We start from the raw sequence: 109101 nt of genomic DNA on the forward strand, positions 1-109101 counted from the left end.
TTCATCAAGAGGCTCTTTAGTTCCTCTTCACTTTCTGTCAACTCTAGATGCTGGAAATATATAACTCCTCCCCATGTGCTCCAAGTGCAGCTTTGTCAGGTCCTTTTCTTTCCCCCTGAGAGGCCCAAGCACATTAAGGTCCCAGACTTCAGCTTTTCTCACACAAACTAAGACAGAAGCAATTGTGGGGAAAGTTTTCATTCTGGAGCAGGGTGTGTAGGCTTCAGAGCCCTAAATGAAGTGTTGCTGCTACTGCCCTCTGGTGGTAATATATCTGTATCTGCACAAATTCGTAACATCCTTTGGGGAAGTACAAAGATGCTTGATAACATACTGCTGCTGCTGCTAAGTGGCTTCAGTCGTGTCTGACTCTGTGCGACCCCATAGATGGCAGCCCACCCAGGCTCCTCCATCCCGGGGATTCTCCTAGCAAGAATACTGGAGTGGATTGCCACTTCCTTCTCCAATGCATGAAAGTGAGAAGTGAAAGTGAAGTCGCTCAGTCGTGCCTGGCTCTTAGCGACCCCATGGACTGTAGCCCACCAGGCTGCAAACTCTGTTTCCATCCACAATTCCATTAAAAACAAATTGATGTTGATGTTTGGTAGAAACCAACACAATGCTATAAAGCAATAATCCATTAAAAATAAATAAATTTGAAAAATAAAAGGGAATAGCACAGTAAAAAAATAACTGATTGCTACTCTTCTAGACACTAGGGATGCAAAGACAAATAAAACACAGTTCTTGCCCTCACCGTGGATGTGAAACAAACTCTGAAAGAGATAGCTTAAATACAGTACAACAGGGCTTCCCTGGTGGCTCAGTGGTAAAGAATCTGCCTGCGATGTGGGAGGCCTGGAGTCAATCCCTGGGTCGGGATGATCCCCTGAAGAAGGGAACGGCAAGCCACTCCAGTTTTCTTGTCTGGAGAATTCCATGGATAGAGGAGCCCAGCTGGTTGCAGTCCATGGGGTCCAAAGGGGTCAGACACAACTGACAGACTAACACTTTCGCTTTTCAAATACAGTGCAATGTGATGTTTTAATAAAAACAATGACTCCTGACTTCTGGTTCCAGACAAAATGGAGTAGACATATTTATTCCTAGTCTCTGACTAGTAAAAGCTCAAGTTCCCCTGGACATTCTATATAAACAAACATAAGAATATCCTGAGAGTTTGCAAGAAGAGACAGACTGGCCAGACCTCTTGAGACCCAAAAAATGACATAACAGTGTGTACTCTGGGTTTCCTTTATGCCTTTCATATCTAACTGGGTACTGGAGAAGTGGCAATCTAATAGACCAAAGGATGTAGGCCAAAAAACCCCAACAGCAACAAAACCAGCTCTCTCTAGTCAAAAGACCAGGAAAGGGGCAGGCTAGTAAGAGAGAAAACTTTTAGGCAATAATAAATCACTTCCGTCTGGCCAGAATTTAAAAAAAACAACCACAAAGTGATGGCTTAGCCCCGTAAGAAAAGGCTGAGTGGGAGTCTACAATTCCAGACTTGGACATGATGAGGTGGCCCCCTCCTTGGTCAGAGTAGCATCAGAGAAGGCCAAGTGGGGAGTGGAATTTTTTTTTTAAGGGTATGAGAGGATGTTTCTTTATTTATTTACTTAGGGCTGCGCTGGGTCTTTGTCGCTGCATGCAGGCTTTCTCTATCTGCAGCGAGTGGGGACTACTCTGTGTGTGTGGTGCTCAGGCTTCCCATTGTGGTGCACTCTCTAAATATGTGGACTTCTCTTGCTGCCATATTGTCTTACTATAGAGAGAGGTTGTCTCCCTCCACTCTAGGTCGATAGTCAATGCATGTATGACATTCTTCCTGCTTTAAATACCTAGCATGGTTTCTGAGTCCTGCACTGAACCCTCAGCCCTTCTTTTTCCAGGCTTCCCAGGTTAACCTTCATCACCTGGGTCTTAACCCCTTACAGCTCCGTATTTCCCCTAAGACCCCATCTTCCATCCTTCCTTGACCCCCTATAGTGTTTGCTGGAATGGCAGTGTACCGTGAACAAACTTATCTATGTCCTCAGATCTTCACCTTCCTGCTGTTTTGGAAACCCGGCTAATGCCTGCTGATACTATTTCCAATGTAGTTTCCCCAGGTACAAGCCGTTTTCCCTCTCACACCACTCATTCACCTGGCCTGCAGGTGGGGGGAAGCTGTCCTACTTTTCCCTTCTCCATAAAACCCCACGCTTTCTGACGTTAAACCATACCCTACCTCCTTGTCACAGTCATCTGTAGCTCCTTATCTCGTTCACTGAGCATTTGGGCCACAGGCTCTGTCTCTCTCTACCACTGCCCCTGTCATCATTCTTGGTAACTTCAGCATCTGTGAAAATGATCCACCCAACACAGACCTCTCAGTTGGTCTTCCCAAGTTCCCCAGGCTCCCTCGCAGCTAGAGGTAGTGCTGTGTGACCCACTGAGACTGAAGTCAAAATCTGATGGTGGGATGGATTCTGTGAAAGCTCTGCTTTCTTGCCTTGAGATCTGCTCTCTTCTTCCGACCTTGAATACAAATGGGGTATATTGGCCAACCCAATAAAAGAGTAGAAGACAGGGAGAGAAAGAGAAACAAATATTAAATAAAGAAACTTTAAGGGGGATTGTTGAGTGCAGCGGGGAGAAGAAATGCAGAATAGCCAGATCCCTGTCATTGTTTTAAATGAAGCCCTAACCAATCAACTTTACTCTTAAAAGTATTCTGTAATAAGCCCCTCCTTATGAAGCTGATTTTTCAATCTAGGTTGCAAGTATTGTACCCTGGGAACCTGCTTTTTGGAATCTGAATTTGATCCCATTTGTGATTCTGCTGTGTATAAAATCACGGAGACTCTTCAATTGCTCTGAGCTTCAGTTTCCTATTTGTCAAAGCAAGAGTCTAATAATAACTCTTTAGAAATTAGCTTGGTGAATAGGGAGCAAAATTCTGTCCCAGGACCTTTACACCTGCTCTTCCCTCTTCCTGAAACACTCTGTTCCCCGGTGTTCACAGGGCCTCTCTCCCTTTGTGTCCAAGTGGCTTCCCTGACTGCCCCATCTGAAACTGCATACTGCTACCTACTCTATGTTACTTTTTCCACCTAATTCTACTAGTTTTTATCACCACCTAACATATATGTTACTTCCTTCTTTGGCTCTCCCTACTGGAATGTAAGCTTCCCAGGGCAAGGACAATTAGCTCTTTTGTTCCCTGTAATGATTATTTACTGAATGAATGATGAACAGGTGTGCGTACTTTTAGTAAGCAAGATCCTCTACAGAAGCGTTTGGCTACCCACTCCAGTATTCTTGCCTGGAGAATTCCATGGACAGAGGAGCCTGACAGTCTACAGTCCATCGGGCCCCAAAGAGTCAGACAGGACTGACTGACTTTCACTTGACACATTAACAGTAAAAAAATGTTTGTTGCTCTGACAGTTGATGGATCGGGAAATGTCCAGGAATGTATCTACAAAGCATCATTGGTGGTCTTTCTTGAGGCAATTGGCTCAGAGACTCTCAGGATTGGAAGACTATTTAAGGTAGCCCAGTTCTAGCTAGAAAGTTTAGATTCTCCTCTGCTGTTAGAACCAACAATAGGAATCTCTAGGATCTAGAGCCACAACTTTTTCTACAATTGAGGATTCTGCTATTTGGAACAGAAGAATCCTTTTAAGAATATTCTCCCTGAGAAGGGACATATGTATACCTATGGCCGACTCATGCTGATGTATGGCAGAAACCAACACAGTATTGTAAAGCAATTATCCTTCAATTTAAAACAAATATATTTTAAAAAGAATATTTTCCTAGAATGTAAAGGCAAAATAAAAAATATAGAATTGTAGAAAACTTGGAAAATGTAACCAAAAAAAGCCAAAACAAATCATTAAAACCATCACCATCTTATTACCAGATACACTTAAATTCTCCCTACACAGTATTAACAGTTTAAAAATATATATGCAGGTAGACAGAAAATTTTGGGATCTCATTCCATGTGTGGTTTTGCGGTCTTTTCCTCCATTTAACATTACGTATAAAAACATTAAAATTTGCATGATGTTCCCCTTGGAAGTGTACCATAACTTAATTAATCATTCTCAAGCTGTTTCCTTTTTTTCCCTCAAGTTAAACTTTTATTCCAATCTTCAATTACCTTCTTCAACAGAAACGCCTAGAAACTAGGGCAAAGAGACTGAACTTTTAATTTATAATATTTTTTTCTGAAATTAGAGAAAGCTTGTTTTCGTCTTCAGATCCCACTCCATAGAAAGTCTAGGTGGCTTACAAATCAGTTCAAACTACCCCAAATTATCTTCCCCTACTATTTTCAAGGTGTTAGTAAATACCTCCCGCACAAGCACTGCTGCTGCTGCTGCTGCTAAGTCGCTTCAGTCGTGTCCGACTCTGTGCGACGCCATAGACGGCAGCCCACCAGGCTCCCCCGTTCCTGGGATTATGCAGGTAAGAATACTGGAGTGGGTTGCCATTTCCTTCTCCAATGCATGAAAGTGAAAAGTGAAAGTGAAGTCGCTCAGTCGTGTCCGACTCTTAGCTACCCCATGGACTGCAGCCTACCAGGCTCCTCCATCCATGGGATTTTCCAGGCAAGAGTACTGCAGTAAGGTGCCATCGCCTTCTCCGCCCGTACAAGCACAGTGCTCCAGAAAATGGAAACGTAAAGACACAGGCCGCAGGCACCACCTCTTTAAATTTTAAAACGGAGGCTCAGGCCAATGAACGTTAAGTTTTTCCCGGAACAAAGCGTCCCGCCCATAGTCCCGCCCTCCACCAATCAAGCCGAGTTCTTCTCCATCGCTCTTCCAATCAACGCCAAGGATGAAAGTTACTCACGTAACTTACGTAAGGTAAGCGACCAATTGGAGCTGAGTTTGGGAGTTAGCCCCACCAATGCCAGCGGCCCTTGGAGAGCGCGGGAGCTTTTCGACCAGAGTGCCTGAGAGAAGCGGAGGATGGCGCTGGTTCCCTGAAGCAAGGGCCTAGGAGAGAGCGGCGCAGGTCCTGTCTCGAACCCTGAGGCAGTGGGGCGGGAGACATGGCCTGCTGCCACAACGTAATGCTGCTGCTGGACACCGCGGAAGGCGTCGCTGGTGAGAGCCTGGTCCGGCGAGCCGCCCTGCGCCTTCTCACTTACCTGAGTTGCCGGTTCGGCCTGGCCAGGGTCCGCTGGGCCTTCAGATTCTTTGATTCTCACGGGGCGCGGAGCCGGCCTTCCCGCGTCTCTGACTTCCGAGAGCTGGGGGTCCGCTCCTGGGAGGACTTTGAGGAGGAGCTGGAGGCCCGGCTCGGGGATGGCGCCCAGGGCGCCCACCTGCCCGGCCCGGCGCCCAGGGCCAGCCACACTCACAGCGCGCTCATGGAGACGCTGCTAGACTATCAGTGGGACCGGCCCGAGATCACGTCGCCCACCAAGCCGATTCTGCGTAACAGCGGGAGGAGACTGCTGGACGTGGAGGGCGAGGCCAGGGAGGCCGAGTCTGCGCTCGGGGGCTTTGTGAACGCCGTCTTCCTCCTGGCCCCCTGTCCTCACTCTCAGAGAGAGCTGCTGCAGTTCGTGTCCGGTTCCGAGGCCCATGCCCAGCGCCTGCCGCCTACTCCTAAGCAGGTGATGGAGAAGTTGCTGCCCAGGAAAGTCCAGGAAGTCATGAGAACTCGAAAAGTCACCCTCTACTGGGTGGATACCACCGACTGGCCAAAGGTAAGATTAAACGGTGAGCTGGTTCTAATGAACCAGAACTTGGCAGTGTCTGCCGAGCAGCCCCTGAACCCAGAAGGAGACTATCATGACCAACAGGTATCCCTTCCGAAGGAAAGTCCTGGAGTCACCACACATCCCTACAGTCATCACACCGGGATACGTAGGCCCTGAATACCTACCAAGTCAACTCATTTGAGGACCTGCACTATTTAGGTCCTGTCTGTCTTTCTAGACTTCATTTTTTTCTACACAGGACTCATGTTCCAGCCTGTCTGAAACATAATCTAGTTGCCCAACAGATCTTCACAGCTTGTTCTGTCTTAGTCACTTGAAATGCCACTGCTCTTTTGTGTCAGTTTAAAGACCCAGGTTCCACCCTGGGTCAGGAAGATCCCCTGGAGAAGGAAATAGTAACCTACTTCAGTGTTTTTGCCGGGAGAATCTGATGGACAGAGGAACCTGGTGGGTTACTGTCTGCTGCTGCTGCTGCTAAGTCGCTTCTGTTGTGTCCGACTCTGTGCGACCCCATAGACGGCAGCCCACCAGGCTCCGCCGTCCCTGGGATTCTCCAGGCAAGAACTCTGGAGTGGGCTGCTGTTTCCTTCTCCAGTGCATGAAAGTGAGAAGTGAAAGTGAAGTCGCTTAGTTGGGTCCGACTCTTCGCGACCCCATGGACAGCAGCCCTGGACCAGGCTCCTCCATCCATGGGATTTTCCAGGCAAGAGGACTGGAGTGGGGTGCCATTGCCTTCTGTCTATGGGGTATCAATAAGTTGGACACGACTGAGCGACTAACAGTTTCAGTCTTTCATTCTTTAGGGCCTTTGCCACATGGCAGCTTACTCAATCTCAACTTCTGAATTTCCAAACACTTTTGTGGCACTTACCCTTTCTCTATTGTATGTTCCAGGTGTGCAGTCACCCACCTTCCATCGAGTTTAAAAATAACCTCAGAGGCAGGCACACATCTCTCTCTTGTCTCCTGTGTTAGAGGTATTCAGGAAATATTTGTTGACCAAAGGAACAAATTCTTACCTACTTACAGTCCTAAATGGCTAATTTGAATTTTCGGTGAGGCAGTGGATCCCCTGCTGTAGTTAAGTGCTATGATAAGTATATATTTATATGTCCATCATTTTCTTCCGATCACTTCACGTTGTCAATTAATAATTTAATTTGAGGAGTCCCTACATTGTGTACCCACTACATTGTTCTAGCTGCTGGGCAGGTGGTGGTCAGCCAAGTGGAGTTTACCTTCTAGGGGAAGAAATATTACACAGGGAAGGTTAACAGATGAGCAAGTAAGTGATAGGGTTTCAAATTATGCTCTCCAGAGAATAAAGCTGAGTAAGAGGCTGAGGTAGAAGCTGGAGGCAGTGGCACATAGGTTAGTAGTCAGGGTAGACTTTTTTGAACAGAGAATGGAATGGTGAAGGAGGAGGAATGTGATGTTGGGAAAAAACATTCCTGGCAAAGAGAACATTCCAGTGTAAAGATCTGAGTGGAAAACGAGCGTCTTTTGTTTTAGAAACAGGGAATGCCGAAACCTGGTAGGCAAGGGGCAAGCACCAGAGTAGAGGGAGTTAGAAGGTAGCAGAGGCCTATCTGTAGGGCCAAGGTAATAAATTCAGATTTTGTTCTGATTGGGAAAGTGGCTTAGCCAGATGAAAGATGTGATTGCATCTATTGGAAACATGTCACTGAGGTAGAAGTGCAAGGCTGCAAATGGGAAATGAGGAGATACTTAACACAAATAATAATATAGTGGGTTAAAATTTCTGAATTACTTTCACATACAAAGCCCAAGAAAGATGTAGCAAATGCCAAATAAGCCAGCAGTGGCTTGTCAAAGAAAAGAAAAAGGCAAAAGTGTTTAAGGGGATGGTAAACATTGATAGAGAAGATGGAATCCTAAAAGTGTTTGTGAAGACAGCAAATTAAGTGTTGGACACAGTACACAACACATTAGTGCTTGATTTGGGATAATTGATACTAAATCACATCAGAGATGAAATTGTATTATATCAGATGTTGGCTAGAAAGAAGTCTTAGCAGAAAGGGCTTGAAGATTCGTTTTCTTTTTTCAGAAATATATTAAAATAAGTAGGTTGACAGTGTCTAAATATTTTTCCAGGTTTTACATCCCATCACCTGCAGAGGTGGATCTTCTCTGAGCCTTCTTGCATTTGTTGTTTCCTGTGAGAAAAAGTCCATCAAACAATCTTAAGCTTTTCTGGAATTTTTTTTCTAGTGTAGATTTAGTTTTTCTTATTCAGAAGCCTCTGCTTCGCCATACTGCAGAGGTGAAAGGGAGACTTGCATTCTGTCCTTGGGGAGCTCGCACAATGAGAGTAGAAAGAAGAGAAATTCCAGGGCCTGCCTTGTGGAGTTTACAGTCTGGGAAGTAAAACTGGGAGAAACAGACTCAGGGAGAAGGGAATCCAAGCACACAGAATCTTGCAAAGACATCAGTTAGAAGGGAGCATGAGAGGCCCTTATCACATTTTCAACGTTATGCTTCTGATTTACTTAATGCATACCATGCTGGACACAGGAGCCTGGAGGGCTACAGTCCACAGGGTCAGAAGAGTCGGATACAACTCAGTGGCTAAACCATACCACCACCGTATGCTGATATGCTGAATACTGAGTGTACCATTTGTGAACCAGACAGATGTAGTCCCTGCTGTCTTGGAGCTTATAGTCTTGTGCACATTTATAAATGTCTAAGTCTGAAACTGCCACGAGGACTTGTCTATTACTTAGTCCATAATATGCTTAAAAATAAAAACATTGCATATTCTATATGTATACTGGTTGTGTTTTTTCTTTAGTCACGTACATCAGTTCAGTTCAGTTGCTCAGTCATGTCCGACTCTTTGCGACCCCATGAATTGCAGCATGCCAGGCCTCCCTGTCCATCACCAACTCCTAGAGTCTACTCAAACTCACGTCCATTGAGTCGGTGATGCCATCCAGACATCTCATCCTCTGTCATTCCCTTCTCCTCCTGCCCCCAATCCCTCCCAGCATCAGGGTCTTTTCCAGTGAGTCAGCTCTTCGCATGAGGTGGCCAAAGTATTGGAGTTTCAGCTTTAGCATCAGTCCTTCCAAGGAACACCAGGACTGATCTCCTTTAGGATGGACTGGTTGAACCTCCTTGCAGTCCAAGGGACTCTCGAGTCTTCTCCAACACCACAGTTCAAAAGCATCAATTCTTCGGCGCTCAGCTTTCTTCACAGTCCAACTCTCACATCCATACATGACCACTGGAAAAACCATAGCCTTGACTAGACGGTCCTTTGTTGGCAAAGTAATGTCTCTGCTTTTGAATATGCTATCTAGGTTGGTCATAACTTTCCTTCCAAGGAGTAAGTGTCTTTTAATTTCATGGTTGCGGTCACTATCTGCAGTGATTTTGGAGCCCAAAAAAATAAAGTCAGCCACTGTTTCCCCTGTTTCCCCATCTATTTCCCATGAAGTGATAGGACCAGATGCCATGATCTTTGTTTTCTGAATGTTGAGCTTTAAGCCAACTTTTTCACTCTCCTCTTTCACTTTCGTCATTCAGGTATGATCTAAATCAAATCCCTTTTGATTATACGGTGGAAGTAAGAAATAGATTTAAGGGACTAGATCTGATAGAGTGCCTGATGAACTATGGACGGAGGTTCATGACATTGTACAGGAGACAAGGATCAAGACTATCCCCATGGAAAAGAAATGCAAAAAAGCAAAATGGCTGTCTGAGGAGGCCTTACAAATAGCTGTGAAAAGAAGAGATGTTCCCGTTTGAATGCAGAGTTCCAAAGAGTAGCAAGGAGAGATAAGAAAACCTTTCTCAGCGATCAATGCAAAGAAATAGAGGAAAACAACAGAATGGGAAAGACGAGAGATCTCAAGAAAATTAGAGATACCAAGGGAACATTTCATGCAAAGATGGGCTTGATAAAGGACAGAAATGGTACAGACCTAACAGAAGCAGAAGATATTAAGAAGAGGTGGCAAGAATACACAGAAGAACTGTAGAAAAAAGATCTTCACGACCCAGATAATCACAATGGTGTGATCACTCACCTAGTGCCAGACATCCTGGAATGTGAAGTCAAATGGGTTTTAGAAAGCATCACTACGAACAAAGCTAGTGGAAGTGATGGAATTGCAGTTGAGCTATTTCAAATCCTGAAAGATGATGCTGTGAAAGTGCTACACTCAATCTGCCAGCAAATTTGGAAAACTCAGCAGTGACCACAGGACTGGAAAAGGTCAGTTTTCATTCCAATCCCAAAGAAAGACAATGCCAAAGAATGCTCAAACTACGCACAATTACACTCATCTCACACACTAGTAAAGTAATGCTCTAAATTCTCCAAGCCAGGCTTCAGGAGTACGTAAACCGTGAACTTCCAGATGTTCAGGCTGGTTTTAGAAAAGGTAGAGGAACCAGAGATCAAATTGCCAACATCTGGATTATCAAAAAAGCAAGAGAGTTCCAGAAAAACATCTAGTTCTGCTTTATGAACTATGCCAAAGCCTTTAACTGTGTGGATCACAATAAATTGTGGAAAATTCTGAAAGAGATGGGAATACCAGACCACCTGACCTGCCTCTTGAGAAATCTGTATGCAGGTCAGGAAGCAACAGACTGGACATGGAACAACAGACTGGTTCCAAATAGGAAAAGGAGTACGTCAAGGCTGTATATTGTCACCCTGCTTATTTAACTTATATGCAGAGGACATCATGAGAAACACTGGGCTGGAAGAAGCAGAGCTGGAATCAAGATTGCTGGGAGAAATATCAATAACCTCAAATATGCAGATGACACCACCTTTATGGCAGAAAGTGAAGAGGAACTAAAAAGCCTCTTCAAAGTCATGTACATATATGTGTATATTTTTAGTATTTCTCTATTTATTTTACTGCACATGGTCTTAGTTGTGACATGCAAACTCTTAGCTGTGGCCTGTGGGATCTAGTTCCCTGTCCAAAGATCAAACCTAGGCTCCCTGCTCTGGAAGTGTGGAGTCTTACCCACTGTACCATTGGGGAACGCCCCATGTACATATATTTTTAACCAAAGCTATTGTCCTTCTGAGCTCCTTTTTAAAGTTTTACTTACTAAGAAAGTTTTCATTTGCTAAGAAAAAAATTTTTTTTCCTGGCTGGTCTTCTGGCTGAAACAGTTTCAACACATTTTTTGTTTCCCTTTGGCAGAAAATCCTAATCAGAATCTGATACCTGAACTAGCTAGCACTCTTCCTCTTAGCCAGTGAGCAAGGGTGTGGCTGCCTTGGTGGTAACATTAAATAACAATTGATTAGTCTGTCACAGCATTTTCCAAAGTGACAGGCACAACCAGAGCAAAACTTGCAGTACATTGCTTAGCTTCACTATACGTGATGTGTTCTGTTGTGCTCTGATTATTTTCTTTCATGGTTTTTTCCCTTTAACTACTGATCCTAAACCATTCAATTGATTCGTCCAAGTCCATCAGGGCCATGACTCCTACGTTAAGAGCGCTGTCAGGAGAGTCCTGGGTTCTTGGACTGGAGTGTCATTGCCTTGCTGTGAACCTGGGCGCCCTTATGCCCCTCTTTGAACTTTGATATAATGGAAAGTGTGTAGATGACCTGGAAGGCCCTTCTGGTTTTAATTTTTCACATTCACATAGCAATTTATGGTTTACAGTTGTTAGCTCATCTGTGGAGTAGGCAAACCAGCATGATCAGTGTATTCTAGGGGAGGTGCTCTTTCATGTAACAATGTGTGTGCTAAGTCGTGTCTGACTCTTTGTGACCCCATGAACTGTAGCCTGCCAGCCTCCTCTGTCCATGGGATTCTCCAGGCAAGAATACTGGAGTGGGTTGCCATTTCCTCCTCCCGGGGATCTTCCTGACCGAGGGATTGAACTTGCATCCTCTGCATTGCCAGACAGCGGATTCTTGCCACCTGGGAAACCTCATAGTGCCTGAATATTGTACGGTATATTGTAGTTCTGAGTTAAATTTTACATGTTATTGCTGTTTTACTCACCCCATGCTTGGCTTTAAGATCAACAAAGATAGGATGTTTTGCTAATTCATGGAGTTATCGACCTGGGTCCTTGGACTCTGTAATCACCAGAAATTGGTGAGAGGCCAGATGAGAAATTCAGTCTAGGTTTTGTTGGGACTCGTACTGCTCGAGGGAGCAAGAACAAGAAACAGGTGCCCTTAGGAGACAGGCAGGGATCTGGTTTCTTACATGGGCTGCCGTGGGAGCGGGTGGGTGGGTTGGGTGGAGGTATAGCTTGGGTGGACTGTCCACCCCTGCCAGGTGGCGCTGTGTACGGGATCATGGTCAGTACCCTGCTTTTGCTCTCAACACCTCAGAAATGGCAGTTGATTTGTGGCCTTTTTGTATCGTGTTGTTCATAGTTGCCCTGGCTGCATACAGCTCCTTTTAGTCCCTCATAATTTCTCTCAATTCGTCTGTCCAGGTGCACTCACTCTAATAAAGGGTCCCAAGTCCTAGCCAGTCTCAGTGGCACATATGGTGGCTCAATAGAAGTTTGTTAAAGTTGGATGAAGAGTCAGCTATGTGTGATGGAGAAAGGAATGCTTTTACAGCGACAGCGGGGTTTGAGCTAGATAATGAAGTATAATGAGCATCCAGTTGGTGAAAATGGAAGGGGAAGACACAGCAAACAGAAAACATGGAAGCGTTATAAAATATGGCATGTTCAAGAAACAGCAAATGGTTCAATGTGCCTGGGATGTAGGGACGAGGGAGGGGAGGATAGTGTCTTTGCAAAGGTTGTTGAGAGCTGGGTTTAAAGGGCTCTATCACCATTACCGTAGGGCAGTGGGAAGTCTTGACAGAAGTAGCATGATCGAGTATGTAGTGTTTAGAATACTTCTTAAAGGAGGAAAGATTGGAGGCAGAGTACAGACTCTAGGCTACATTAAGAGTCCCAGACTTAAGTGAAAACACTGAAGCTAGGACTGAGAAGACCTGTTTGTTCTCCACGCAGACCTGTGGGTGGTAACCCTCTAAGGGAGGTGCTCCTGCCTCACTCTGGTGACACTTGGCTGTGGTTGTTTGGTGGAGGACATGATTGTTCTCTTTTATTAATGTGTAATGGTTTTGTATTCCTTCTAACATTTTATGATTTGTCCCTAGTGATTTGCATCACTTCTATTCCTTGATAGAAGATAGAACTTGAAGTGCTGTTTTCACTGAATAGGTGCTTTCTTAAAGGCCTATTATACTGCAGTTATTCCTGGGCTGTGTACTAATGGGATGTGTGTGTGTGAGTCGCTCAGACATGTCCAGCTCTTTGCGACTCCCATGGACTATAGCCCGCCAGGCTCCTCTGTCCGTGGGATTCTCCAGCCAAGAATACTGGAGTGGGTTGCCATTTCTTTCTCCAGGGATCTTCCCAACCCAGGGAGCAAACTTGCGTCTCCTGCATTGCAGGCAGATTCTTTACCAGCTGAGCCACAAAGGAAGCCATGGTAATGGGATGCTGGCCATTATTTATGTTTGGTTCAACCAATACATGAATCATATAATTTGATCCTTTAATGTACGTATCTACTTTCTCCCAATTTCCCTTACTTTCATGAATGCCTTTTGTTGTTCAGTCACTCAGTCGTGTCTGACTCTTTGTGACCCCATAGACTGCAGCACGCCAGGCTTCCCTGTCCTCCACCATCTCCCAGAGTTTGCTCAAACTCACATCCATTGAGTTGGTGATGCCATCCAACCATCTTATACTCTGTCATCCTCTTCTCCTGCCTCCAATCTTTCCCAGCATCAGGGTTTTTTTCCAGTGAGTCGGCCCTTTCCATCAGATGACCAAAGTATTGGAGTGTCTGCTGTAGCATCTGTCCTTCCAATGAATATTCAGGGCTGATTTCCTTTAGGAAATTGGTTTGATCTCCTTGCTGTCCAAGGGACTCTCAAGAGTCTTCTCCAATACCACAATGAATACCTAATTTACAATAACCCAACATTCTTTGTAATTTTCATTTTAGCTCTGGGAATCCCCAGACCACCTTGGCTACTGGACAGTGTGTGAACTGTTCTACCATGTGGGAGGCACCATCTTGCCATTTGAAAGTTTCAGCCGGGATTTTACCAAAGCTGGGGGAACACTGCTCAGTGGTGAAAGAAAGCTGTCAAGGAAACCTCACCTCTCTTCATGGATTTCAACTCTGCCAACTGATTCCACTTTAAACTGTTTGCTCTATAATTCTCCTGAGTATGAAGCCTCATTTCCACGGATGGAAGGAACATTATTTTTCCCTGTCGAAGGTAAGCAAATACTGTTTGGGGCAGGGGTAGCGTGGGGATGGAGTGGTTGGTCTGGGTGTCATTCATTTCTTCAAGGCAGGCTGATGAATTCTTTAGAATTTAGAATTTCTAGCAGCCTAGGCCCTCTGTTAATGCTTGTAATTAAAAGATGTCTAAGCCAAATCAGAGATACCACAGGAAAGGACTGAAGTCTGGTATACTGTAAGCCCATGCAAAAAGGACAACTGAGTGATTTTAAAGAGTTCCAACTTTTTGCAGAGTTGTCAGGTGCCCAAGCAAATGAGTGGTAAGGTTTCACTGTCTCATAGATGAGATTGATAAATTGAAGACCCTAGAAAATCAATGATTGACTAAGAAGACATAACAAATTAGTTGAAGTAGGAAATGGTGTTTATTACCATAAAGAGCCAGCATACAGGAATCTTCATAAATTTGCTTTATTATATGATTTGCTATATAGTGAATTGTAATTTCTGAATCATTATATATTCAAGCAATATTATATAGAGATATACATAAACTGTATTTTACATGATGGGCAATTTAAGGAAATTTCAAGAGTATTATTTAAGCGGGTTTGTCTTACATGGTCTTTAGAATTTAACCTCATAAGATAGGATGTGCTGTGTTTTATGGATTTAAAAAGCAGCAGATTTCGTGTGTGTGTGTGTTGCTTGAATACTTATTTCTAAGTCATAATTATTGAGTTCTGACATTAATCACACCCTTATAATTCCTGTCACATACAGCTTTTCCTTACAGAATTTACTATGATAGCCTGTTGACGGTAGAGTGGGGGTTGAAGTGTGAACTAAGTGATAATACTGGTACCTCAGCTGGCAGTGTAATTTTTTTCTTCTTAACCTTGAATCTCTTTTTAGGAACTACTTCTTTTATTAGAATTTCAATATCCTTTATTCTTCACAGGCAAAGAGCTTCAGGAAACATGGACAGTCACGCTAGAGCCCTTGGCCATGCATCAGAGACATTTTCAGAAGCCAGTCAGAATTTTTCTAAAGGGCACAGTGACCCAGTGGGCCCTCCCAACAAGTGAAACTTTGGGCACTGATAGCTGGATGCTGCAAAGTCCCGATGGAGACAGATCAACTCAGAGGATGTTATTTCAGCAGCTGGTAAATAGGCTGACTGCCGAAGAGTTACATCTGGTAGGTATCTTCCAGGTGGTAAGTTATTCTGGTCTAGTAACACGGGTAAAGTGAAATGAGTGCATTTATAAAATGCCAGGGAGCCCCCTACATAATACAGTATCAATGAAACAGATGCTGTTTTTGCAAGTAATATAGAATCATGACAGTGCTTATTATTAAAGAAACAGCATATAGAACTGCATATAACCTTGAATCCAATTAAACTAAATTATATTCACATAGGGAAAAGGTGGTGGGCCAGATGGAATTAATTACATTAGGAAAGTGAAATGATAGGTGGTTTCTCATTGTTTTTAATACATTGTATTATGTATTTATTACTTTTACATAAATTCATTTTTTAAAAAACTCTACATTGCAAAATTAGATATAATAGTGTCCAGTAGTTATGCAGACTTATTAATGTCTTCTGAAGCGTAATTCATGTATACCCAGATTTGATAGAAAGGTGATGGAATTTTTTAACTCTAGCAAATTCCTTACTTTACTTCATGTTTTGCCTTTGTAAGCTCAGAAGGTTTCTATCTTCTGGATTCCATTGTGAAACATTCCAGAGGAAAACTGGGTAGTCGTTTGGACGGGTGGTGTTCTAAGAGTTGTGTGCTCTGACAGAGCACTGGGGTCAGAGTCAGGTGACCTGGATTAGATCTCAGCTTGGCTGCCCACCATATGATCTGAATAAATCCCCTCAAGTGATAGGACTGATATCTGGTTAAGAGCATGAATTTTGAATTCAAACACGCTTGACTTCTGCCTTCTATTAACTGGGTGACCTTAAGCAGGTTGCTTATTCTTCAACCGCAATTCCTCCTCTATAAAATGGGCATTAGTTTGTGTTTTTTTTTTGACCACACTGTGCAGCATGTGGGATCTTAATTCCCGGCCCGGGGATGGAACCCAGGCCGCCTGCAGTAGAGGCTTGGAGGCTTAACCACTAGGCCACCAGGGAAGTCCCAATAATCATTTTTACTTCAGTGGTTATGAGGATTCTGTGAGTTGCAGTAAGTACATAGTAAGTGCTTAGTAAATACTCCTGATAACCTAGGTTTTTGTCTGTAAATTGAGGGATTGGGATTATAGGATCAGTAAGTTCAGCTCCAGCACCAGTATCCCCCAAGTCCCTTTCAGTTTTCTCCTTTATGTTACTCATTGGATGACACGGTCATCCTTTTACTAAACCACATGCTTCTTTAGACACTTGTTAACAGTATTCTCAACTAATTAGAACGTCTCACGTAGGTTGCCAGTGTGGACCCTGGCGAAGGCTGGCCCCCCATCACTGGAGTTATTTCTCCCTTCTCCGTCAGTGCTACAGTTCTCACCTTGTTCCGCACCAGGGAGACCGAATCTCAAAGACATCTTCTCCAGACGGTTGTGGCAGAGAGCCCCCAGGATTCAGCTTCCCTTTTTTCTGAGGTTGTGGATGGTGTACTGAAACAGATTGACAGTTCTCTTGAAGTTCCTGCTACCTCAGGTAAGCTTCCGAACCGGTAACTACCCTACTCCAGGTCAGTGGTTCACCATCATTTCTAGCATCATAACCTTTTTTTCAGTATGCTCTTAGTAGAACTTAGCATCTGTTATAGAACAGGTAAAAGTCAGCTACAGTATTTCTGGCAATTTTAAATCATGATTTATAAAAATCCTGAAGCACTTCTGAGGAGGCCAACGGCTCTGTAAAACCTTTTTGAAATTGAAAGTATAAGAGGAAACCTAGTTTTTAGTATGTTTAATAAAGTGCATGTAAATCTTAGGGTTCTGTCTGCCTTCTACTTTATTGCATTGTTACTAATAGGGCATAAACCTTATTTATACCAAATAGATATAAATAGAATCAGTTTGGTATTTCTTCCATTCATATTTACTCAGTAGATATTTACTGAGTGCCTGCATGTCAGGCTCTGTTCCAGGTGCTAGGAGAACATCAGAGAACAAAGTAAAGCTCTCTGTTCTCATGAAGCTTACCTAGTCAGGGGAGACAAGGCAGTAAACGCCGTAAGGAAATTATGTAGTGTGTTTGAAAGAGTTAAGTGCTGTAGTAATAAAGCAGAGAAAAAGGAATGGGGAGTCTTAAGGGATGGGAAGAGTTACAGTTTTAAACAGGCCTTGTTGAAAAAATGATATCTGAGCAAAGGCATTGAAGGAGGTAATAGCAGCAAAAGTCAGTCCTGAGGCTTGTGTGTCCAGTGTGTTTGAGGAAGAGTGAGGAAGCCTGTATTTGCACATTGATCATAGACAACAAAGGCCTGTTGGGATTGGTTGTGCAGTTGAAGGAACATCATTAATGCTGCTGCTTTGGAATTCCTCTGGAAGAACGCAGTCAGTTGGGAGGAGGAGCAAGCGCTTGGGAGTCTCTGCTTTCTTCTAATGCCTCTTCTGTTCCATCTGCTCGTTTCTATAGACCTGCCTGTCCCAGAATGGGCCCAGCAGGAGCTTGGCCGCAGTGCTCCCTGGACTTCGGCTGTTGTGGAGAAGTGGTTTCCTTGCTCTAACCTCAGTGGAGCCAGTTCAAGTTTGATGGAGTCATTCTGGTAAAACTTATTTATTTCTCTGGGTTTTGATAATCGAAATCAGCTCTCAGTTGTCTGCATATGAGTTTGTTGTTGTTTATAACAAGCCACATTGCCTGATTATAGTCCAGTAATTTTAAAAACTAGTTACAGATGGAGAATGTTGTTTACCGGGTACCGAGTTTCAGTTTTACGAGGTGAATTCTGGAGCTGGATGGAGTTGATGGTAGCACATTAGGAATATCCTTAATACCACTGATCTAGGTGGTGATTATAAGTGATGAAGATGATAAGTTTATGTCGTGTATTTTACCAGAATTAAAAATTTAGAGAAGGTTAATTACAAAAATAAAATACTCTCATAGATGTCAGAAAATATTTAGTATTAAATCTCAACAAAAAAGAAAAACAGCAAACTGGTGTGATGCAGCTAAATTTATATGTAAAGGAAAATTTACAGACTTAAAGCATCTTCTGAAGAAGTAAAAACTAGTTAGATGAGACACAAAGTCGAGAGCACACCAAAAATTTAAAAAGCAATACTGAAAATAAATAAAACCCTAGCCATAGACTTGGGTGCCTCTGGGAGAAAGGAATGGGGAGAAGTTGGGTTAGGCTTTCTCTGTGTCTGTCATGATTGATCTTCATTTAAAAAGTAATCTGAAGCTCTGGTAAATTAACAGGGAGAAAAAAAGTAAACCTTTCTCACTGCTAAGGAAATACCAACACACTTAGGGAGAATTAGGCTTTTTCGGGCCTGCTGCTTGTATGAACTAATTCAACTAATGACCATAACTTTCTCCTACTTTTAAATCAGATGATATTAGATAATAGAAGATAATGAAATAGAAATTATACATTTCAAAAGTTGTGCTATTTTCATTATTTCCTTAGTGACTATAATTTAGCTTTTGGTGGTAAAGCAGTTAATAGCTAATCTCCGTGCTCTGCTTCCTTCCCTGCTCATCAGTCCCAAATTAGTTTACTAGAGTGTGAAAGACTTATTCAAAAGTTACTCTGATACTCACTACATGGTATTATATCATCGTGTACTTTAATGTATGGACACTGGGTAAGGACTATGGAAGCCCAGAAGTGAGTGAATTAGTTGCCATAATTAGACATGAACTCTAGGATATGAAGAATCTTATTAATAAAAGTCAATATTGGGGCTTCCCAGGTGGCTCAGTGGTAAAGAATCCACCTGCCAATGCAGGAAACATGGGTTTGATCCCTGGTTGGGGAAGATCCCTTATGCCATGGAGCAGCTAAGCCTGTGTGCCTGCAACTACTGAGCCTGTGCTCTAGAGCCTGGGAGCTGCAACTGCTGAGCCTGTGTGCCGGAACCACTGCAAGCCCAAGCACCTAGAGCCTGTGCTTCACAGCAAGAGAAGCCACCACAATGAGAAGCCTGCGTACACAAGTAGAAAAGAACCCACGCAACAACGAAGACCCAGCACAGCCAAAAATAAATAAATAAATTGTGTGTGTGTGTGTGTGTGTGTGTGTGTGTGTGTGTGTATAAAGTCAATACTGGATGCCCTAATACATTAATGGTTTTGTGAACAGGTAACTTCTGTCCTTGAATTTACTCAAATCATAAATGATAAGAGGTCCCTTGTGGGGACCTCTTTTGAGTAGCTTTTAAAAGGATAATGAATATTGTCGCTTTGTTTTTAAAGCATTTTGGAAAATCAGAATGTTGCCTTTATGCTTGACATCTTAACTTACTCACAGGTTACTACAGGCTGCCTCATCTACTAAGGAAGAGCCTTCCAAAACTGAGAGTGACTTGACACGGGGTCTCTCTGAGCTGTATCAAAGAAAGTCTCGTGAAGAATACAGTGTATCCAATCAGGAAGACAGCAGAAAGAAACGTAAGCATGTAGATAGGCTGTTTCTTACAGTCTTTTTTGACACTGTATATTGTAAATATTATTTATTTGTCCGAGCCAGCTCTTAGTTGTGGCATGTGGGATCTAGTTCCCTGATCAGGGATGGAACCCGGGCCCCCTGCATTGGGAGTGCCAAGTCTTAGCCACTGGATCACCAGGCAGGTCCCAACACTATATGTTTTAAAAGATTGATATTCCCTAAAATGAAGTTGAAATGGTAACTGAATAAAGGTCAAGTTCTTCTATTTAACATCTGAAAATAATTACATTAGTACAACAGTGATTTTAAAAGTCACCCACAATCCTACCTTCTTAAGGAGTAAACCATTTTTGGTTTTAGTTGTAATAGAAATTTAAATGCAACTTTGTGTGCTGTGTATAGATACTTGCTCGTCTGTTCCTTTGGTTTTTTTTAGTTACTGTTCTATCTCATTGCTTTAAAAAGTGGCAAATTCCTTATGTGGCTGAACATGTAGATTGTTTTCAGGTTTTACCATTGTAAATACTATAGTGTATATCATGCATGTGATTTATCCTCTGAGTGATTTCCTTGGCATACATTTCCATGAACAAGTTACTGTATGAAAAAGTGTGGAAAAGGGAGCTCCGGGTGTAGACTGCTGGATTGCCTTTCAAAAGAGTTTCATTGCAACTCTGTGACTATTGGGTAACACCAAAATGAGTCTGTTTGGCATTAGAGGTAAAAATCATCCAATTATGTTGAGAGATTTAGCTCCTAAACTTCAAAGAGCGCTTTCCACCCTATGTTGTAGCAAGAATTACCCAATTCAGATCATTCTGAAGGGATATACTTCATCTCAGTATTCTTTTGCAGAATATTTAATCTGAATTAAAGTAGTTCTTGATCCCACGGAAGTAAAAGTTATTTTACTTTTCTTCCCATGATTATGTTTTGGTAGGAGGTGTCCCTCGCACTCCAGTGAGGAAGAAGATGAATACCATGTGCCGTTCCTTAAAGATGCTGAATGTTGCAAGACTGAATGTAAAGGCTCAGAAATTACATCCGGATGGCAGTCCAGACACAGCTGGGCAGAAAGGGATCCAAAAGACAGCCAATGGGAGAACAGCGGATAGATTGGAAAACAGAGGAAGAACACTGAGAAGTTCTAAACCTAAAGGTATTCCTTAATTCCATTGGATTTTGATGCCTAAACTCATGTTTACTCTTCCATACGCTCATATTTTTAAGCTGTAATCGTATCCTTCACTTAATGAACATTTATTAGATTTCTGCTACATGTCCACAAGTGTGTTATGGGGAGTAGAATAAATTCTTCTCCTTAGATTTATGATCCTGTTACAAAGAATAATAATGAATTTATATATATGTGTGTGTGTATACATACACACATCTCTCTACACAATGAATTGGTAAAATGAATATAAGAACTAAGAGTCTGCAACTGAAAATACTTGTTCATTTTAGAAGTAAAAGCATACTAGGAGTTGAGAAAGGGAAGGTCATTGTAGGGAAGAACAGGTTGAGAAGGCTTTTAAAAACCCAGTGGAGCCCAGGTTAGACTTTGAAGAATAAGCAGAGATTAGAAGGCAGAAAGATAAAAAAGAAGTGTGTGCCCGATGAAGGATTAGTATAAGCAAAGTCACAAAGGAGGTCTGTGGCCTGGCCATAGGACAAGTGGTTAAAGAAGTTTTATATATTTGTGAATAAAGAGAAAGGGAAAAGTTTTGTGAATAATCTAGGGTTGGACTATTGGGGTCTTTCAAAGTTGAGCAGAAGAACTTTGGGCAATAATTGCATGATGTCACCTCTGAGTTCTTTTGAAAATTCTGGGATAAAAGTTATCTGCTTCTTTAAGCAGTTTTTCCCCTATGAAATACTAGATCATAGATGATGGTCAGTTTGAGTGAGATAGAACATCCTTTGTGAGCTATTATGGTATACTGGAATGCAGATGGGAAAGCAAATTAATTGTAATGTAAGGCAATGTGGCATTAGCATAATTTCTGAACTAGATCTTTTTTCTGTAAATAGACTAGCACAGCAGTGCCCCAACAATTCAGCGGGACAAGGATAATCTTCAGTGGGTTTGGAGGTAGTATAGTTTATTTCTTCTCTGTTACTGGTTACCCTTGAATTTATAACATGTACACTTGATGTGCAAACCCTTAAAATTAATCACTATCTCTGTACTACTTCAGCCTCTGCATTTTTGACAATTTGGACTGGATAATCCTCTGTGAACCATAAGATGTTTAACAGCATCCCTGGCCTCCACCCATGAGATGCCAGTGGTATCCTTACTCTCCCCACTAGTCACGGCAGCCCAGACAGAACCAGATATTCCCTGAGCAGCAAAACCTCCCGGTTGACAACCACTGGCTTAAATAAAAGACAACGCCTTCCACTGGGTCTGGTGATCAGTTTCACTTTCCCCCCCGACAGATTTTAAAACTGAGGAAGAGCTACTATCTCACATACGCGAAAATTACCAAAAGACTGTGGCCGCAGGAGACACCATGCTGTATTCATGTGCTCGGAACACCGTCTCAAACATTAAAGCGTTCCTGAAGTCCAAGGGGACCAAGGAAGTAGAAGAAGCCAGTCTGGAGGTTGTCGTTTGTCATAACTATGTTGGTTACTTGTTGTTGGGTCTGGCTCACGTGTCTTGGAAAATGTCTCTTATGCAGTGTACATTTTAGAAATGATGAGGGAGAAGGGTGAGTCCAGTCAGTTCTAGGTCTTGGAAGGTGGATATGGTCCACTGGGAAGGCGAAAATCAAGGAAAGGGGCCAATTAGGAATAATTACATGTACTTCTCTTCAAATGGAAGCTTTGTCCTCATCCGAGCTGCATGTTAGCTGCATGAATTAAACCAGTAGCTGTTAACCCTGACTGCACTTTAGAGTCGCCTGGAACATTTCTTTAAAATGTTGATGTATTTTGCTTAGACTTCTCAGTCACTACTTAATGAAATCTTCCTTTTATGGAAGTTCAAACATGCAGACTTGCTGTATCCATGCCCACTTGCTCTCAAATGCTTTCAACGTTTTAAAAAAATGTTCTTTTAAAATATATAAAAGAAGAATAGTATACTATTTTTCACTCAAATGAAAGAAAGAACATGTACTTCTCTTCTTAGGGCATTAGAAAATTGTGTGAAAATTAGAAATAATGATAAGCATTAATACTAATATTCTCCTATGTAATAATTTTATATTTTCAGATGAACTGCCTGTATCAAGTAAGAAACAACTTCTTGAAAACTAGCAAAAGTCTTCGACAGAACATAGGAAAACTGGATAAAGAAGTCAAAGTCAGAGAGTAATTAACTACCTTTTCTTTTAAACAATTACTCCAAAAACAGAGCTCTCAAGATTTGCTTGTATTGATTTTAATATTTTTAAAATTTTTTAAAAATTCTCTTTATTATAGGATATTGAATATAGTTCCCTGTGCTACACACTAGGACATAATAGTTTATCTATACATAATAGTTTGTATCTGCTAATCCCAAACTCTCAAATTATCCCTTCCCCACCTCCTCCTCTGGCAACCATGAGTTTTTTATATTTGTGAGTCTTCTCATAGGTAAGTTCATTTTGTGTCATATTTCAGTTTCTACATATATGAGTGATTATGGGATATTTGTTTCTATGGCTGAAAAAGTATCAGTTTAAAATAGATTGCCTATTGCTTGAAGAGGCTTTTGTGGCTGATTCTTTGTAATGTTCTCATGTGCAGTCTTGGAGAAGGAAATGGCAACCCACTCTAGTGTTCTTGCCTGGAGAATCTCATGAACAGAGGAGCCTGGAGGGCTACGATCCATTGGGTCGCAAAGAGTCAGACACGACTGAGCGACTAAACCACCACCACGTGCAGTCTGCACCACCTATTTACCTAATAACCCTATCGCTATTTAGAAAGCCATGGCTCTTCTATTTTTTGGTTGTTTCTTCTATAAACAGATCTCTACATAATGAAGGAATTTTCATTTTAGTTAGGTGACACTCGAAGTAGATATGACCGAGTGTTTTTTTTCTCTCAAGGTGCCAACTTCAGGTGCTTCTTCGTTTGGAGCTGTGTCTGCAATGCCCTTCAGTGCATGAACGTGGAGAGGATCTGGAGCAAGTAGTGGATGAGGCAAGTGTGCTGCTTAGTGCCGCTGGGACATGCTGTATACAGATCGTTTCAGCTTCCCTGAGGAGGCCATGTGGTAATTTTCTAAAATTTTCAGGTGACAGATTTGCTGCGCATGGTGTGTTTAACTGAAGATTCAGCATACCTAGCAAAGTTTCTGGAAGACATTTTGGAATTGTAAGTTTGATGACTAATTTAAAATTTACATTACTTTACCAAGTACCATATAGGTATTGTCTCAGAGCTGTAGGATTTTAAGGGCTGTTTCTTATCCTAGGTGAGGGAGGTATTAGAGATGGTGGAATGGTGACTGACTGTTCCACATTTAACCAACCTCTTCCACAGGTATATTGACTCAATCCCAAAGATACTGGGAAATCTTTACGACAGCCTAGGATTTGTGATTCCTCAGAAGCTGGCTGGTGTCCTTCCTGCAGATTTTTTCAGTGATGACTCCATGACCCAGGAGAGCAAATCACCCCTTTCTGTGCCTCTTCCGTCAAACGCTCATAGGTCATTGTCTGGCGGCACTGAATCTGACCAACTGGAGGAGCTTCGTACCAGATCAGCTAAGAAGAGAAGGTAGGAGTGCAAGGATTTAAAGGTATTTTCTTGTACTGTTACCATCCTGGCATAGGGCATGTTTAAGCCCACAGTCCAGTTGTCTTTGTCTATAATTTATTGAATTAATAGTTGCCTTTGTGTCTGAATCACAGAAGCCAATTATTAAGAGTTCTTAGCAAGGAGCATCTGATGCACTTTATATTACCTTGGGAACATACAGTGCAATATGTATTGTGTAGCCATAGTCTTCTCTTGACTGTCCATATGAGGTCTTCAAGAACTAGGAGCCTTCCATGAGATAAGCTTAGGCTTTTAGCTTTTTATTTTCCATGATGCTGTTCACTGTTCTTAACCACTTAAATTTGTAGTTGTTACTTTTAGAAATCGGGGGTTGACTTGTTTTGCTGTTAAGTTCAGGCCACCCGTAAGATAATTGACTTTTATTTAAATGTTTTATTTTAAACTCTAGTTCCATTCTAATCTAACTAGTTGTCACCTGTATTGAGTGTATATTGACTGTTTCTTTCTATTTTTAAAAGGAAAAATGCAATCAGACATAAAAGCATCACAGAGGTTTCACAAAATCTGCGACAAATTGAAATTCCCAAAGTTGCCAAGAGAGCTACCAAAAATGTAAGTCATTTCCAGGAGATAGAAAGTGGTGCTATGCCAGAGTTGTTCCTTTGGGCATGAATTGATGCAATAAAGAAGAATGAAAGGCAGTATCTTCACTTTTAAGAAATGAATGTTAGTGGATACAGAACTAAAATTAGGTATTTTTATGAATGTGTGGTCCACAACCGTGGTCTAAGGAGTAAAGACATATAAATTTGTTAAAGATTAATCATTTTTCCCAAAAGTGAGGTAATATTAAAGGGAGAAAAAAAAACACTAGTAAAAGTTAAGAATAAGTTAACTAAAAATCTTTAACGTAGTTAAGAAAACTCATGAAATGATAACTAACATAAGCAAAGAGGCCATTGAAAAAGTAATATGCAATCATATTAGGACTCTGTGTACCGGAAACTACTTTTCAGTGAATATGTGTTACTTCAATAACAAGTTAAAAAAACAAAACATGTGAAGCCAGGTGGTAATTATTTTTCTGTGTCAGTAGATTTAGGACTTGTTGGTTACCAAAAGAAAAAGAAATCCAGCTGGAGTCTATTTACTAAATAGAATTAATGTCTAAGAAGAGAGAGACAAAGAATGCATTGAAACTTTTGAACTGCATGAATTATGAGGAGAGTTAGAATTCTAGGAGAATCAGCTTTGAAGCATTAGTTATTACAGTAGTGGTTTGTTTGAGATTTATAGCTGTGCTTTAGAATAGGAGGTGGGGTTTCTTTCGAAGAGTTAATGGTGTTTACTTTGTTGTTGTTTAGGTACTAAAAATTCATCTCTGACTCTATTGTGATGCCATGAACTATAGCCCTCCATGCTTCTCTGACAGTGGGATTTTCCCAGGCAAGAATCCTGGAGTGGGTTGCCATTTTTTCCTCCATGGGATCTTCCCGACCCAGGGATTAAACTGGCGTCTCCTGCATTTGGCAGGCAGGTTTTTTACCACCAAGGAAGTCTGTTCACTTTCTTAGTATACCTTAATACATATAAGTGAGTAAGATTCAAATCTTAGATTTTGTTTGGAGAGTGTGAAGTCCAAAGTGTCAGAACATCTCTGTCAGAAGATTCTATATGATAGGTCTCCTTTCTGAAAACTTTTGTTTCAGATTGGCCTAGAAAGTGTATTTCTTTAAGACCAGGTTTATGTGATCAGGATTTGATTTTGGTTAAAGAGTATCATTTGTTAAGTTTTTGCTCTACTATGACTTTCCTTCTTCAGTGATTACAGTGGCATACTTGAAAAAAGGCAAGAAAATCTTTAAAAACAATTATCTCATTTAGATGCCATTTGATCTTGGGTACTTGAATCCTCTACTGCAAATAAATAGCAAGAGTTTTTTTTTTGTTTTTTGGCAACACCACATGGCATGTGGGATCTTGGTTAATTCCCCGACCAGGGATGGAGCCCAAGCCCCCTGCATTGGAGGTGAGGAGTTGTCTTAACCACTGGACCGCCAGAGAAGTCCTCAAATAGCAGTTTTATATGGAGACGTTCCTCAGAGTATAGCCATCCTCTGATGAGATTTCCCTTATATTTTAGTTATAAGAGGTATACAGAAACATTGTTTAAAAATTGAAATTAGGGACTTCCCTGGTGGTCCAGTTATTCAGAGCCCAAACTTCCACCACAGGGACTGCCAAGTTCAACCCCTGGTCAGACGGGTAAGATCCCATCTGCCGTGTGGCCAAAATACAAAATAAATGCATTTTTTTAAAAAATAGAAATTATATGAAGTTAAATGTTAGTACTTCACCATCCATTCTTTGGAAGTAGTCACCGATGGCAGTTTGTTGTGTATATTCCCAGACTCTGTTTTTGTCCATTTTACAACTGTTTCTGTTACAGATTCCTACAAGTGATATTGCAAGGATCAGTGGGTTTTTTGTGGAATTCCTGTTCTTTTAAATGAGTACCTATTGAAGTTTTCTTATTGGATTTTCTCATCTTTCAGGAGAATTCTCACCCTACCCTTCAGCAGCAGCCTCCTCTCCCAGTGAAAGATACAGTACAAGGTATGCTTTGGTTTCCTTGTCATAGCCAGTAACAAGTTTATTTTGATTATATATATTTAAGCAGCTGCATGTTGTATATATAGTGTACAGTTTTGCAGTTGCATGCAGTATATATAGTTTTGTAGCATGTGTAAGCATATAGCTTTGTAGGTGCATGTTGCAGCTACATGTTGCAGTATATGTAATACATAGTTTGGTATAATTATCAGCTAATGAGACATGCCTGTGTGCTAGGAGACTGAGATGTTCACATGGTCTCAAAATACTGCATTTTGTAAAATAACTGGCTGAAATATACATATATTTTAAAACACCATTCACATGAAAGCCCAAAAAGAAAAGAGGCATCAGAACTGGTTTAGATAAAAGGAGTTCAGGTGTGGCATTCGTGTACCACGTGACCCCTGCTTGGATCTTAAATTTAGGGCAGAAAAGCTGTGAAGGATGTTGCTGCGTGATGAGAGAGGGTGGGTTAGATAGTGTGCCCTTGTTCTTCGGAGATACCTGCTGAAGCACAGGAAGCTTCAGAGTTGTGATGTCTGCAGGTCACCCCACAGCGTTTTGGGATGGGCAATTGGATAAACGTAGAGAGAGAGGACGAGGGAGAAAATGAATGTCCACAGTTGATAAATTTTAGTGACGGTTCTATTTGTTGTATTCCTTTTTGAAATTTTCTATCGATATTTTTCCAAAACTTGGGAAAAACAGAAAGTAATAGATCAAATTTGGCAGTCAGATCATAGATTAGTTTCATAGAACAGCCTAAGGCAGATAACAGAGGCTTTCATAATGGAGATAGAGAAGCACTTTTTGGAAACTTTGTGTATTATTGATATTCTTTATGTTGTTGATGGGTAAACAAAGAGGCTTCTTCCAGTTTGTGAATCCTGGTTTATTTGTTTTTTTATTTAAATGACTTGCTCTTAGAAATTTTTCTTAAGATAATTTTATTTATTTTTATTTTTGGCTGTGCTGCATCTTCGTCGCTGTGCACGGGCTTCCTCTAGTTGTGGCGAGCAGCGTCTACTGTCTAGCTGCCGTGTGCAGGCTTCTCATTGCGGTGGCTTCTCTTGTGGAGCACGGGCTCTAGAGGGCACTTGGGCTTCAGTAGTTGCGGCTGGCAGGCTCTAGAGCACAGACTCAATAGTTGTGGCACAGTGTTTTATTGGCTCTACCTCATGTGGGATCTTTGCAGATCAGGTATCAAACCTGTGTCTCCTACATTGGCAGGTGGATTTTTTACTGCTGAGCCACCAGGGAAACCTGATCTTAGAATTTTTTTTACCCTGAGTGAATTTTTGAGTGTAATCCACTAGGCCATCTTGCTTAAGTTTAAGATGCCATCCCACTCGCCTTGTCAAGTATTTCTTGACTCTTAAGCTTTTTTTTTTTTTTTTTTTACTAACTTTGGGTTTAGGTGGTTGCAACTCTTATGCTCTGGAGTTAGGAAGAGGATTTCAAATACAGTAGTTCCCCCTTGTCCACCCTGATGGCTCAGACAGTAAAGAATCTGCCTGCAATGCAGGAGACCCAGGTTCGATGCCTGGGTCAGGGAGATCCCCTGGAGAAGGGCATGGCAACCTACTCTAGTATTCTTGCCTGGAGAATCCCTACAGTCCATGGGGTCACAAAGAATTGGACATAACTGAAGCAACTTAGCATGCACATAATATATGCCTAGGATAAAATTTAACTTATAAATTAGCCACGGTAGGAATTAATATAAACTAGAACAGTCATAACAAAAGTTAACGTGCATTTGGTCTCTTGCTCTCAGAATATCTTGTACAGGTTTAATGCCTCTTTGATCCTAACTAAACACTTTGATGCGTAATTTTTGCAGTTTGAGATGTGACACCAAAACTAGCATGAATTTTTCCTTCACCATTTCGCAGATGATTCATTCTTAATCATAAGTCGTAGCAACCTCAGCATATAATTTTTTTTTCTTTCCTTAAGTAGAGAAACTATTCATTTAAAGAAAGCACTTTGCAACTTCTTTTCAGCATATCCCAATTGCCAGCATCACTACTTTGTGCTTTGGGGCTCAAGAGATATTTGGGTAAAATAAGGGTTACTTGAATACAGCACTCCTGTATATTGCGATAGTTGATCTGATAACCCAGATGGCTGCTAAGTGACTATCGGAATGATTTATGTTTTGTGTGGGACAGAGCAGAATGGCATGAGATTTTATCATGCTATTCAGAAAGGCACACAACTTTAATCCTTATGAATTGTTTATTTCTAGGATTTTTCATTTGATATTTTCAGACCATAATTGGCTGTGGATAACTAGAAACTTGGAAAGTGAAACCGTGAATAGGGGGGGGCTACTGTTACCCAGCAAACTAGTAAAATACTCAAAAGAAGAAAAATGAAATCTTTTCTAATTTAAGTGATGTGGGCCTTCCGTGTATTCCCAGAAGATTGGGTTTAAATTAAATTTATAAGAGTAAATAGTTTTGATATACCATGTGACTGTACTATTTAAGGAAATCCTATTACTAAATGTAAATATATAATAGCAGTCAGTCTGTAAAATAGTTTCCTCAAGCAGATTCTCTGTTTTGGATATCTTTCTTTTCTCATGTGTGGCATTTATTAATGATAATGTTTGACTTTTTCTTTTTTTAATGCTTTCAGAAGTAACCAAAGTTCGAAGAAATCTCTTCAACCAGGAAATGATTTCTCCTTCAAAGAGATCTGTAAAGAAGGGGTTGCCCAGAAGCCATTCGGTGTCAGCTGTGGAAGGTCTGGAGTATAAATATGACAACTTGAAGAGGACCAAAGGTACCGCGCTGCAGGGCAACCAAGAGAAGGGGTTCTCGATCTCAAGCCAGTCTCCAGGCTCTGCGTTGCAGGAGCTCATTAATCTCATGTTTTCCTCTCCTCTGTGGTTACCGTCAGTTAATTTTCCACTTGGGATCTCTCTTCCTCCAAGCTTAGATGAAGAATTAATCCTGGTATTTTTCTCATTCCTCCCTTCAGAAAGACAACAGACAAATACCTATTTTATAAAACCAGTTAAACAGAAATGAAAGATGGTGTCTAGCTGTTTTCTAATCTTGCGGTGTGTTTATTTTTGTTGTTGCTTGTTTGTTGTAATTGAGGTAATTCATGTATCATAAAATCAACATTTAGTGGTTTTCAGTATGTTCCCAGAGTTGTGAACATCATGACACATTCCAGAACATTTTCATCATTCCTGAAAGAAACCCTGAACCCGTTACTAACTAGTCACTCTCCATTTCTCCCAGTCCTTCCAGCTGTAGGCAACCACCAGTCTGCTTTGTATTTTTATAGATTTCTTATGGGTATTATAAGAGGAGTCATATGGTCTTTGTAACTGGCTTCTTTTACTTTTGCATAATGTTTCCAAGGTTTATACATGGTGTAGTGTGTCTCAGTATTTCATTTCTGTCTGTTGGCAATAATATACCATTGTATGGATAAGCTCCGTTTTACTCATCCATTCATCAGTTGGTGGTCATTTAAGTTGTTTCTACCTTTAGCTATTGTGAGTGATGCTACTCTAAACATTCATGGACAAGATTTTGTGTAGACATGTTGTTAATTCTCAGACATATGCCTAGAAATGAAATTTGCTGGGCCACATAATAGCTCTGTTTAACTTCTGAGCAATTAGCAGACTGTTTTCCAAAGTGGCTATATTCCCACTAACAACGTGTGAGGGTTTTGATTTCTCTACATCCTTACCACTGCCACCCATTGTCCCTTTTTGATTCTACTCATCCAGTGGGTGTAAAGTGGTGTGTAACTGTGATTATGAATTGCATTCCCTTGATGACTAATGTTATTAACCTTCTTTTCTTGTGCTCGCTGGCTACTTGTATAGCCTCTTTTTTTTTCGGTCTCACCACTGCACGGCATGCAGGATCTTCGTTTCCTGACCAGGGATCAAACCTGCACCTAGTGCAGTGACAAGACAGATTCTTAACCAATGAGCGGCCAGGGAAGTTCCCGTATAGCTTCTTTGGAGAATCTTTGCCCATTTTTAAATTGGGTTGCTTTCCAGTCCTCTATAATGAAAAGGACATCTTTTTTGAGTGTTAGTTCTAGGAGGTCTTGAAGGTCTTCATAGAACTGTTCAGCTTCAGCTTCTTCAGCATTACTGGTTGGGGCATGCTGCTGCTGCTGCTAAGTCGCTTCAGTCGTGTCCGACTCTGTGTGACCCTGTAGATGGCAGCCCACCAGGCTTCCCCGTCCCTGGGATTCTCCAGGCAAGAACACTGGAGTGGATTGCTGTTTCCTTCTCCAATGCATGAAAGGGAAAGTGAAATCACTCAGTCATGTCTGACTCTTAGCGATCCCATGGACTGCAGCCTACCAGGCTCCTCTGTCCATGGGATTTTCCAGGTGAGAGTACTGGAGTGGGTTGCCATTGCCTTCTCCAGGTTGGGGCATAGACTTGGATTATTGTGATATTGAATGGTTTGCCTTGGAAACGAACAGAGATCATTCTGTCATTTTTGAGATTGCATCCAAGTACAACATTTCAGACTCTTTTTTTGTCTATGATGGCTATTCCATTTCTTCTAAGGGATTCTTGCCCACAGTAGCACATAAAATGGTCATCTGAGTTAAATTCACCCATTCTAGTCCATTTTAATTCACTGATCCCTAAAATGTCGATGTTCACTCTTGCTGTCTCCTGTTTGACCACTTCCACTTTGCTTTGATTCATGGACCTAATATTCCAGGTTCCTATGCAATATTGCTCTTTACAGCATCACACTTTACTTCCATCACCAGTCACATCCACAACTGGGTGGTGTTCTTGCTTTGGCTCTGTCTCTTCATTCTTTCTGGAGTAATTTCTCCACTGATCTCCAGTAGCATACTGGGCACCTACCAACCTGGGGAGTTAAAACTCAACATTCAGAAAACTAAGATCGTGGCATCCAGTCTCATCACTTGATGGCAAATAGATGGGGAAACAATGGAAACAGTGAGACTATCTTTTGGCCTCCAAAATCACTGCAGATGGTGACAGCAGCCATGAAATTAAAAGACTCACTTGCTCCTTGGAAGAAAAGCTATGACCAACCTAGACAGCATATTAAAAAGCAGAGACATTACTTTGCCAACAAAGGTTCGTCTAGTCAAAGCTGTGTTTTTTTCCAGTAGTCATGTATGGGATGTGAGAGTTGGAGTATAAAGAAAGCTGAGCACTGAAGAATTGATACTTTTGAACTATGGTGTTGGAGAAGACTCTTGAGAGTCCCTTGGACTCAAGGAGATCCAACCAGTCTACCCTAAAGAAATCAGTCCTGAATATTCATTGGAAGGACTGATGCTGATGCTGAAACTCCAATACTTTGGCCACCTGATGCGAAGAACTGACTCATTGAAAAAGCCCCTGATGCTGGGAAAGATTGAAGGTGGGAGGAGAAGGGGACGACCACAGAAGATGAAATGGTTGGATGGCATCACCGACTCAATGGACATGAGTTTGAGCAAACTCTCGGAGTTGGTGATGGGTAGGGAAGCCCGGCGTGCTGCAGTCTGAGTTCACAAAGAGTCAGATGAGACTGAGTGACTGAACAGAACTGAAATTGGATTGTGTGTCTTTTTACTATGAGTTGTAGGAGTTCTTTATATAATAGTCTAGATACTAATCTCTTATCAGATGTGATTTGCAAATATTTTTACCCCAATTTATTGGGTTTGCTTTTTGTATTCTTGATAGTGTCCTCGATATATAAAGTATTTTTAATCTTGCTGCTATCCAGTTTAACTAACATTTTTGTTGTTATTTGTGCTTTCGGTGGCATGTCTAAAAATCCATTATTCAACCCAAGTTTTATGGCTTAAAATCTTAAATTAGGTCTTTGACTCATTTCCAGTTAGTTTTTATGTATTGTGTGAGGTGAGCACAGTGTCATTCTTCTGCCTGTGGTTATCCAGCTGTACCAGCCTCATGCGTTGAAAAGACTGTTCTTTCCTCCTTGAGTTGTCTTAGGTGCTTTTTGAATTGCTTAGGTGTTGCTGCTGCTGCTGCTAAGTCTCTTCAGTCGTGTCCGACTCTGTGCGACCCCATAGACCGCAGCCCCCCAGGCTCCCCGTCCCTGGGATTCTCCAGGCAAAAACACTGGAGTGGGTTGCCATTTCCTTCTCCAGTGCAGGAAAGTGAAAAGTGAAAGTGAAGTTACTGAGTTGTATCCAACTCTCAGCGACCCCATGGACTGCAACCTACCAGGCTCCTCCATCCATGGGATTTTCCAGGCAAGAGTACTGGAGTGGGGTGCCATTGCCTTCTCCGGCTTAGGTGTTAGGGTGTTAATTCTTGTTTTAATGTTAGGTAGAATTCATCAATGAAGCCATCTAGTCCTTTTTTTCATTCTGCTCAGATTGGAGGATTTTGGTTGTCTTTAGCTTCAAGTTTATTGATTCTTCTGCCTGCTCAAATCTGAGGGTGAACCCCTCTAGTGAACTTTTCCAGTTATTATACTTTTCAGCTCTGAAGTTTCTGTTTGGTTCCTTTTTATAATTTCTGTTACGTTATTGATATTCTCACTGTGTTTATTCATTGTTTTCCTTATTTCTTTCAGTTCTGTGTTCATTTTTTTTCCTTGAGCTCATGTAACATTTTTAACCAGTGATTCCAGTGTCTGGGATTTCTCAAGGGTACTTTCTGTCAAATTCTCTTCTTCCTTGACACACTTTCCTGTTTCTTTGTATGCTTTGTAATTCTTTGTTGAGAGTTAGGTATTCTGAATATTATAGTCTGTTGACTCTGGAGATAAGATTCTCCCACTCCTGTGAAATCACTGATCTTTGCTTATTGTGACCCTGTCCATTTGTGCCTTTTCCCAGCTCTTTTTACAAAGCATGGATTCCCTCTTGTGTGGTCCCTGAAGTTTCTGTTGTGTTGTTTCTGTGATTAGCTGGTAACCTGAGAAAGATTTCCTTAAATGTCTGGCTCCAAAAAGGGACAAACAAAAAGGTGTTCCTGTCCCTTTAAGTCACCTGTTGGATGCAGTGGAGGAAAGCTGCTGGCGCCCCAGGGCAGAAATCAGGGCAGATGTCTGCTCCAGCCCCACAGAGCTCCACTCTCCAAGCACGCTGACTGAACCTTATAACCCAGAGTTAGAAGACAGGGTCCCCACTGTCTGCTCTGCCACCTGCCAGCTGCTCCTAGGACGTGGGCCACTCCCCCAACAGCTGCAGCAGGGCTGAGGAAAGAGGGCTGGTGGCGGTTCCAGGCACATCATCCCCTTACTAAATATCAGGGTCTCCTTTCATTAGGCTCTTTCCTGGTTGCCATTAGTGCCAGTTAGGTTCTAGAAATTCCAAAATAGTTTACTCTGATCATTTTTTTCCTAGTTTACTGGTTGTTTTAGGGGAGGGACCAAACCCTAGAGCTTCCTACTTCGCTGTTTTGTATGGTATTTCTTTCCATGGGGGTTGCAATTAATTTCTTAATTTATCCAGTCAAGGTTAATATCAACTTAATTTCAGGAGTGCAACAAAAACTTTGCTCCTCTGTATAACTATTTTCTACCCCCTTCTGTGTGCTGTCTTGTCATACCAGTTACATCTTGATACATTGTATGCCCATCAGCACATTTATAATCCTTGCTTTATCTTTAAACTCAAAGGAGAAAGATACAGAAATAACAATACTTTTATTCTGTTGTTGGCATTTACTTGTATGATTGCCTTTACCAGTGCCTTTAATTCTTAGTGTGGACTCATGTTACTCTCGCCCCTCCCTTTCCACCTAAAGGACTCCCTGTAGTAGGGGTATTACTTTCAGGGCTGGTCTGCCAGTGTCAGATTCTCTCGGTATTGCTTTTTGGGTGTATCTTTGAGGGTGGGGAGGATGTGCTCATTTCTCCTTCATGTTTGAGTAATAGTTTACAGGATTTATTGGTGGTGGTGGTTTAGTCCCTAAGTCGTGTCTGACTCTTGCAACCCATGGACAGTAGCCCTCCAGGCTCCTCTGTCCATGGGATTCTCCATGCAAGAATACTTAAGTGGGTTGCCATTTCCTTCTCCAGGGGATCTTCCTGATCCAGGTATCAAATCCCCATTTCCTGCTTTGCAGGCAGATTCTTTACTGCTGAGCCATCAGGGATTCCCTTACAGGGTATGTTGGGTGGGCCAAAAAGTTCAGTCGGTTTTTTCTATAAGATGTTATAATAGAATTCTTGATTAAATCTTTTTCTTTCATCCCTGTGCCTTTTATCACCCCGCATTTTTGTCATCCTGTGTTTCTGAGGAGAAATGGGCTGTTAATCTTATTGAGGACTGCTTGTGCCTGACAGATCGCTGCTTTCTTGATTCTTTCAAGAGTCTCTCTTCCCCTTTGACTTCTGACGATTTGATTGTGATTTGTCTGGTGCGGATCTCTGTCTTTATCCTACTTAGGTTTATTCAGCTACTTGGCTATGGAATGTCTTTCATCAGACATCAGAAATTTTCAACTAGTATTTCTTCAAAGTTTTCCACCTCTTTCTCCCCTCTTTCTCTGGAACTCCCACTATGTCTTATGTTATTATGCTTGATTGTGTCCCATGGGTGTCTAAGACTGTTTGTTTTTCTTTCTGTCCCTCAGATTGGATAATCTCAATTACCTGTCTTCAACTTTGATTCTTTCTTTTGCCACCTCATATCAACTTCTAGGCCCCTCTAATGAGTTTTTTATTTTAGGTAGTGTACTTTTCGATTTTAGAATTTCTACTTGGTTCTTTTTAACAACATCTCTCTTTATTGATATTCTGTACTTGGCAAGTCATCAGGCTTGTACATTCCTTTAGTTCCTTAGATATTATTTGTTCTTTTTTAGTTCTTTGAACATATTGCAGATAGCTGATTTAAAGTCTTGTGCTAATGAATCCATGTCTGAACTTCTTCAGGAACGCTTTCTGTTGAATGGGTTCCCCCACCCCGCCTGTGTTTATGGGCCATACTTTCTTGTCTCATATTTTTTGTTGACAACTGGACATGTTAAATATTGAGTCAGCTCTGACAATCAGAGTGCCACGGCTCCAGGGCAGAGTTTGTTTTTACTCTTAACTGCTTTTGTTTGTTTACTGAACTAGTTCTTTCAAGTCTGTATTCTGTCATGTGTAGCCACTAAAATCTCTGCTTGGTTAGCTTAGTGGTCAGCTAAGGGTTGGACAGAGATTTCCTGCCATGCCTGGAACTAGTAAGTTTCCCAGCTTTGCTGAGGGGCCCTATGTTTGCATTGGCTCATGTCTTCAATACTCAGCCAGACATTTTACAACTCTTTCTGTTTTCTAGAGCCTTGGGGTCAGCCATAGGTGACAGCCAAGAGGAAATGTAACCTACTCCAGTATTCTTGCCTGGTGAATTCCATGGACAGGGGAGCCTGAGGGCTGCAGTCCATGGGGTCACAGGGAGTTGGACACGACTGAGCACACTTGCAAGGGCTTTCTTGGGTCCATCCTGGGCGTGCACACAGCCCTCCCACACGTGGACTTGCAGGTTCCCGGGGCGTGCACACAGCCCTCCCACACGTGGACTTGCAGGTTCCCGGGGCGTGCACACAGGCCTACCACGCATGGACTTGCAGGTTCCTGGGAGTGTGTCAGAAGTTAGCAGAGGCCCTTGTGGAGGTCTCATGCCCCAGTTTTCACATCCAGACTTTTGGTTATCTTGTCTGCCCCAAGAGTTATCACCACCTCAGGCAGCTGATGTTTACAGTTGCTGCTGATTGTTTGTAGTACATGGCTCCCTGGGAAAAAGTTGTTTGCATTGGACGAATTCTGAATCAGGTCAGATAGAGACAGGCCAAGTGAGTGGGATTTTCCAGGGAACCACCAAATAGGCCAAATAGACCGTTATCTGGGAATGGGGCTGTGGAGGAGCTTAGACACCCATTTGTTCATCCAGGGGCCGCTGGGCTGTTGGTTCTCAAGGCTGCTGTGGGGCCAGGGAGAGGAGGTCAGGGCCAGAGAAGTTTAAGTTGTGCAGGGCTTGCTATTCTTAATGAGAAACAGCTGTTTTTGTTGAATAACTACTCCTTGGATTACTCCAAACTGGTTTATTTCCAGAGTTCTGGAGAAATTGATGTTCACTTTTGGTCAGTGTTCTCATTCCTTTTATGGGGGAGTTTCTCAGAGGTCCTTACCCCACATTCCTGCTGACATTAGTCCTCTTCCTAGTCATTTTTATCTCACTTAAAACCATTCCTCCCATGAGTAACTTGTCTGCCCTACGCTATTAAGAAAATTTATGCCAGAGCATAAATTAGATTTATCTTTGTATTAAATATCTTAACATTGCATGACAGATCAGCATTTTCACATGCCTCTTTAATCATAAATGCAATAATTTAATCATAAATAAAAGAACCACCAACTAGGTGGACAGAAGTATTAGCCCTAATAAGTAAGAACTTTTTTTTCAGGATCATTATTTTAAATTTTCATTATATTTTATATTGGATTATTTATTGTTAAACTCTAATAGTGCTGATAAACTGTAATGTCATGTTAAGTCAAATCTTATGGTTAGACCTTGGTCCATGAGACCATTAAGAGTCACTCTAGCTAAATGTTAAACCGTATTTAAGTTCAAATTGCTTCCATTGCCTTGCTGTTCCTGCTTGATAAGATTATGTGAAATTTATCCTGTTTACATTATAGGTTATCGCAAGCTGCTGACCAAGAGTGTGGCCGAGACGCCAGTACACAAGCAAATCTCCGGAAGGCTGCTTCATAGGCAGATCAAGGGCAGGTGAGCAACATCCTTGTCTAGCTTCTTCATGCTCCCACAAAGCCCTCCTGATCTTATGGGCCATGCATACCTTCTCATGACATTTGTGACCCGGTCTCAACCGTGTTGCCTGTCACCAAAGAGCATTCTGAAAATTCTGTGAGGGCTGGAGAACCATACAGAATGCACTCTGGTGTCCAGCCTCTTTCATTTGGCACAGTTATTTTGAGATTTATATGTGTTGTTGTATATATCAATAGTTCGTTCCATTTTATTGCTGAGTAGTATTCTATTGAATGGATATTGCCTCATTTTAAAATCTGTTCGTGTGTTGACCTGGGGAAGGAGGGAGTCTCGCTTCCAGGCCTGGGATGATCCCAGCTGGGCCTGTTCAGGCGTGTGGTGAGGCCACAGGTTTCCATGGCAGTTGGTTGGAGTAAGGCAGCTCTTGCTGAATGTTTCTGTCTTACTTGGCTGCCCCTTTCCTGGTTCTTTGTCTAAAGAGAACTAACTTTGCTCAGGGCAGTTTTGTCTGTACCTCTTGGTGTACTGGGGTTGTCAGCTTGTTGAGCACCTGATCTAGGATCTATGAAGCACAACAGGGAGTTCCCAGAGCTCACTGCCCTGTGTCTCTTCAGGTCCTGAGGTCCTAAGTCTGCTCTCCACCTTTGAGAGCCTTCTGCTTGCTCTGTATGTAACACACCCAGGGTTCTTAACTGTACATGAGAGGACGAATGGCGAGAAGTACATCTACTCCTCCTTGTCAAGGTTACATCTGGACGTTATTTGTGTGAGGATTTTACACACTTGTGCTCATTTATCTACAGGATAAATTGTAAGAAGTGAAATTTGTGGATCAAATGGTATACAAATTTAACTTTGTCAAACTGCTTTCAAAAAAACAAAGTTCTTACCCTTTCACTCTTGACAGTAATGTCTGAGAGTGCCTGCCTACAGTGATGTCATCAAGACCATTTGTGGTCTTTGTTACCTTGTGAGGTGAGAACCTGTAGGTCTGTGATGTGCATTATTTATGAGTGATGCTGAATAGTCCTTGTACCCGCTCTTCCTCAAGGTCCTCTGATCCTGGTCCTGATATTGACGTTGTTGAAGAGTCCCCAGAGAAAGGAGAAGATGGTATTACCTACTTTTGTTTGTTTTGGGGTTCTGGGCTTTTGTGTTTTCTCTACTTTCTATGAAAACTTTTCTGGACTTGTATTCTTGCTCATCATATCCATTATGACAGCTCTGGGCCCACAGTGTGTATCAGTACATGTTAATTGGTAAATGATCTGTTACACAGAGTGTACTGAGAGTTTCTGGAGAAGAAGTATTTTTACATAATAGAAGTGGGATTCAGAGTGAACGCTAAACTACTACGTTAATATAAGGTACTGTGGGGCTTCCCTGTGGCTCAGTGGTAAAGAATGTTTATACCGCAGGAGACATGGGTTCTATGCCTGATGGGGAAGATCCCACATGCTGCGGAGCAGCTAAGCCACCTGCCACAACCACGAGCCTGTGCTCCAGAGCCCGGGAACCATGAGAAGCCTGTGCAGCGCGACTAGAGAGTGGCCCCTGCGTGCTGCACCTGGAGAAAAGCTCGTGAAGCAGCAAAGACCCAGCTCAGCCAAACATTTAAGAACAAACCAACCTGTGGCTTATTTTTAAAGTATACAGGAAGGAGGGGTTTCCAAAAACATATTTTTTAAAATCAAGTAGTTTATTCTAGAAAAGTTAGAAAACATAGAGAAGCCAAAAAATTAACCCTTGGTAATCCCACAAATCAGAAATACGTTTAGCTTTAATAATACTCTTACAGGTGTTGTTTCTGTACAAATATATGTAACATAAGTATGAAAACCGTTATTTAAAACTTTTTAATGAAAGTCACACTCTACAAACCTTTTTTCACTCTACATAATGCTTCAAGGTGGCAGTTCATAATACTTACGCAGATTACAGTCTGGAGGGGTCCGGTTTGTTTGTTTTTTGGGGGGAACTTTGCTGGGGCCACATATGATAGCCCTCTTAGCTTTGTCACACTTAAAGGATCTCCAAACCAAGAGCTTGTTGGAAACCAAGTTTCTGTCTTTTACGTGAAAGTGTTAGTTGCTCAGTCATGTCCGACTCTCTGCAGCCCCACAGACTGTGGCCCACCAGGCTTCTCTGTCCATGGAATTCTTCAGGCAAGAATACTGGAGTGGGTAGCTATTCCTTTCTCCAGGAGGATCTTCCCGACCCAGAGATGGAACCCAGGTCTCCTGCATTGCAGGCAGATTCTTTACCAACTGAGGCACCAGGGAAGCCGCTCTTGTACATGGTGTCACATAGATCTTACCCATTTCATAGGGGAAACACCGAGCTTGCGTTTCTTCTTGGTTACTAACTGTGATTCTGGTCTTACAGTGGTGAGTTTGAGACGAAGTCCTCGAATCAAGCAGTTGGCGTTCACCAGGACGAACTCTGCTTCCTTCTACTCTATGTCTCAGCCAAAGTCTCGAAGCATACAAAGGGTCCACTCATTCCAGCAAGTGAAGTCAGGTAACACACTTTGCCTGCCTGTCTTCAGAGGTCCACACAAACTTGGTGGGAAAAGAATGAAGTTTCTCGGGAAAAGAATGAAAGTTGATATTGGAGAAACAGGCCAGGTACAGTAAGTTGCCTATATGTGAACCTTCAGACTATGAGCTTTCAAAGATGCTAACATGCGTTAGAATGTCCAGTCATGTAAGTCCACGTGTCTGGTATACGTTGTCATGTGCGTGCATCTTCTACAAGCGGTTGTATTGTATGTACTTTATAGTACTGTGTAGGGTATAATAGTACAGTATCTTTATTTCAAGCCCAGGATGTCTGGAAGCAAGCATAAAAACAGTGGTGATGTAGCTGGTAGTTGTTGCTTGCTGCCAGCTGTTGTACTGTACTTTGCAAGGTACTGTACTCCAAGGCTAAGAATATTTTTTGTGTGAAAAATATTACAAACCGATTATAATACAGTACCACATAGCCAATTGTGTTAGCTGGGTACCTCGGCTGACTTTGGACTTACGAACAAGTTGGACTTAACGAATGCGCTCTCAGAATGGAACTCGTTTGTTCGCGGGGCACTTAGAGCATAAGTAGTTGAGGTTCAGAGTGATGCCCAGATGAACAGGTGACTGCGGCCACCGTATCAGAATCACCCCTTTGGCTTCCTCTGGCTGGCTGTCCACAGTGTCCTTGTAGGTACTTCCATTCATTCAAGAGGAAATGACCTGTAATTTCCTCCATGCATTCAGATACTATGGGAAGGTATCCCCAGGTTGAAGGTACTGTATGACCTTCATTCTTCTATCCATTGTGAACTTAGCTCAGATGTATCTTTTTATACTTGTCTTTTCAAATTAGTTGCCCACACCTCCTCACATAGGGTCTGGGCTTGATGATGCAGTCTCACAATGCAATAAAGCAGCACTTGTTACCACTGCTGTCATAACTAGGTGGCATTTCCCCCCATTTGCTCCCAAATTGTCATCTTTCTTATAGAGACTGGCTGTTTTATGAGTATTGGGTGGGGGGGTGAGAGGGCAGGAATTGAGAAAGAATTAAATATTGTCACTGTTTTTGACTTGCAGACCAAAGAGAAAATTCTCCAGTCCAAAGTATTCGGTCTCCCAAGAGACTTCTATTCGGAGCAATGTCTGAGATGATCAGTCCCTCAGAGAAGGGCTCAGCACGGATTAAAAGGCCTTCAGGAAACACTCTGGGTTCTGCAATACCTACAGCCTATCAGGTATAAAATTACTATGATGTTTAAAATAGTATAGTTTGGGGAACATGTAGACATGGGCAAGGAAAGCCGCTGAGGCCAGTAAGGAAGAGAAGATAATAATAGAGATTTGAGGTGGTTGAGGCTGACTTGATGAATGATTATCGGGTATATGGGGACTTAAGGTAGCAGCTGGACTGAGCAGATAGCTCTCACCTACCTCTTGGGTTATCTCCATTTACACTGGACACTAGGTCTGTCTGTCTGAAATGTGCAGCAGCATTCTCACCTGTTCCGTTGATTGCCCACTCGATCCAGCCACCCATGTTAGAAACCTGGAAGTCATCCTGGACTCCCTCTCCTCAGGCCTGGCTAAGCCATCGGTCCTGCCCATTTTATTGGGAGCCTATCTGATACCCATTCCCTCCTCTCCATCCCTTCAGTTCCTACCCCAGTTCACTTCTGCCTGCAACACTTCCGTAGCCTCTTCCCTCTCAAATCCGTCCCACCCCCAGAGGTTGGCGGGACCTCTGTGACCCCATCGGGTGCTCCTCTGACTACCTCACTGTGCTGGAAGATCTACAGACTTTGCCCCAAAACCACTTAGGGGATTGGGGAGACACAGGAAACTGTGGGGAAGGGTCCATAGGACCGTGTTCCGTCTCCTCCCTGGACAGACACGGACCTCCGTGATCTGATCTCTGCTCGCCCATCTCTGCTTCACACTCCACCTTCCCAGCCGCCTTAGGATGCACATAGCTGCTGTTTTTCACTTTCGTGCCTTTGCTTATACTGCTGTCTGTGCCTCAAGTTCCCTCTCCCGCACTGTCCGCCTTGTCTTCACCTGCCGACACCCATTCTTTGAAGACCTGACTCACTGTCTGTTGCCTCCCCAAGCCCCAGCTGGGTTAGACAGCCAACGCTTCTGTGCTCCCAAGTGTCCCGTGCACGCCCCGTCATTACATCAGCCCGAGTGTATTATCATCCGTCTATGTGCTAAGTTGCTTCAGTCATGTCTCTTTGCGACCCTATTGACTGTAGCCCACCAGGCTCCTCTGTCCATGAAATTCTCCAGAGAATACTGGAGTGGGTTGCCGTTTCCTCCTCCAGAGCATCTTCCCCTCATCTGTCTATACGCCACATGAAATGCCAACTGGACCAGGACTGTTGAGATAGTAAGATTAACTGCAGTTTTTGCAAGAAGGGAAGTTTTTTTGTTGGGAAGGTTCCTCTCTGAGATGTTATCTTTGTTGCTGTGTATCCATAGGGTCCATGTTTCACCTCCTCCTCCTCCCCCACCCCGGCCTTCTGCACACATTTTACCTGACGCATATCAGGTACTTAAAAGCACATATTGAAGGCAGGTGAATAGCAGGTGACGTGGCTCGTAAAGGTTACTTCAGGCAAAGATCAGAAATAGTTTTCTCCTTAGAGGAAAAGACAGCTGTGAGTAGTGAGTGCAGTGATACAGAGGCAAAGCATATTTTCACTGTAGTGTGCAAATTATTAAAACAATTTGTCTTAGAAGAAATGAAGCTTGGATACAGTGCTTAGTGCTAGAAAAAGTTGACAAGTAAAATCTGGGTCATGTTTTGGAACTGGAAACATGTCACTGTATGAAATCCAACTTATCATTCCTTTGGCTGATAAGAAACCTCCCACTGGAGTTTTTAATCTTCTTAGAGATCATTAAAACATTTCCGAGACTATGGGTTATGATGTTCAAAGCACTGAAATAAGCATCTTTCTTTACAGACGCCTGAGAAGAGTTACTGGAAGTCTCCAAGTTCTTATAAAGCCACACCAAGAAAGGTCCCTCGGACACCACAGACTCCACTGTGCACCCCGGAAAGGCTGCAGAAATCCCCTGCGGAAATGACCCCTGCCAAACAGGTCATTGTTAATGAATTCTCGAAAGACTTCTCTCCACATGGCTGGGATTCACCATCGCAACCAAAAGTCACCCCTCGGAAAGGACACTCCCTGGCAGAAGGTGCCTCTCCTCTTGAAAAGGTACCGAGAACTCCCCAGAGACAAGGTGGTCAGCCCCCCAGATTTTTGCAGAATTCTTCTTGGCCACGCTTGGCGGACTCCAGTCTGGAAAGCACCTCCTGTCCAGCAGCCCTGGTTTCATCAACTGCCCAGACCAGGAGTGTCTGTCTGACCCCTAGCAGATCCTCTGCTCAGGCACCTCCCAGGACAGCAGCCTCGGGGGTCCAGAGACAAGCTGCTTCCGAGGGCACATCTCCAAGTCAGAAACACCAGCTCCCCCGAGGCTCTGGAGCACCCCAGGCAGAGAAGCTGCCGCAGCCTTGGAGTAACAAAGCTGTCAAAACCCCAGAGAGACCAGGGAACGCAGCTCTGACTTTTCCAAAAAAAGCTATTACCTCTCCTTCACGTGGTATTTCCAAGAAGAGTTCACTTGGGGAATTTCCCATGGCATCTCCTTCGTCTAGACAAGTGGGCTGGCAAGAGGTCCAGAAATCACCCAGCGTCACCACACCTCCCTCCTGTTCTGCTCCCTTGACACCCCCCAGTGCCTCACAGGTAGCTCCGTCTGACCTCTGGCCCCCTCCGCCCCCTTCCAAACATGGGAAACGGCATAAAAAGACCTCGGGAACAGAACGAGACTTCCTGGAGGGCCAGCCTGACAGCTTGGCTGCTCTGAGGGTTGCCATAACTGACAACCCAGCTGCCATCACAGATGCTGGAAAGAACCAGAAGGCAGCGACCCTCTCTTCTCCAGCTTCGCCTGAACTTCCACCTTACCCTGGAACTGGCTTTGGGAGTGACTGGCATACATCCTCTCCTTTGCTTATTGCAACAGACTCGGACTGTCTCACTCTCCTGGATGAAGCTGAGCACCATGGCCATGATAACTTAAAAAGCAGCATTTCACCCCTGGACGAAGATGAGAGGTTAAGGACGGGTACGTGTGAGAAGCCGTCTCCGTGTGACCCCGGGATTCCTCCCACCTCTCCTTCCTCTGAGTCCCGCTCTCCCCTGATGCCCCCCTACGACCCGCACTGCATGGCAGACACAAAGCAGCGCCAGGCGGCCACGCAGCTAGAGGACCAGCAGGCGTCAACCTGGCCCTGTAGAGCCCCTGCCAGCTCGCAGGCCTATGAGGTTGAGCTGGAGATGCAAGCTTCTGGCCTCCCCAAGCTCCGAATTAAAAAGATAGACTCCAGCTCTTTGTCAGAAGCCGAGCCCCCGCCAAGGGAGGAGAGCTCCCTCCTGGGTCCCAGTGTGCCCAAGGCCAGCAAGTCCTCAGGCAAACCCGAAGCCACCTGCCTGTCGGCCCCCTGCCTTTGTCCCTCGCACAGCACCCCAGGCAAGAGTGGGGGACAGACCTATATCTGCCAGTCATGCACCCCCACCCGCTGCCCCTGCGGTACCCCCTCTCCGTTCCAGACAGAGGTTGGGGTTCCTTGGACCCCATCCCCCAAGCACAGTGGGAAGACGACTCCTGACACAATTAAAGACTGGCCTCGCAGAAAGAGGGCGGTGGACTGCAGCCTCGGCCCCTCTGCTGGGAGGAGCGAGGTCAGTGCCGACCTTCCCGGGCGACTGTCACCACTGGAGTCAGAGGGCAAGGAGCGAGGCCTGGAACTTGGCATCGGCAGGCCCCCCATCCTGGGGGATTTTGAGCTAGAGGGCGTGTGTCAGCTGCCAGACCAGTCGCCTCCCAGGGACAGCGCGCCCAAGGCTGAGGAGGCCTCCTGGGGACAGTTTGGGTTGGGGTCTAGGAAGAGATGCCTCTCTGCTAAGGAGGAGGCTGAACGACAAGTGAAGAGGGCCTGCGACCCGCAGGGAGACTCGGAAGAGCGGTCTCCAGGCACAAGCATTCGCCAGTTGCCCTCTCCGGCAGATGGCGAGGCGTCCGTCCCAGGTGAGTTTGCTGTGTCGAGCTGTGTGGGCATGGCAGCACCAAGGGGACGCGGCGGGAAGGCTCGGGCTTCCTTGTCGGGGCTGTGGGCTGCACTGACCGTGCCATCGCTCCAGGTGCCACTCCGCCTCCCGGCTGTGCCATGCGGAGCTGCCTCTCTGCCAGCGGGCTGCAGGCGCTGACCCACTCTCCGCTGCTGTTCCAGGGGAAGACACCCTCCTCTCAGCGTAAAGACGCCAGAGGTAATTTGTTGGAGATCTGTCCTTTGGTTAGCTCGATCTCAAGTTACCTCCGGGGTTTTCAGGCAGTTGAATCTCGGAGGGGTCGTAGGGTTAGGGTGGTTTTATCTCCCGCGTTGTCATGGGCTCCCAGAGAAGTACCACTTTAGAACTTACGTGCTTTGAAACCACCACCACCAAAAAAACAAACCGTCAAAATCCTACCAGATTACTTTAGCTTCTTGAAGACAGCGACAGAAGTGGGCGCACAACCACTTTCTGCTCGTCTGGGTCCCTGGGGTCGGAGGGGCGAGCAGCCCAAGTGGCTGTGTGTCGAGCCAGCCAGCCGTTTCTCCTCAGGTTACACCCCTGGGTTTCTGTCCATTTGGTCTGAAAAAGGACTGGCTATTATAATCCCCCTTCAGACTCGAGGATTCCCCTCGACCCCACCTGGGAAGAATGGGATTGAACCTGCTAAGTGCACCGCGTAGCTAGAATTGTTGAGGGGGGTGCAGGAGGCGGGGGTCTTCAATGGTTCTGCTCCCTCAAGACCATGATACAAATCATGCGAAATAGCAAAACCTCCACAACCTGAGACAAAAAGAAGGTGCAGAAAACTGGAGCGCCACAGGTTTTCTGCATTTTCAGTTACTTGTTGCCATTTGCTCAGTGCTTAAATTAAGAGTAGAGGGCCTGATGAAACAGTGTGGGTAATGAATGCTTCCACGGGTGAGAGCACCTACAAGCAATGTTGGTTTTCTTAAGTCCATCTTCATGCGTAACCCTCTGCAGGTCAAGCCCACTTTCCTCTGTTGTGTTCTCGGTTACGTCCTGCATGCTAAGTCTCCACTTTTTTCTAGATGAGGATGTGGATGTATTTTCCCCCACGGCAGAAGACTCTCCTTTCAGCCGAGCATTCTCCAGGAGACGCCCTATCGGCAGAACTTACTCACGGAAGAAGCTGCTTAGCTAGTTAGGATGGAACCGTCTGGGGGATGTATAACTACAAACACTACCGACTTTGCCCAGAGCCACTGCACTTCCTCACAAAAGTGCTCTGAGAGCAGTTTTCTCTGGACACGCACGGAATTCCAGACGTGTAGAATAAACACATTCTTAGTCATGTACCCAGAAACCTGGTCCATCTGAGCCAGGGCCCTGTGGTCCACTCCTCATATGTAACCCTCAGCTTGCTGCACAAAAACAGGAATAACCAGGGCTTAATGGAACAGAGGAAACTTAAAACATGAAGGTGAGGCCAGCCAGGTCCCCACGGGCAGAAAGAAACTGGTGGTCTGGTCCCAAGCCTCTTTTACCAGGATCAGCTTTCAGAGTCCCAGTAGAATGCCTTCAAGTTTTCAAATCCCCCCTTTGGAATCCATCCACCCCCAAGCCCAGCCCTAGTCCACCACACCTGCCTGGCCTTAGTGAGGTGGTATGCTGCTGCTAAGTCGCTTCAGTCATGTTCAACTGTGTGACCCCCATAGACGGCAGCCCACCAGGCTCCCCCATCCCTGGGATTCTCCAGGCAAGAACACTGGAGTGGGTTGCCATTTCCTTCTCTAATGCATGAAAGTGAAAAGTGAAATTGAGGTCGCTCAGTCATGTCTGACTCTTAGCGACCTCATGGACTGCAGCCTACCAGGCTCCTCTGTCCATGGGATTTTCCAGGCAAGAGTACTGGAGTGGGGTGCCATTGCCTTCTCCATATGAGGTGGTATAGCTGGTAGTATAACTCAGTGGCAGCCTGGGTGTCCAGAATCAGACAAGGAACTGTAAGGCAGGATCCCATTCCAGCCCCATGTCAACAGTGACCATGGCGAATTCAGAACACTCTTGTCACTTGCGAAATGGGAGAAGGACCCCTACGTCGGTCCTTCCAGTTGCTGTAAGGCCAGGACCCCAAGACAGAGGCAGCACTTGGAAGCAGCATGCACAAAACAGAAGGCTGAGTTACAGGGGTAGATAGGTTTGCATTCCCTGTGTAACAATAAAATCATCTCTGGCTTTTTAGCATTTGGTGCATTTCTGTGTAACATTCCAGCCTGAGGTTAAATTTGACCACGGTCCAGCTCTAGTGGTTTCCAGAGCAGCCATATCTCAAGGTCTGCCCTGGGAGCCGGCCAGTCCCCGGCACGGTTCCTGTCCTTCACAGGGAAACTCGCCTTAGTCATGGAGCTGTCCAGGGCTCCCCGCTGCCCAGCTGGCTATCAAGTCCAGGCCAGGGCCTTGGCTAACAGAGCTGATTCAGAACCATTTCACGGACTCTGAAAAGCTTTCAAGCCTGTTGTATTTCCAAATCTGAGTCCTACTATGATCTTATAAATAAAACCCATTGTTTATTCCCTCCAGAGATTATTTTCATTTATTATAAAATGGTTTTCTGAAACTCAAGCCAAAAGGTGGCAGAGAGAGAGACAGGATGGTGGAGTAGAAGGACTTGAGCTCGTCTCCTCGAAAACACCAAAGTCACAACTGCTGAACAACCATCAACAAAAAAGGCTTGAACCTACCAAAAAAGATACTCTACACCCAAAGACCAAGAAGAACCACAAGACAGGAGGGCCGCTTTCACGATGTAATCAAATCCCACACCTGCTCAAGTTCTCCCACAGGAGTGAGTTCTGAGCCCACGTTAGGCTCTCAGCCTGGGGGTCTGGCATCGGAGGGAGGAGCGTTTGGCTTGAGTGCAGGAGCTCCACAGGGCTGGGGGAGACGGGGGAGACAGACTCCACTCTCGAGGGCACACACGAGGTTTCATGAGCACTGATGCCCAGGGCAGAGCCGTGACTCCATTAGAGCCTGAACCAGACCTACCTGCAGGTCTTGGAGGGTCTCCTGGGGAGGCAGGAATTGGCTGTGGCTCACCATGGGGACAAGGACACAGGTGGCAGACACCTCAGAAAATACTCACTGGTGTGGGTTCTGGAGGTCAACGCTTTTGCACCAAGACCTGGCCCCACCTGACAGCCTGCTGGCTCCAGTGCTGGCACGCCTCACCCCAAACCAACAGAGTAGAAACAGTGCCTCCCCTCAGCACACAGGCTGCCTAAAACAGGAGCCAGCAGCCGCCTACAAACACCCCTCTACAGGCAGGGGGACAACCCCACTCCACCCACCAGTGGGCAGGCACCAGTCCCCCATGGGAAGCCTGCACAAGCCTCTTAGACTGGCCTCATCCACCAGGGGGCAGACACCAACTGCAATCCTGCAGCCTGAAGAACGGAGACTACAAACAAACACAAAATTAGACAAAAGGATATGGTACAGAAATAGTTCCAGATGAAGGAACAAGATAATAAAACTGCAGAAGAACAGCTAAGTGAAGTGGAGATGGGCAGAACAGTCGAAGTGATGGCCTGTGTTTTATAAAACTCTTAGAGGAAAGCACAGGCAGAACATTCTTCGACATAGATCACAGCAGTATCTTTTTAGATCCACCTTCCAGGATGATAAAAATAAATGGTACCTAATTTAAAACTTTTGCACAGCAAAGGAGACCACAAACAAAACAAAGACAACCCACAGAATGGGAGAAAATATTTGTAAATGAAGCAACTGACAAGGGCTTAATCTTCAAAATACACAAATAGCTCATGCAGCTCTGCATTAAAAAAAAAAAGACAACCCAATCAAAAAATTGGGTTGGCAGAAAAACTAAATAGACATTTCTCCAAAGACATACAGGTGGCCAGAAAACACGAAAAGATGTTCAGCATCGCTAGGTATTACAGAAATGCAAATCAAAACTATAAGGCATCACCTCACACCAGTCAGAATGGCCATCATCAGAAAGTCTGCAAACAGTAAATGCTGGCGAGGGTGTGGAGAGAAGAGAACCCTCTTGCACTGTCAGTGGGAATGTAAGCTGGTACAACCATTATGGAGAACAGTATGGAGGTTCCTTAAACTAAAAACAGAACTACCATATGATCCAGCAATCCTACCCCTAGGCATGTATCTGGGGAAAACTATAATTTGAAAAGATAAATACACGCATTCCAGTGTTCACTGCAGCACTGTTTACACTAGCTAAGACATGGAAGCCACCTAAATTTCCATCAGCAGAGAAACAGGTACAAACATGGTACATATACACACTGGAATATTACTCAGCTGTAAAAAATGAATGCCATTTGCAGCAACACGGACCTAGAGATTATCCTACTGCGTGAAGTGAATCAGACAAATATGTGATGTCACTATATGTGGACTCTCAAAAAATACAGATGAACTTATTCACAGAAACAAACTCATAGACTCTGAAAACAAACATGGTTACCAAAGGGGAAAGGGAAGGGGAGGGATAAATCAGGAGTTTGGGATTAACATGTACACTCTTGGGCTTCCCTTGTAGCTCAGTCGATGTACACACTATTATATATAAAATAGATAACCAACAAGGACCTACTGTATAGCAAAAGAGCTCTACTCAAAAACCTGTAGTAAGCTGCATGAGAAAAGAATCGGAAAAAGAGTGCACATATGCACGTGTATAAACATTCTGCTTCCCATCTGAAACTAACCATGCTTTAAATCACTATAAAATTTTAAAAACTGTATTAAAAAAAAGCCAAAACATGGCAACTGGGTGCTGCATCCTAAAGGAAGCGACTGGTAGAAATGTTCACCTTTTTTAAACAAGTGATTCAAGTCCAGTTCTGGGCAGTGGCCTGAATTTGTTGACTAACAAGAAAGATCAGGACCTGATTCAGAGCTTGAGGTAAGGACTCCTTCACAGAAGGGAGCGTCAACACCACACCTTTGGGCAGGCCCCGAATCTCCCAGGTGTTCCTACAGGGGGTTTTTCCTGACGTCGATCATCCCTGGGCTGACCCTCCGCAGTTCCCGCCGGGGCTTGGCCAAGGGCCCGAGGCTCCAGGGCAGACCCGCCTCGCCCACAGGCAGCACCCGTCCCACTGGGGGCTCAGCAGCCTCCCGCAGCCGCAGCTCCTCAGGGGAGCCCTGCTCCTCACTGCACAGGCTCGAGCGTTTCCATGTCAACGGTAACGGGGCGTGGACCAAGTCCGGCATCTCCTCCCGTGGGCGGGGGGCCCCCTCCGTGCCGGTGGGCTGCCAGAGAGGCTCAGGTGCTGGGTAGAGCTCATCCTCGCTTCCAGGGGCTTGTCTGTTCTCCAGGCACGGGGTCCTCTTCTCCCCACCCGTCACTGGCAATAACAACATTCTTGTCAGAAATGGAGGTAGCCAGCCACCCCTTCCTGAAGCCCTAGCCTTCTTCCAACACCCCCATGCAATCAACAACATGTGAAATGACCCAAGAGCTGAAGGCAGAGTGGTTTCTAAGCTTTGCCCAGAACAAAGAAGACCTGGCATCAGGGCTGAGCCCCGGCCGGCCTGGTGACGGCACGCAGCAATTACCCCTGCTCTGGCCGGCAGCACTCAGGCTACTGAGCTTCTGCTTCAGCTCCTGGCTCAGCCGCACGTGGCGGCCCAGCTCCTTCTCCAGAGCTTGGATTCTGGCCTCGTACTGCCTCCTGCTGTCCGCCAGCCCTTCGCCAAGATGGTCTGGAGGGAAAACGGCAGGAGGAGGTGGTGAGGCGCTGCGGGGCGGGCGGCGGCCCCCGCGGCGGGCCCGGGCCCCACCTCGGCTCTGCTGCAGCAGCAGCTGCACGTGCTGCTCATGTCCCCTCTGCTGCAGGGTCAGCTGGCGGTCCATCTCCAGGCGCTGCCGCTCCAGGGCCGCCTCCAGCCAGTACACCAGCCTCTGCTGCTCCTCCAGCTGCAACTCAAGCTCCGAGAAGGCCACCTGCTGCTGGTGCTGCTCCTCGCGGAGCGTCACCACCTGTCCCCAACAGCCAGGCTCAGCCACCAGAGCCAGCTCCCTTCACCCGGGACTGTTCACACAGGGGCAGCAGGCGTGTGGCCGGCCCACCGCCCGCGTCATCCACCTCCCCCCACCCCGGTGGAGGCGGCGGTCTGCAAGCTCCTGACCCACCTTGTCGAAGTACTTGCAGAGCAGGGCTCGGGTCTCTGAGGACGAGAGGTAGCTGAGCTTGGCCATGAGGTTCATCTCGCACTGGGACAGCAAGGAGGCCGAGGCCCGCAGCACTCGCTGGCGGCACGTGATGGCCTCGTTCTTGTACTCGATGGCGGCGTCCAGGGCCTCAATGGCCTCATCCAGCTGGAACAGCGTCCGCTCCTCCTGCGGGGACACGGGGACGGGTGGAGGGGGACACCTGCCCCCTGAACACTGAGGTCCTGGGCAGAGTCATGATGGCCACATGCAGCCACAACCCAGCCCTTATGTGCCCGCTGTCCTCAGAGCCAGAGGCGCCCCGCCCACTGCAGCAGGAGCAGGGGCACATCCATCTCAGCCTCAGCTCGGGTCGGGGAGGCCGGGGCTCCGCTAGGAGGCTGCTCTCTGAAGCTCACAGCCTCTGGAGTGACCTGTGCTTGGGAGACCCTGCTCTAAAGGGAAGGCGTGGTGGGGCTGTAGAGGCACCCAGGGTCTGCTGGGGTCCATTTCCCCTTCTTTTAAATTTTAACTTTTTGGTTACACCATGCAACATGTGGGATCTTAGTTCCCCAACCAGGGATCAAACCTATGCCTCCTGCAATGGAAGCACAGTCTTAACCACTAGACTGCCAGGTAAGTCCCCGGGGCTCCGTTTCTCTAACACAGGCTCTCTCTGCTGGCAGGAGGGCAAACCTGGCTGTGAGGTATGCTGACATGGTCCTGACTCGCGTCCCATGTTGGGAGTTGAGAGGTGTGAGCATGTGCTATACGCCTGAGGTCAACGTGATGCAGGACACAGGACGAGTCCCGAGTCCAGCTGGGGCAACCGAGGGCAGCGAGGCCCAGCTGTGTGTCCCAGGCCCGGGGGCTGGACCAGTGGTGGGAGGGCTAGTCCTGCACCTTCTGTGGGGACTGACACCCGGGAGGGATGTATGTCCCAAAGCAGGGAGGCCCACACCCAGCGGAGAGCCGGGGCCAGGGGCGGAGGGGAGCAGGTGGCCGGGCTGGCCCACAGGGCGCACCTCAGGTGAGAGCAGGCTGCCCTGCCTCAGCTTGCTGTCGATCTCCAGCCGCTGTTTCAGCAACGAGTCCTTCTCCTGGCGCAGCGCGTCAATCTCCCCACGGATCTGCTGCTGGCTCTGGGCGCTGCCCTGCCGCAGCTGCCCGCTCTTCTCGGACAGCTCCTTCTCCAGGTGCTCCAGCCGGCTGGACACTCGCACAATGTCCTCATTGAGGGCCTGGGGGCGGCACCGCCAGCGATGAGGGAAGGGGAGGCCCTCCCAGGGGCCACAGGACAGGCCAGCCCTGCCACGGAGGCTAAGGAGGTGTGCTGTCCAGCAGGAGGCCTGACTCGGTTCTGTACAAGCTGGGGAGCGGGGGCCTAGGGGACCCGAGCCTCTGAAGAGGGGGCCCCAGAGACGGCCCGGAAGGAGGACACAGAAAAGCTAAGGACAAGAGGGGCAACATGGGCAAAGGCAGAGCAGGGTGGTGGTGGCCTGTCACTAGCTGGTGATGGGAAGGATGGGGGGTTAGTGGCCAAACCCCAAAGGCCCTTGGGGAACCTAATGTGGAAGGAAGTGAGGGTTCTAATGGCCAAGGGACATTCCAGAAAATCCAGCTGAAACGCTCTAGGACTCCATGACAGCAGAAGAGGGTCTGGAACCCTGAGGGCGTCTAGCCTAAGCACTGGCTCCTGGGACAGCTCTGGGCTCTGTGTGAAGTGACGGACTCCTTCTCTAATCCTCAGGGCAACACTGGTTCCATCTGAGAGGAGGAAATTTGGCTCCAAAACTTGCTACTCAAGAGGGAGGGAGCAACGAAGCCAAGTGGAGCTGGGTGGGTGGGGGCAGGCGCAACTGCCTCCAACCCCAGTGAAATCTCTTTCTCTCTGGCCAAACGACCTCTCTATACCTGTGGTTCCTCGTTCTGCCTGCACAGAGCAGGTGGTTAATGAGGTACAATGCATTGGGGGTAGATACCTGGAGAGGCTCTTCTACCCACACATCAGAGCCCGCATCACAGACACTCTGAAGATGCACAGGGTAGAGCCCAGGAGGACAGAGGCCTGGCTGGAACTCACCTGGCAGGGGCACCACCTAGAAGAGCCTCATCCGTCTAGAGCTCACCCGGCAGCATTGCCAGCTGGAGACATCTCACTTGGAAGGACCTTATCTGATGGCATCTCACCTGGCCGGGCCTCACCCAGCAGGATCTCACCTGGCTGGCCCTCACCTGGCAGGATATCACCTGGCCGGGCCTCACCCAGCAGGATCTCACCCGGCAGGATCTCACCTGGCTGGCCCTCACCCGGCAGGATCTCACCCGGCCGGGCCTCACCCGGCAGGATCTCACCCGGCCGGGCCTCACCCGGCTGGATCTCACCCGGCCGGGCCTCACCCGGCTGGATCTCACCCGGCCGGGCCTCACCCGGCTGGATCTCACCCGGCCGGGCCTCACCCGGCAGGATCTCACCCGGCCGGGCCTCACCCGGCTGGATCTCACCCGGCAGGGCCTCACCCGGCTGGATCTCACCTGGCAGGGCCTCACCCGGCTGGATCTCACCTGGCTGGCCCTCACGTGGCAGGATATCACCTGGCTGGGCCTCACCTGGCAGGATCTCACCCGGCAGGATCTCACCTGGCTGGCCCTCACCTGGCCAGGCCTCACCTGGCTGGCCCTCACCTGGCAGGGCCTCATCTGGCAGGATCTCACCTGGCCGGGCCTCACCTGGCTGGACCGCAGCCGCTTGCTCTCCAGCCCTGTCTTCTCCTGCATCAGGGCCTCCTTCTTGGCCAGGATGGCCTCCCGCTTGTGGAGCTCCTCCCCCAGCTCCTCTAGCGCCCGCCGCTGCTGCAGGACCTTCTCCATTTCCTGGTCCAGCCACTTCTTCTGCTCCTCAATCTTCTGAGGGACAGCGGGGGAGGCGAGAAGGAATTCAGCTCTCCCCTCTGGCCACATGGGTGGTGTGGATGGCCACCCGGCTCAGAGGGGTAGAATGGTGTGCCCACCGGCTGACCCCACAGGGCACTCTAGCAACTGGCCAGGCTGCCCGGGCAGGCTACGGGTGACCCGGGGGTGCAGTTCAGCCTGGACCCCACCTGCTGCTGCTCCAGGCTGACCACACAGCCGTTGCTGCCGCTGCGCCGCTTCCTCTGAAATGCCGCGATCTCTTCTGTCTTGATCTTTAGGATTTTCTGCTGCTGCTCGTGCTTCAGCTCCAGCTCCTGGGCATGAAATTCAGGGTGAGTCCGGTGGGCAGGGCCCTGTGGGGTACCAGTGTCCTCCCAGAGCCCGCGATCCCCAAAGCCCACAGGAGTGCCTGTCCTGCTCCCAAGACAACCCTGCCCAGCACCCCCCAGCCTCGCAAACACAAGATTGCTGGACCCCTTATCTGGTTCATCTCACTGAATTCTCACCCTAGCCCTGAGTTTCCTCTAATTCTCACTTTCAAGTGAAGAAACAAACTCAGGGAGGCCACGTGACCAGCCTTTTACAGTCGCGTGGCGGTACGCGCTCCCCTCGGCCTCCTGGCTGGGACGCAGGCACCCCGCCGGCCAAGCAGCCGACCTTGACACGGTGCTGCCGCTTGTTCATCTCCGTCTCCAGGCGTCGCTTCTGCTCTGTCTCCTCGCGAAGCCGCCTCTGCAGCTGCCCCTGCTGCTGCCGCATGAGCTGCACGTTCCTCTCCAGCTCCTGCAGCCGCTTCTCGCTCTGGGCCGACAGTGATGCCAGCCGCTCCGTCGCCTGCTTCTTCTCCTTCAGCACCTGGACCAACACAGCTTCCGCTGGGCTGCTCATGACAGCTGCCAAGAGCCGGGCATGGCGCCTGGCACTCAACAAGGACAGGCAGGACAGAAAGACGATGAAGAGGGACAGACAAAAGGGAAGACAGGCCAATGGACAATAGACTAATAAAAACAGCAAATTATAAAAATGTCAAAATACTGTGACATTTACTACACACCACACAGTACACCAAGTGCTCTCGGTATATTAAGTGATCCTTAGAGCCCTACGAAACAACTTTAAAGCTTTCCTACTTAACAGATTAGGGAACTGAGATGCAGAGAGGTTAGGAAACTTGACCCAGGACCCACAGCTAGTCCATGGCAGAGGTGGGATTCAAACGCAAGCAGTCAAGGCTCCTGAACCTTCGCTCTGCTCTACTCTACTCTAGTGGAGGGACAGGCGCAAAGATGAAAGGATGGAAGGGTGGGTGGACAGACAGACGATGCGATCATATAAAGGCGAAAAACAGGGGACTTCCCTGCTGGTCCATGGCTAAGACTCTGAGCTCCCAAAGCAGGGGGCCTGGGTTTGATCCCTGCTCAAGTGAACTAGCGGAGAAGGCAATGGCACCCCACTCCAGCACTCTTGCCTGGAAAATCCCATGGACGGAGGAGCCTGGTGGGCTGCAGTCCACGGGGTCGCGAAGAGTTGGACGCGACTGAGGCGACTTCACCTTCACTTTTCACTTTCATGCATTGCAGAAGGAAATAGCAACCCACTCCAGTGTTCTTGCCTGGAGAATCCCAGGGACGGCGGAGCCTGGTGGGCTGCCGTCTATGGGGTCGCACAGAGTCGGACGCGACTGAAGCGACTTAGCAGCAGCAGCAGCAAGGGAACAAGATCCCACATGCCTACAACTAAAAGGATCCTGTGTGACACCTAAAGATCCCGCATGCTGCAACTAAGACCCAGTGCAGCCAAATAAAAAACATTTTTTTTTAAAAAAGTAAAAAACAGGATGAACAGACAATGCAAGGATCGATAAACAGAAACAGAAAGACAAACGAACAGGCACATAAATAGTCACTCAACTGATAAAGGGATAGCTGGATGGCTGAATTAGACAGGCACCTGGACTGGTGGGTGGATGGACAGAGGGATGATGGGCTGGAGGGATGGATGAACAGACCGCTGGAAGGGTAGACGGAGGGAGGGGAGGGCTACAGGAGGGAGGGTCGGTTCCTTCCCATACCCTTGCCTCATCCTCGCTGGCCTCCTGAGGTGGTCTTCAGGCAGGGCCCACCTCCCTGCCTCTGCCTCTGCTGTGTTCAAAGATCCCCAGCACTGCCAGCTCCTACCTAATACCAGCCTCACTGTGGAAGGCCAGGAGGGCATTCGCACCACCAGCCAGGGCTGGGGCAACCCTTGGTTCCACAGTGGGCGTGGGCTCTGGGGCTCACACATGTCTTGATCCCAGGACCCCAGCCTGCGAGGCTGCAGCCACCACACCCGGGGTCCTGACACTGACCTGCACTTGGTTCTGAGCGGCGGCAACCCTCTTGCGGAACTCCTGGAGCTGCGAGCGCTCACCGGCGTCCTGGGGCTCCCTGCCCTCGAGCTCCCGCAGCTGCCTCTGGCCCTCGCTCAGCTCGGCCCGCACCCGCTCCGCCTCCCGCTCCAGCTCCTGGATGCGCTGGCTGTGCTGACGATTCAGGGCCTGGGCGGCCTTCCCTGGAAGAACCGGGGTGCAGTCAGCACCGGAGACCCCTCCTTGAAGCATCACAGCTCCTCCCCAGTAGCTTTCCCAGACCTGTCAGTCCCCGGCACCTACAAGGATTTCATGATGACTGCACCCTCCAGTACTGTGACCATTTACTATTTTTCTTTAATTTGACTTATTTTTTAAAATAGCCTTTTCCATAGCAGTGACCCAGAGAAAATACAGGTTAACTAGTTTTCCTGTTACCTAACACATGCTAAAATAAATATGTAACTTGAAGCGGCATACAACTAAGCCTCTAGAACTAACTTCCATTTGTAGGAGATAGGACAAAGGAACAAGCTAAATGACACCACAAGGAAGCTAAGAGACAAACCCAGAATATCTGGGATCTGGAACATTCTACAGGATGACTGTGAAAAGCTGAGAGAAGGGAGATTTCAGAGACCTAATGAGCAAATGTGTGGACAAGCCCAGAGCTGCACACAGACACTGTTGAAGAACTGCTTCTGTTCAGAGCACTGTGAGGGCATCAGTTTAGTTAGATATGCTAATGGCATTTTGGTTAAAATATCCAAAAAGAGGCACACTAAAAGGTGCAGGAATGAAATGACATTAAGTCTCGGATTTGCTTCAGAATATTTCAGCAAAAAAGGACTTCCCTGGCGGTCCGATGGCTAAGACTCTGTGCTCCCAATTCAGGGGGCCCAGGTTCGGTCCCTGTTCAGGGGGCTAGATCCAGCATGCCACAGCTATTAGTGAGTTTGCAAGTTGCAAGCAAAGATCTGGCACAGCCAATAAGTTAGAAACAAAAAATTTCAGCAAAGAAAAAAGGGAGAGATGCAAACGTGGGCCAAGCTTGGAAATGCTAAATCTGAATGATGGGTATGTAGGGACTCATATGTCTGTCTGCAGCTGTTCCCAATACATTTCATAGTAAACTCACGGCCATTAAAATTAAAGAGCTCGACCAGTCACCACCTGAAGCCATCCCCTGCTCACTCGCCTGTGTCACCGGTAGCAGACGTGCTGCTGTGACTGGGGGACGCTGTTTGCTCCCCAGGACCGCTGTTTGGGCCCCGTGCAGTGTCTGACACACAGCAGGCAACTGATTAATAACAGTAAGAAAAAACGCTTCCTGAAAACCAGTCTAAGCATTTTACCTGAATTAACTCATTCCAACAACCTATGAAACAGGTGCAGTTACTATCTCCACTTCAGAGCACACAACGGTTATCCGACCTGCTCAAGGCCACCCATCTGGAAGAAGCTGAGTGGGCAAACATCTGGACCCCGCTCCTAACCACCCACCCTCAGGCGGGAGGACGGCCCAAATCCCCTCCCTCACCTGTGCGCACCAGCTCGCCAATGAGCTCCTCCTTCATGCGGATGTTGATGGCCAGCTCACGGATCTTCTGCTGGGCTTGGGCCAGTCGCCACTCAGAGGCCATGGCCGCAGGGGCCTGGCGGGGCTGAGCCAGGGCCTTGCTCCCACTAACCACTGTAACAGGCTGACGGTCAGGGCGGCTGCCACGACAGATAGTGGGGGAAGCGGGGGTGGGCGGAAGGGAGGGAAGGGGAGGAATGCCCCGGCCAGGGGCAGCCAGGGATGGTATGTGGACTCTCTAGGGTGGCCAGTCCAGGACCATGAGTGGGTAAAGGGGTCAGGACCCTCTCTGTGCCCCACCCAGCTCACCTCTGGGTCCCAGGATAGCTGCACCCAGCTCCTCCAGGCAAAGCTCTGGGCCCTTCCTGTTGAGTGGACTCCCTGGGCAGGGCCCCATCCTCTGGTTCCACTTGCTAATCCCATTCCTGGAGGGCAGAAGGGGAGTCTGGACCCCTCCCCAGCCCTGCCCCAGCCCAGCCACCTCCCAGGCCCGGAGGGGAAGAGAGAACCCCAGGCCTTCCATCATCCCAGCGTCACCTTGACCCCAGGATGTCTGTCTGGTAGAACTCAGAGGCCAGCGGCTGAGCTGAGAGGGTGCAAGGCACTGAGGGCCACCTTGGAGGCTGAGAACCAGGAGGCCGGGTCCATCCCTCAGCACACCCGCCCCAGCGAGAACGCTTGATTCGAAGCCCACAGCCCCGGCCTGCTTTCCCCAAGGGCCGGCCAGGCCGATGGAGGCAAGGGCACCCTGAGACTGCAGTGGGATCCCCCTCTTGCCCAGCTGAGGCCCTGAGCCGGTCCTTGTCAGGTGGGCCACGGGTCCCACTCACCTTCGTGGGTGCAGGCTCCGTCGGGGCGGCCCCTCCTTCTCCCCCTCCTCTTCCTCTTCCTCTGATGCATCTGAAGAGCCACTTCCCAGCCTGTCTCCCTCTGTCAGAAACTTGGCTCCAGCCTCCCTGCCATTCTTCATCTGCTGGGGAATGCCAGGGTTTCAGGACAGGCTCCCGGGGCCCTCTCCATCAGCCATCTCCCCCAAGTCAGTCTTCGGCCCACCTTGCGTGCTCTTCAAGCCCAACCTTAACCTTCAGGATCTAGCTCCAGTGATATCTGAGAGGCCTTTCCAGTCTCAAGTTGAAGCAGAAACTTCTCCCCTCCTTGTTCCTTCCTCTACTCCTCCTGTTCTCTTGCCCCCCACCACCCCCACCCTGCTCCAGCTCCCACAGCTGAACTAGCACTCCTCAGGGGACAACCTCCCCTTTCCAGCGTGTATATAAGTCATCTGCAGCAAGTCTTATCTCGCCAACAATGCCCCACCAGAGTCGGGGGTGGGGAGTCCGTAACAGGCTTCTTCCAAACCCACGTCCTCCCACCCCTCAATGCCTCTGGCCTTTAGAGCTCAGATGACCCAGAGCTTTCAGGCAGATGCAGGAGCAGCCTTTGTCCAAAAGGCCCCAAGTGACAGAACTAGAAACAAGAGACCAAGTGCAAGGAGATCAGAGCTCATGGAAAACTGAACTTGCAGAGGAAGGCATCCAAAGATGGTGTGTGTGTGTGCGGGGGCAGGGAGGGGGTGACTTCAGAGGTGATGAGCTCCCCACCCCTGGAGGCAGGCAAGCATTCCATTCCATACTGGAAGCCAGAATCCCCTCTGTAATCCTCACTCCAAGCAATCTCCAGCTACTCCAAGGATGCTCCATGGCACCAGATCCTTCTGAGAGGCCCTACCCAAACTTGGGCCATTCCTCCAGGAACACCAGAAAGGGGCATTTCATAGCTAGTCCCGTGAAACCACGAGGTGAGTGACACATTCCCCAGGATTGCCCCTCCCCTGCCTAAGCCTGCCCAGGTCAACCAGCAGACACCCAGCCTTGCCATCGTCTCACCTCTCCCCAGTTCTCAGGGCCAACTTCATCTCCAGGAATGCAGACGGGAGGAACCATGCCCAGCACACGGGTGTGGGCACCTCCCAGGGGGGCTGTGTGAGGCCGGGGCACAAAAGACCCCGGAGGTAAGCCCTGCAAGATCCCTGGGGCCCCCCAGCCTGGCCGCACCAGCTCCAGCTGCAGTCGCAGCTCCGCCATCTCCTCCTGCTGCTCACGAAGACGGTCACTCTGCAAGACACGGTCCAGGTGCTGATGGGAGACGTGCATGAGAGAGAGGTGGGGAGCCGGGGTGCTGACAGGCAGAAGTGCAGGAAAATGAAGAACACATCTGAGACCACCCTGCCCTGTCTGTGCTAAAATGGAGGGCCAATGCCTCTGACCACCTCTTGGGGTCCCTCTGAAATACACAGAACATTAGCTCAGGTTTAAACTCTCCCAACCGGCCACATCACTGACTTGATGGACGTGAGTTTGAGCAGGCTCTGAGAGTTGGTGATGGACAGGGAGGCCTGGTGTGCTGCAGTCCATGGGGTCACAAAGAGTCGGACAGACTGAGGGACTGAACCGACCCTGCCCCATCTATCACTCCCTCCATGTTCATGCCACTTACTGCCACCAGGGGGCACCAGGAGCACCGCTGACCTGGTTATCTTCGCACAAAAGGGAAAGCAGGGCTCAGGAGTCTCATGGGACTGCCTCTCTGGTCCCAATTCCAACTCGCCCCACACACTCACTTGCACCAATCTGTTCCTTTCCTCTGCACTTCTGCTCCCACCTCTACCCAACCTGCCAGAACCCACTCCTCTCACTCCAACACAGCCGTTTCACCTCCCGGCAGAAGTCTCCCCTCCCCACCATCACTGTGGCAGGGGGCACCCACCTGAAGTTTGTACTGCTCCATGGCGTCCTCCAGAGCGGCCAGAAAGTCTCGGTTCTCCTCTTGCAGCCGGGCCACTTGGCTCTGCAGGGCCAGCAGCTGCAGCGGCCCCTCATCCTCCTAGTGGGGCAGGGAGCGCAGCTTCAGGGGGACAGTCAGGACGAGCCTACCTGTCCCTGAGTCACCCCGCCGGCCCTGCTTGCCACTCTGCTCCAAAGCCTGCCTGCAACTGGGAAGGGGTCCAGACCCGACATGGCCTGCAGTTCCCTCCACAAGCCATTGGGCTATCTCTTGTCATTATTAATCATATTTTCATTAACAGTAATATCACTACCACAATTATTAAGAACTAGCCTTCACCAGCACTTATGACACCCTCAGTCCTTACATCCCAAGGAGGTAGATACTCCTGTTATCTTTAACAGATGGAAACCCTGAGGATACATCAAAGGTCATCAGCAGAAATGCCTCTGAATCCCAGTATGGAAAACCTTCTTCCTCACCTCCCCGGCCCCCCGCCCACCCCCAGGCCACCCCCGGCCCCTGGTCACCTTTCGCACGCTGGGTCCATGGGTGGCCTGCTCCTCAGCAGAGGCGCTCTCGATGCCGCTGTCGGGCCCGGAGGCGGAGCTCAGGGCGCTGCGCTCGCCCTCGACGGCGCACAGCCAGTCGCGCACCTTGCGGGCGGCAGCGCCGGGCAGCCCAGGCTCGGCCTGCAGCTCGCGCAGGAGGCTGTAGGCGGCGTCGGTGCGGGCTCGGTAACGCGCGCACTCGGCGCCCAGGCGGGCAGCGGCCGTGGCAGAGGCGGCGGCAGGGCCCAGGGCGCGCCGGCCCCGGTGGATGATGCGTGTCTCCGACCGATGCCTAGGCGGCCCCCGGGCGCTGGCCACGGCCTCCTCGGGCCCCCGCTCAGCCTCAGGCCGCCAGTTGACAGTGGCGCGGTTGCGAATGTTCTGGGCGCGGCTGGCATAGTTGAGGGTGTTGAGGGTCTCGTCAAAGTCGGAGGAGGAAGGGCTGATGCAGGCGATCATCATTGTCTTGGCATTCCCGCCCAGGGAGTCTTTGAGGATCCTGAGGGTACCAGGGACATGTGTCAGGGGCCCCACAGTGCCAGAGCCAGAAGTTCAGACCCCAAAGAGGGTTTGAATCTCTGTGTGGCTCCCTGTGGGCCCAAGGCTTCAACCAGGTGTAGACTGTGGCCCAGAAATCAGAGGGGGACCCATCTCTTGTCACCTCACCCCAGCCAGAGAGGCCAGATAGGAGCCAGGACAGACAAAGGGGCTCACGGGGCCTCTTTCCACTGGGCCAGCAGCAGCAGCAGCTCACCTGGTGATCTTGGAGTCCCGGTAAGGGATGTGGCTGCCCCGGCGCTGGGGATCACCCAGGGCACTGATGACGTTGCCTAGCGCCAAGAGGCTGCTGTTGATCTGGATGCTCTCCTTGAGTCGCTCGCCTGTGCTGCCTGTCTTGAGCACCCTCTCTGAGCCTGCCAAGTCCACAAAGTGGAACTTGGAGACAAGCAGCTGGCCGGCCGCAGGTCGGGGCAGGCGGCTGGGGGCGCGACCCCGCTGCTCCAGGGTCACGGTGAAGATGGTGTGGGAGCGGCTGGAGAGGCGGTTGAACTGTGTGGCTCCCGTGTGCCGTGCTGCGTTCCCCATCTCCAGGAGGCTCAGCACCTCGTCCAGGCCCTCCACGTCCACTTCCTTTACCCCACACAGCACTGTGGGCACAGAAGGCTGTGAGCCCAAGGCAGGGCAGCCTGAGGCTGATCAGCTAGGAGGGCAGGCTGAGCAGGACTGGTCCTCTAGAGCTCTTCCTGACTCAGGGGCCCCTTCTGCATGCCCAGGGGGTCCTGCCCAGCAGCAGCAGCTTCCCTGGTGGCTCAGGTGGTAAAGAATCTGCCTCCAATGCAGGAGACCAGGGTTCGATCCCTGGGTTGGGAAGATCCCCTGGAGGAGGGCACAGCAACCTACTCCAGTATTCCTGCCTGGAGAATCCCATGGACAGAGGAGCCTGGCGGGCTACAGTCCATAGGGTTACAAAGAGTCAGACATGACTTAGCAACTAACACTTTCACTTTTTTCAGCTTCTCCTGTGCCCACCTCAGTGACTCTCACTCCGGGTACACCAGTGTGTACTGAACTCACTCTGGGTACACCAGTGTATACTGAACTCAGCAAAGACTGGGAAATGAAAGCAAAACTTCCCAGAGCTTGAGTTTCCTAGTTAGGAGGTACCCCCCTCCAGACAGGGTATCCACCCTAAGCAGGTGAAGCCTCCCCAAGCCAGGTTCCCCACTCCCAACCAGAGGAGGACCCAGGAGTTTCTTACCAACATTCCCACGGTCGTCCTCCCGGAGCTGGATGTCCCGGCGGGCGGTGCCCACCTCCAGCAGGTCTCGGAACTCCTCCTTGTACACTTCCAGGTAGGACACGTGCACCAGACAGTCCAACAGGTCACTCTCATCAATCAGCTTGAAGGCCTCGGCCATGGCCCGAGGGATGATGCCCTGCTCGTCCTCGTGAAGGGAGGCTGCGGAGACACCACAGGGCCACCCACCATGGTGCTTTCAGCTGGGCATGGCACCCACGGGGCCCAGAGACTCCTGCCAGAAGCTGGCGGGTGGGGCTCCAGTGTGGAGAGGGTAGAGGCAGAGGCCAGCATGGGCTGGGCAGCCAGGCCAGGCTCCAGGGTGCTCAGGCAGAATTTCAGAGTTGGAAGCAACCCCTCAAGGTTCAACCAACCACTTTCATGATGTAAGCATCTCCACTACACCCCTGCCAGACAGTCAGATACCCTTTGTTTGATGACTCCTGGGGACTCATTATCATAGTCTACACTCAGTTATCTAAAGAAGCCCCTAACTTTATGCCAAGGAAGTAATAAAAGGATGTTCAGAACACACTCTTCCTCATAACTTAAAAAAACACAAAACATAAACACCCTCAGTGTCCATCGCAACATCCAAGAGGGGGTCTGATTAAATAAATTACCTTATATCCACAATGGCATGCTAAGCAGCCATTAAAGTTTTTGCTTGAATAATAATTAATGATATAGAGAAATGTTCATGATATTAATATATTGTTAAGAAAATAAAACAGGATACAAAAGAATGGTACATTGGTACCATATTTTTTTAAGTATAAAAATTTTCACCAGGAAAAACTGAATGCTAACAGCGTGAGTGAAAGGCAATTATCAGAAAGTGTGAAAGTGTTAGTCCCTCAGTCATGTCCAACTCTTTGCAACCCTACAGACTGCAGCCCACCAGGCTCCACTGTCCATGGAATTCTCCAGGCAAGAATACTGGAGTGGGTAGTTATCCCCTTCTCCAGGGGATCTTCTCAACCCAGGGATCAAACCTGGGTCTCCTGCATTACAGGCAGATTCTTTACCATCTAAGCTACCAGGGAAAGGCAGTTAGCAAATAAGTCTTCTTTTGTGGATGTGCTTTTCTGTATTTCCCTAATTTTCTACAACAAACATGTACACTTTTCAAATCATGCTCCTTAGAAGCGGGCAATCCCTTCAATTGGCCCAAAGCATCTCTTGCAAAACTCTGCTTCAGAGCCTCATGGAACCAGCCTGCTTCCCTGTTATGCAGCCCCCAGAGCATGTCTCTTCCAGGACAGTCTCCCTTCCTGCCATCCTGACCCTTGACAACGATCCTGACAACCTCCAGAGACAAGACAACTTCCCATGCCCTTCCTCCCCATGAGGTCCCCAGAACCAGACAGTATGATTCCATCTCTATGGACTTTAGAGGGCCACTAACCTCCGAGGACTCTTCTTCCTGCCCGACCCAGTCCAGTGACATAGCTGATCCTACCCTGGGCTGCAGATTGACTTAGGAAACCTGCCCTCCCTCCTCCAGCCTCCTCATCTTCAACAGGAAATGGCAGAGGCAGAAATTCAGATGTTTGAGGCCCCTCAATGAACACAGGGGGTCTCAAGCCAGGTCACTCACCCACACTGGCCTCCCCCATGGTGTATGTCTTCCCAGAGCCCGTCTGACCGTAGGCAAAGACGGTGACGTTGAAGCCTTCAAAGAAAGCCTCGAGGAGGGGCTGCACACAGGCCTGGTACACAGCCTCCTGCCCGGCGTCCTCATCCAGCACCACGTGGAAGCCAAAGTGGCGGTCTCGGCCCAGGGTGACCCGGCTGCGCCCCGGCTCCACCGTCAGGCAGCTCTGGTGCCCGTGCAGCAGCTCCTTGCGCAGGAGTGGGCGCACTCGAAGGGCCACCCTCACGGGGGCCTCCTCGGCCCCTGGCAGCCTCTGGGCCTCCAGCCCCATGTTGAGAGACTGATGCTCCCAGCCCTGCGGAGAGAGGAAAAGGCCCCAGCTATCAGCACCCGGACTCACCTTGCAGGTGACCTGGAGCCAGTTCCTGCAGCTCCTGATCTTAGAGGGATTAAAAGGGAAGGTGGTCAAAATTCAAAACATCCTCTGTGCCCTAACCTGATGCCCAGATGCTGCAAGGGCCACAACAGAATCCTACATGGTAGCATTTCACGGCTCCCATCACTGACAAAATGAGGCCCTAACTCCTCCACTCAACACCCAAGGGCATCTGTGTTCTCGCTGGGACCCCCATCACCTCATGGCAGATAGATGGGCAAACAGTGGAAACAGTGACTTTATTTTCTTGGGATCCAAAATCACTGCAGATGGTGACTGTAGCCATGAAATTAAAAGACACTTGCTCCTTGGAAGAAAACCTATGACCAACCTAGACAGCTTATTAAAAAGCAGAGACATTACTTTGCCAATGAAGGTCTGCCTAGTCAAAGCTATGGTTTTTCCAGTAGTCATGTATGGACATGAGAACTGGACTATAAAGAAAGCTGAGTGCCAAAGAATTGATGCTTTTGAACTGTAGTGTTGGAGAAGACTTGAGAGTCCCTTGGACTGCAGGGAGATCCAACCAGTCAATCCTAAATGAAATCAGTCCTGAATATTCATTGGAAGCACTGATGCTGAAGCTGAAACTCCAATACTTTGGCCATCTGATGCGAAGAACTGGAAAAGACTCATTGGAAAAGCCCCTGATGCTGGAAAAGATTCATATGGTTGGATGGCATCACTGACTCAATGGATGTGAGTTTGAGTAAGTTCTGGGAGTTAGCGAAGGACAGGGTAGCCTGGCGTGCTGCAGTCCACGGGGTTGCAAAGAGTCGGACACGAGTGAGTGACTGAACTGACTGCCTTTGTCACCTCACATTCCCTGCTCCACCTTCTTAAAAAGTCAGCACATCCTTTGAGGCCAAGCCCCTACCACCAGATACTGCCAATTCCATCTCCTAAATATCAAGTATACCCGCTTCTCTCCATCCTATTACCCAAGCTCGGATCCCGCTCACTGGACAGAATATTTACCAACCTCTTCACTGGCTTCAGCCTCCCTGCACCTTCCTATGTGACAACCAGGGGCATCTTTCAAAAATGCAAATGTGACCACACCACTCTCCTGCTTAAACTGCCCCCCAAACAGGCAAGAGGGGCTCCCTAATGCTCTAGATTCAAAACCTTAACAGGAAAAACAACTTTTAATGGACCCTGCCTACCTTGATGACTTACCCACTAATACCCCACATTTCCTCACCTTTCTCTGCCTGCAGCACACTCAGCTGTTATCAGGGCCACCTCAGGGAGTGCCCTCCCCTCCAAAGAGGGGCGTCTGCTCTGTGGCCCCCACCACTCACCCACCCACACCCACCGCTCTAGTTCTCCCGTCAGCCACTGACCACTCCCTCGCCTTGCAAAAGCCAGATTATCCATTGGTCTCCCCTCACCTCCCAAACTGGGGGCTGGGAGGCAGGGACCCACCTGTCTCCTTCACAGTGTATCTCCAGTACCCAGCACAAGGTCCGACGCTGAGTAGCTGGTGAGTAGTAGATGGGGAAAGGGAACTTTCCCCATGCCCACTCCTCGCCCCCACCCCGAGGGTCACAGCTCTTTATTTTTCACTACTTCTCTCGGCACCTGTAATCGTTCGCTCGTTCGTTCAATCAACAGTCCCAGCTGGGTGTCCGGCCCTGGGGCAGCAGCGGTAACTGCCACGCAATACTACAGGCGCCTTCGGGCATCCCTGAGTCACAGCTTTTCCAGCCCCGCGGTCCCGGCTTCTCCGCGCCCGGGCTCGGGGCCCAGTGCTCTGCGCACCGAAGGCGCCCGGACAACACCGAGGGTTCCGGAGTCGGAGGCGCCGGGCACGGGACAGGAGCTCCGGGAAAGTGGGAAAAGTGATTACAAAGGCGAACCCGACTCTCGCAGCGTGGGTGCTCGCTCCTCCTGGCCAGGCCCGGAATGCCAGCCTCAGGCCCCGACTTAAGGAAGGGGAGTCTCCAGTCCACTCGGAGAGGGGCCTGGAGGAGATTAGCAAAAATGGGGAGGGAGGGAGTGGTCCTCGTGCTCGGTCAAGGGTCTCCGGGGTTCCGACGCCCACTGCCACCCAACCGAGGCCTGCACAGGCAAGGGACGAGCGCACGCCTCCTCCCTCCCACCCTCCTCCGCCCCTCCCCGGCCCACATTAACCTGCTAGGGTGCGAGCGTCGTCTCCCCGCGGGACACTGAGGCTCTGAGCCCCAGCGCGGCGCGGTCGGATGCCGTCACCGGGACCCCCGCCCACCAAAACATCCCGCCCCTCATCCTCAACTCCTCCCGCCTGGGCGCTCCGGGGCGGAGGCGCGGGCTGCGCGGCGCCGCGGAGTCTGTCCGCAGACGGGGCGGAGCGGGGGCCGGAGGGGCGGGGAATCGGGCGTGGCCTGGGCTGAACGGCTGGACCGCAGGCCCCGCGACCCCCAGCACCGCCCCGAGTCGCGAGCGCTGCGCGCTGATATTAGCATCTACTCGCTTAAAGCTGGAACACAGCAAGCAACAAGGCCGCCTAGATTTTCCGAGCTGGAAAAGCCCACCAGCTGGTGGAGCGGAGCATCTAGGTTTATGATGCAAGTTGTAACAAGTGGTAAATGAATACTAACTAGGAGACTGTTTTCGTTCCACAAGCATTTTCTAACCCTGAGACTCCGGTTAACAGTACCCTAAAAATCAATTCCTGCAGAAGGAAATGGCAACCCACTCCAGTATTCTTGCCTAGGAAATCCCATGGACAGAGGAGCCTGGCGGGTTACAGATAATGGGGTCGCGAAGAATCGGACACGACTAACAGACTAACACTAACTAAAAATCAACTACTGTAGTTCGATTGTTCATTCAGGCGCAGAGACCTTCCCCCTTCCTTTCTATTGCAGCCCTCCCCACGCCCCGTCAAAGCTCAGCAAAGCTCACCCTTCCGAGACCCCAGGAAGCCTCCAGCCTTGTTTTCATCTGATTTCGCAACCTCTTCTAAAGCCGAGGAGGACTCATCCGCTCTGAGATATTCGGGATTGGGATGGTGTGGCAGAGGCCCTGGCTGCTCATTGGGCACTCACACCAGGAAGTCATCCCTGGGCCCCTTCTCTGCCCCAGAGCTGGGGTGACCTAGGGGTGGATGGATGAAAGCACTAGGGAGCTCCTGTTCAGGCCTTCTAGCAAGCTGGGCAGAGAGCAAGATTGCCCGAGAAATCCTGGCCCCACAGTTCTGGCTCATAAGTCCCCAGTTTGGAATGGGCATGGGATTCACTGGTGGACCACACTGCCCCCCAGCCTTGGGTTTCTGGCTGGACAACTGGCCCTAGAAGAGGCTAGCGGGAGGTGGGGCTGCCACTGAGTTCTTAGCCTCTCCAGGTGGGGAGGCAATTCTGTGGGTGACAGTGGAAGTCCTGCAGAGGGGGCTCATCATGCATATTCCTGAGCAGGAGCTGTCCAGGAAACCGCCCTCAAACATCTCTTCCAGCATGCCCCGCACCATCCACCCCATCACTCAAGCCATATTTGACTCTTGTCTTCTCCAATATACCACCAAGTTTCAATGTTTAGGAAAACTATGCTTAATACAATGAGCATTAAAACCCAAGTTGTAGGACTTCCCTGGTAGTCCAGTGGTTAAGAATCCTCCACCTGCGTTTGATGGACATGCATTCGATCTCTGGTCTGGGAAGATCCCACATGCCGGGAAGCAACTAAGCACGAGCGCCCTAGAGCCTGTGCCCTGTGGCAAGAGAAGCCACTGCAATGAGAAGCCCAAGAGCCACAAGGAAGACCTAACACAGAAAAGAAAAAAAAAAAAAACAACATGATAAATGCATGTTATTAAGTGTAACGACTGTTTTTCCATCTCCAAAACTGTGATTCAGTTGGAGGTGCATTTTGTGAGCTGCAACAGAAGAGAGGGAACAATGTATTTCTCTGGAGAGGGACCTTGGCATCCCAGCATGAAGGGGAGGTCTTCCTGAGGTCCAGAGTGTGGGTGAGCCATCGCACCCACATGAGCAGGAAGGCCAGCCAAACTGATGTCTCTCAGGAGAAAAGCCCCACATCCAGCCTGGAGCTAATGAAGCAAATTTCTGTCATTTAGAGGAGATGCTTCATTTCTCATTTCTCACCAGAAAGTATTCAGAAAGACAGGGCCAGGCTCAGAGCACTTTGCTATCTGTTTAATGATAAAAACAGAATTTTGGGGACAAGCTGTTTGCCTCCTGGGCTGTCCTGTGCCATATGCTGGTTCCAGCACCCTGGTTGGGATCCAGGACAGGGTGAGGGGTCTGGGTCTGGCCAGTGGGTGTGTTGACTTCTATGGCTCTCCTGGCAGGAGGGGCCCCAGGGCTATGGAGGAACAGACAGTAAGGAGTGTGGATTCTAGAACTCCAGGAAGAAGGCGGTGTGGACAAGTGATGCCCAGGATAGCTGGGTGTTTCTATCTACACCATCAGGCCTGAGGCCAGGTCTCCCACAGCTGCCCATGGGGGCCCTGCCAGGGCTACGCTGGACTCTGTCTTCTTAGTCACATCATATAAGCTTCTAAAGGCCTCACTTGCCAGATCCACATCCCCCCTCCCCAGGAAACTGCTGAGTGTGCTGTGGATTGTGAGCGTGAGGTAGGGGGAGAGGGTGAGGTGGGGGTTGAGGTGGGTGAGCTTGATCCCAAAGCTAATTCAAGGTCCTGACCATGTCCACCTGTGTATGTCCATCAACACTCCCCTTTCCTCATTCTGGACATCCCCAGATTCCAAAATCATGGATCAAGGCCAACGACTCTTTACACCAAAGATCTGCCAGGGTCCAGAGTTAGTGTCAGGGAGAGTCAGGGAGCTGGACTCTTAGGTGTATGACAGAGTGGAGGCCAAGAGGGCACTCATGGGTGAGGGGATGAGCGTGTGTATACAGATGTCAAAAAGGATGGACAGAAATGTCAGAATTACCTGTGCGGGTACAGATGACAATAACAAGGAAAACCAAGTTTGGTTTGGAAAGCTATTTGCTATTATCTATCAGTATTTTCTTTTATTTATAATTTATTTATTTTTTGGTTGTTTAGGGTCTTTTTTGCTGCACAGGCTGTCTCTAGTTGCAGTGAGGGGGCTACTCTTTCTTGAGTGCTCTGGGTCCTCATTGTGGTGGCTTCTCTTGTTGTGAAGCAGGGGCTCTAGGGGTGCACGCTTCAGTAGTCACAGCACTTGGGCGGCAGGGGTTTCTAGGGCCCGAGTTCAGTAATTGTGGCACATGGATTTGTTGACTAAGTCCGTGTGCCACACACATGGCCCACATCCCACGGCATGTGGGATCTTCCCGCACCAGAAATCGAACCCATGTCCCCTGCGTTGGCAGGCGGATTCTTATCCACTGTACCACCTACCAATATTTTTTAATGAATGTGCTCTTTCACTCAACATGTCATGGTTTCAAGTTATAAATGTACCCTATAGATACAGGCACACATCTACATGAAACATTGTTGTATAAATATATTTATTGCAGCCCTATTCCAGGTAGCAAAAAAGAAAAAAGAAAAAAGGAAATACCAGAAAAGTTCATGATTAAGGAACTGGTTTAATCAAATATAGCACGTCTATATTATGAAGCACTTATTATGTGGCTGTTAAAAACAGCAAGGAGGATTTATGATACTGCTTACAAAAATACTTCTAAGATGTATTGCTGAGTGAAAAAGCAGTGAGTGTAACACCCACAGTGTGTATAAAGAGTGGGGAGGGCACACACGTGTGCTTGCGCACCCTCAGTCTGTAACAGAAAGGGTGCACAAGACTGGGGCCAAGAGTGCTCTGGGAAAGGGGAACCAGGGAACTCAGGGAGGAAAGCACACACCCTTTTGCAATGTTTGAATTTTAAATTATATGTATGCATTTCTAAATGTACCGAATATTAACGCTTTCAAACACAGGTTTGGAATGAGCTGTGGCTATAGGGTCCATGCTGCTGTTGTTCGGTCCCTCAGTCGTGTCTGTCTGCGACCCCCTGGACTGTAGCCCACCAGGCTCCTCTGTCTAAGGGATTCCCAGGCAAGAACACTGGAGTGGGTTGCCATTTCCTACTCTAAGGGATTTCGCAACCAAGGACCAAACCCGTATCTCCTGCGTTGCAGGTGGATTCCTTACCGCTGAGCCACCAAGGGACGCCCCATGGATTCTATATATATATTGTTTATATAACTAGCGTTCTCTACTGTCTCCTAGGACTGGGGGTGCCAGCACTCAAAACGTGGAAGGAAGAGTGAACATAAGGTGTAAAACCGGAACGGCGCAAAGGGGCAATGTAGCGGGGAACAGAAAGGTGGCGCTACAGAGCACAGGCGAGGATTCAGCCTGTGAAGAGGGCAGGGTTCTCAGAAGATGACGCTAATATGTATCTAGGTGATTCCCAGGCGGCACTAGAGGTAAAGAACCCGCTTGCCAGTGCAGGAAACATAAGGGACACTGGTTCAATCCTGGGTCCGGAAGATCCCCTGGAGGAGAGGGCATGGCAACCCACTCCAGCATTCTTGCCTGGAGAATGACATGGACAGAGGAGCCTAGTGGGCTACAGCCTATGGGGTCGCGAAGAGTCAGACACGACTGAAGCGACTTACCACACACGCACGCTGTTCCCTTTGAAGGAGTCAGCTGAGAGCCTGTGTACTCACAGGAATCTCTGCATTCGGGGCCTGAACATGTGTCAGGATCGCCTGCTTGAACCCTTGGCGTGGTGATACGTTACTCGCTGGTAGCATATATTTGTCTACAGAAGATGGATGTAAATATTGGAAACAGTTAAATGTCAGCGGGCCACAAATTTGGTGAAAGAAGTGAGAGATAAGTTAGGCAATTAATCTTTTGGTTAAAAAAAAAATCAACAAACCAAGGCCTAGAATCAGACTGCTACTCTGATGTTTCTCAAAAATGGGCTCTGATAGCTAAGCCCAAAGAGGATGCTGAAAAGATGCGTGCCTTGGCCGCATCCTTGGAAGGAGGCTCGGGACCCAGCGGGACTACTTTGAGGAAGCCAACGCTCACTTCTTCGTAGGTTCTGTTTGTCTGCTGGCGACAGCGGCCCGGCCCGGGGTGGGGGATGAGCGCCGGGCCGGGAGGGCGGTGGGGAGGCGGCTCAGCTCTTCTTGCGCAGCTGGCTGTACTGCGCTCGGCCCAGGATGGGCTCCATGACGCTGGGCCGGAAGAAGCTGTCGCTGACCCGGCGCGTGGGCTTCTCGCGGGGCATGGCCGGGAAGGCGGCGCGCGGCAAGGCGGCTGCGTCCACGCGTTCCTCCGCGCCCGGGCCCCGAGCGCTCCGCAGGCTGGCGCGGGGCTGCGCAGGGCGCGGGGCGGGCTCTGAGCAAGCGGGCGGCGCGCCGGACCCTCTGCGCTCCGCTTCCCGGCGCTCGGCCTCGGCCGGAGGGTTGTCGATGTCCCGGAATTCGCTCTCGGGTTCCATCAGCGACAGCCTGGGGAGCTGAGGGCCGGCAGCCACGTTAGGGCCCTCAGCTTGGCCCTTGTCCCCGCACCTCCCACCGCCGCCTTGTCTGCGGCCCCGCGGTCACGCGCGATCCGGAGAGCACAGGCGGGAGTGGGACGGGGATGGAGGATGCAGGGGAACCTGCCGAGGACGGCCACCCCTGCCGGCGTGCAAGTGCGGACCCCCAAGGCAAGGCAGGCAGCCACCCTCTAGTTTCCGGACCCCGGGATCCCCCTCAGAGGCCCCTCAGTGGGAGGTCAGGGGCTTTCCTGACCCTTCCTTGGCCCAATTCCATAAGCTAAGGACAGCCCACACCTTGCCCCTGCCTGGGTCAGGGTACCCACATCTGGCTCCATTTTGGGTCCAAAGTGAAGGGAGCTCTCTGCCAAGACCCATGTTTAAGCCTCTTGGTGTGAATCAGTGACTAGTAACCCATTCCCCACCCCTACCCTCCCAGCCCTCTCTACCCTCAGCTTGAAGGGGCCTCCTGCTCTGACCTGCTCTCTAGAGCCTGCATGACCTGTTAACTTGCTCTGGGAAGGGACCCAGGGACCCCCAAACTGATAGTAGGCACCCCTGGGGTTTTCCTGCTGGGAACAGGTATTGGAATTGGGATGGGGGCAGCTGCTGTCCCCTGAAACACAGCCCACCCCCAAGGGGTCCTGGAAGCCTCCCTCCAACACTTCCCCAGGGAGCAGCATGCAAACCTGCCAGGCCCCTCGGTTGGGAGCTGAGGGGTGAGGGCTGGGCCAGTGGGGGCCCCAGACGGATGACTGGTGACCTCTCCAGCAGCAGGTAGGAAGGATGGATGTGGGGGAGGGTCTCAGGCCAAGGCCACCGGTCTATATTCTTGGGGCTGCAAAGGCCCCCAGTCAAAGCCACAGTATGTCAGAATGTTTCTAGGGCACCGAGGGTCAGAGACTGGGGAAGGGAGAGCCGCTGTTGCCCCTTCAGTCTAATCTGCTTTTTTGGGGGGTGGGCATTAGCCAGAAGGGTGGGATCGCTCACCGGCACGTAGTGCACCACTGTGTCCACCACGTTGTCAGTGACACCCTTCAGGGCGTCAGACAGGGACATGGCCCTGCCCTTGGTTGAGGAGGTGGCCTGGGCCGGCGTGAGGTGCAGCATCCTCCCCGCCGTGCCCAGCACAGCCGCCGGTGCCCACATCACGACTGAGACGGTGCTCTGGAGGGCCTTCTGCAGGGTGTGTGCCACACTGCCCAGGAGGCCCTGCGGGCCGGGCAGGGCTGCTCCCTGGTGACCAGAGCAGGGTCAGTGCCTCCACAGCAACTCCCCTGACCCGTCCCCTCACCATCCCCGGAGCCAGAGGCGAAAGAATCTGGACACTAAATCGGAAAAAGAAGGAACTATAGGCCTGGCTCTTGGGAAGGTCACTTCTGTGCTCTGAACCTCAGTTTCTTCATCTGCAAAATGGGGATGACAGTCTCTATCCTATTTTATGGGGTTGTTGTGAGGATCTGCTGAGAGAACTATGAGCTGGGTGCTCAGGGGTGAGGGGAAGAGTGCTGCACCCACGTACACGCCCCTGGGCCTGGGGGCAGAGACCCTGGTGTCACCCTGTGCCTCTGCTTCTCACCCCCTCAAGGGGGCCGCAGGACCTCCAGGGTCCTGCACACCCCCTCGGCTGGCACTCTCCCCTCACCTCACTGAGCTTGCTGTCCTCGGTCTCTGAGTCCTCCTCCTCCTCGGTCTCCTCCCCCTCAGTGTCCGTGTGCTCTTCGTGGTCCTCCTCCCGGGTGGCGGTGAGGCTGTGCAGCCAGGGCACCCGCACCTCGCTCCGCCGCCGCGACACCACCTGCCCGGCCGCCGCCGCGCCCCACTGGGCCAGGCTGCTCTGAGGGCGGGAAGGCGGCGGTCGGCTCACTTAACTGCCCCTGCCAGAGGCCAGGCAGCCCCAGCAGGCAAAGCCCCGCAAGGTCAGGGTAGGGGGAGGCAAGCAGGGCCTGGCCCCAGGGGACTGTCCAACTTTTTATGGAGTGATAACTTACACCCACTGAGGTGCGCACGGCTTTAGTGTACAGCTCTGGGAATTTTTAGAAACACATGTGAGTGTGACCAGCATAGATCAAGACAGAGACCATTTTCAACACCCCAGGAAACCCCATGCCCCTCACCCAGCCAGTACCACCTCAGGGGACCACACACTGGCCTCTATCACCAAGCATTAATCCCGCGCATTTGTAAATGGCCTCACACGTGTTTTCTCCCATGCATAGCTTTTGTTCAATGTCATGTTGTAAGATTCACCCACAATACTGTCTGAACAGTTCCTCCTTTGTCATTTCTGTGTCACACTCCACTGAATAAATATACCAAAATTTACCTATGTCAGCGCTGATGGACATTTGTGTTGTTCCCATTTCTTAGCTAAGGATAAAGCTGATAGTAACATTTCCAACATGTCTTTGAGGGATATAAGCTCTCCTCTCTGTTGGGTAGAGTTGCTAAGTCACAGGGGATGTGTGTGTTTAGCTTTCAGAGGTACTCCTTGCAGTTCTTTAAAAAGTGAAAAAAATCAAGAGGGCCAGAGGGTCCCATGGGAAGAAACTGACCTGGGCAGGTGGGCAGGTATCCGCTGAGGCACAGCCCAGCTCATTTCAAACCCCTAGGGGGCCCCACAAACAGAATCTCCTTGTTATACAACCTTAGGGGACACCATTATTTTCTATGTAAATGGTGGTTTCTGAGGTTGTGCAGAGTGGCCTCCGTCCGCTATGGGCTAGGCTAGGGCACAGGAGTTAGTCTAGTCCCCGTGGGGAAGTGACCCCCAGCGTAGGAGACAGGGGAGAACTACTGCTCCCTACAGGACCAGGCATGTGGTGGGCTCTCAGCAAACATTTGCTTAAATGAATGAGCCAGGTTTGACAGTGCTTTTAAAAGTGCCACCCTCATGATGACTGAAAAGTGGTTATCTTGTTCACTGACCTTTATGCGGTAACGTTTTTATTTCCTTTTTTAGTGGGGGCAGGGGGCTTAGTTTATTAAAGTTCCTATGAAAAAAATCCAGGCTATCTCTGCTAAAATACACAGAGAGTGTGGTGTTGGGGGGAGTAAGCCCTATCTGGGGCTAGAAAAGACAACTCTACCAGAGGTGCAGTGGGATGCCAATTAGAAGCCTCTAGAAGGGAAACCAGAAGCCTGGGGGAAGTCAGAGATATGGCCAAGCAGGGGCTCTCTGCCCCACAGGAGGGGTTTGGTGCCTTGCACCTTGCTTATTCAGAGGTGACACTCCCAAGTGCCTACAGAGAAGATGGGTGGGGGGAGGTTTCTGCTTTCTCCCAAGAAGGTTGGGGGATAGAGTGGAACCTAGAGGGAGAATGGGAGAGACAGAAGGGGGTGGGGTGGGGCAGGATGATCCTAACAAGCAGGCCTGCCCTCTTCTCCCCTTGCATCCTAGAGAGTTAGCCCTCCACCCCACCTAAGGTCTCTTATCCTTAGACCTAATGTTCCACACCCCCTGCCACCACCTGGGGGGCCCCCACTCCCCCCCAGCTGGAAGACAGGATGTTCTCAGGACAGGAGGTGGAATTGGATAGGGGATGGGAGGGACCAGGAGGTCCACAGGGTTCCCAGGCCATGGCAACTCAGGGCAGACACTCACCAGAGGCGCCACACCTGGGATCCACATGGCCAAGGCATGGCCCTGTTTCAGCGCCCGGGCTGTGGTCTGGAAGGTGTGTCTAGAGAGAGTGTTGGCCAGGGCCCCAACCCTGCTCACGAAGCTCGGCTTGGCCTTGGGAGGTTTCTGGGCATCCTGCAGTCCTGGAGCAGGGGCTAGGTGGGAGTTGTAGTGGGGAAGGAGAGGAAAGCAGATCAGAGAGGGGCTGGACAAAGCTGGGTTGTGTCTAGAGTTGGAAAGGGATCACCCTACTCCAACACAAGCTCACTGGAGATTTGGGGAAGTCCCTTTCTCCACTTAAAAATGGGGAGAGGGGCCAAATGAAAATGGAGCCCTCTGGAAATCTTGCTGGGCCTTCCCTGCTCCACAGCAGTGGCCGTGTGCTCAGTCACTTCAGTCGTGTCCGACTCTTTATGGCCCTAAGGAGGATACCCAGCCAGGCTTCTCTGTACATGGGATTCTCCAGGCAAGAATACTGGCGTGGGTTGCCATGTCCTCCTCCAGGAGATCTTCCCAACCAAGGAACAGAACCTGTGTCTCCTGCATTGCAGGCAGATTCTTTAACCTCTGAGCCACCAGGGAGAGCAGTGGCTAGATGAGCCCTCGCTGCTTCTTCCTAATCCACAAGCAACAGGGCAAGGGTGGGGGGGATCTCCCTTTCCAGCAACCCCCACAATGGCAGATACCTGACTCTTCATTGGCTGGAGGGAGGAAGAACTCTACCATCTTCTCGACACCACCTAAGGCCAAGTCAGCCCCTCCAGATGCCAGCCGGCCAGCTCGGGTGTTCGCAGCGTACTCGGCAGTATCTCTGGCCATTCCCCAGGCGAGCTCACAGCCAGCCAGAGCGGCCCCTAGGACTTTGTCTGAAGTGCTGGCAATGGGCACACTGATGCTGTTCCTGGCGCTGCGAAGGCGGGTGGAGATGGTGTCCTTCAGCTCAGAGGCGATCTGGTGAAAGAAGGGATGGGGAGTCAGATGTGAGGCTCTGGCAGGGCCTACATCCCGGTTCAGGAAAGTCTCATTTAAAGGCCCAGGGGACTGGCGCCAGTATTGGGGCACCTTGATTAAGGTGAACTTTAAAGGGAAAGGGCTCGAGTCCTTTCTGCGCCAACCACTTGGATCTCTTGGCTTCTCTGTACCCCATTTCTGCCTGTTGAGATGCTAATCATCCTTCAAGAATCACCCCAGTGACCAAATTCTTGATAACACTTGTCCTTATATCCTCAAGGCACCTCCTCCACTGTTTCTTCTGTCCTGCCCTCAGAGCACTCCTCACATTCCCATCTGTAATTAGGTGATCGTACGGATGTGGCTGGCCTTTATGCAGGTTCTGCACTAAAGTAATGTCTTTTTCTCCTTTGACTTTTTGCCTTTTAATACAGTTCCTTGGGTTCCTGAATACTCCTTGGAAGGACGGGTGTTGACGCTAAAGCTCCACTACTTTGGCCACGTGATGCAAAGAACCAACTCATTGGAAAAGATGCTGATGCTGGGAAAGATTGAAGACAGGAGGAGAAAGGGACGACAGAGGATGAGATGGTTGGATGGCATCACTGACTCAATAGACATGGGTTTGAGCAAACTCTGGGAGACAGTGAAGACAAGGAAGCCTGGTGTGCTGCAGTCCATGGGTCTCAGAGTCAGACACAACTGAGCGACTGAACAACTCCTTTGACTTGGGAGCTTCTTTGTGACAAAGGCATTGCCCTTTATCTGGAAAAATAAGTGAAGAGCAAGGCCTCAGAGCTGAACAGCCCCACTCTCCTGTGGCTTCCACTTCAGGCTGTGTGGTCAGGGGGAAGTCACTAGTTTTCTCTGTCAAATGGGGATACCACCCCTATCCCAGAAGGTTTGAAAGTGTTAGTCGCTCAGTTGTGTCCAATTGTGACCCCACGGACTGTGGCCTGCCAGACTCCTCTGTCCATGGGCTTCTCCAGGCAAGAACACTGGGGTGGGGTACCATGCCCTCCTCCAGGGGATCTTCCAACCCAGGGATCGAACCTGGGTCTCCTGCATTACAGGCAGATTCTTTATGTCTGAGCCACCAGGGGGAAAGAGGATTAAAGGAGAGAACTCTATAAATCACGTGTCATGACTCCTGGCATAGGCTAGGGCTCACTCAGTAAATGTGAGATGAGTGGTAGTTTATCAGTGAGATGGATGAGGTCTGAGAGTGAAATGTATTCCCCTGAAGCACGAGACCTGGCCATTAAGACGGCAAATACCCAGTGAATAGGTATCCAGGTGAAACGACTTTTTCAGTCTCATGGTTCATAAGGTGTTGGATTGTGAAGACATGGGACTGCAATCCTGAGATCTGGTGAGTGTGACCCATGATCTTAGGCGTCAGTAGTCACCAAATCAGAGAAGGCAATGGCACCCCACTCCAGTACTCTTGCCTGGAAAATCCCGTGGATGGAGGGCCTGGTGGGCTGCAGTCCATGGGGTCACTAAGAGTTGGACACAACTGAGGGACTTCACTTTCACTTTTCATGCATTGGAGAAGGAAATGGCAACCCACTCCAGTGTTCTTGCCTGGAGAATCCCAGGCACAGGGGAGCCTGGTGGGCTGCCGTCTATGGGGTCGCACAGAGTCAGACATGACTGAAGCTACTTAGCAGCAGCAGCAGCAGTCACCAAATGGTCTGATGTAGGCCCATGGGGTATGTCACAGAGAGGGGATCAGGACCAGTGGCCCCCACTCCCAGCTCCTGTATGAGTCTGCCTCTGGGCTGTGCCTGCTGGTTTCAGAAAGCCTGCCTTTGGTTTGGTCCCACAGGGAGAGGAAGAAGCCCGTTGTGCAGTTTTAGCGGCAGGCAGTGGCCACCAGCCTGGGAAGGCATAAGCCACGCCATCCTGCATCATGGGCTCATGCCTGTTCCTCCACTGAGAGGCAGTGACAACAGAAGGTGGACATGCAGAGAAGAGGGGAGGGGCTCACCTTTTCAGGAGGATACTGGAGGGCAGGGATCTTTTCCTCTAGGTGGTCCAGGCCTCGGCAGGCCAGCTCGTTGGCAGCTACAACTGGAAGCAAAAGGCCGTGGTGGGGTGAACCCTGCCTTTACTGTGAGGACCTACCAGGGGCCTCTGTGCCAAGGAAGGCACCTTGGAGCCCTCAAAACCCCCAGCCCTGCCACCTCCAAAGCGCTGGGCAGCCTGAGGCCCTCTGCCACCACTGGCCCCCATCTACTGTGACTCCTTGACACCGGGATGTCTCCCCTCTGGGTAGCTCTGCAGTCATGCACACCTGCTCTCAGAGCCAGGCGCCTGCATCTGCGGTATGACTTCAGGCAAGTCTTAACCTAGCTGAGCCTCAAGGTCCTTATTTGTCAAGTGTGGATTAATGTGGACAAACCTTGCAGGGTTGTCAGGAGGAGGAAGTGACAGAACCTATGGGAATCACCAACGGATTTTGGCCTCTCGTCCTCCTATGACCCCTGTCTGGGTGAGCGCTGGGCGAACATGAGAGGGGAAAGCAGAAGTGGCAGCAGGAAGGAAAGGCAGTCGGGCCCTCAGGGAAGACCTTGCTGGGAGCTGGCCTGGCACTGCTTAGGGCCAGAGATGACAGGCTGGTCTAGAGTGCCAGATGGTCCGTGACCAACGGTCAACAGTGGGAAGAGGGTCACAGGGAAGAGAAAGGGGCAAGTGACAGAGGATGCCAATGCTCCTGGAAGACATGGCCCAGGGGCTACTGAGGACGTCAGCTTTGCACCCGTGATCATGGAGATCACAGTTTCAAAGGATACCTACATCTTCTCTTTCACATATTCTTCCTCCAGGTATCTTAGGTTTTCACAAAATTCTCAAGCAGCAGAGAGAGTTCAGATGACTCAGCTGACTTCTGATACTGGGCCAAATGAGACCCAGGGAGATTACTTAAGGAGCTTGCAGGCAGGGAGGTGGGCCCAGGCCCAGGTCTTCTTTGTATCTGTCCTCTCCTATTTGCTGTGCCAAATCCACAGGTACCCATAACTCTCTTCAGGATGGTGGAAGGTCCTAGACTGCTGGAATTTCCCTCAGTCCTGTCAAGAGCTGTGCCAGGGAGACCATATTTTCAAATGAGGCAGAACAAACTGAACAGGGGCAGGCCTGGTAAGCTGTCCTCCACCTTCAGGGCCCTGGCTGGCAACTCTCTTCTGCCACTGCCTGTCATGGGGCCAGGAGCATCAGCTGCAGGACCCAGAGGGCTTCCCCTTTCCCTCCACTCCCCTGAGCCCTGCCAGGCCAGCCCTCCTGCCCACTGGCTGTGTGCCAGACTCTGCCAGTTTCTGCTGCTGCTGGATCTGGAGCTAAACTGTGTGTCTGGTCTGCCCCACACCCCCCACTGCCCACCCCATAACTCTGTCCACCCCTTCTCCTGCCAATTATCATCCTAGGAAAATGCCAACTGGATCAGAGATGAGGCATTATAGATGAGATGAGACCTATGTCTATATCTGTCTCTCATCTCTCAGTAACATACTTGCACGCTAAGTCTCTTCAGTCGTGTCTGACTCTTTGTGACCCCATGGCTCCTCTAGCCATGGGATTCTCCAGGCAAGAATACTGGAGTGGATTGCCATGCCCTCCTCCAGGGGATCTTCCAGACCGAGGGATTGAACCTGTGTCTCCTGTATTGGCAGGCAGTCTCTGTACCATTAGTGCCACATGTCTGCATCTAAATCACCTGTATCTATAAATGAAACAACTATGTAATGGGATGCAGAGAGTTAGGAAGGTAGTCAGATACAAACAAAAAGGCAGACAGACAAGCTGGCTATCAGACAGACCGGCAGACAGGTAAAAGATTGGCAGGCAGTCAGCCTCCGAGTGCCACGAGGACTCACACTGGGTGGACAGCCTGCGGACCACTGGCTCCATGCTCCAGGCCGCCAGGCTGCTGGCGCCCTGCACACCCTTCTCGTAGGCACTGCATACAGAGGCCACCAGGGGGTGGGCTTCCTTGGTGCTGGCGTAGGTCTTCTGGAAGCACTCACAGGTGCCGCTCACCACCGGCAGCTGCAGGACCCGCTGCAGCACATTCTCCTGCTCCTGGCGAGGAAGGGAAGCAGCGAAAGAAATCAGCCCACCTCCTTCTCCTACCTCCTGGGGAGGCGGTCTCAGAGCTGCAGTGCCCACTAGGGCTGGCCTGGGTCCAGATGACCTAGGAGGAATCCAGAATAGAGAGGCCTCTGCAGGCCTCACAGGAAACGCAAGAGCCGGGTGGCCGCGCTCTCCTGGTCACAGTCCTGGTTCTGGAGAGCTCCTGAGGCAGCCTCCATCCTCCAGGGGCCACCCCACCCTGCAGCCACTTGAACTTCACGGCCAGGAGTGAGGAGCCGGTGTACCTGTCTGGAGCTTCAGTCCACCGTGGACTGGGAGCTTCCCCTGAACATCTTTTGGGTCTTTCTGGGACACACCTCCCTGCCTCCAGTGCTGGTCCCACTGCCTGGGGTGCTCCCCTTCCCTCCCACAGCCCTTTCTGTCTGACAGAAGACGCAGCTTGAGCATTGTTTCTCCTGAGAAACTTCCTGACTCTCCCTCCTATCAGAAGTCACCATCTCCCTCCCTGGGATGTGTCCAGACTTACACATGGTGCTGTGCTTGTGCTGATCACCTGTGTGCTTGGCTCCATCCCAGGAGACTGCCACCAATGTACCTCCAGGGCCTCACCTAAAGCCTGCAGAGTCATGTTAGCTCAACAGGTGGCAGGGCTGCACCTAAGGTGTGTAGACCTGCCCAACTGGACAGAATGGCAGAATCCTAGGCCTACAGGGGCCTCTGAAGCAAGAGTGCTTCCCACATCCATCTGGGAGGCTTGCATTTGGAATTCTCCTCGAATGGAGCTCACTCCTCATAGAGTGACCTATGCCCCTTGTTGGACAGCGTGGCTGAACTGGAATCCACCTCCACCTACTGCTCCACCCGCTGCCCTGTGGAACAATGCTGAGCACATCTATTTCATCATTCATGGGCTGGCCTTTCACACACTTGAAGATAAGCATCTCTGCCTTTAGCAGTTCCTTCTGTATTCTAAATAGCTCTAGTTCCTAACTTAGCTTATAAACAAATCAGTGCCCTGATCTGCTAATTCCATCCTCTGCACACACTACATTTTGACATAGCCTTTATAGCACTGAAGCTTGAAGACAGCATTCCAGGTATGATCTGAATGTGTGAGGTCCAGTGAGACCGTCACCTCTCATTACTGGGATGCTGGGCTCTTATTAATGCATGCTAACTTTGGCAGCAGGCATATAATTAAACTTTGGATCACCTAGGAATCTTAGTTAAAATTTTAAAAGTGGTCTTTGAGTAAAAAAAAAAAAAAATGCAGATTCTAATCTTGCAGAGAGAGACACTATTTATTCAGTGCCATTATGCTCCAGGCACTGATTGAGGTGCTTTGGTAACATAACCTCATGTAACTCTAACAGCAACCCTCTGAGGTCAGCATTGTCACCAGCACTTTGCCACTGAGGTGAGAAAGACTCAGCGATATGAAGTGACTTACCCAACAACACAGAGCTAGTAAGTGGCAGAGCCAGGCTTCCAACTCAGGCCTGAGATGGCAAATTTGTGGTTTGCTTCAAAATAACATAAGATGGGTGAAAGGATGGCTGAGGAGAAGGCAGAATGTCCATGGGATTTGGTTGCTGTGGCTAGTGAAGGGTATTGTATTTTTCTGTCTATTCTTAGGAATATTAGGAATTCTCCACATAAACATCCCGTCTGGCTCAGATGTTCAGGTTCTTTTTGTAGTTTTGAATTTGCACTGCTGCATAGTTTTTCTCCAGAGGGGAAGACCTAGCTTCTTCTGTTTGTAGGAGACTTGCATGTACACCAGACCGTAGGCTATAATATTTCAGGTTTTGGCCTTGCAGATGAGTTTGACAATTTGAACTAGAAAAAGGTTATGAGTGTAAACAAGAAAAATTTTCTTTAACATTTTGGACAAAGCCTTCGGGAGTTGATTCAGGCAAAGCCAAAGAAGGAGAGAGTTCCTGGGATGAAATACACTACCATCTGTTAGGGTGGCTTAATTATGCACGTGACTATTTTATGCCCCTCTGTGTTCTATGATGAAATACAACACATGGCGATTCCTAGTGCAAAGGTGAGTTAAAGCCTAACTTGGGACAAGATGGATATTAGATGGGCTCACAATTTTTCAGCTTCATTACTTGAACAGTGCCTAAGTTGGAGAGGCCTTGCCAGGAGGCATCAATACACCTATACGTGTTAAACCTGTCTGAGTCATGCTGAAGACCAGGCTAGACAAACAGTACTAGACACACTGCCCCTGTAGTCCCTTCTCACATATATAACGTGTGCTGTGTAGCTCTAAGAGGTGCCATTTACATAGACTAACATAGCCAAGATGGCTCTGGAGTTACAAAATGCAGAGTCTTGGTCCTGAGAATTCAGTTTTGCCTGGATGGACAAAGCATGGACTTCTGTGTCAGGCTTTAGAATACAGTATTTGCCTTCCTCTCCTTGTCCCCCACCAGCCAATTTTTTCTCCAAAGTGCTTAGTTTTTAAAAGGCATCATCCCACCCCCCCCACCCCTCACATTCTCTAACAGCCTTCTGCAAAAGCAAGAATAATGAAGATGTAATGCTCAATGAATTAGGAATATAACCTAGACATACTTTGCTCTAAGTCCCCTGAGCCCTTCCTCCCAGCTGCTCCCTCCCCCTAGAGTTGTCTACTCTTCATATAAGCCCAAGTTACTTACAGGGAGGTCTCCATCCAGCAAGGTGGGGCCCTTGTTAACTGCCATTGGAGCTCTTCAAACTGCAAAGCAGAAGGTTTTAGGTCCATGAGAAAGTCCTCAGCCTGAGATCCACAGGGTCAGTCCCTATCCCTCCAGGCCATCAAGGGACCCAGGCTTCAAGTTCCCTGAAGAGAAGGTATTTGGAGGATGAATTTCACAGACAAGTGGCTAGTCCTTAGAGTCCTACAAGGATGAGGCCTGGCAGCCTACTTGTCGAGACTGAAGTTTCTTTTAAGTATTCAGGGTAAGAAACAAAAAATGAAAGTAGCTTCTAAGAGATAAGAGGTTTTAGATGAAGTTTGGGAGCTCTTAGATGAGGGTCCAAGAGACTAAAAGAATGAATTTCAGGTTTAGTCTTTTTTTTTTTTTTAATGAAAAAGTTCTGCATTAATTCCTCTCTTTTTAAGCAAGCATAGCTGCCAGTCGTTCCTCTGCTCAGCCAGATAAGAAAGTAGCCATTCGTAAAACCAGCCATTTCAGTTGTGTTCTGGAAAAGCCAGTGGCTGCAGAGTATTTACATTCTTGGTCATTCACCCTCAATAACCTCTCCTTCAGGGGTTTCCCTGCAGGCCTCTTCATCCTCAGTAAAATTCCCAGAAGACCCTTACCCTCAATTTCTTTATTTCTCAGAAACCAACCAGGTAAGGTTGTCTCGGAAGCCCCACACTCACTCCAGCTGATGTTGTCTCAGTGCCACAGAGCCCAGGCTGCCGAGTGTCTCGTCTGGAGGAAACAAATCCAACTGCTCTTGAGCAAAGCTATTAACACTTCCCAACTAGAGGGCAGAGAGCAAGAGAAAGTCCGGTCAGCCTGTTGTCATGGTTATTTGACCCAGGGTCCCCTGGGCATATCCTGACTTCTGTAAGGAGATTTAGCCAACTAGGGGGTAGAGAGCAGGGCTGAGGGAAAACCAGACTCAGAGGAGTTATTATTCCTGAGCAATGAAATATCTGCTCTGTGACCCATTTCTGACCCTCAATTCTCAAAAAAGCTGTTTTCCAGAAAGAAGATATTGGGGTATATGTCATTAAACTCATAACCTCTAAAGTTTTATAATCTTTGACTCTTTTTCCATAGAGGGTCCTGTGGAATGGTTTTTAATCCATTTCCCTCATCCTTATTTTTTACTATCAAGAATGACTTTTGAACAGTAAGATTGAAACCCACACAGGAACACAGTGTACCTGAACGTGTTAGTCTTTTGATTATGAAGATAAATCACTCTCAGTGAAGAAGAGAACCAGAGCTGGGGTAGATTCCTTGACAATCTAGGTTTTAATGGAGCTATTTTAATCTCTGTAAATCCCAGATTTCCAGAAAGTTTATTGAACTCTGCCTGATTTAAGATGCCACCAGAATATGCAGTGAGAAAGCCAAATGGATTTTGTCAAGTCTGGAAAAGACAATGTTGACCAAGATTCAGTTACTGATCAACAGCATCCAGAGAACCACTGATCACCTCCCCTCCCTTCCTTAGTAATGAATCAGACAGGACCCCAAGTGCTAATTCCTGGCTTCAGAGATGCTGGAGGGCTGTGATGTAAGCCATAGGTTTCAGATTATCTAAGAAGGGCTTTTTAATTAACACTGGTAATAGGACAAAACTTATTTCGCTTATTTTTTGCAAAATCGTACCTACTGTTGGCTCTCTGCTAAGCTGTACACCGTGGGCGATCAGAGAAAGAGGCAGCAAGTAGAGAGGAATGGAGATGTGTAACAGATCCTCTGTAATCAATTCTATGTCTAGGATATGATAAGGCAAGAAACTAGAAGTCAGGAAGGGGAGGAAAGAGTCAAATGGAGTCTCCAAAAAGAATAATAAATATGTAATACCACCAATTGATGATAAAAACTCTTCAGAAAGTGGGCTTAGAAGGAACCTACCTCCACATAATAAAGGATATGACACATAATAAACATACGACACACCCAGAGCTAAAATCAAACTCAATGGTGAAAGGTGAAAGTATTTCCTCTAAGGTGAGGAATAAGACAAGGATGTCCACTCTAGACACTTTTACTCAACACAGTTTTGGAAGTTCTAGCTATGGCTATCAGAGAAGAAAGAGAAACAAAAGGAATCCAAAAGATTCCAAACAAAAGGAATCCAAAATGGAAAGAAGTAAAACTGTCTGTTTACAGATGACATGATACAATACCTAAGAAATCCTAAAAGATGCTGCCAGAAAACTACTAGAGCTCATCAGTGAATCCGGTCAAGTTGCAAGATACAAAATTAATACATAAAAATTTCTTGCAATTCTATACACTAACAATGAAAGACCAGAAATATAGATTACAGAAACAATCTCATTTACCATCACATCAAAAAAAAAAAAAAAAGATACCTAGGAATAAACCTACCTAAGGAGGCAAAACTATAGGATACTGATGAAAAAAATCAAAGATGACACAAATGGAAAGCTATACCATGTTCTTGGATTGACAGAATCAATACTGTGAAAATTACTAGGCTATCCAAAGCAATCTACAAATTCAGTGCAATCCCCATCATATTACCAAGGGCATTTTTCACAGAATTAGAACAAAAAATTTTACACTTTGTATGGAAACACAGAAGACCCTGAATAGTAAAATCAATGTTGAGAAAGAAGAACAGAGCTGCAGGAATGAGGCACCCTGACTTCAGACTATACTACAAAGCTACAGTAATCAACAGTATGATTCAGGCACAAAACCAGAAATACAGATCAGGGAAACAAGATAGAAGTCCAGCGATAAACCCATGTACCTGCACCTATGACCACCTCAGTTCAGTTCAGTTGCTCAGTCATGTTCAACTCTTTGCAGCCCCATGGACTGAAGCATGTCAGGCCTCTCTGTCCATCACCAACTCCCGGAGTTTACTCAAACTCATGTCCATTGAGTCAGTGATGCCATCCAACCATCTCATCCTCTGTCATCCCCTTCTCCTCCTGCCTTCAATTTTTCCCAGCATCAGGCTCTTTTCAAATGACTCTGTTCTTTGCATCAGGTGGCCAAAATATTGGAGTTTCAGCTTCAGCATCAGTCCTTCCAACAAATATTCAGGACTGATTTCCTTTAGGATGAACTGGCTGGATCTCCTTGTAGTCCAAGGGACTCTCAAGAGTCTTCTCCAACACCACACTTCAAAAGCATCAATTCTTCGGCACTCAGCTTTCTTTACAGTTCAACTTTCACATCCATATATAACTACTGGGAAAACCATACCTTTGACTAGATGGATCTTTGTTGGCAAAGTAATGTCTCTGCTTTTGAATATGCTGTCTAGGTCGGTTATAACTTTTCTTCCAAGGAGCAAGTGTCTTTTAATTTCATGGCTGCAGTCACCATCTGTAGTGATTTTGGAGCCCCCCCAAAAATAAAGTCTCTTACTGTTTACACATCTATTTGCCATGAAGTTGATGGGACCAGATGCCATGACCTTTTTCTGAATGCTGAGTTTTAAGCCAACTTTTTCAGTTTCATCTTTCATTTTCATCAAGAGCCTCTTTAGTTCTTCTTTGCTTTCTGCCATAAGGGTGGTGTCATCTGCATATCTGAGATTATTGATATTTCTCCTGGCAATCTTGATTTCAGCTTGTGCTTCTTCCAGCCCAGCGTTTCTCATGATGTACTCTGCATATAAGTTAAATAAGCAGGGTGACAATATACAGCCTTGACATACTCCTTTCCCTATTTGGAACCAGTCTGTTGTTCCATGTCCAGTTCTAACTGTTGCTTCTTGACCTGCATACAGATTTCTCAGGAGGCAGATCAGGTGGTCTGGTATTCCCATCTCTTGAAGAATTTTCCACAGTTTGTTGTGATCCACACAGTCAAAGGTTTTGGCATAGTCAATGAGGCAGATGTTTTTCTGCAACTCTCTCGCTTTTTCAATGTTCCAGTGGATGTTGGCAATTTGATCTCTGGTTCCTCTGCCTTTTCTAAATCCAGCTTGAACATCTGCAAGTTCATGGTTCACGTAATGTTGAAGCCTGGCTTGGAGAATTTTGAGCATTTTCTATGACAAGGGAGGCAAGAATATACAGTGAAGAAAAGATAGTCTCTTCAATAAGTGGTACTGCAAAAACTCACTTGTACAAAATGAAAACCACTTGTACCACATGTACAAAAATGAAATCAGAACATTCCCTAACACCATACACAAAAACAAAATAGATTAGAGACCTAAATGTAAGGCTAGGTACTATAAACCTCTTAGAGGAAAATATACGCAGAACATTCTCTGATATAAGTCAAAGCAAGATCTCTTTCAATCCACTGCTTAGAATAATGAAAATAAAAACAAAAATTAAAAAATGGGACCTAAGCTTAAAAGCTTTTGCACAGCAAAGCAAACCCTAAACAAAACAAAATGACAGCTCTCAGAATGGGAGAAAATATTTGTAAATGAAGCAACCAACAAGGGATTAATCTCCAAAATACACAAATAGCTTATGCAGCTCAATATCAAAAACAAACAAATAACCCAATCAAAAAATGGGTGGAAGACCTAAATAGACATTTCTCTAAAGAAGACATAGAAATGGCCAACAAACATCTGAAAAGATTCTCAACGTTGCTAATTATTAGAGAAATGCAAATCAAAACTACAATGAGATATCACCTCACATCAGTTAGAATGGCCATCATTAAACAGGCTATAAATGATAAATGCTGGAGAGACTGTGGAGAAAAGGGAACCCTCTTGTACTGTCAATGGGAAAGTAAACTGGTACAATCATTATGGAGAACAGTATGGAGGTTCCTTAAAAAACTAAAAATAGAACTACCATATGACCCAGCAGCCCCATTCCTAAGCATATATCTAGAGAAAACCATAATTCTAAAGGATTCACACACCCTGTTCACTGAAGGACTATTTACAGTAGCCAGGACACAAAAGCAAGGTAAAAGTACATTGAGAGAGGAAAGGATAAAAAAGATGTTGTACATATATATATAATGGGATATTAGACAGCCATAAAAAGAAATGACATTTGTAGAGATGTGGGTGGACCCAGAGGCTATCATACAAAGTAGAGTTATGTCAGAAAGAGAGAAACATTGTATAATATCATTTATATATGGAATCTAGAAAAACAGTAGAGATGAACTTGTCAGCAAAGCAAAAATATTTATAGAGTCACAAATGTAGAGAAGAAACTTATGGTTATCAACGGGGGAGGGGGTAAAATGAGTTGGGAGATTGGGACTGACATATATTTATACTTGATACAATTCATAAAATAAGTAAATAATGAGAGCCTACAGTTTAGCACAGGGAACTCAGTGCTCTGTGGTGATCTAAACAGAAAGAAAATCTAAAAACGAGTGGATATATGTATAACTGATTCACTTTGCTGTACAGCAAGAAACAAATACAGCATTGCAAAGCAACTACATTCCAATAAAAATTACTAAAAAATTTTAAATATGTGATACATTTAATACTTATTGATCCAACCTGGACTTTGAAAATATAAGACAGTAATAGAGAGAGAGGGAAGTACCTGAAGAAGTGGCCTCTGCCTTCACCTCACTTCAATGTTTAGGTCAAATTATCTATGTGTCAAGAGAGCAACCTGGGCCAAAGGGCAGTGTTAAGACTTTGAAGTCATGGCTTTGGGCCAGAGGGAGTACAGGGCTCTGTGCCTGAAAGCTCTGTTGACAAAGCTGGCTCTTTGGCCATGTCAGCTGGGCATCCAGAATGTGGGTGAGAAGTGAGAAGTGGTGAAAAGGGTCTAACAGAGTCCCATGGGAAGAGTCCACTTTCCAGCAGCAGCTTGAAGGACATAGTTATTTCCTTTTATTCCCCGTCCCTATATGCCCCGCCCCCAACTCTGTCCAACTACCCCATGAGCACAGGGACCTTGGTCATCCTGTATACAAATGGATCCCAGATCTAAGCACAGCACTCAAACATTTGTTGTTGAATAAACAAATTCTAGGCAACAATGTTCAGCTGTGAATGTGCTGGTCTATATATCTAAGAAACGTCTTCAGACAAATATTATATGGTATCACTTAGGGGTATAGAACCTGCCTGCTAATGCAGGAGACATAAACGATGTGGGTTCAATCCCTGGGTTGAGAAGATCTGCTGGAGGGCACGGCAACCCACTCCAGTATTCTTGCCCGAAGAATCCCTTGGACAGAGGAGCCTGGCAGGCTACAGTCCAGAGTCACAAAGTTGGACATGATTGAAGTGACTTAGCATGTATGCACATATGGAATCTAAAAAATAATACAAATGAATTTATATACAAAAGAGAAACAGACTCACAGACATAGAAATCAAACTTATTGTTAGCAAAGGGGAACAGGGGTAGGGATAAATTAGAAGTATTGGATTAACAAACTACTTCAATCGCACCCCACTCCAGTACTCTTGCCTGGAAAGTCCCATGGATGGAGGAGCCTGGTGGGGTGCAGTCCATGGGGTCGCGAAGAGTTGGACATGACTGAGCGACTTTACTTTGACTTTTCACTTTTATGCATTGGAGAAGGAAATGGCAACCCACTCCAGTGTTCTTGCCTGGAGAATCCCAGGGACGGGGGAGCCTGGTGGGCTGCCGTCTAGGGGGTCACACAGAGTCGGACACGACTGAAGTGACTTAGCAGCAGCAGCATACATAAAACATATAAATAAGGATTTTTTGTATAGCACAGGGAAGTATATTCAATATCTTATAATAACCTATAATGGAAAATCTAAAAAATACATATGTATCACTGATTCACTTTGCTGTACGCCTGAAACTAACAATATTGTAAACCAGCTATACTTCAATTTTTTTTAAAAGAAAACACAGAAATACAGTTATTAAGAATACTTACCATTTGAGGTGAGGGTATGGGGTAAAAGAGGAAATAGGTGAGGGAGATTAACAAACTTCTTACAGTTATAAAATAAATGTGTCACAGGTATGGAATGTACAATGTGGAAAATTTAATCAATTAATATATAATACCTTTGTCTGGTGACAGATAACTAGATTTATTGTGGTGATCACTTTGAAATGTGTAGAAATATCAAATTACTATGTTCTGCACCAGGAAATAACACTGTGCTTTAGGTCACTTTTACTTCAAAGCCAAACTTGTAGAAAAAGAAATCAGATTTGTGGTTATCAGAGGCAGGAGATGGAGAGAGAGGTAACTGGAGGAAGGCAGTCAAAAAGTACAAACTTCCAGTTTATAAGACAAATAAGTACTAGGGATGTATGCACAACATGATAAATATAATTAACACTGTTGTATGTTATTTATGGAAGTTCTTTAGTGAGTAAACCTTAAGGGTTCTAAATGTTAAGGAAAAATTTTTTTATTTCTTCAATTTTGTATCTGTATGAGATGATGGATATTTACTAAACTTACTGTAGTGATCATTTCATGATGTATGTAAGTCAAATCATTATGCTGTACATCTTATAAGTACTGTGTCAATTATATCTCAGTAAAACTGAAAGAGAAAAAAACATCTTTGGTTTTTAGAATCCTTCCTGAACGAATATGGAGGACTGAAGGTGGGGATGGTTAGTTAGAAAGGAGAAAAGTGCACAGGGAAGGAGGTACCATTAAGGTTTTCACAAATTCTAGAAGAGGTGGCTTTTCCCAAGCTCCCCATCACCCACTCTAACTTGCAGAGGACAAAACTACCAAGATGGTCACACTGTTAAAATGCCATTAGAGTCAAGCTTTTTCAGGCAGAGGCAAAACACCACTGATAGGGATAATATATGGGAACCTCAGCAGTCTGGACAAGATTGTCTTAGAGGTCTCTTTCAACCAGGATGTTCTATACTTAAATCTTTCTTCATCCTTCTCCTGCACTTGGACCTTCCAGCCAAGAGCTTATTTTACCAGAACTCACTCTATCGACTGTGTAGACTGCTTATCTTAGGACCACCTTACTTTAACTCTTGTTCATTCCCAGAACACATTCACAGATACATGAGTAAATTTTGTCTACAGATTTATTAGACATAATTTATTACAGTAGAAGATATGGACAAAGTAATTATAGTTAATATTTTTTATTTGCCCCAATCTAGCAGCTTTCATTTCTCTTAAAATTCTCAAAATGTTCTTTGTCAAATCCTGTATCTTGATTGGTTACTCAAAAAATAGACAGCCAAGTACCTGAATCTGTTTTTTAAGAATCTCAATTATGTTTATGGAAAATTTACTGAGTGTACATTTCTCATTGCTGTTCAGATAAATGTGATGGCTTTACTGGTAAGGCTGACACTGGCCTCTTATCTGATGCTACCCTATTTCTCTACCTCACTTGCCTCAAATTAAGAGGATCTTCAATCACAAGAAAGAACTCAACATCCTGCTTGAGCAAGTGGCATCCACTCAGTATTCTGGTGTCTTCCTCACTCATAGCTCACTGCCCTTTTCCACTTTTCCCAACCACTCCACAAATATGAAGTCTGACTTATAGAATGTTATGATCCTTCTACTTTATAGTAGTCATGAAGTTTCTTAACTTCATAAATTTCAATGAAAATTAATGTATAAATGCCCATACTGTTATACCGCTTTAAATAAAACAATCCAGTTGTTGGATCTAGATATCTGTAGAACAGAATATAAACCACTAGCCAACAAATGTTCTTAAAAAAAAAAAAAAAAAAAGGCTTTTTGTACGGGATTCTGGAGAGTCTCACACTTCTACCCAATCAGGAAGACAGTGACACATGGAAAGAGCACTGGATTGAGAGTCAGAGAAACAAGGTCTGGCCTCAGTTGTTGTTGTTGTTGTTTTAATTTGGTTGTGCTAGGTCTTAGTTGTGGCATGTAGGATCTTTAATTGCAGCATGTGGGATCTAGTTCCCTAGCCAGGAATTGAACCCTGGACCCCCTGCATTGGGAGCACAGAGTCCCAGCCAGTGGATCACTAGGGAGGTCCCTGTCCTCAGTTTTAACCTTAGTCTCCTCATCTGTCACAAGCTGACCCACAGGTACCAACCGTAACTTTCCACATTATTTTTACTTCATGTCCTTTGTATCTTCTTTTTATTTGTTTTTCCTTGCTGCATTACCTAAAGACACAATTTATACCATGAAGACACCTGATGCATTTCTGATTTTACTCCTGGACAAAGGACAGGAGTGCAGTGATGTGAAAGGTAAGTTAAGAGGCTAGCTCTTAAGAGGAGCAGCTAGCTCTGCTCCTTCCTGGCACTGACAGCTATGGAGGAAGCGGGGTAAGTGACCAGATCAGGGGCCTCTACTAGGTCTGAGAGAGGGCTGTGCATCAGACCTACTGGAGTTGTGCAAAAGCAGCCAGGCACAAGGACTCAGTCATGTCCAGCTCTGTGCGACCCCGTGGACTGGAGCCCACCAGGCTCCTCTGTCCATGGGATTCTCCAGGCAAGAATCCTGGAGTGGATTACCATGCCCTTCTCCAGGGATCTTCCCTACCCAGGGGTCGAAAGAACCCAGGTCTCCCGAATTGCAGTCGTTACATATTAGTGTCCACTTGTTAGTTTAGATCTTTTCAATTTTTCTTTTTCAATTTTTATTTACTTAGCAAACACTGAACTCCTAATATGCACATAAGAGATGCTCAATAAATGTGAGATGAAGGAAAAATATACAGAAATTTAGAAGTCACTCCCACACTCTAGAAAACACATAAATCTTCAAGCTCTCCCCTTCACCATCCTTGGCCCCACCTCTGTTCACATCACAGTCACTAAATGTTCATGTGAATAAGTCCTCAAGCACAGTATGACACGGCTGTGCCTAGTGCAAATGTCCATTTCACTTACAGCTTGTCTTCAAAGCAGATACTTGTCTTCAGCCTGAAACCATGTCAATGGGTCTTCAGTTTCATCTGAGGATACGCCACAGTGATGATGCCTGCTACAGAGGACACGAGGCCTCCGAGGCCTATGATGCCAGGATTGGACTTATAGATCCCCAACTGGTCCAAGGGGTTCAGGATGTCACAGAAGTTCTTCACTGTGTCCAGAAACAAGGGAGGATGCCTCTTCAGAGAGTGGAATAAGAGAAGAAGAAGGGACTGGAGCCACTCTGTCTCCTCGTCAGCCACACTGTACCTGAGGGTATCCTGGGATGCTGACTTCTCCCTCTTTGCCCTGTCGTGTGCAACCTGTTTCATCTGCAGGGAGACTTCATAGACATCCCTGACCAGGCTCAGCAGAAGAGAATAGTAGTAATAGCGGGCAGCCCACCTTCGCCATTTCTCTTTGTTAACACCAGAGGCGAGCCCTGTACTCCTCACGAAGAGGACGGTGTCACAGATGAAATACATCACACGGTTCAAGCTGGCTAATGTTAGGCATACGCGGGGCACCAGGTCAGTGGCACGAATGCTCTGCTGTGTCGCCTGGAGAGCATGCACCACATTGCCTAGTCTGAACCCTGCAAGAAGAACCCACAAGAATTCATGGTTATTTAATCAGATGTAACAGGATTTTACAGGCAGAAGCCCTGTATCAGGGTGAGAGGTCAGCACTGCTTTTTTTAAACAACTGACTGTCATCTGTGGCTCAGTCTTTGCTCAGGAAAGGAAAAGCACTTTACAGTAGGTTAAGGACACCTAAGATGATCCTGGAAGGCAAAAAAAAGAATCAACCCTTTAAACTTATTGTCTCCATTTGAATACATTAACAAATGACAACATACTTTAGGCCAGGTCAATCATAAGTGTGGGTTGTTACAATTTGCATATTACCAGCTATACTTCCTTAGAAGGAAGGTACTGCAGTAACATGAACTCTGGAATACAACTTTCTTTTGGAGAGTCTGATGCCTTACACTTATTTACTTTCCAGTTAAAAGACTGCTTTTTAAAAAAACTCTTTCCTTGGTGGCTCAGCAGTAAAGAATCCACCTGCCAGTGCAGGAGCCGCAGGTTCAATCCCTGGGTTGGGAAGATCCCCTGGAGAAGGAAATGGCAACCTATGCCAGTATTCTTGCCTGTGAAATCCCATGGACAGAGGAGCCTTGAGGGCTACAGTCCACGAGGTTACAAACAGTTGGACACAACTTAGCGACTTAACAAAACATCATCCTGCAATTTCTCTGGTCCAAAGCCCGTATGGCTCCCTACTGTCAAAAAGCCAAAGTAGAGATAACAGGATTTAGTGGGTAGCACAACTAATAATACTGTCATATGTGACGCCTGGTTCAACTAAATCAACCATTGCCAGGGCATTTCCTTTATCAGAGCACATAACTTGATCAGTGATGCACCAATCAATAAATATTTGTATATATTACAATCTGAAACATTATGGAGGATACAAAAGAAGTATTTTCCATACATGAATATACCTTAGACCCAGTAAATTCTCAGAAGTAGCTACTCTCAGGAAACACTGATCTCAGAAAAATGTTTGGTATTGTTTTATAAAAAATAACACAAAATATGCAATGAATAATCCAGGTTTCCAGTTCTAGCTGTTGCACTAAGTAGCTTAGTGACCTTGGGTAAGTCCTTTCTAAACTTCAAAGACCAATAATTTTTAAAGGACCTTTGAGCCCCAACATTCCGAAGAGGGAGAATTTCTAATCTTGGCTTTCCAATCCACCCAGAAGAGCTCCTTCCCATCCCTCTGCATGACAAAGTAAGTCTTCTGCTCATCAAACTAGTTTCCTCATTGATCTTCCAACACAGTGGTTTGCTCAGAGCAGTCCTGAGCCTCCACTAGAGGAAACTACCCTTCAAGAATGCTCTCCTAATCCTTCTCTCTCTTGCCACACCTCAAGTTCCACCTCCTCAAAACAGCTTTCTTTTTCTCAACCAACATATTTGGTACTAAATCTTATATCATTAGGCCATGTGATTTTAGTTCTTCCATAAAGCTCAGAACTATACCTACATGAAGCAGATACTCAAAATGAATTAAATGAGTACAACACTGACTGCTTTTTGCGTTTTACATGAAAACAACCCCACAAATGACTTAAGAAAAAGTATCCATCCATTTCCTCTAGCAATCCCTCAAGAAAAAGGAAAAGGAAAGGGGGTCAAGGATATAGCTACTGTATTCTCTCAGGGCTCCCAGGAGCCAGAAGTTCATGTCAGAGATTGCCAGAATATTTTGTGATTCTAAGAACTAAAGGTGAACTAACATATTGTATGTCCCACTGGTTACGATGAAGCAGAAAGACAAGATGTCGCACCAAATGTGAACATAGGAGAGTGTTTGTGAACTGTTTGCAGCAAAATATTCCATCTTTATGGCCTATCATTCCATGAGGGCAGCCTTACTAGTGATCTTCATCAATAAGCTTGACTGACTAGAAATTCATGACCTAGGAAGTATTTTTGTGAATTACAAGGTCTGAGGATTCTAAACCAGGAGCCACTGTCCCTCAAGGGACAGGGTACTTACATTTACGGCCAGTGCTCACACTGGATTCCAGTTTCTTGAGCTTCATTACAACCTTCTCATTGTCAGCTTTAGGCTCTAACAAATATCTAAGCAACATGCATGTGTACTGAGCGGCTCTGAAATGGAAAAGAAAAATGAGGAGAATGATTTACAAGCCAAATAAAATGTGATTCATGAAGTAAGGGAAAGAGAAACATGTCTTGCCAAAAACAAAGTTTCCAAGACAATTTCTCATGCAGCAGCTCTTCCAAGAGCAAAATTCTGCAACATTCATTTCACAGGGCCAAAGGGTAGAACATGTGATGAAAATGCAACACAAAGGTAATGAAATAGAAATCTGCAAAAATAGAGTGAACAGTTCCTCAGAACGCCTGTTGCTGGCACAGACAAATCCACCCAGTCAAAAGAGTAAACTGCAGAAAAGTCTACCTCATGTTAAGTCTGCAAAGATCCATATTCTTTATTTTCTCCAGTGTAAATTTCTAAAAGATTTTCAGATTTCTAAAAGGAAATTTTTACCAACTACTTAATGTGACAGGTCACACACACAAACCAGAACCAATGAAAAGTCCACCACTGGCATACTGTTTAGCTTTTTATAAAAGAAGCAAATGCAGACCAACACATAAATAAGTATAGATTTGTCTTTCAAACTAATTAGCATTTTATATAAAATACAGACTCCTGTTTAATAATACTAAATATTCAATAAAGTGATCACTGTTGTGAGTACAAACAGCAATGCCTTACTGACAGAAACATAACAAATGAAAAAAAAACAAACATAACAAATTAAAAATTTTATATCATATAACCAAACATCTAAATGCATTTGGCATTCTAGTAAATAAAGTAGATAGATGCCTGTTTCCTACTGTAACTGCATCTGAATCCCCTTATGCTATAAATATTATTCTCAATAAAAATGGTGAATGTGTTACTATGCCTGAAGTAATAAGAAACAATCTCTCTTTCTCTTGTAAGTATGTTTCCTGGCTAAAGGGCTCAAGCTGGTCAGGTCAATGAATCCCTTTTTCTCAGATCTGGCCTAATAATAGGAATGTGTCCAAAAACAAGACATTATTTTCTGAATGCCAGTGTATTCACAAAAGCTGTAGATCACCAAAGGGATTAGGAAATGAATACTAGAAATCTCAGACCTTGAGATAAGTACATGCTGAGTACATATAATAAGTATATACTACGCAATTATTTATTAACCAACCTCACTGATAAAATTTGCAGGGTATATTCTAAGCACACTGGAACTGGAGGCTTCTGTTTTAATGAAGTTTGTATATAATGCGACCATTTTGAAAATCTACCAAATTAGTTAGAAAGATAGTATGGCTTGATAGTTAAAAGAACTGGGTCCTGAAGTCAACTGTGTGGTTTTAAATCTCTCAGTTCAGTCACTTAGTCCCTATTAAACTCCTGCTTCAGTTTCCCCATTTCTGTGAAATCGGAATTATTTCAAGAATTTAACCTAATAGGGTTGTGTTGACAGTTAAGTGGGTTAATAGTTGTAACACTGAGAAAACATCTGGCATTAAGCCCGGTTCCAAAAGTTTCATAATTGTTGGGGTGGTTACTATTCATCTGTATGTATCAGCACTTTACACTCAGAAGAAGAAAAAACTGTTAAATAAAACTGCAATTGTGACTAATTTCTTTTTATTAAGCACGACTCAACCAAATCCCTAAAAGAAACGTTAGGAGCGAGTATTAAAGCCACAATCTCTTTAATATTTTCAGCAGCACGGCGTGTACCTCGGAAGGGTGGTCAGTTCTTTCTGAGGCTCTCCACACTGCATTTTACGGTTCACAAAACTTTTTCACAGGCGGTATCTCGCTGAGATACGGATGACAAACACAATTCCTCCCCATAAGTATTTCATGGAGCTTTTCAAGACACTACCAAGTGCTCATATGTCAACCTCGAGTTTGAAATAATTCCTTGGAGGAATATTGAGCGGAGAAAACCCACTCTTCCTGGGGTGAGGAGAGAGGGTTCGTCGGCTGGTTTACCGCAGCCGGCGGCCTGGAGGTGCGGGACCGGACGGGAAGGGAGGTGTGTTCGGCCCAACCTCATTGAAGTCAGGGTGAGGAGGAGCTCCTGGGCCACGCTCCCGCCGGGAGCCGGCAGCGGCTTTCCCGGTTTCGTCCACTGGGCTACTACCGCCCTCTCCGGGTGTGGAGAACTGGGAACCGTCGACCCGGGTGAGGGGACCGGGGAAGGGGTAGAGGCCGCGGGCACCCAACTCACCTGAAGAGTCGGTCCCGGCCCTGGGTCTGATTGGTGAAGCGGATGAAGGCGTCCATGGCACCCAGCCCAAGGACACGCGTCGCACCGGGCTCTGTCACTAGTCCTCAGGGGCAGCCGACAGTCCCCCGCGGGAGCGTCGGTTTCTCCACCCCCGAGGGACCGAGTCTCCCCGCCCCCACGGGGGCGTGTACACCTTCCAAAGAAGGCTTAGTGGACGTCCGGTTGGGACCGGAAGTTGTGGTTACTACGGCGACGCCACGCTGCTGGTCCAGGTGAGAGAAGTATCGGCTTCTGATCCGGGTGCCGCGGCTCCTCACATGTCCCAGGAATCCCCTTTATCTCTAGGATCTCTGAGCGGGGGACCTGAGGGGACCTGTCTCCTCAACCTCAGGCGTCCCTAGGACGCCCTGCGCCTCCCCGCAGATCCTGGGTACCCAGGGACCTCCACAGCGGAGTCCTGAAAGGAGGTTTCCCTGAACTTTTTGCTTGGGGACTGAGGTGCCTAGTCATTTCCCAGCTCTGTACTTCTGTTTTCCCTTGAGCAACACCAGTTCCAGATCTGGGGAAGGAAATGGTTAGAGCAGAGATAAGCCAATTCATGGGGTGTATTTTAGCACGAGAGCTAGGTAGAGTGAGAGAATTTTTTGTTAGGATTATTGAATGAACACTGAAAGAAGATTGCTCCTCGAGGGAATTCTGAAGGGTTAATATGAAGGAAGTGGGGGCTAAAAGAGATTACAATAAAACTACACCACTGAACTTTCCTTTTTGAGGCTTGAAGACATGAATCCCTACTCTTCCATGAACAGTAATTTTATAGAATTCTCCAGTATTCTTGGACTTCCCTTGTGGCTCAACTGGTAAAGAATCCACCTGCAATGCAGGAGACCTGGGTTCAGTCCCTGGGTTGGGAAGATCCCCTGGAGAAGGGAACCGCTACCCACAGGGTCACAAAGAGTTGGACACGACTGAGTGACTTACTACTCACTTATTGTCACAAAGTAAGGGCGTCAATTTTTTTAAACTTTATTCCCATGGTCAGGTCTGCCCCTCTCATTTGTAGGCCCTGGATGAAAGTACAAATAGAGACCCACAAACCATATGCTTAAATATTTAAATTTTAAATCAAGGTAACAATTGTTGTATGAGATATGTTCTTTTCTCCTACCTTGACAATGTACCATCATAATGATCTAGAAGACCAGTTTCACGTTCGGGATTCTTGGACTCCTTGGAATACCTGGAAACCCAGCTGGAATATGGCCCTGTGGAGAAAGCTGCCCTCTAGTTCTTTCCCAGTTGTAACAGAGCAGGATGAGCACAGCCCTTCAGTTCAGTTCCGTTTAGTCGCTCAGTCGTGTCCAAAGCTCTGTGACACCGTGGACTGCAGCACACCAGGCTTCCCTGTCTATCACCAACTCCTGGAGCTTGTTCAATCTCATGTCCATCAAGTCAGTGATCCCATCCAACCATCTCATTCTCTGTCATCCCTTTCTCCTCCGGCCTTCAATCTTTCCCAGCATCAGGGTCTTTTCCAGTGAGTCAGCTCTTCACATCAAGTCGCCAAAATATTACAGTTTCAGCTTCAGCATCAGTCCTTCCAGTGAATATTCAGGACTGATTTCCTTTAGGATGGACTGGTTGGATCTCCTTGTCATCCAAGGGACTCTCAAGAGTCTTCTCCAACACCACAGTTCAAAAGCATCAATTCTTTGGGGGCTCCTCTTTCTTTATGGTCCAGCTCTCACATCCATACATGACTACTGGAAAAACCATAGCTTTGACTAGATGGACTTTTGTTGGCAAAATAATATCCCTGCTTTTTAATATGCTGTCTAGGTTGGTCATAGCTTTTCTTCCAAGGAGCTGCAGTCCTTAATTTCATGGCTGCAGTCACCATCCTCAGTGATTTTGGAGACCAAGAAAATAAAGTTTCTCACTGTTTCTATTGTTTCTTCATCTATTTCCCATGAAGTGATGGGACCAGATGCCATGATCTTCATTTTTTGAATGTTGAGTTTTAAGCCAGCTTTTTCACACTCCCCTTCACTTTCATCAAGAAGCTCTTTAATTCCTCTTTGCTTTCTGCCATAAGGGTGGTGTCATCTGCATATCTGAGGTTATTGATATTTCTCCCAGCAATCTTGATTCCAACTTGTGCTTCATCCAGCCGGGCATTTCGCATGATGTACTCTGCTGCTGCTAAGTCACTTCAGTTGTGTTGGAATCTGTGCGACCCCATAGGCGGCAGCCACCAGGCTCCCCCATCCCTGGGATTCTCCAGGCAAGAACACTGGAGTGGGTTGCCATTTCCTTCTCCGATGCATGAAAGTAAAAAGTGAAAGTGAAGTCGCTCAGTCATGTCTGACCCTCAGCGACCCCATGGACTGCAGCCTTCCAGGCTCCTCCGTCCATGGGATTTTCCAGGCAAGAGTACTGGAGTGGGGTGCCATTGACTTCTCCGATGTGCTCTGCATATAAGTTAAATAAGCAGGGTAACAATATACAGCCTTGAGGCACTAATTTCCCAATTGCTGTGCCTCATTTACTCTGTACCATTATTAGGCAACAGGTCTTGCTCAGCCATTGGACGGTGCCTCAGTGGGCCTTGACCACAAGCAACCAACTGTCAGTGAGCCACAGTTAGTGGTCCTGCCCCGCTATTGGTCAGCACCGCAGTGGGCCCTGCCCACTGGTAACTGTCAAGAGGGACAACTGGAGAAGAGATTGAGTCAGGGGTTGGTGGTGTGGTGGTCATCAGGTGGAGACTGAGGTAAGAGGCAGATTCAGGCTTTCTCTTGGAGGCCCCCCAGCTTACTGCCTTGTGCTAGTGGGTGAGCTGGAAGGTCCAGGGAACAGTTTGGGAACTACGTCCTGAGGGCTCCAGAGCCCTCACTAAGGCCTTCCACTAGCCTTGGCCCAAGGAGGAGCAGTGAACCTCTCCCCCATCCCTGTCTCTGTGACCCTCTAGCAGTGGCCATCTGTCTGGGTCACAGTCTGTGAGACCTGGTCTCCCCATTTGGGCGGCCTGAGGAGCCTGAGAGCTAGTTGGGTTGGATGCCTGGCTTTCTCAGGGATGACAGCTGGGCAGGATGTGAGAGCCTGGCCCTGAAGCAACTAAACTGTACCACCCACTGTGCTAAGCTCTAGGCCTATGGCAATCGATTTAATGAGGGATACAAGAAAAGAGCAAAGTACAGCGCAGATATGTTAGATTATAGAGATGAGCATAGAGTGCTGCTAAGCACAGATTTGTATAGTTTGTTTTGCTATACCTACAATTCTGCCTTTTCCACAGTATCATAAATTGGATCATTCAGTATGTAGCCTTTTTTTTTTTTTTAGGCCACACTGTGCCTAAATCAGGGATTGAACCCATGCCCCTGCCTTGAAAGTGCAGAGGGTTAACCTCTGGACCAAGAAAGTCCAGTATGTAGCTTTTCTATTTGATTTCTTTCATTTGGCATAATGCATTTGAGTTTCACCCATGTTATGTATATCAGTAGTTTGTACATTTTTAATCACTGAGTAGTATTCCATTGTATGGATGTACTATAGTTTATTGTCTCTTTATCCACTGAAGTACATTTGTGTTGTTTCCAGTTTGAGGCAGTTATAAATAGAGCTGCTATAAATATTTAAGTACAGATTTTCATATGAAACATTTTAATTTTTCTTGCATACATATGTAGAAATGGCATTGCTGAATCCTATTAGTGTGTTTTCAACTTTGTAAGAAACTGCCAAGCTGTTGTCCAAAGTGACTCTACTATTTCGTGTTCCCACTGATGTGAATGGGATGTGAATGTGTAGGAGTTTGTCTGTTCACCTGTTGGTAAACATTTAGGTGGCTTTCAGTTTGGGGCTCCTGGAAGTAAAACTGTAATGAATGTTCATTTACAAGTCTATGTATGGACATATGATTTCAGTTCCCTTATATCACACCTAGGAGTAGAATGACTGGATATTGTGGTAGATGTAAATTTAACTTTTTCAGAAAATGCTAAACTGTTTCCTAAACTGTAGTGTTTTACTTTCCCAGCAGCAACTGGAAGAGTTCCAGTTTTCCTCATCTTCAACATTTGTTATGGTCTAACTTTCTAACTTCAGGCATTCTAATACACGGGTAGTACTGTCTCACTGTAATTATAATTTGCATTTCCCTAATGATTAACCATGAAGAACATCTTTAGTAGGCCTGTTTGCCATCTGTATATCTTCTTTTGTTAAGTGTCGATGCAAATCTTTTGCCCATTTGAAAAATTGTATCATTTTCTTATTATTGAGTTTTAAAAATTCTCAAAATATTTTGAATACAAACATTTTGCCTACAAATATTTTCTCCCAGTCTTTGGGCTACCTTTTATTTTCTTAAATGTTTTTTGAGGAGCATAAGTTTGTTTTTGAAAGGTATAAATTATCAGTTTGTTCTTATGGAGTGTGTGCTTTAATGTCATATCTAATAAATCTTTGTCTAACTGAAGATTGCATAGGTTTTTCCCTATGTTTTCTTCTAGAAGTTTTATGGTTAGTTTTACATTTAGGCCTATGGTCTACTTTGAATTCTTGCCTGGGAAATCCAATGGACAGAGGAACCTGGCAGGCTATAGTGCTTGGAGTTGCAAAAGAGTCGGACATGACTTAGTGACTAAACAACTACTTTGAATTAATTTTTGTATATAGTGCAAGGTATTGATCAGAGTTCTTTTTTCCCCATATAGATATTTAACCAATGCAACATTATTTATTGAAAGGATTGTGCTTTCTTCACTGAATTATCTTTGTCAAAAATAAACTGTCCATATATGTGTGAATCTAATTCTGTCTTCTCTATTTAGTTTCACTGATATATTTGTCTTTTTTTTTTTCTGTACCTCTCCATCTCCCTGACCTATTTTACATATCTCTCCATCCCCTACTGCTTCTGGCGGCTACCTGTTTGTTTTCTGTATCTGTGACTATTTTGTTTTGTTTGTTCACTTCTATTTTTTAAAGTATTTTTAATTTAATTTATTTGGCTGCACCGGGTTTTAGTTGCAGAGTGTGAACTCGTAGTTGTGGCATATGGGCTTTAGTTCCCTGACCAGGGATCAAACCCAGGCACCCTGCATTGGGAGCATGGAGTCTTAGCCCCTGGACCACCAGGGAAGTCTGTATTGTTGTTTAGATTCCACATACAAGTGAAATCATATGGTACTTGTCTTTCTTGTCTAACTTATTTCACTTAGCATAGTTCACTCTAGGTCTAGTGTTAGTCGCTAAGTCGTGCCCAACTCTTTGTGACCCCATGGACTACAACCCACCAGGCTCCTCTGTCCATGGAATTTTCCAGGCAAGGATACTGGATGGGTTGCCATTTCCTTCTCCAGGGTATCTTTCCGACCCAGGGATAGAACCCGAGTCTCCTGCACTGCAGGCAGATTCTTTACTGACTGAGCTACCAGAGAAGCCCCTAGGTCTATCCATGTTGTTGCAAATACAAGGTTTTATTCTTTTTTATGGCTGAGTAATATTCCATTGTCTATATCACATCTTCTTTTTCCATTCATCTATCGATAGGATGCTTAGGTTGCTTCCATATTTTGGCTATTGTGAATTACGCTGCAATGAACCTAGGGATACACATATCTTTTCGAAATAGTTTTTTTGTTTGTTTGTTTTCTTTGGAAAAATGTCCAAAAGTAGAATTGCTGGATCTTTGGGATTGGACTGAAAACTGACCTTTTCCAGTCCTGTGGCCACTGTTGAGTTTTCAAAATTTGCAGACATATTGAATGTAGCACTTTAACAGCATCATCTTTCAGGATTTGAAATAGCTCAGCTAGAATTGCATCACCTCTACTAGCTTTGTTCCTAGTAATGCTTCCTAAGACCCACTTGACTTCACACTCCAGAATGTCTGGCTCTGAGTGAGTGACCTCACCATCCTGGTTATCCAGGTCATTAAGACCTTTTTTGTATAGTTCTGCAGTCTGTGGTGTTGCAGAGTCAGACACAACTTAGCAACTGAACGACAATGGTAATTCTACTTTTATTTTTTTGAGGAACTTCCATTCTATTTTCTGTAATGACTTCACTAATTTATATTCCCACCAGCAGTGTATGAGGGTTCCCTTTTCTGCACATCCTCACCAACACTTGTTATTTGTTATCTTTTTGTCTTTTTTTTAAAGTGCCAATATCACACTGCTTTGATTACTGTGGCTTTTTAAGTCTTGACGTAGGTAATGTTAATTTTCTAATTCTTTCTTTTTCTAAGTAATTTTGGCTATTCTAGGTACTTTGTGTTTCCATATAGAGTATAACATCAACTTCTTAATTTCTAAAAAATAATGCCGGCAGGTATTATCATAAGGATTATTTTAATTTTTTATAAATCAATTTGGGGAGAATTAACACCCTAAAAACATTGTCTTCCAGCCCATGAATAAGATCTCTCTCTCCATTTATTTAGGTCTCTCAGTGATATTTTATGGGCTTCCCTGGTGGCTCAGACAGTTAAGAATCTGCCTGCAATGCAGGAGACCTGGGTTCGATCCCTGGGTCAGGAAAATCCCCTAGAGAAGAGAATGGCTACCGACTCCAGTATTCTTGCCTGGAGAACTCCATAAATAGAGGAGCCGGGCTGGCTACAGTCCATGGGGTCGCAAAGAGTCAGACATGACTGAGCGACTAACACACACACACTCAGTGGTGTTTTGTAGCTGTCAGGGCACAGGTCTTGTACAATCTTCTGTCAGATTTAACCCTAAGTATTTCGTATTTTTGGAAACAGTGTCAGACTTTATTTTTTTGGGTTCCAAAATCACTGCAGATGGTGACTGCAGCCATGAAATTAAAAGACGCTTACTCCATGGAAGAAAAGTTATGACCAACCTAGATAGCATATTCAAAAGCAGAGACATTACTTTGCCAACAAAGGTCTGTCTAGTCAAGGCTATGGTTTTTCCTGTGGTCACGTATGGATGTGAGAGTTGGACTGTGAAGAAAGCTGAGCGCCGAAGAATTGATGCTTTTGAACTGTGGTGTTGGAGGAGACTCTTGAGAGTCCCTTGGACTGCAAGGAGGTCCAACCAGTCCATTCTGAAGGAGATCAGCCCTGGGATTTCTTTGGAAGGAATGATGCTAAAGCTGAAACTCCAGTACTCTGGCCACCTTATGCGAAGAGCTGACTCATTGGAAAAGACTCTGATGCTGGGAGGGATTGGGGGCAGGAGGAGAAAGGGACAACCGAGGATGAGATGGCTGGATGGCATCACTGACTCGATGGACATGAGTCTGAGTGAACTCCGGGAGTTGGTGATGGACAGGGAGTCCTGGCGTGCTGCGATTCATGGGGTTGCAAAGAGTCGGACACGACTGAGCAACTGAACTGAACTGAACTGAACTGATTTCATATTTTTATACTATTATCAATAGCATTTTTAATTTTAATTTTTGTTTGTTGCCATTATATAGAAATAGAGTAGATTTTTGTATATTAAACTTTTATTCTGCAACCTTGCTAACTTTATTAGCTCTAGTAAAAAATTTTTTTAAAGATTCCATCAGGTTTTCTCTATAATCATATTGTCTTGGAATAGCTCTGCAGAGCTCTTTCCAATCTGAATGAGAGTCCCACTATCCCCAAAATTCCTTCATGCTCTTCTTTTTAAAATAACATCACTCCCCCACCTATAACTCATGACAACTACTGTTCTGTTCCCCATTATTCATTTTGATTTTCAAGAATGCCTTATAGATGGAGTCACTGCACATAAGTTTTTAGACTGGTTTCTTTCATTCAGTATAATGCCTTTGAGGTTCATCCATGTTTTTGTGTTTATCAGTAGTTTTTTGATTTTTATTACTGAGTAGTATCCTGTAATGTGGATATACCACAGTCATTTTTTAATTGGATCATAGACATTGTGAATTTTACTCCATTGGATGCTGATTATTTTTGTAACTGAGCAAGGGCTCATATGTCCATGACACAGAAAGCCAAATTCTGACAGCAAGTGTTTACAGCAAAGTAAGGGTCCCATCACTTCCTGAGAAATAGATGGGAAAACAGGGGAAACAGTGTCAGACTTTATTTTGGGGGGCTCCAAAATCACTGCAGATGGTGACTGCAGCCATGAAATTAAAAGACGCTTACACCTTGGAAGAAAAGTTATGACCAACCTAGATAGCATATTCAAAAGCAGAGACATTACTTTGCCAACAAAGGTCTGTCTAGTCAAGGCTATGGCTTTTCCAGTGGTCATGTATGGATGTGAGAGTTGGACTGTGAAGAAGGCTGAGCGCTGAAGAATTGATGGTTTTGAACTGTGGTGTTGGAGAAGACTCTTGAGAGTCCCTTGGACTGCAAGGAGATCCAACCAGTCCATTCTGAAGGAGATCAGCCCTGGGATTTCTTTGGAAGGAATGATGCTAAAGCTGAAGCTCCAGTACCTTGGCCACCTCATGCGAAGAGTTTACTCATTGGAAAAGACTCTGATGCTGGGAGGGGTTGGGGGCAGGAGGAGAAGGGGACAACCGAGGATGAGATGGCTGGATGGCATCACCGACTTGATGGACATGAGTCTGAGTGAACTCCGGGAGTTGGTGATAGACAGGGAGTCCTGGCGTGCTGTGATTCATGGGGTTTCAAAGAGTTGGACACAACTGAGCGACTGAATTGAACTGAACTGAACTGAACTGAAGGATTTATTGCAGGGCACCAAGCAAGGGAGTGGGTAATGAGTCTTGGATCCACTCCTTCTTGGTTTTTGGGTTAGGGATATTTTAACATGGAAAAACAAAGAAATTGGGATTATCGTTGTCTTGTGACATTTCTGTGACATGTCTTAGTCATAGTTTTGGGAGCTCTGGATGACCCAGTGCATGATTCTCTGGCCAAGTAGTCCATGGCTCGGGGATCTAAGAGCTTAACCTTGCCCTGGAGAAACAACCTGAGTTTATATGTTAATGATGATGTCTGTAACAGCAATCTTAGTACATCTATGATGTTATCGGCAACTGCAATCTTAGTCATCTGATTCTGGTTGACTAGTGTACAGGACTGAGGTCAGAGGGGAGAAGAAATGGAGTGAAGTCAAAGGAGAGAGGCAAGGGAGTAAAGTTTCAGGTAGAGAGATTAATCACAAACTCAGTAAGGGAACTTAGTTTTATCTGGGCTTGGTTTCATATTTGTATTCCTATAAATATTTGTTCTAATGTGTAGTCAAGTTATTTCATTTAGTTTGATCTTCTGACTTCCAAGATTCATCGGGCAATACCAGAACAGTATTTGAATAGGATTAATTTTTCCCACTACTTGGCTAGATTTCTCCTGAGTACTCTACCCGGTATTTGTGAATAATGAGGTTTTCTGTTCTTGCTGGTGGAAACAGACATTATTCCTGGCCCTATGTGAGCTCAGTTTAGTGTTTCCACTGCTAATTTCAGATGATTCTTTCCTTTCAGACTCAGACCCAGACAGTCTCTTCTCACTTTGCATGGAAACATCACAAATGTACTCTCACAAGTGAGAAAAGATGATGGTACCAGGGTCTTTATAAGGCTTCCAGGGCCCCAAAGCACTCCAACAGTGCAAGACCCTACTCCACTACCTATTAAACATCTTAAAATGTACCCCGTGTTCCACATTAAATGCCTTTTATTAACTGTAACATTTGAAAACCTTTTTATAATTGTACAGTTTTGAGTTTTATAAAATACAGACTGCTTGTTCTTTTCTTATAGACTTAGATATTATGTACACACAGTGGAGTTGATATGCTGTCAATGTTTTCATAAATATTTATTTTGATTTTGTGGGATTTTCTTTTTCAGTCCATTTCTTTTCAGGTCTCAAATATTTCGGTAAGCCCTTGAAAAATCTCATAGGCTCTGGGCACTGTGCCTACAGAGCTGGATGGCAGCAGGGGGAATAGGGAGGAAGGAGTAAGCTGGACAGCAAGGAATGGAAGCGTTTGAGCTGTACCTGACTGGAGGTGAAAGGAAAATAAGCAGAGAATCATGGTCCCCTACCCAGCTGGCTTCAGCAAAGCCATTTGCAGAGATGGAAGAGCCAGGAGAAGGCAGAAGTTTCAGAGAAAGGGTGTATTCAATTTGGGGCAGAAAGCCACTCTCTTATCAGGAGGTGAAGAAAGGCAGCAAGAAGTCAAATTCCTTTCCTTTCATCATAGCACATGTCATCT

General features: G+C 46.9%; 4 protein-coding genes across 4 annotated transcripts; 1 reads left to right on the forward strand and 3 right to left on the reverse strand.

Annotated features, from left to right (window-relative positions):
• Positions 1-5056: 5056 nt before the first annotated feature.
• On the forward strand, positions 5057-45652 carry TICRR (TOPBP1 interacting checkpoint and replication regulator). The gene is made up of 21 exons (XM_052659982.1): positions 5057-5719; positions 13740-14019; positions 14947-15185; positions 16428-16662; positions 17590-17719; positions 19436-19575; positions 20514-20732; positions 22019-22185; positions 22800-22897; positions 23623-23716; positions 23811-23890; positions 24059-24295; positions 24817-24910; positions 26854-26914; positions 29561-29707; positions 37555-37645; positions 38700-38761; positions 40034-40168; positions 41242-41399; positions 43131-45267; positions 45381-45652. The coding sequence occupies exons 1-21, from the start codon at positions 5057-5059 to the stop codon at positions 45650-45652; spliced, it is 5739 nt and encodes a 1912-aa protein (XP_052515942.1).
• Positions 45653-49012: 3360 nt separating this feature from the next.
• On the reverse strand, positions 49013-67702 carry KIF7 (kinesin family member 7). Its single transcript, XM_052659494.1, has 19 exons — positions 67595-67702; positions 65026-65377; positions 63387-63587; positions 62382-62775; positions 61607-62126; positions 61059-61175; positions 60179-60406; positions 59126-59268; positions 58605-58720; positions 58257-58409; positions 56717-56919; positions 55027-55224; positions 54558-54683; positions 54187-54363; positions 52482-52697; positions 51439-51645; positions 51087-51285; positions 50862-51008; positions 49013-50650 (listed from the first exon to the last, which is right to left on the reverse strand). The coding sequence occupies exons 2-19, from the start codon at positions 65351-65353 to the stop codon at positions 50277-50279; spliced, it is 4047 nt and encodes a 1348-aa protein (XP_052515454.1). The 5' UTR covers positions 65354-65377; positions 67595-67702; the 3' UTR covers positions 49013-50276.
• Positions 67703-72538: 4836 nt separating this feature from the next.
• Positions 72539-84289, reverse strand: PLIN1 (perilipin 1). Its single transcript, XM_052660081.1, has 8 exons — positions 84245-84289; positions 81353-81557; positions 79468-79550; positions 77210-77474; positions 76506-76678; positions 74547-74738; positions 73892-74137; positions 72539-72880 (listed from the first exon to the last, which is right to left on the reverse strand). The coding sequence occupies exons 1-8, from the start codon at positions 84287-84289 to the stop codon at positions 72539-72541; spliced, it is 1551 nt and encodes a 516-aa protein (XP_052516041.1).
• Positions 84290-93897: 9608 nt separating this feature from the next.
• PEX11A (peroxisomal biogenesis factor 11 alpha) lies at positions 93898-99054 on the reverse strand. Its single transcript, XM_052660001.1, has 3 exons — positions 98915-99054; positions 96649-96764; positions 93898-94669 (listed from the first exon to the last, which is right to left on the reverse strand). Exons 1-3 carry the CDS (start codon positions 98968-98970, stop codon positions 94098-94100), a joined length of 744 nt encoding a protein of 247 aa, XP_052515961.1. The 5' UTR covers positions 98971-99054; the 3' UTR covers positions 93898-94097.
• Between the last annotated feature and the right edge of the window lie 10047 nt (positions 99055-109101).

Source organism: Budorcas taxicolor, chromosome 21 (assembly GCF_023091745.1).
Source record: "Budorcas taxicolor isolate Tak-1 chromosome 21, Takin1.1, whole genome shotgun sequence".
Lineage (NCBI taxonomy): Eukaryota > Metazoa > Chordata > Mammalia > Artiodactyla > Bovidae > Budorcas > Budorcas taxicolor.

Excerpts from the sequence above, each read along its gene's own strand:
- TICRR (XM_052659982.1), top strand. The coding sequence starts at position 5,057 with ATGGCCTGCTGCCACAACGTAATGCTGCTGCTGGACACCGCGGAAGGC. Across the intron at positions 24,911-26,853 it reads CCAAGAGAGCTACCAAAAAT|GAGAATTCTCACCCTACCCT; the intron begins GTAAGTCATTTC and ends CTCATCTTTCAG. Across the intron at positions 29,708-37,554 it reads CAACTTGAAGAGGACCAAAG|GTTATCGCAAGCTGCTGACC; the intron begins GTACCGCGCTGC and ends TTTACATTATAG.
- KIF7 (XM_052659494.1), bottom strand. The coding sequence starts at position 65,353 with ATGGGGCTGGAGGCCCAGAGGCTGCCAGGGGCCGAGGAGGCCCCCGTG. Across the intron at positions 62,127-62,381 it reads CGGGACTCCAAGATCACCAG|GATCCTCAAAGACTCCCTGG; the intron begins GTGAGCTGCTGC and ends TGGTACCCTCAG. Across the intron at positions 50,651-50,861 it reads TGCTGCCGGCCAGAGCAGGG|TGACGGGTGGGGAGAAGAGG; the intron begins GTAATTGCTGCG and ends TGTTATTGCCAG.
- PLIN1 (XM_052660081.1), bottom strand. The coding sequence starts at position 84,289 with ATGGCAGTTAACAAGGGCCCCACCTTGCTGGATGGAGACCTCCCT. Across the intron at positions 74,138-74,546 it reads AGGACAGCAAGCTCAGTGAG|GGAGCAGCCCTGCCCGGCCC; the intron begins GTGAGGGGAGAG and ends TCTGGTCACCAG. Across the intron at positions 72,881-73,891 it reads CAGTGGTGCACTACGTGCCG|CTCCCCAGGCTGTCGCTGAT; the intron begins GTGAGCGATCCC and ends GCCGGCCCTCAG.
- PEX11A (XM_052660001.1), bottom strand. The coding sequence starts at position 98,970 with ATGGACGCCTTCATCCGCTTCACCAATCAGACCCAGGGCCGGGACCGA. Across the intron at positions 96,765-98,914 it reads GGCCGGGACCGACTCTTCAG|AGCCGCTCAGTACACATGCA; the intron begins GTGAGTTGGGTG and ends TTTCCATTTCAG. Across the intron at positions 94,670-96,648 it reads TGTGAGCACTGGCCGTAAAT|GGTTCAGACTAGGCAATGTG; the intron begins GTAAGTACCCTG and ends TTCTTCTTGCAG.